The following is a 143888-nucleotide window of genomic DNA, read 5'->3' on the forward strand; positions in this document are numbered from 1 at the left end:
GCAGGTGCTTCACCTCCTCGTAGCGGGGCAGCGGCGGCAGCTCCAGCCCCGGGCCCGGCTCGCCGGCGGGACCCCCGGCCTCCAGCGGCGGGGCGGCGGGGCCGGGGCCGGGCGGGGGCCGGCGGCGGGCGGGCGGGGGGCGGCGGCGGGGCGCGGGGCAGGCGCGGAGGCGGAGGACGCAGCCGGCGGCCACCAGCGCCAGGAGGAGGAGCAGGGCCGCCAGCCTCCGCGCCAGCCACCGCGCCCGCGGAAGCCAAGCGCGCCCCGCCGCCCGCCCGGCCCCGGCCCCGGCCCCCGCCCCGGCCCCGGCCCCGCCGCACCCATCCCGGCCGCACGGCGCCGGCCCCCGGCCGCCCGCCATCCCCCGCGCAACCCGGTGCCGGTGCCGGTGCGCACCTTCCGCGGAGCCGGCTGCCACCCCGCGCCCCTCCCGGCGGCAGCGCCGGGTTTTATCCGCGCCGGGCCGGGTTTTATCCCTAATGAAAAATTGATAGGGCCATTTGGCGGCGGTTCACGGGCTAATGGGGCGGTGGCGGTGCGGGACAGGGCACCGGGCCAGGCTCGGCCTCTGCGCCGGGGCGGCGTGGGGCCCGGCAGCCCCACACCCCAACCCGGCCTCTCCCAGCCGGGTCACCCACGGGGCGGCCCTGCCACCCGAGCATCATGCTAAACGCACCCCAAAACTTACCACTGAGCCGAAATGTATCATCCCCTGAGTGGGGACAGGATCCCTGACTAGGGATAGTCTGTACTAGAGGACATAGGGATGAGTGGTACCCAAGGATATGGGGATGAGCAATAACCAAAGATGTGGGATGAACCCAAGGATGCAGGGATGAGTGGTACCAAAGCACGTGGGGATGAACCTGAGGATGCAGGGATGAGCGGTACCCAAGGATGCAGGGGTGAGTGGTACCCAAGGACACAGGGATGAGTGGTACCCAAGAACAAAGGGATGAGCGGTACCCAGGGATGCAGGCGTGAGTGGTACCCAAGGACACAGGGATGAGTGGTACCCAAGAACAAAGGGATGAGCGGTACCCAGGGATGCAGGCGTGAGTGGTACCCAAGGACACAGGGATGAGTGGTACCCAAGAACAAAGGGATGAGCGGTACCCAGGGATGCAGGCGTGAGTGGTACCCAAGGACACAGGGATGAGCAGTACTCAAGGATGTGGGGGTGAGTGGTACCCAAGGACACAGGGATGAGTGGCACCCAAGAACAAAGGGATGAGCGGTACCCAGGGATGCAGGGGTGAGTGGTACCCAAGGACACAGGGATGAGTGGCACTCAAGGGCGTGGCGATGAGCGGTACCCAAGGACAGAGGCTAAGCGATACCTGAGCCCTGAGCACCCTGTGGGAGGGGGAATGCAAGGTGCAGAGCCTGCCACTGATTTTGCCGCTTAAAATGGACAACTGCAGTGTCAGAGCGGGCAGTGACAGTCTGGCTCCCTGGTGCCTGTGCAAGGCACAGGCACGAGTGAGTTCTTCGTTTTTCCTTTCTGTTGGCTTTTACTCCTACTATTAAGGTTTCATAGCTTTTTGCCTGCTGGCAGGGCCAGGCGGTCCCCGTGTCATCCAGCAGTGACCACTGCCCACACTTCTGGGGACCCAATCCATCACTTTATCCGGCCCCCATAACTGCAGACCCTTGGCTGCGTTGTTTGCTGATTACCCTCAGCTCAATTGCAAAACTCCTCAGGCAACCACGAGAGGAGAGAGAGGTCTAATCTAGTCATGGAAAAACTTACTAATATGAAACAAGGCAAAAAATGACTAGTACTTTTCTGCTTGGTTTCCTTTTAAGTTATCATGCCAAATCTGATATGCAGCAGCTAACCCACCTACGTGACCATCACGTGTAATGTATTTGTTTCCTTTGTCCTGTTTACTTGACCTCTGGTGATTTTGTTGCTGCTATCTGTAAGCAATACTCCTGCTGTCATCCCTGCGTTTGGGTAATTCATGCCTATGGTATCTATGTAGATTTTGTGGCGCTCAGGAACAAAGATGGGAAGAAAAGATTCTCAGCAGCAATGCAGCATTGGGCAGAGTTTGCATAAAAATAATCTGAAAGGAAGGAGGGGGTCAATGGTGCTGGGCTTCTGGGAAGCAATGAAAACCCACAGTTTCTTTCTGTATCTTCAGGGGTTCATTCTGCATACGTTTCCTCACTTTATGGGCATTTCTCCCTGCAGATGGGTGCTGGAGCTGGGAACTGCGGGAAAGGTGGGCTTCAGGCACGGAGCGGAGGCAGGAGGGCGGGAGCAGGGGGGCACAGCCCCAGCCCCAGCCGCTTTAGGCCCAACCTGCCCAGGCAGCACCAGCTCTGCCACCCCGCATGAGGGGGTGGCTGCAGGGACACCGGCCTTGTGCCTCGGGGACACGTCCTGGCCTGCGGCCAGCAGGATCGGGGGTGCTGAGCACCAGCAGCAGCTCCCTACCATGCCTGGGGCTGCATTTACTTCAGGTTCTTGATAATAACCAATGTGATTTTTTTTTAAGGCAAATATGATGGTGAGTAAACAGCCGGGTGCCCGGCAAAGCCTATCTATCCATTAATAAAGCACTGCATTTTAACAACATTTCTGATAAGCTGTAACTCTGCAATCAGAGTGCTATGAAATATTAAAGCCTGTTGATAGCTCATTAAAGCTAACGTTTTGGCTGGCCCTCCAGCGTGCGCCGCGGGCTTTGGTGCTCAGCCTGCAGAAGTGGCTGAGGATCGGCTCTGTGCCGCATCAGATGAGGAAAACCATGGCTGAAGGAAACAGGGCGCTGCGGTAGCAAGAAGAAACAAGAATTAAAAATTAAATTAAAAAATGCTCACTCCAGCAGCCCCAGCTCCCACAGCCCCACACCTGGCTTGGGAAAATGCAGAAATATCAGCTCCCGGGGAAGTCAGGGCCAGGGGACTCGTCCCTGTTGGCTCGGTGGCTGCCTGGGGATGCCTGCAGCCATCCTGGGGCAGCTATGGGTATAGATGCTGCATCCTCTGCGGGTTTGGGGGGATTCGGGGTGGTGCATCGATGGAGCTGGGTCAGCTGCTGGTGGGGCTTATGGAAATGTATGGAACCCCAGCTGTGGGTTCCTGTGTGGGTATGGTGGGCAGGCAGCAGTAATTGGTTCCATCAGGAGTAATCGGTGTCACCGATGTGAGTAATGAAGCCGTAGGCAGCTGCAGCTGCTAATGGGAATGATGGCTAGGTGACTTTTGGAAGCATGGCTGCTCTGCCGAGGGCCAGCATGGTGTAGGGACTCCTCGCCAGCTCCCTGGGACGGCAACTGGTGAGAGAGGAGGCAGGGGGGCTGCAGCCACCCTGGGACCCCCAGTGGCCCTGTCACCAGGCAAGGAGCCAGACCACTGAGCTGGCCTGGCTGGGGAGGCGGCAGCACCGGGGCAAGGAAAACTGGGATGGAGCAGCGAAAACTGGGATGCAGCAGCCTCCTGCTCAGCTCCTGGGGGAGCAGCCCTCGCCTCTCCTCCTCCGCATGCAGGACCTCGAAACAGGGCGATAACCACCCACCTGCAGCCCAGCTCACCCGCGGGCGATGGGCCAGCTGGGCAGCGCGAAGCGTTTCCTGACTCACTCGAAGTGAGGACGGAGGCGGCAGAGGCTCCCGCGGGATGCACCGAGCGTGGGGGCCAGATGTGGTGATTTGCTGCATCTGGGGGAAGAGATGCTGTGGGCCGGGCAGTGCTGGTGATGTGGAGTCACCCCTGGGTCCCCCAGGCACAGCCCGTGGCACAGGGCAGCTCTCTGCCTGCTGACCAGCGATGCACGTTTCGGAGCTGATGCTCAGGCTTCGCACATCAAAGCAGCCAGGAGAGTCTGGGGTTCAAACCTCATCATTTATCTGGTAATTCTCTTAAACGAGCCTACAACCAGTTAATCACATCTCTATTAAAGCTCCAATTCAACAGTTTGAACCTTCAGACTGATCCATAGCACTGAAATCTTCTGGCAAATCAATGCCATCAGCTACTGAAAGGTGGCAAGTGTCCCCATGTGCCGGAGCAGTTGCAGCATGCTCTGAGGGGTTTCTTCTGGTTAGATCAAAACTTGGTTGCCTTTTTTTCCAGGCGACTGACTCTTTGAATGCGGGGCTTCTGCATCATCCTGCAAGTGTTTTTGCCAGGGATGGGAGTGCGATAGTAAAGCAAAGCATTGTTTCTATTAGCAGCAGCAGCATTCATAGGCAGTTCAAGATGCTTTCCATATCACTGTCACCTTTCTCACGAATGAAAGAGAAATGAAATCATGGGTGAGATGGCCCAGATGTTTGTCAGAATTAGTCCTGAAAATCGTCAGGATGCTGTAACATACATTCTGTTAATTGCACATCCACAAATGCCTCTATCACTTAACTGTTTGCAACTGTGGCCTCTTTAGATCTCAAAAAAACAAGGAAGATGCTGGTTACTGTGCTTGGGAGTGAGACCTACAAACCAGGCACAGGCACAGCACCTCCGCAGCTCCTCACCTCACCACCCGCATCATGGTCCTCCCTTCACCGTCACCGTCCCCCTGCCACCTGCCCCTGCGCCACGGCCGGGATGTGGCTGCAAGCACTCCTTTGGAGCCGGGAAGGGTCACGGCCAGGGGAAAAACCCCACGGGCAATGGGGGAAGAAGAGAGACAGTTTTCTGGAAACTACCTGAAGGTGGGGAGCCAAAAAGCCAGGGCACATTGTCACAGGTATTTGTGTCCCAGGAAAAAGGATGGCATGAGTTTGGTTGTGAGAACTCCTGCGTGAATTTTCTTTTATTAACACATATATATATATATAAAAATATATTGATTTATTTATGTTTTTAAATGCTAAAGCCAAATATGAGTAAAGGGGAAGCGTTTCTCCCCATGCAGCCAGCCCAAACAGGGATGAAGATGGGAAGATCGTGCCCATCCAAATGGCTCTATTTCATGCTTCCTTCTCCTTCTCCTCCGGATGCTTGTCAGGACCTTTGCGACAGCCTGGGGTGGTCCAGGCCGATGGCCAGCGCTGTCCCTAAGCCTGCAAGGAGCTTTTTTCTGCCCCCCAAGCACGACAGAGCACTGGGGCAGCACCGGGAGTCGCTGAGCATGAATAAATCATCATTAGCGGCCACATCGTGCCTCCCCCATCCTGAAATCTGCTCTTTTTACAAGCTGGGAGAAACTCGTTTTGCCCAGAGTCTCAGGCAAACCTGGGGCCGCCGAGCAGTTTCTGGGAAGGAGCTTTAGAAGTTGATTTTCTCCTGTTTTGCAGGGGATGCACAATTATTGATCCTGCAAATGACCCTTGCAGAAATACATTGATCCCTTTGGAGCAGTGGATCATTAAATACTTGACTTCCAGATCTTTCAAATGGTGCCAAAGAGCTGACCTGGCAAAATAATTGTTTTATAGTGCATGTAGTTGTCCCTGTGACCATCAGCACTTGTGTAACTCTGAACTTGTCTTCACGGGAGCCTGCTGCCTAAAATGCTCCTTGCAGAATGATGCTTCACATCTGCATTTCCTTTTCTCTTATATGTTTTCCCCCAAATATGGGAAACCTAATTGGAAAAAACAAAATGAAGCTGAGGTTTCTCTTTTTGGGCAAGACTCTGAAAGCCTCACATGTGGTGAGCAGTATTTAGTAGCAGGAATAATCCCGCGGATTGGTGGAGGGAAGCACAGCTTTGGATGACGATCTGGATTGTAGACAGAAACAAGCTCAGCCCTCACAGCTTCAATGATATTATGCTATCTAGTAGACCCAAACCTTGCGATAGTTGAGGCTTTTATAGGAATTACGGAGCAAATCGCCGCTGCACTGGAGGATATGCAGGCACTTCGTGTTGCATTTCGGTCTCTGTTACAGCCCTTCTGCAAGTATTCCTCTCCCTGGTCCCCAAAGCAGTAAATGTGGTGCCGTGAGGGTGGTGTTTCGGGGTGCTGGGTGGGTGAGGCTGTGGCTGGGGGGGGGTTGCTTTCAGTCCGAGTGGGGAAAAGCTCCCCTTGGATCGGCAGCTGGCAGCGGCAGAGACCGAGGGCTTCCCCAGCGAGCCGAGCGCTGCAGTGGCGCTTGCACCGGCAGCGGTCACGCCGTCCGTGCGGCCGGCTTCACAACGGTCTGCCAAAATAAAGAATACATAGTTCTTAACATTTCTGTAAAAACTGTTAAAGAAGCTCTTAAGAAAGGCCATCGGCAGCGAGCTTGGAGCACTGCTCAGGGAAAGCTCTACGTTGCTTGAATTAAACACAGAAAGCTGAGATCTATTGCTTGACGTTTTTCAAGCACATCTGTAACTGCAATAAGGCTTAAGAAACAAGAAGATGACTCTGCATATGTAAAAAAAAAAAAGCCATTACCTCACAGCTCAGAAATCTCTACTGCCAGCAAATATTTGCTGTTAGAGTATTAAAAATCAGAGAAGGTAAGAGAGAGAGGCTGAAACACTCCTACATGACTCTGATTCCTTCCCGGGTTAGGTCAGTTCTTCTGTTAACAATTTTGGATGCTCTCCAGAAACGAAATGTATTTTCTTCAAATAAATAAAAGGTGGAAATATTGCAGGGCAATGATATCGATATTAAGTGTGTTGCCAGGCTTCCCAGACTCCATGTCGCAGTTAACGTATCCTATTTTATTCCTTCTACTAAAAATAAGCATTAGAAAGATTGGATCGTACCAGTCCTCCCCTTGCAATAATTCCTTGCCATTAGGACTTGAAACCTTTGACTCTGTGGAAAGGCTCCCATTCACACCGTGAGTTTTGGCTGAGGCTTTTAGTGTTACAAGTAATGAACATCTCTTCATATAATGCTCATATAATAAGGATGATTTGCTCCAATGGCCGTTTTTCTTCTGAATCAAATTATATTAATTTATAAAAATGATTCCAGGATTATAACCTTGATCTAACACCGTCCTTAAGCACACGTTTAATCCGAAGCCCCCCGGCGGCAGCGAGATCCCTGGGAGACCGGCTGCAGGCGGGGAGGAGGCTGGATGGCCGGTGTGCTGTGGGTGGATGTATTAGCAGCTGAACACATAAATGCTGAAACATATTAAAATGCAGTAACAACTAAAAGGCCATAAAGGACAATTTGTTGCAGTTGGAAGGATCGCTGCAGTGGTCTGCAATAACCAAAAAACTATTTTTTAATTTTTTTTTACAGGGGGCAACATTTTTCCAAGCCACAGTCCTCGTTAGTCATGCCGTTTCTCAAGAGGCTGCCATGATCCAGTCATGAATTTCTGAGATGATTTCATCTCACTGTTATTTACAACTTAGCCCAAAAGCTCAGCCTCTTCCTATTATTTGTGGTTAAATATAGCAACGGATTCTTTCCCATTCCTTTTTCTCTCGGAGCGGTTTTTCTGCCACCCACACAAATCGCATGAGTCAGAAGGCACACGAAGGAGCGGTCCCCAGCTGGCCGGGCCCTCGCTGGCTGCCTTCGCGCATCCCGAGCTCACCCCGAGCATCAGGAGGTGAAATAATGTCTGTCTGCTCACACCTGGGGCGCAGCCAGGGGCGCTCGCCCCACGCCCCGGGGATACGCGGGGACCTTCCTCCCCTCCGTCAGCTCCCGCATCCCGCGCGGGGTCACCCTGGCTGCATCCCAGCTGCGTTTCTGTCATCCCACGCAGGGATTTCAGGTGGCCCCAGTGTTCGCGCAACCCGCCCCAAGGATCAAGGGTCACTAGGAGCAGGGCAATGCCCTGGGCGCGGGGAGTGAACGCTGTCCTGCTGAAAACCCTCTCCCATTCCCCTCTCGCACTTCCCTTCTGCATGAAGATGCTTTACTTGTACTAAACTAAACATTTCCCACCCCAGTTTTGCCAGCGCCAACCCAAATTCCTTGGACCCCCAGTGCATGGGTGACACGCTGCAGCTGGAGGGCTTTTGCTGGGGGTAAATCCAACAGCCACCCCAAACGAGGCCGGTCAGGGCATCTCCTGAGCAGCGTCTTGGTAGCTTGTTAAAAAATAAAAAAAGGAGAAAAAACTGCCAGCTGTTTTGCCGGGAGGGGGATGATAGCCGTGCCAGGGCAGACGAGGGGCTGCATGCTCGGCAGGGAAGCATCCTGCCTGCGCTGCCTGCGCGAAGTGATGCAGCCCCGCACGCATCCCTTAGGAAAAGCGTAAGAGGGAGGGATGAGGATGCTGAGGTGGGGGGGGCAGCGTGGAGGCGGCAGCCGCAGGGGGAGGATGAAGGGGCAGGGGAGGTTTGACCCTGCTATTTTTAACCACGGCGTTTATGCCGCAAATAACCGTGCTGGCCTCGGAGGCGGCGCAGCAAACAGGAAAGGCCCCGGCACGGCCCTGCTCCGGGTCCACTCCTTGGGCCTTGGGGGGTCCTGCCGGCCACCCCGCAGCTGGGCTTCGGTGGGTCCCTTATCGGCAGCCCACATACTGGTGGGCCTGGACATAAAAGGGCAAATATTCCGTGTTGGGAAATGAGATGCGTGGGTCCCGTCAAGCCAAAATAGCAGATTTTTTGCGTCCTCCCCACTGCTGAGCCAGCCCCGGCTGTCTGCGCAGGCTGGATTTATCAGTTTGGTTGCATCTGGGGAAGGTGATATTTAAATTCTGAGAGGCAGGATAAAAATATGGAAAATGTATCACAGTTCTGCCATCGAGAGAAGAAAACCCCGCCACGCTGGGCACCGAGGTGGCTGCTGCGAAGCTCAGCCCCACCAAGGCTGGGGGGCACGGGGAAGGTGAGCTCAGGCACTGAGCTCAGGCAGGGATGCGGAGTGGGGCTGCAGGGGAGCAGGGGCTGCAGAGCTGGGCTGGGGGTGGGCAACGGCCTCGGGCCCCCCAGTTCCACAGAAATCAACCAAACCTGAAAAAATGCAAAAAAAAAGAATCTGAAGTGACTCTTGGTGGAGACCAGGGCTGTGGGTACCAGGGCGTCCGGGAAGAGACACCAGAGCTGACTGATACTGGTGACATTACATTGCTGGCTAATTCTCCAAGGACTGAATTAGTTAAATTGCTTTTTCTACTTTCAGCGCTTCCAGAATAATAAATCAGCACAAATGTATGAGTCCTGCCGGCAGCTGGGTTGCTGCAGGTAAAGGTCTTGGGTGATTTTTACCGTCCCTGGTGCCAACCTACCCCCTACCTGCCTGGAGCCGCGGGTCTGGGTGCACCCTGTCAGCTCCTATGTGATGGGATTTACTACTCGTACCCTCTGCTGTTGGTGGGCTCACCACCGTCTATTTGCTATATAATTAACTCATTGCCTTTTTAGAGTCATTATTTAATGACTCTGCTATCGATTTGCTAGCTGACTGGTACGCTGCTAAATTCATAACCCTCTTCAGCACTGTCTTGGCTGGTGATGCTAATGGGTGCCTCACCAGTTTGGATGTGCTGAATGGCACTGGTGACCCCAGCTCCCATCTGCACAAACATTTCCAAGGCAGCTGGAACTTTTGGTGTGCCCAGCAGCCGGCGAGCTGAAGCCCTGTTAATGCGGGACCTGCTCAGAGCATCTCCAAGGGCTTCCTGGGCTGTTTCTGGTTTGAGTTGTTTTTTTTTTAAATAATGGGTTTTTTAATTTAAGAAAATACAGGCAGGTAAAGTCTTTGTATCCCAGGTTTCCCTGCTGAGGGTTTGGGGTGGAAAACAGGCCCGGGGGGCAGGCAGTGAGCATGGCCCCACACCACCTCACCCCCAGACAGCACGACAGATTTATTTTTTCATAAATGGACACAAATAAATGTAAGGAACAAGATTTTTAGCGAGTAACAGGGTTTAGTATAAAACGTGTTTGATGGTCTCAGCACAGGCTGGAATTGCTCTAATTATTTTGGTGCGGAGGAAGGCGTTTTCTGGCCCTGCGTTACAGGCTTGGTCCTCGCTTGGCAAAGCCGCTCATTTTGGATTCCTCCTGTGCCAACAGCTTGGCAGCGTTGAGACCTGAATTGTCATCTGCTCAGGTGATGGCGCATGGAAAGCTCTTAATTCTGACCACACCAGGTAGCTTTCTGAAGCACCTACGTTTAAAGCATTTTTTACAATTAAACGGCATTGATTTAATTTTAACAAAATGAGCTGCAGGGTGATTTGATGGTAGAGGAGAACAGAGTACTGAGGAGTGCTGGGGCATCATTTGGGATACAGAGATTATCCTGCACCACCCCCAAACAGGTTTTTTTCTAAGCAGATGGAAAGCTCAAAGCGCACAGTTCATGTGCAGCATCTGTGCAGGACTTTTTGCAAGTTAATATGATAAAAAAAAGAGATTCAAGAGGTGAGGCTCTGAGCCCAGCGCATCCTCCTCCCTCCCCGTGCTGCGCACTGCGTCTCAGCAAGGGCTTCAGCGCAGATGTTATGAGGCCTCCTGCAACTTCTGTCATCTCTTGGGGATGAGGACACGACGGGGAGCAGAATGGAGTAAAAACAGTGAATATCCAGTAAATACGTGTGGCATAATTACGAGACACAGGTGTTCACCAATTGCTGTGTAGCAGGAACTCTAGCAACGTATTTCTGGCCTTTTCACCTCGAAGAAGAAGATGGCTGTTTGTAATTACTTCTCTAAGTGACGACACAACATCGCAAGTGGTGATATATGTGTGATGCTTTCATTTACAGCTTCCAGACAAAAGTCTGTCTGCAGAGAAGTTAGTGGAAATTAAAACCAGCTAATGCCTGTATATTATACAAAGGCCTGTACACAATTATGAAATCAGAAATAAAGCAGGATGCAGATGGACGCGTTGGGATCCGTCTCCCTGTGATTATGGCTGCATTTTTTGAGCTAAAATCCAGGAATATTTGTCGTGGCTGTGATGGGCCACCTCTCCTGGGGGTCCCTGGATACAATGTTGAGGTGAAACACTGATTTTCTGACCACCGCCTCCTCAAACCACGTGGTGCCCCTTTATATATATTTTACTGAACAGGCTAACACGTGTCTGAGGCTAAAACTTCATTTTTCCTCTTTTCATTTTCGTTTCCCCCGTGCTCGGCTGACCTGCCTTTCCGCCGCGCTTCCCGTCTGCCGCCGGCCGCAGCCAGAGGTTTTGTCTGTCCTTTCCGCCGCATCCAGCAATTCCCTCTCGTTTCCTTCCTCTCCTTTCCCGGCTCAGAGTCCTCCTCTCTCCTTACCTGCTCTTTTACTGCAAGGAGCAGCCAGTCCCTGCCTTTTATTTAAGAAAAAAACTGCTCAAACCTACACCAAAAGTAGCAAAAAAGCCTCTTGATGCGCCGGGGTTTATTTCCAGCTGAGGTACCAGTTAGCATCAGCTGCACTGGGAGACGGTGCGGAGACCCAAGCCCCCATCGGCACTGTTGGCGTGACACAGCACCGCGGTGCTGTCGGAGCCACGTCCCTGGGAATTGTGGGGTTTAACTTAAATATTTTAATTAAAAAACAAACAAACAACTTCCCAAACATCTATCTATCAAAAATGTGAGTGTGAGATTGATTTATCAAATGCTATATATGGGGCTATGTCTGTATGTTTTATGTGCACTATAAGATCTGGCCAGAGAAGCTACCGTAACAGAAAAATTAAGTGTCAGGAACTGAATAAAACCTCTATCTGCAAACCCCACATATTTCTGCTTTACAATATCATGTTTGGAATTGCCAGAGCGATGCAGTAGGTGCTCAGAGGGCTTTTCAACGAGCCCATTCGTACCTTTAGGATGTGATTCACCAGCCCCAGGCCCCCAATTCAGCGGCAGCCGGGCACTGACCTCTCCGCAACGCTATCGCCCCCGCAGCAAAACACTCATTTCATATATATATAATTTTTTTTTGGAGGAGGAATGAGCCCTTTCCCCCCCCAAACGAGCTGCTGTTCTTGCTGACGAGCAGGCACGACCCGTACGCAGCCGAGGGCGGAGGCGGGCGCAGCGGCGCGGAGCTGCGCGGGTGCGGAGCGGCGCGGAGCGGCGGGGGCTGAGCCCCCGCGGAGCGGCGGGGCCGGGCCGGGCTGCGGGGGCCGGGGAGCTGTTGCCATCTGCAGGCGGCTTTGCCTCGGTGCTGGTAACCATCCTTCTCTCGGCAGCCGGGAAGGTGCTGGGGTGTTTTGGGGGAAAGGCGCTGGTAAAGGGGTTTGGGGGCCAGGGGCACCCAGCCCTGGGGAGCACCCATCGCAACCCAGCTGCCCGCCAGCCCAAAGTACCTCCGCTAATTAATCCTGCTCCCCTAATGACGAGGCAAGGCGGGAGCTCCCTCCTCGTCCTCCCCTTCATCAGCTCCCCCTTTCCCCGCGCTGCTTCCCGCACTTCTGCGGCAGACATGGGGGGCTGGCCAGCCGCTTCTGAGATGGGAAGAAGTTGGTACAAGAGCCTAGGGCATGATAGTCTGGGCATCCTGCGAGCACAATTAATTTTATTTACTCTCTATCACAGGCCTGGGACAGGGGGGCACAGGGGGTGCAGGTGCAGCGCCCGGTTTGGGGCATGGGCCGGCAGCGAGCCTGGCTCCGGCCGCGCTGGGCTGGCAGAGCTGCCGCAGGGAACGGCAACGTCGCAGCATTTCTTCAAAGGCAGGTCCAGGGCCTCCTGCCCATCGCCTGGGACTGCTGGGCCTGATCCTGGCACCGGTGGGCTCCATTTCCCTTCCTCACCCCCACCAGCCGCTAACTGCTGGAGCCGTACAATAACCCGTGACCCTATCGCCCATGGAGGAACGACTGTAGGTGTCAGAAAAGTAAATGTAATAGCAGCAAGCTATAGGAAAATATTTAGGGGATGTTTTCACCTTGAATCCAGATGTGTTGCTGCGATATATAATGGTACTGGGGAGGAAGCCGTAGCAATTGGAAACTTACAGCATTAAAATTGATCCCTTCCTTTCAGGGGGAGGACTTAATTCTGCTGCTATCAATAAGTAATGGTCCTGCAGCTGCAGGAAGAGCTTGTTTAACTTGAGGATGGAGCAAGAGCTGGAGAGGAAAAATCTAATATCATAGTAATGAATAACGACCTGGCCCGTGCTCAGGCGAAGCTGGCGATGGGGTTCCAATCGAGCTGTTTAGCAGGGGCACGAGGGACATGTATGAATAAGTGCCAGGCTTTGGAAGACTGACCAGATGCTGCTTCTGCAATTTGGACACGGCTAATTCCACGCTTAAGCTAATTGCAAAGGGATCACATGCAAAGTATGTGACTCGTTTCTCATTTGAATGAAAAGATCTCAATTTCCTGACAAAGGGGATTTAACTGTACAGTATAACGTACTGTCCTAAGCTAACAATTACAGCCCACATTTGAAGTTTGGCACAGGGTACTCTCACAAATTCCTGTATGAATATGTGAATAGCTATTCTTTGAATACATTCAAGCAAATTCTCTCGCTTTGCATACATTTTAATGATCCCATACACAGCTGGAACACATGCACTGTTGTACTGGGATGGTGCACGGCCAACCGAAACCAGCAAGTACAACGGGTTGCTGATGGACCTTTTCTTAAAAATATGAGTCCATTGGGGAGGTAAACAGTCAACTCCAGCACTGAAAATCCTGCAGCCTTGTGGCTTAGTGTTGTCATGGCTGGCTTGGGCAGAAAAATATCTGGGACCACAAAGCGGACTATTCAGGAGCATTTACATCAGTTTTCTTTATTTTTCTTTCTCGTTTTCTGTAGGTATTCTGGTAAATACATTAGTTGTTCAAATAGTTCCCAAAAAGCAAATGTGTAGACTGTTCTAAATAGTAGTAGTAGTAGTAGTAGTAGTAGTAGTATTAGTAGTAGTAGTAGTAATAATAATAATAATAATAATAATCATAATGATGATGAAAGTGTCATTATCAACTTCTGTGCTGAAAAACCTGCTTCTGAAAACCCTGGTCAAATCTGCCGAGGGAGAAAGAAGAGATGGCTCTTCTCCTCGTCTCACTCCTTAGACAAGGTGCTACCCTCCACACATTTGGTACAGGTACTGTGTTTTTGTGATTTGTCCCCATTTGTAAAATTGGGTAGTCCCTTGTGGAAGTGGCATTGCTCGTTCCCTGCCTGACAGCTGGGACAGACACGAGGCTCGGGGAATGTATCTGCAGTCGGGGAGGAGTCGTAGGAGGGTGAAAATGCTCTGAGTGGCTCTGGGTGGCTGCATTTGTGGTGCCCCACCTGAAAGGCTCAAGCAGAGCCTGATTTTTAGGTGACAAGTGCCTGGCACCTTCGGAAAAATCTGAAGGCATCTTAGACTCTGCGTCCTGAATCCTCCGTGGAGGCTGGGATGGCTGCCCGCAGCGGTTCCCACCAGCGGACCTCAGCGACGGGGAACTCGCGCGTCTCGTCTCGGGGAGGAGAGGCAGGAAAGCCCCGTGGTGCTGCCTGCGAGAACTTGTCCCGGGGTGCAGCTGAGTTCAACTTTCTCTTTCCGCGGGAAGGACTAGCTTATCAAGTGCCGTTAAAGCTACCCATAAATTGCTATCAGTTCTGTCCCTGTCCTTGAAAGAAAGATGATTTATGCTTCAGGAAACTGAATTCAAGCCCTGCTTCACCACTGCGTGACTCCAGTTTAAACTGGTAAAGGGTTGCTGATGCAAAACTGGAACAGTATTTGCTGGTGGTGAATCAGGGCCTCGGAGAAAAAGACTTAATTTGAGTATTTTGGACTGAGCGGTACGGCTGCTGTGCGACTCTGCAAACAATGTGCGCTGCGTTGGGTGTGCCTCGGGATAATTTATGAATACTTTGTGTTGGCATAGTTATCAGGACATTTATTGCATGAATATATTTCTTCACCGCAGTGTGAGGATGTCTGGAAGAAGTCAGGAAAATAGTGGCTCAAGGCAGCCACCCTTAGCGAGCTCCGAGTGGCCGTCAAGGGATGGGGCGGGGAAAGGCAAAACCACCGGCCCAAACCCTTTGCATCACATAGCCATCTTCCGTTTCTCATTTCCCTTCTGCCTTGCTTTTTTTTTTTTTTTTCTTATTTACTCTCCATTGTGTCCTATCGTGGGCACTTATTTTCACTTCCAACTCTTGTCGTTATTCCACGAACTTTTTCTGCCTCCTTGAGTTTGCTCCGGGCTGGAATTCCCAGTGCCTGGCCTGGCAGCAGGTTGTTGCTTGCAAGGGGATTTCCTTCGGCGACTTCACTGGCATTTTCATCTCTGCCTAAACTGATCCTTATCTGTCGCTTTTCCAGTGTCTCACATTAAATGTTTTTTTTATTTGGTGGTTTTGATCACAGTTTTACAAACACCCTTTACAGCCTGAGCATTATAGCTTGTTCCCACGAGCTCTGCGCATGTATTTTCCTGGGGATACGGATTTTCCAGAGTTGGTTGGCAGCGTGGGGCTGGCAGGATGCGGCGGCAGCCGGGGGCCGTGGCTGGGTGCACAGGGGAGAGGGGCAGCGCTGGGGGGCTCCTGCTCCTTCATACCCAGCACGGGAGGACATGGGAGCTGAGCACTTCAAAGGCACATGGAACGGCATTTTGAGACTATGTTTACTTATATACTTACACTTGTTTACAGAGCTTATCTTTTTTTCTCATGCGTGCCCTGGGCAGGCACACAAAGGGTGACTCTGTACCCCACCTGCGCCCGGGAGCCGCTTTGGGGTTGGCACAAGGGGAGGAGGGCGATGCTGAGACCTGGCCTGGGGCCGGATGAGCTTTTGGCGTATGAGGAATAGCTTTAAAACAAACATCTGATCCACCCTTTTCCCAAAGGGGTTAGCTTATCCTGGCACAAATCGAGAAGATTTTGGATGTTTCCACCTTCCACGTGTGCTTGGCTGGGAGGCAGTGGGGCAGGGAGGGGGGAAGCGAAGGTGTGCAAGGGTGTGCAAGGGTTTCCTTGTTCGGAGCCCACCCGGAGGCCTGGAAATCCCTGTCCTTGTGGGACGGTCGGCCCTCGCCTGGGTTTGGCAGGCTCTCGCAGGGGGATTTCACTGCCCTGCAGAGGTGAGCGCCGTCCGCTGGCGCTGCCAGGGCAGAGGGGCTGCTGGCTCTGCGAGGTTTGCTGTAGCTCTAGGGGCACCTTAGATGCTGCAGGAGCACTTTACTACCAAAACGCTTCTGGTGGAGAAGCTTTTATTCCCCTTTTTAAAAAAAAATACTTATGTGCCGCTGCAGGTTTGGGCTGTTTTATTTTTTTATTTTCATTTTTTTATTTTCATTTTTTTTTCTATAAGCAGCTCTGCCAGCATCTCAGAGGCGGGTCCCAGCATGCCGGCTGCAAGGCTGACATCTGGCACTTTCCCTTCCCGCACCTCTGGCAGCAGCAGCGTGCAGAGCTGCCCACGGTGTTTCCCACCGGCAGAGGAAGGCGGGTGACACCCGGGTGGCCCTGGGCGCTGGCAATCCTCGCGCCCTGCCTGCCCACAGGGTTAGCGGAGGGGAAACGGGAACGGCACAGGCGGCCATGGCACAGGCAGCACATCCCTGCCCTGTGTTCGGTGCCTGGGTTCCCATACGGCACCAGCCGGGAAACTGCTGGCGCTGCCAGCCGAGGTGCCAGCGTGCCTGTGTCGGGGCACAACCTGCCGTCCCCCGGCAGCGTGGACCCCGTCCCCGAGGCCTCCGGTGTGCGACCCGGCAGCCCTCGTGTCTGGGCTGGCACCTTGGTGTATCCAGGCACTGCGTGCGTGCAGAGGTGATGGATTTTACTGTAGATAATGACACATACCTATAGACACGATATATCTAGTAGGTATATGCAATACCTCTATCTATTCTATTCTATTCTATTCTATTCCATTCCATTCCATTCCATTCCATTCTATTCTATTCCATTCCATTCCATTCCATTCTATTCTATTCTATTCCATTCCATTCCATTCCATTCCATTCTGTTGTCCTATCCCATCCTATCCTATCCTACCCTATCCTGTCCTAATATATAATACCTAATAAGTCCACTATATGAATGGTATATATATACTTACGAAGGTGTACCATATATATCTGTATCTGCGCTGAGAGAGCGTGTGTGTATGTGTGATATGCATATATGCACCTATAGGTATGTACCTATAGAGCGCCTAGCTAGTACACGAGTACGCCCGTGTGCCTACAGCACCGGTGCAGTGTGCGCACCGCCCGTCTCTGCAGTACGGATCTGACAGACCAGCGGCTCTGCCGTGCGTGTGGGGTACCCCGGCGCGTGCCGCGGTGACGCGGCCCCGCGTGGGGCGGCCCCGCCCTGTGCACGGCCGGGTTCGGGCGGCGTGGCCGTGGGCGTGGCCGTGGGCGTGGCCGTGGGCGTGGCCGCGGCCGGGCGCGCCCCCGCCGCAGGAGGGCGGTGCTTCCCCGCGGGCCCCGCCGCGCCGCTCCCGCCTCCCGCCTCCCGCCGCGATGTCCCGCCGCGGGCAGGAGCCCGACAGGTGAGCGGGGACGGGGGGACCGCGGGTCTCGGCTGCCCCCCGCCGTGCACCGCCCCGCCCCGGCGCCTCCCGGGGCCCTCCCCGGCATCCCCGGGACCCCCGGGGCCTGCCCGGCATCCCCCGGCCACCCCTCGCCCCTGTATCCCCCGGCAGCTCCCCTTCCCCCTCCCCGCATCCTCCCGATGCCCCCCTGCACGCCCAGCCCCTCCCGATGCCCTCAGCATCCTCCCCATCCCCCCCAGCATCCCTCCTGCACCGTTCCCCAGCATCCTCCGGTCTCCCCCAGCCCCTCCCTTCCACCCCCCCTCCGCATCACCCCCCATTGCCTCCCGCCCCCCCCATCTTCCCCACCTTGCAGCGAAGGGTCCCTGCCCCGCGTTGGCGCAGAGCCCAGAGGCTCCTTCCTGCCCGCCCCCCCCCGAAAAGAAAAGACACAGCGGTTTTGGGGCGCAGGGCCCAGCCTTGCACCTGCAGCAGGGGCTCCCCGACCACCCCCCTCCGTCCCCATCCCCGGGGCCGGGCCAAGACCCGGCCGCGCAGCCGCCCGGCCCCGCTCGGCATCCTCTCCTCCGGCAGACAAAAGCGCTGGGCGAGCCAGCGCCGTTCCCGCTCCGCCGGCCCTGCCCCGCTCCGCCCCGGCCTCCGCTCCGCCGGCCCCGCTCCGCCCCGGGCCCCGCTCCGCGCTCCCGCCGCCGCCGCCCCGGGCCCCGCTCCCGCCGCCGCCGCCCCGGCTGCACCCCGGCTACGGCCACAACAAGCGGCAGCTGGGGCCGCTTAGAAACGAGCCTGTTTATCTTTTCCCCCTAAAGCGGGGATCGCCAGCGGGGTCACCCCGCTTTGGCTTGGCTTCAGCGGCGGCTGGGGAACAGCATCGCAACCGTGCCGCTCTTGCGGGGCCCGGGATGGAGCTGGCAGTGCCTTTCTTCCCTATTGTAATTAATTGTGGGCAATAATTTCTTTTACTGAATAGGGCTAGTTTTTTTTTTTTTTTCTCCCTGCTTCTCTCCTCCGGAGCGTGTTTTTTAGCTTAGGAGGAGGGAAATGCAGCTGTGAGGGGGTACAAGCCTGCTGCAGGCAAACCTTATTTAGCAAGCCAGCACTTGGTAGAAGGGTTGCACAAACAGCGCTTGGCTCAGGCACCATCTCTGGGGTACATCCAGGCTTTGTCCAAATCTTGCAGATACTATGTCATTATATTTTTTTTTTTTTTTAAGATACAGTTTGGAAGCACAAACCCCATTGTGTAATCTCCCATTCATGCCCACTGTGAAACCCTTACCCAGTTTCTCTTGCATGTCTAACTGGCCACAGCACCGTTTTCCCTGCCACTGACCAACAAACTCTTACAGCTCCACCTGCTCTGCCATCTGCCCAGGACCCCCCTTGCTTGCATCACTTCGCCTTGTGCCTCAGCCATACGTTAGGGGATTTATTATCCTGCTTCTACCATCACCACCTATTCATTTTTTATTTTTTAATTTTGTGTTTGAGCTGCCCCAGTGCAGTGGCGGCCGAGGCTCTGACTCCCGCAGTGATGCCCACTCACCCCGGCAGCACCCCCCGCTGCCGGGTGCTCCCCAGGGAGCTGGGGCCCGGAGCAGATGGGCTGTGGGGGCACGGCAGGCAGCCCGGGATGGTCAAACTCAGCCTCCTGAGCTGAGCTGCTGAAAAGCAACTGCCGCGGCTTGGCTTCGCCATTGCCAGCATCCCTCGGCATCGCCGGGGCGGCACTGAAATCCCTCACCCGCCTCCAAAGAGCGAGGGAATATTTGATCTTTCCCTGCCCGCATGGCGTACGGCTGCCGTTCCAGCTGGCCACTGGCAGGGCGGAGGGGCCGGGATGTTTGCTCGTGCCACCGAAGCAATGGAGAGCTGCATGTCACCTGCTGGTTTATGGTAACTGCGCCCAGGGCGATTCCCTTCCTCAGCAGCAGCTTTTATGGCGGTTCTTCGGTGGGGCCGCAGGGAGGATGTTGTGGAGCTTTGCGTGGTTTGCTCCACCAAAAGGTTTCCAGACCTGATCTTTATCTGTAAATGATAAAACCAGCACACTTCCCCTTTTCAAGAGTGAATGGAGACTGAAGGTTGGTCTGAATTTGCCACAGGCCACAAATTTGCCATGGGCACAAATGGGAGTCATCTGCCACATCTGAGCGACTGTGTTTATCTGAGCTTCGTGCCTTGCTGAAGATTGGTTGGATTGCTACCAAAACCGATGGGTGCTTGGCACACAAACTCTGGGTGCTTTGCAAAAGGGGCTGGGGCCAAGGGCTTGTGCCAGTGGGAAATGTGGAGGAGAGCCAGGCGTCCCTGGCAGGGCCAGGGCCATGGGCGATGTTAGAGAAAATTATTTTTTAATCCCCAGCCTGCCATCCCAAGTTACCTTATAACCTCCGATTCCCTGGCCAAAGCCAGGGAGCGATGCCAGCAGGCAGGGAGGTGAATAAATACCCGCTTGTGTGGAGGCGCGGCAAAGGACTGAGGGATCTGCTCATGTATCTCCCGTTTTGTCTTCCAGCGGAGCGGAGTCCCTCTCTTCAGATGAAAAAGGTACGGTGATTTTGTGAAACACAGCATTTCAAATGGGTTTGTTGTGAGAAATGCCCATCCTTTGGAATGGAAATGACAATGTTAAAGCTGCTGGCTTTAAAAAACGTGGTGTAATGCCTTAGTTTAGTGGATAAGAGTTTTGATTTTTTTTATACTGATTTTTAAAATTCATATTCCTTTGCTATTTATTCCCTTCCTCTGACCTGCATAGTACAAAAATGCCAAGAGAAGAGTTAAATCTTTTTCAAGCTTATATCCCCCGACCCCTTTTCTCTTGCAGAGGTGGCGGCCAGCAGTGTGGAGGGAGAGGGCTCGGCCGAGGAGCACCCAGCGGGTGAGCACACACGGGGCTGAGGGCTTTCCCTGCACGTGGGATGGCGTGGCTGGCCTTGCACCTGCCTTTTCCCCGCGACATGATAAAACCACAGGGTAGACACTGCTGCAATTCTTCAAGTCACTTGCTTTGCAATACTGGTTTCTCTTCAACTTACATTTGTCAGAATAATTTCTTGAAGCGCGTATGGCGCATCCCCACGAGTCACGTCACTGGCGGGACGCAGCGGCTCCCACCAATGCTTCTCCCACCAATGCTTCTTCCACCTCACCCGCGTGTCACAGAAAACCGTAATTTAGCTGGGTGAAGAGGGACATGCCATGGGTGAAGCTAACAAATATAGACAAAATAGTTCCAGGTTATATAAAACACTAAAATTAAGCCTCTTGAATACCACATGTACCCTTCAGGAGGGCCTGGGTGACCCCTAAGTCTCCTCTGATGCTGGGATTTGATGCTCTGATGCTCCTCTCTGCCTGAGTATTTTTTCTACCTTGTTATGTTACCTACCTTGCTGATTGTCCTGGTTTTGGCTGGGACAGAGTTAAGTTTCTTCGCAGTAGCTGGTACAGTGCTGTGTTTTGGATTTAGGATGAGAATAATGTTGATAAAACGCACTGATGTTTTAGTTGTTGCTAAGTAGTGCTTACGCCAGTCAAAGACTTTTCAGCTTCCCGTGCTCTGCCCGGTGCACAAGAAGCTGGGGGGGGCACAGCCAGGACAGCTGGCCCAGGCTGGCCAAAGGGCTATGCCATACCGTATGGCGTCATGGCCAGTATAGAAACTGGGGGAATTGGCTGGGAGGGGAGCTCAGGGACAGGCTGGGCATCGGTCAGCAGGTGGTGAGCAATTGCATTGTGCATCACGTGTTTTGTATATTCTTTTATCATTATTATTATTATTATTGCTTTCTCGTTCTCTGCTGCCCTATTAAACTGTCTTTATCTTAACCCATGGGGTTTACTTTTTTTTTCCGATTCTCTCCCCCATCCCACTGGGGTGGGGGGGGGTGAGCGAGCGGCTGGGTGGTGCTCAGTTGCCAGCTGGGGTTAAGCCACAACACTGACCAACCTGATGTATTTAAACTTGTAGATGTATCCTTTTCCTTACCTGCGGCATTGCTTTATTTCATTCTGCCTGTGACTAATAGGGTATAATTTTGTTAAGGAGAGGACAGTTCCGAAAACAGCTCCAGCAGTAGCTCGGACGAGGAGTCAGGTGAGCATCGCGTTGTGATTTATATATTTTCTCCCTTTTGAAAATGTATGTTCAGTTTAAACGAGCTGCTTTTCATGGACATAGTCTCAGGGTTATTGTATAAGACTGTTAATTCAGTGATTGCATGCTGAAAAGCAGAATGATATTTTTGTGAGCAAATAATTTCCTAGCCGCTCAGTTATGAGCAGAGCAATAATAGAGGAGCAGCAGCTAATGTTGCTTTAGCCTCGTAGACACAATACATGCAGATATTTTTACACCGCAGTAGTTCTCCCAACACCAAGAGGCTATAAATCTGCTTAAAAGTTGGCAGTAAAAGTGGCAAAACAGGATGGACAGGAAAAGAATTAAAGGAAGCGTTTGCTGTTGATGAAAAGCCTGTGGGTTTGCGCTTACACGGGTTACACCACCAGCAGTTTATTCGGGTTTCATGCAAGATTGATAGTCTTTAGTTAAATAATTACAAAGCTTTTTCTCATCAGATGCGGAGGAGTTGGATGGAAGAAGGTCGGGTGAGTGTGCTTTTATTTTGTTCCTTTTATCTGCCTTGCAAGGCGTGAGGAAGCCAACATGGATAAGGGATGCATGAGGGTAATGATGTGCGATGGCAAGAGAGTGATTTCGTGCTGGCCCAGCCGTCACCTTGATGTCTTTCGGTAAAATTATTTGCTAGAGAGCATACCCAAGAAGGGGGGGTGCGTGGGGTGCATGCGCGGTGCACGCTCGCTGCCCCTGTTTGCAGATGGAGCCCGGCGCGGGGCTGTGGGTGCAGGGAGCTGCCGGACGGGGAGAGGCACCCTTCCTCGCCCGCACGCCACGGGTGGCCCCAGGTCACTGCAGCCCCGCAGTGGACTGAAATAGCATTGCTGCGGGAAGGGAGCCAACGCGCTGGCGGGTGTTTGCCTGATGTTTTCCAGGCTGTTCGCTGCAGCAGTGTATTTTCTGCCTCTCCCACATCTGCCTGGCCAGGAGGGTGTTGATGTCCCAGGATGACTTTGGGACAGCTCGGCTGCAGGCCCTGCTTGCAGGGAGGGGCGTTGGTGGGAGCGAGCAGCACAGCGCCCGTGCACGCCGGCAGCCAGCCCCTCCTCACACCTTGTCACAAACAGCTCTGCCGCTCGGCTTCTGCAAAATCCACCCTTCAGGCCAAAAACTTTTGCCCAACGTGTCAGCTCTACTTGCTTTCTGTTGTCTTGGGGATTAGTAAGGAGGATTCAGGCACTTTTAAATCGCTTTAGGGACAAATACACTGCAAATAGTGTGGTTACCTGCTCGCTGGAAAGCGCTGTTGCCAGCTTCAAAGTCGAGTGGTTGAACTTTGTACTTGGCATGATGAGACTTATCCTGGGGACGAGTCTTTTCTTTAACCCCTGTGAAAATTTCTAGTAGTTTGGGCAAGTTATGAGCTCGTGACAAATATTGTATCTTGATGTTCAGCTTCATCCCCACACTGTGCAAAACCTGCACACGAAGGTGTGCAAATGTGCCTGTAAGAACTTAGTCTTAGGAATATTCTCCTTAGGTATTTTTAAATGTAAGCAAATTAAACTAGTGGGTTGTCCTTGCTGAATATGGGTGCAGAAACCTGCTGGAGGCTGAAGTATTTGCTGCAAACTTCTTTTTTGTAGATGAAGAACAAGAGGAGAAGGAATCGCTACCGCACTGCGATGAATCAGGTAGTAACAGATCTCTTGAGGGTTGGGTTTTTTCCTGAGTGTTTAATTACTTTGCTTTTACTGAACTGATCTTCCTGTTTTCTCGCTAGGAGTGAGCTGTCTGCCACCCTGTGAGCATTGCAGAAATGAAAATGTATGTTGATAAACTTCCCCCCCGTTCCCCCTTTTGCATGAGATAATCTGCAAATTGTAATTCTGCTCTCTCATCATCTCTTTAAAAAATGTATTTTTCTTTTATCTAGGACCACAAGGAGCAAGTGACCCCCAGGAGACTTTCTGGAGGACAACATGTGTATGGTTTTTTTAATATAATGGGTATACATTTATGTTGTTGTCATCAAGATACTTCTCTCTTCGGTTTAAGTGGGAAAAAGAATAATTTGCTGCACAGATACGTTTGGAGGTATAACGGATGCCCCCAAATCCTTAAAAATAAACAATTTAGAGCAGCTGCCCATGCTGCCTGCAGGTCCTGGTCCAAGAAAGCTTTCAGGATGGCTTCCTCCCCATTTGCACTGACCTTGCATTTTGCCTTGGATGCCTTGTGCTCCCTCTCTCTGGCTTGGAAGTTGTCATCGGTGTGGGATGTTTGTGTTGTCCATGTATGATGTTGATGTCGGTGTACGATGTTGGCTCCGACGTCGATGGGAGCTGGGCTGAGCCCTTCCTGTAAAAGCAGCTGCCTCATTTGCAGGAAAGCTTATGCAAAATGTTCATTACAGCTATTTTGCATGCACTGGCTGGGTCCTCCCGGCCAGCTTTTAGCACTCCAGTGACGGTTTAAACATAGAGACTGGAGAAAAAAACATTGTTGTGGCTTCTGTGCTATTCAGATAAAGTGCTCTGTGCTTGTTGGGAAGGGAGTTTCTCTGTTATCCCTTGCAAACCATATTGTTACAGTATTTACTAGGCGGTGGAAACTAAACTAACCGGGTCACTGTTGCCCACGGCAGGGTGCAGCTGGATGCAGAGGGGACTTACCAGTGCAGCCTCACAGGCTTGATTTTTGAGGTAACGGGGGCTGTCAAAATCACATATTCCCTCTTATCCTGGAGCAAATATGCCAACCTCGTGGAAAAGCCATGGATCGTGGGCGGCCCCCTCTTCGATGTGCGCTGCGACTCGGCCCTGGCTCTCACCTCCATCCAGTTTCCCCACTCCCTCTGCCTCGGCGGTGAGTGCCGGCCACCGGCCGGGCGGGCATGGGAGGCTGCTGGCTCCCCAGCGCAGGAGGTGCTGAGACGGCCCCGTGTCCCCCCAGATCATGGTGCTGGCATGGCCTTCAAGGTTTTGCACATCAAAGGCCAGGGCGCAGCCATCGAGCCCTCCGCCGACTACTCGGCCTCGCACGTGAAGTGGCTGGTGAGCTCGCTCTCGCCGGTGGGACCGCTCATCCAGACCCAGGAGCCGGTGCAGTACCACGGCGTCGTCATCCTCTACAAAGTTGTTGATGAGCATCCCTCCTTATCCTTTCGGGTCTACGTGGCTACAAACAATGACTCCTTTATAAAGGTATGGCTGGTGTTGGGGGTGTAGGCTGGCGTGATGTAGAAATACTGGCAGGGTGGGTTATGGGGGTGCTACATTGAGGATGGGGCATGGCGAAGAGATGCTTTTGCCCCAGTGTATATATTTTATATATATATATATATATATATATATGTAATGAGACTTTCTTACCAAAAAGGACTGCCAAGTTAGGATATGATATTTAAGGAATTATACTGGCCCACATGCTCACTCACAAGCTGCTGTAGAAAAGAAATACATCAGAAACCTGTTTGCCACCAAAATCCACAGAGCTGAGGGTTTGTACCTGAAAGTGCTTCTTGTCCTGTCACCCATTCCCCCGTACAATATGTAGGCAAACACTAGGAGAGGACAGCAACAAATAACCTTCCTTTTATTCGGGTTGCAAACTCTTCTATTTAATTTCACCCATGTAGCACAATAACTGAAGAAGTTTATTTGATGTTTTTTGAGCGTGGTGTTTAGTGCACAGTTTTCTGTAAAGTTTGCCATGTGGAAGAGGTCGTGGCCATTTCATAGGGCTGAGGACAGAGAAAAGCCCAAGGAGCCACATTAGCACAGATTTTAAATGTGAATTCCTTTACTGAGGTGAGTAACCTTTAAATTGTATTTTTAAATTTTAGGATATCTCAAGAGCTGTAAAACATTCAAATAAGAAATTCATTAAAATTGACAAGCCCCCTGTATGCCAGAAATTACTACAGAAAGGAAAGAGATATAGATTAGTTTGTGAGCCAGAAGCTGAAATAACTCCAGAGGTAAGTCCCTTGCACAACCCTCATTTTGTGCATTGCAGCTGGTTTAGAAACACGGTACAAAACAGCTTTTCCTGCACTAGTATTAAGGGCATTTTTCACATTTGCCATCGCTGCAGAAAGCATTTGCCTCTTAGAGCCCTAAAATTTTGGGATGAAATTCTGATGCCAAAGTCAACAGCAAAACTCTGGGGAGATTAGAGTTGGGCTCAGATCTGTGCCAACAGCCAAATACTCCTCTTTAGTTTATGTTTGGATAAATGTTTATTTTTAACATATTTACATTGTGTAGGAAATTGAATTCATTGATGGATCTCTCCTGAAACTAAAAAGTTACATTGAAGTCTATTTGGAGAAACCCGACGACTTCACCTTGTCTTTGGTTGAGCTGGAGTCTGATGCGACCGTATGGAAAGCAAAACTAAGAGAGAGTGAGTCTTTGGTCTTCCCACGACTGGTTTGTTCCTGCTGAAAAGATGCAGGAGTTGGGATATAATTCAGCCCTTAGATGCACCGAAATTCCTGCTGTTAAAATTGTGAGGTTTGGAGCTGGGAGTGATAAAACACGAAGAGAAGAGCTCTGGGAGGCCATGTAGTGGGTGTTGCAGTAACGTGCAGAATCCCTCGTGAGCAAACAGGCGAAGGCTTCAGGGCTGTGGGGTGTGCAGGAGGATGCTCCGCCTTAGTTTTAGTTATTAGGAATAATATGTGATCTCTATTGCATATGCAGCATGTTGGATAAAAGGGGAAAAATCACCCCATTATAAAATCTTAGCTCAGCAGCCGGCATCCACCCAACAGCTTGGTTTTGTGCCCGAGAATTGTTGGATGTGGGATATAGCAATGGGAATGCCCACCTCACATTTTGTTTCCTCTGCAAACTTTACCAGGTGACTGGATACATTACGATCAGAACAAAAACGAGCAGAAAAGAAACACAGTCGGTAAGTCAATTTGAAGATAAGTCGGGGTTGCTTATTTTCTGTGTACCTCGCTTGCTGTTGTAGCTCAAGTGATACGAAAGAAGTAACATCACCTCTCACTTGCTTCTTAGGTGTCAAAAAACGGAAACCAGCCATCACCATTTTGGAAGAAGACGAGCTCTGTAGTAAAAAGCAAAAGACGGCGAATTCTGCAGGTAGAACGTTTCTGTGTCATTTAAAATAACAGGTTTGTGGGGGTTTTATCCCATGAATTGAACCTGAGCTCACTTTTTTTGAAGACTTCCATGAATCTGAGCATGACATATAGGAGGAGAAAGCGCTGCTTTTGTAGATGCAGGATTTGTACCTGCGTTTGTGTACTTCAGTACACTTTGTCATTCATTCGGTAAGTAAATGGGGACAAGCAGCTAGGAAATTTGCTTTATAAGGGTCAGCTAAAATGGTATTCTCTTCTACGACTGGGAAATAGTGGCTGCTTTTGAAAATGGTTTCCGCTACACGGTTCAGATTTTGCGCTCAGGATACTTCCTGAGCCATAATAGGCTGATTTTTTCTGAAAAAAAATCATCTCCCATTTATTGTTGACGTGTGATGTTCTGATGGTTGGAGAGGCTTGGTGTCTGGGAGCTCCCACCCAGAAACTACTCGTTTACTAATAGTTACCTGGAAAAAATACAGAAGAAATAATGTTAGTTCAATAAATAATGAAAAAATCAGCGTAAGTAGCCACGTAGGTGTTTGTTTGTGGGTGCGTGTAGCCACCAGAGGGAGAGCTTCCATCCCTCAAAACCTCCGTTTGATGTGTAGTTGGTGGCACCGAGGAGGAAAGCGGCTCAGTCCGTGTAACCATGCATGCTGAGACTTCTGAGCCATTGTAACTGAAGGAAAAACAAACATCTGGAGCAGCTGTAGGTTTCAAGAAAAACTGGCATCTGAACTTGCCCGGAGGTAGCGAGTGCTCAGCATGGCCTTAACGTTACACATCTCCAAATCTCTGGGTGCTTGGTAACCTAACGTACAGTTCGTACAGTTTTCCTACTAGATGAATAGCTGCTTATATATGGAAAAAAATCCTTTACAGCAGCCAGCATGCAATCAGATGTTGTCACCTTCGTGAGCCAGGCTTCTTAGTCCTTCAAGTGCTTTTCTCCAGCGCTTGGCTCTGACCTTGCTGGGTAATCTGAATAATAAGATCACCTTCATCGTGTGTCCCTGGCCACACACAGAACTAATAGTGTCATTTAGTTACACGTTTAATGAGAAGAGCAATATTAAGTCTGATTTTTGTTCTATGTCTTTTCAAATGGAACCGAAACAGAAAACTTAACTGATCAACAGCTGATGGGGATCGCAAAGTTGTTAGGTCGGCAGTGGAGAGAAATTTTCATTGAGTGTCTTCGGGTGGAAATGAAAGACATTGAGCAGATCCAGGCAACAGAGAAAGAAGTTAATATGCAAAAATTTCTGGTGTTAAGCAAGTGGAGAGACAGAGAGCAAAGCAACGGAACTGCAGAAACTTTGTACAGAAGTCTCCGTGGAAAGGTGCCCTATGAGGTAGAGCAAGTCCTACAAGGTATCGTCTTCCCATTATATTTATTTAATTACATCAGTGTGTTTCAGATGTATTTTAAGAATTCACATCAGAGAGTTTACTGAATGCCTCGTACATGTTTCACTACGTAGGTCAAAATTGTCTCCCTTCTGATATTAGCAATGACTTTCTTTCTTGTGGCATTTTTATACTTCCCTTCAGAAACTGATACAAAATGAATAAGATTTTTGCACTGACTGTGTTGAGAGTACTGTCAGCATGACCTAGCCATCACGGCCAAACCAGTCAGCATTAAATACCCAAACCAATTCTTGGTTTTCTCAGGGAGTCCAAAGAAGAGATGTTTGGGTCTTTTTTTATATTTTAGGGAGGGTTAATCAACACCTTCTCCTGACGAATGATTTAGTGGTTTGGTCCTGCAGACACGTGTGTGTGTGTATGTATTTCCTTGCTGCCCATGGGTGCTCCCACTGATTTCTGGGGGACTCCTTATGTTCAGTTCATCCTGCACATACCAAAGTTGTTCAGTGGGCTGAGAACTCAACCAGCCAAGGGGTATCTTTCTTAAAAACGAGATTTTTTTTTTTTTGGAAACAGGCAAAGTTTGCTTTCTCTTAACTCTTCCTAAAAGCAGGCTGGCTTCCAAGGGCAGAGAGCTGCTTGTGCTCCCTTGCTCATCTGACCCGCACAAACCTGTCTGTGCCACAGCCTTGCGCTGTCTCATAGGCTTTTAACACATTTGTTATTCAACTTGAATATTGAAGTAACTTGTAGAGATCGGATAATCTGTGTGTGTTTGTGCGTGTTCCTTTCCTCAGATTTCTTGGCTTGATGCTGAGCTGGTGAAGCTGCAGCTAGGAGCGCGGCGGGAGCTTCCCCAGCCAGCCGTTACGCTTCTCCGGCCGCTTCCCCAGCATCTCGCTGAGATTTGGGAAGGAAGATGCAAGGCATCATCACTCAGCGGAAAATTTAGGCAGGATCTTCCCAAGAAATGTGAATGAAATTTTGCGTGGATATTAAGCACACGTAAGACTTTCAGGGACAATTACTCATGCGGTGGATCCCAACATCGCGGCCGGGAGTGCCGGGCTTCACGGCTGGGGAAACCCAGCACTGCCACCCAGCTTTGTCTCATTTGAGCCAGTCCTAAAAGACATGAACACTGGAAGAAACCAGTTTACCTTGTTCAGGTATATGATTGTTATCTGGAAAAGTTTTTACTTACATCAGGGAAAGACAGGGAGAAAAGTTATGCAGAAACTTTCATCCCCTTAAAAAAAAAAAAAACAACTGCCAAAATCATGAGGTATGTTGCATTTCTCACAGATGCCCAAGATCAGGGAAGAATAATCCTAAACTTGCAGATAAATTCCTTTGCGTAATCACTCTATGTATACATAATTACTGTATATACTCGTGTACATTCAGTCCTTGTTAAGCTATGGTTCTGTTTTCTAAAACCCCGAAGACTGGTGTCGCGAGAGCACCACTATTGACTGCAGGCAGCTTTGATTTTTCCCTTGGAATTTCTTCTTCACTCTTTTCTGTACAGTCTGTCTCAATTTTTATGGCAGAATTTTTTATGTTGTATAAATTTTTTTGTATTATAAACTTTTAATACTTTTTTTTTACTTGATTAATTTTAACTTGAATAGAATTAGGTGCTTAAACAAAAACAGAAGCCAAAATCTCTGCGAAGGCTGTTACTCTGTCGACAATGCACGTACTACACAATTTTGAAAGATGTGGAAATCACGTTATTCGCAGAAAAGAGCGGCTACCCAATGCAGGAGATTATCTTGTTTTTAAAGACACTGCATTCTTTTGATCATCTTCCTCTGCGTATGTTTATGAAAGAAAAAGCATACTTTTAAAAAATAAGGATTAAAAAGGAAACATTCACACTATTTATGTATGGGTTTTGAATTTTTTTTAATTTTAGCTATTGGATGAAATGTTGCAAGGTGGTTGTATGTTGCGGGCCATCTTTCCAACCCTTGATGCCCCACTGCTACGTACATCCCAGGGGGTGGCCAAGGAAAAGGGCTGTGTTGGTGCCCAGGACCTCGCGGGCTCTTCTGCCAATGGGGCTTTTAGGGGAGAAAAGCTGTGGGAGGCAGGGAGGCTGGTGTGGGGCTCTCCATCCCCAGGCAGAGCTGCCCTTGGCTCTTCTCTCTGGGACAAGCAGGGGGAAACTGCCTTCACGGGAACCTTTAGGATACCCGATGCAAACAAAGCTCTAATAGGACCCTCTGGTCAGAAGCAGAAATCAGTAAATCTAAGCTGGAAATGAGATGCTTATTTGTAATACTGAGGATAACTGGATAGCATAGCAGATGGTCAGAAGAGATTAAAAAGTCTTCAACCCTCAGGTTCTTTAAATCAAAATCAAGAACCTTTTAAAAAAAAAAAACACACAAGAGGGGATGGATGCCGAAGAGGGGATGGACGCCTTCGTCTGGGCTGGCTTACGTACTGCGGGCAAAAATTGGGAAGATAACCATCCTGGCATCCCTCCTGGCCTTCAAAGCTACACATAAATCCTTGCCTCACCAAAACAAACAATTTAGCCGCAGTTTCGGTGGTGCCAGGGTTTCACCCTGGAAACTATGTAACTGGCTGGAAAATCAGGGTAAAGGAGGACGAAATTGAGCAGGTTGCTTTGAGTGCTCAGCCTGAGAGAAAAATCCACAAGAAACACATCTGACGTAAGTAACAAGACAGAAACAGGATTTTAAAATATGATACCAGTGCTGAACGTTACTAGGGTATACCTTTACATGCCAGCAATATTCAAAGTATTTCAAAAGTATTCATACTATATCTCAAGGAAGGAAAAAAAAAAGTCACCACATTTTTAATGCAAACTTTAATTTTATTAGGCAATAAATAGAATAAATAAGGAATATCATCATAAATAAGTTGATTATTATAAATATGTTTCAATTTCTGAAAATTACAGCTGAATAAATAAAACAGTTAAGACAAATTACAGTTGAGTGTTCGGTGGCTTGAGAACATTTTGGTACTACGATGTAGCTTATTTTCTAGAAATCTAGTTTAACATGATGTCTTAAAAGGCATGGGCAACAGCTCGCTAAAACGTGATATATAAGAAACTCTGTGAAATATTATGCTCTTGGTTCCTAAAAAGCCCCCAACCACCTTGCAAGATATTGACCTTACTATTTTTTTCTCCAAAACATCTTTAAGTCCAATTTATACCCAAAGTGCTGGAGGGCTGGGCGCTTACAGCGAGCTCTCCGGAGAGGTCAGGTAGTTCATCATCCTGTTGATGGTGACCGTGCGGATTCGGAAGGCGTGAAGGATGCTGCAGAGCCTCATCCTCTCCTTGAAGGAGGTCAGCCCCGCGCCGGCCGGCGGCTGCGGCACGCTCCTGCTGCTGGTCTTCAGGGCCTGGGAAGAGGTAGGGGCATTATACACTATCACCAGAAAGTGGCTAAAACAAAAACCTCTTTAGATTGTTCACCCCGAGTGATAAATGACAACACTTAGAAATAAGAATGTATTCTCACAAATGCAAAATTTGAAATATTTAATCATATAATTAATAGACTTAGGATGTGCAGCTGTGCTTTGCTTGAGGCAAAAATGTCCATTCGGGCACAAAGGCTCATTCTGCCCAAGAATAAAGATGCCTTTTTAATGATAAGCCTACAGCCAGCTTTGTCTAGCGACCCCTTAGACTGGGCTCATCTGCCCATGGCTGGAGTCTCCAGGCTATCGGGAGATGCTGTGTCAATACAAAGGCAATTAACTGTTTTTTTAAGTAGCTTTTGTTAAACCAACAAGCAAGCTTTTAACATCTATTCCCTGTACCCACTAATAATATCAATCATAGAATCATAGAATCATTAAGGTTGGAAAAGACCCTTAAGAAAGATCATTGAGTCCAACCGTTAACCCAGCACTGCCAAGCCCACCACTAAACCATGTCCTCGAGCACCACGTCTGCCCGTCTTTTAAATACCTCCAGGGATGGGGACTCAACCACTTCCCTGGGCAGCCTGTGCCAGTGCCTGACCACCCTTTCGGTGAAGAAATTCTTCCTAATATCCAATCTAAACCTCCGCTGGCGCAGCTTGAGGCCGTTTCCTCTTGTCCAATCCCTTGTTACTTGGGAGAAGAGACCGACCCCCACCTGGCTACAGCCTCCTTTCAGGTAGTTGTAGAGAGCGATAAGGTCTCCCCTCAGCCTCAAAATCCATACATCCTATTTTATATTCAGTATACCAGATGTATCATATTTCAGTATTTGGAAGAGACATAGAGCGATGTCCCTGTATCCTTTTACTCTATTTTGAGTTCTCTGAGGAACTGGCAGAAAACCCCGCAGCCCACCTCCTTGTGAGAGCAGAGCAGTGTGAAAGAAGGAGGGCTGCTAAGGAGCCGTGCATCTGAGTCCTGAAGCGTTGACCATATCGGCAAGGCAAAAATATGAAGTGAGACACATAATTCAAAAGAATCAAGTCCCTTCTGGGAAAAACAGTAATAGACAATTTTTTAAATTACCAGATTAAAGAAAGGTCACTATTTGACTGGCTACAGAATGGAGCACACTTGATTAAAAACTCTGGTTTAAGACAGAAGTAATAGAAAAGAAGGAGACAGAAATACCTACTTTCATCATTTCATCAATAGTTGCCAGCACCTTTTGATCATTGAAGCTCTTCAGCTCTGCCCTGTAGGCATTCAGATCATCATAGATGCCCTGCAGGCATTTACTCTGCAAAAGTCAGAATTATTAGGAAATGCGGAAATCTGATGTTAAGTGCTTCAAACATACCATAAGCAAAAGAAGGGGTTATTTTGGGAAACTTGCAATTTACCATATCAAAAGTAGATCTTTCCAGTGCCGGACAATTTCCAGTCTGCAAATTAAAGAAGAAATGAGACATGGTGATTTTGTGGAAGTGTGAATTACACAGCTGTTCCATGAAAATATGATGCTGAAACTTGATATATATATTTTTTTTTTTACCCCTGGATCCTCAGATGTGCAAGCTTTTATCGTGTTGATTTGATTCTCAGTGATATCTTCAAGATCAACCTCTTCAAGGGTACATTCAAATCCCAGCGTGCCGAGCTCCTGTGTTAAAAAGGGAATAAAAAAGGGTCATTGACTCAGCTTCACAGTACACTATATATATGTAAATACACACAATTATAAGCAATGCATCACAGCTGTCTGCACTTAACTGAATCCTAGGAACGAGGCTGTGTGAGGACTATGGTTAAATAGGAAAGCTAGCAGATAGACTAAAAGAGTGAAATGCATGTGGCAGTTGTATTCAATGGGAATAAGCTCAGACTTTGCACAGATTTGTTTTATATGTTGTTGCAAATTGCGCTGCCTCCGTTACTTTAAATTATTCTCTCAGATGTTTAAGCTGTTGAGAACTTTATGTCGCTATAGTTTCAAATGTAAAGTATATCTTAGAAAGTGAAAAATAACTAATACCATCTGCACAGACATTTAACAGTGCTCACTGACCCACCGCAAGTGTGGGAATAATGCACTTATTTAGTGGTGGGGGTTTTTGGGGTTCTCTCAGATGAAGTTTGCAACAATAGCAGGGAATTTTAGCAAAAAAAAAATCCCCTTGGCACTACTGCCGGGGGGCTTTAGCGTGGAAAGTTGCTACAGCACCAAACCAGTGACACCAGCAACAACATGCAAACATAACAACAGTTGGGAGCAAGTATTTCCTGAGCCAGCTCTGCAGGGGCCTCAGAGAATGAGCATGTTCAAAACTGAGAGCACTCAAATCAGCTGTTGAGGCGTTGCTGGTGCTGCTTACAGTGTGTGTGTTTCTGTGGGTCTGCAGTGAAAAAGGGCTGAGAAAGACACCTGAGTAAATCATAGAATTGTTTAGGTCAGAAAAGACCTTTAAGATCATCAAGTCCAACCATTAAATCCCCATCCTAAAGGGCTGGTCAGAGGAGGCATGAGAGGAAAGACCAGGTGTAGAGTCTTAAGGAGAGTCTACAGAGAGCTTCACCTGCCTGGGTACCCTCACCAACCCATCACTGCCCTCCTGGGTACCACCGCCTCCTGCCTGGGTACCATCACTGCCCCATCACTGCCCTCCTGGGTACCACCGCCTCCTGCCTGAGTACCATCACTGCCCCATCACTGCCCTCCTGGGTACCACGGCCTCCTGCCTGGGTACCATCGCTGCCCTCCTGGGTACCACCACTTCCCGCCTGGGTTCCATCACTGCCCCATCGCTGCCCTCCTGGGTACCACCGCCTCCCGCCTGGGTACTATCGGTGCCCCCCTGGGTACCGTCGCCTCCCGCCTGGGTACCATCGGTGCCCCCCTGGGTACCATCGCCTCCCGCCTGGGTACCACCCCTGCCCCATCACCGCCTGCCCAGGTCCCCTCACCATCCCGCCAGCCCCTCGCTGACCTTCAGCCGGTGGAGGGAGGCGTTGGCGGCCGCCAGCAGCTCCCGGGAGCGGCTCAGCCCGTCGGCCAGGCGGTGGCCGGGGGGCGGCGGCGGCGGCAGCGCCCGGGCGGGGGCGGGCAGCGCCAGCGCCAGGCAGAGCGCGGGCAGCAGCGCCCAGGGCCCTGCCCGCTGCCTGCAGCGCCGGGCGGCGGCGCTACGCGGCGCTGCCTGCCCGCCGCTGCCCGCGCTGCCCGCGCTGCCGGTGCCGCCGCGCTGCTCCATGCTGCTGCCGAGGGAGCGGTGCCGGGGCCGGCGGGACCGCGCCGGCTTTTATCGGGGCGGCGGGAGCGGGATTTCCCCCTCTTCTCCTTTCCTTTCCAGCAGCGGCTCGGAGCGCGGCGGCAGCGGCGGGGCCGGGCCGGGGCAGCCAGCACTCATCCCGAGAGCGGCAATCCCGGGAATCCCGGCGCCGCGGGGCGGGGGGTGGCCCGCGGCTCCCGCTCTGCCCCCGAGCCCGGCTGCGGGAGCTGCGGGGCGCAGCTGGGCGCCGGTGGGGCCGGCAGCCCTTCACTCAGGACTGTTCCCCTTGCACGCTGCGTGCAGCCAGCTTACGGAAAAAGAAGAGTTACTGAAAGTATGTGCATGGCACCCTGATAAGCTTTTCCATTTCCATTCTTTATTATTAAAAACTATAATGATGAGATGCCATTAATGAATATTCCTGAAGACCTGCCTGGAAACTCGCTTTTTGCTGGTATACTTGGTATAATCGCCAAATATGTCAGTATTAGTTCATATTGCGCGTGGCTTTTCTTAGCCTGGCCAAAAGGCTGTAGAAAACTTTTCTATCCGTCGGGTCTGCCGTGAAGTCAATGGAAGTTTTGCTATCGACTCGGAAAGGAGCAGGATGAATCAAGGGTTTTATATTGCATTTTCAGATTCTTTTTATTTTAATTGACATCGTGTTTCCCATAAGAAGGTTGTGGTGTGTCTAGAGACTTACTTTGCTAGAATACCAGCGCTGCATAATTTTCCAATTTCGGTGTGTGTTTTCCATTTCTGCACTAGTTGTTAGGCTGTGGGCTGTGGTTTTAATCTTGTGTAGGAGTCGTCTTTTTCTGACACAGAAGTGAAAGAGACCTTCAGCATATGCTTGCATGCGTGTTCTTGAAAAGGCATCGGTTCGGCTTTCCAGGTTTCTTTGCCCAATGCTCAGTCATAGCGTTGCCCTCAGCCGCAGGGCAGGAGGTTTCTCTTCAGGTGGGGGCACTGACACACAATTTGGACAACAGCTTCTTGTTCATAGCATTCATGTGCTGCACTTGGGCATGTACTGCGATATTAGTTAGAGTTCTTTGTCCGAAAGGAGGAATATTTAGCTCAAATACCTTCGGAGGTCTCTGAAAGCAGCTGCTATTGAACAGGTATTGTGCACCGAACGATTATCTCAGGGGAAGCTGTGCGTGGAGGTGCCTCTTCTCAGTGGTCTTACGGGCCAGGAGAGAGGACTTTCCTCCCTGCTGCTGAGCCCCAGCTCCCGGAGGGATTTCTTTGTACCTGAGGCAGTGAGGCGGGGGAAAAACTGGGGCTAGAGGGTGTCCAATATGTGCTGCTGAAAGCTGGCTGGGATGGCAAGAGCATCTTCCCGGAGGACTTCACCTCCAAAGAGCCCCCCAGCAGCCCCAGCTGTGGGGGACTGAAAAATACAGGCTACACAAGTAGGACAGCCATGCGAGTGGGACACTTCTGATTCCCTTTTACGCAAAACCTTGAGCTATATTTTGCTTTCTTCATGTAATTTCTATCTCTTATGATATACGGCTCACAGATAATTTGCAAGGAATGTCCTGTTGTCGCAGAGGTGTTTCCAAAGCAGAAATGCTGTCTTGGTCGGTGCTCCCTCAGCCCAACAGTTAGGTAATGTACTACTGAAACACGGGGTGGCTTTAATTTGCTGATAAAATGGAATATATCCTAACACTGGTGAGTGAATTTTTTCCTGATAGAAGAAGAAATAATTGAATGTTGCTACATTTGCTGTTTTACAAATAGGAAAGTTTTTCTCAATTATCTATAACCGTGCCCAAATGATACCATTGTCACCACTCACTTATTTTCCTGGTAGCATCTGAAACTGAAGTCCTTGCCATGCCGGGCTGCTGAATACCGTTGTACACCTACTGCAGGATCAGAGGCCATAAATCCAAAGACCCGCCGAAGCTCCAGCACTTGTAATCACACTCTGCAGACCCAAATCCCGCGGCGCAGCAGTCCCACAGGTATTGCGGTCAGAGTCCCCAGGGCAGATGCTGAACACGATGTTAACATGGTGGTTGTGCCAGTTCGGATGCGTGGTGAGTTGAGCCTGGCCAGTGTCTGCTCCTTTTGCCCAATTTGTACCGTATCTGTATTCTGTGCCCAACTGCAATTGCCTTTTGGTCGTGGACTGAATGCGAGTGCACTTCTGTGTAAGGCACTTTTTATTGAGATTTGTCTCAAAGTGATGTATAAGATATCAACTATGGGGTCCTAGCAAAGAGGCAACAAAGTCTTAATGATACATTTATTTGGGGCAGACGTTATATCTGTTTTTCATTCCTAGCCTCATCCATCTGTCTGCCTCCTTCATCGCATAGCATCCTATATTTGACCAGTCTTGAGTCTGAATGAAGCACCTCAGTAATTACTGTGCATGATCTGCTCTTTGAGCAGCTCTGTGTCTGTCTGCTTTCCTCAGGGCGAGCACAGTCTTGTGGCCAGCCTGGAGGAGGGGGAAGCAACACACGGGTCCTGCAGTCCCCAGGCTGGTCCGGTCCCAGGCACTAATGGCCTTTCTTCCTTAGCTGTGAAATGGGAATAATTGTAGATCTATGGGCTGGGCTTTGATGTTCCTTAGTGACTACATATAGCCTAACATCTAATATTAATATTATTTTGGGGAGTTAGACATATTTTCTACGTCAGCAGCATCCAAAAGTGAAAAGCAAGTTCTTTTGAAATAGAAAAATCCACGTCCTTTTTATTGCATATTGTGCCTTGATCTCAGGTACCCATCTCATCAGGCACATGAAGGATTAAGAAGGTGGAGCGATGCAATTGTTATTAAAGCAACAAAAATAGGGATATATCATGTATGCGTTTAGAGATACAGTGCAGTAACAGCATACCATAGTCTATTAAAACTGTTAGAAGATGTATGATTTTACATGAGAAAATGTAATTCCACTGGCTTTATTTCAACCATAAATTGCTCTTGCTGAAATTAACCTCCAAATGAAAATAAGAACCATTCTGGGTCTAGCTATAAAACTATAACCGCATTGTAGTCAAAACTGAATGAAACTCTATCCTTGGCTACACTGCACTCAACCAAAACAATACTTAAAAGTCTAATTTGAAAAAGAAAGGAAAAACAATAATAATAAAGAAACCCAATTAGAAAAAACCTAAACCCCCAAACCCCTCAGCTCAGTTTAGTTTTGAGGACTGTATATGTGAGTGATGAGAAATAGGATCTTCTCCAGCCACACTGTTCTAAAAAACTGGGAGGTTCCTGGAAATGCGTGCTGACACGAGGCACTGCCGTGCTAACCTTTTGTTTCAGTCTTGGCTTGCCTGCTCTCCCCTCTCACGAATAGCAATCTAATTTTTGTCTTCATGGTTGCTCTCAAAGTCCAAGCTAAATGATGACCACCTTGCTTTCAGAGTAAGCGACGTATGAAGAGCCATCAACATCACACGCCATCCTCTCCATCGCCAGCTGTGTGCTGCGGTGAAATGGGTGGTGAGGGCTATTTCCTAACGGCGTGCCCGGTTGTGTGGTGTTACTTCTTCTGTAACCTGTCAAACGACATAAATTTTCTTCATTAGCAGGCCAGCTCCCCAACCCTTTGTGAAGGTCATGTAGCAGCTTGTAACACATCTTCGATGGGAAGAGATGGGTTATTTGTAGGAGGGTCCTATTCCCCGTAATTATAATTATATATAATTATGCAATAATTTTATATATATATAATTATGCAATAATTATATATATGTATAAATTATTATTATGCAATAATTATATATATATATAAAAATTAAAGCTGCAGTATGATTATATCACAGCTAGGCTGACAGTTAATTGTAGATAACTGCTACATAAAAAGAACTGCAAAATGTTGCGTGGAATAAGATTTCTGGATGCTTCAGTAAATAAAATTAATTTTTGTACTATTTACCACTCTCAGAACATATGGAGGATTGATCATGGATCATTTCTTTGCTCCTGGATAATTTTTTCGGAAGATCCAGGGTCAGATATCTCACCAAAATAGCCTCACTGACAGAAGTGTTGCTTCTGATTTATGTTGGGAAGCAGTGGCTCCATAAAATGGGAAAGCAAAGACTTGAGACTTGCCTGGTGTTTTTTTGGCTGTTGGTGCTTATTCATTGAGGAATCCCCTGAAATACATAACCCTAAGCATGTGCTGACGTTTAATTGATTTGAAAGCTGAAGTCACATAATTAAATGTCATTTCTGAGTCAAAGTGGCTTTCCTGAACCCGCAGTCAGTGCATGGAAACCCGTAAGATCCTGGCTGTTAATCACTTGCATCTCCTGGCTCTTCTCTCTTCCAGCCATCGCCGGAGTTTGTGCAGTTTTCCCTGTGACCCTGCCGTGTACCGCAGCATCTCTGCTCTTCACTGCGGGTTTCTGGCCATTGGCTTTCAGGTGACAGCCTGGCAACTTTGTGTCCTTAGGTGGCCAGCCAGACTGGGGACCCCCAAATTCAGGTGTTATTTGCAGGCTCAACTCCAAAGCTTGAATCCATGTGCCAGGGTACAGCCTTTGATATTGGTTGACTGGGAGCTGCATCAGTGCAACATTTTTTTTCCGTTTCTTTGATGCAACGTGATTATCTGAATCACATTAGTGATGGACTCAACTTTTCACCTCATTCTGAAGTAGCAGGATGGGGAAAGAGTTCATGCTTTCAGTGCTGCGCCAGCCAATGATTCAATACCCAAGAATACTTACTGAGATGCACAGGTCAGAGTCTCGAGTGCTTGGGGATACCCAGAGAGCTGCTGGCATGACTCACGGTTAGAGCATTCCCCACTGAGAGAGGGAACCGAGCTCCAGTCCCAAGAACATGTCTTTGGTAGGAGTTATTCAAGCACCCGTCACCCTGGGGAATGCTCTGCCCAGGATTTCGTGCCAGGGCGAAGCACGCTGCGATGTGCTGCACGGGTGGGAGGGAGCGCATCGCTGGCTCCCCGTGCCGCTCCGGGTCGAGTTCTCCCTTGGCAGATAGTTTCTATACAGGGACACATTTAATTTTTTTTACATACCTTGATGAGCATAAGAAATAAAAATGCAGTCTCAGTGAAATGAAGCCCTGACCAAAAGGAGATTATAGCCCATAGGGCTTTGTGGTAAAGGTGGGAAAGGGACCAATCCTTTCCACTAAAGCAATTATTAGAAGAAAATAATGTCTCTCCATGGGCAAAATCCAGCACTTGTGGCATCACAGGGCAACATTTTGTCTGCCAGGTGAAGGCAGCATGTGCTGGAGGGACGGGCAGGGACATCCCGGGCCCTGCAGTGGTCACTAGCAGGGACCGGAGCAGCTGATGTGCTTGCAGGAGTAAGGATTACATGTGTGAGTAGGGTGTGAGTAAAGTAGAGATTACATGTGTGAGCAAGTGCCATCCGACTTCCAGCTTTCAGTACCACAAATATTTGCTTGCTGCCACAAACTTGCTTGCTCCATTTGCTGAATCTGTGGGGAAGACAACCGCCTCACAGGCAAAGCAGCCTTCGGCTCTTAAAATCGCCACGAATGAGAACATTAAAGATATTTGCAGCAGCAGCTCTGTTTTCAAATTATGGATTGCCTCATCCTCAGAAAGGAAAGGGGAAGGATTGCAAAAGCTCCTGAACCAGGGGTTCAAGGGCATTGGGTGGCAGCTCTCCAGGTGAGCAGGGAAACGAGGCTTTGCAATGCCCATATGGAAAGACTGGGAAGCATTAAACAGGTTTGAATCCTAACAAATGCCATGTGAAAGCCATCACAGGAAAAGCTTTTTTTATTTAACTGCCACCAGCTGGGATGTGCTGCTCCCCTGGCACAGCTTTAATCTGCTGTGGGTTTGGGGAGCCGGCTGATGGGAGCTCCTGACGCAGGCTGCGTGACTGAAGCCCTGCGGGGCCTGGGCACTGGTTTTCTTTAGCTGGCTTCCACTAAATAAAAATGAGGGGCTCTGCGGTGGGTTAGTGACTCATTTCGCATTTGGCTGCATGCTTCAGCATCAGCAAAGGGAAGCTGACGGTACCGAGTCCAGCATCTGCCTTTGCCTGCTCGGACCCTCTCGCGGCGCGTGTGCTCTGTGTGGGGCTGGGCTGGGGCTGTAGGTCTGCTAACTGCAAGTGTGCAACGGGCAAAAATATCGGTCACACAACAGAGGCTTAAGAGATTTAATTTCTGAAATTATTTGTAATGTAGATGTAACAAATTTTGTTTTAATTTTAAAATAATCAAAATAGAAAATTCTGGATTTGGTTTGATTAGAGCATGAAAGAAACATCACATTTAAACTGTTTGAAGCTGTATAATTATATGTAAGCTATTTCCAGTTCTTTTCCTGAAGCCTGTGTGATTGCTCAGAGGAGCAGACTCCCACTGGGTCCTGGGAACCTGCACGCCTTGGCCCACTCCTGCCAGCGAGCGTGGAGAGCTGCATTTTGCCCCCGTGCAAAACCAGAAGAAGCCCCAGTGACGGCCATGGGGCAGGGCGGGCTGTGCTCTGCTGTTGGGCAGAACAACCCCTCGTTTCCATGGGCCAGGGCGAGCGCGGCGGTGCCAGCTCCACCGCAGAGCCCAGGGATGAGCAACCGGGTGTGATACAGGGACACTGGGCACTGCAGTGGTTGTGCGGTGGTTGGTGCCTGTTGTCACGGGGTTGCAGGAACCAGCTGTGGGTGGCGATGGGGATGGGGAGGGAAGCCTGGCACCCTGACACACATCACCCAGAGCCCTTTGTGAGGGTCTACTGCTTTGCCACAGGTTTCCCTGGCTGTGTTCAGCTTCACCTTGGCAGCGATGAGGCTTCATTCATCACAGCCCCATTAACAAGGGTGCTGAGCAGGGGAGCACACAGAGCCCTCTCCCCCAACAGCCGGGAGGAGCAGCAGTCGTGGTACCCCACACCCAGGAGGAGCAGCCCTCTGAAATTAGAAAGAGCGATTTGGAGAGCCGTGAGTTATGCTCATACATGTTGGATTTTATTTTTTTCCCTTGGGTGTGTAATGATTCTTCCCTTGAGGTCATCTCATGGGTATTTGAACCTCTGTTATCTCTCACCGTAGCCTGGCACATGTATGTCCCCTCCTATGCACAGCTGGCCAGGCAGTAATTCATGCTACGAAGCCCTGGCTGGCAGGGAGCAAAGGCTTTGCAGCTAACCTGAAGAAGCTGCTGTTCACGTATTTGTGGAGCCATGAGGACCTCCAGAGCAACGCAGGGGTCAGTCACCCCACCACAACTGGGCTCGCTGCTCGCTCCATGCCGGCTGACATCTGGATCCCCCTGGGCTGGAAGAGGAAGCTGCTGCGTGTAAAGAAACTTGCTGAGTGCGTAAGCGTGGGGCAGCCCTGTGTCCCACAGCGGGGTGGCTCTGGGGCTGGGCTGGGCTGTCACCCTAAAGGCATCCTGCAGAGGGGAACTGGTGTGCTGGGGACGGGATCACAGCTGAAGTGTAAGGTACAACAGCTCCTGCAGAGAAGGGGGCTTGGACAGGGAGGAATGGTGGTGACCGGGTGCTGCAAGGCTGGGCAAGGACTGGCAGAAGAGCTGGTACTTTCAGGTTGGGTGTTTTTCTCCCAGACCAAGGCAGAGTCGACTGCTCCGCATGTCCTAGCACCAGGGCAGCCCCTGCTCGACAACTAGCTCGTTACTGCTAGCACAGAGGAGACATAGTATGGGGAGGAGAGAAGTGTATGGTAGTGCTATGAATGAGGCTTCAGCTGCCCCCAGGTATCTGCTCATGGTTTTGATTAAGAAAAAAATGGCAATATTGGATTTTATATAGAGCACAGAAAATTAAATGTGGTCACTTGATCGCATGTGCCTTGGGCACTGTGAACTGCGATGAAGTCAAGCTTGTTTCCCCAAACTGGAGCTGGGTGTTCACTAGAAGAAGCAAATTCAAACCTAGGGAAGAAGAAACCCTGTGTTTGCCGTGCAGACGGGGCCTGCGGCACTTCCAGGTGCTGCCCTTCCCTTGGCGAAGGCACCCAGAGCCCAGAGGCTTCATTTTGTTCATGGCCACATCCAGCTGCTGGCCCTGCAAGGGCTTTGCAGGAGACCCAAACCGCTTCCAAGTGGGCTGCGCTAAGCTGCAGGCTGCTGGTGTGATGTTGAACTCAAAGGAGCCCGTCTAGGGTGGGCTGAGGCCAATACCTGGGAAAATTCCTCCTCCCACAGCTCTGCCGGCTGTTTCAGTGACCGGCAGCGGAGGAGTGCTGAGCCGGCTGCCTGGAAACGGCTGCTGCCCACAGGCTGTCAGCTCAGGAGATCCACATGAAACCCTGCAATTCCCTTTTTTCATACAGCTGTAGCTATTTCACTTTTCTTTTGAAGGCATGTTTCTTCCGCAAATGTGCTGTCGTTAGGAAGCCGAGGGGTAGGTGGGGACGGCAGTGACCAACATGGCGGGCAGGATCTGCTGCCAGTCTTCAATAGCAATCGCTCCACCAGCAATAGAGCCAGCATCCCAATTTGGCATCAAATACTAAAAGTCATGAACTAGAAGAGGCTGTGATGGGTCAGATCCTTTTGCACCACTGAGAACTCGGATCATTTATTTTGCATATTCCCGCCCCCCCCCCCAGTCAAGAGGCTTGAAAAATGTTAAATAATATTTTACCACTACGAAGGAGCTGATGGTTGATATAAGTGAAGAGGGAAGGTCTAATCCTACCGAGGGTGACCAAGGTAAGCTGCTTTCGCACAGGACTTGGTCCTTGCTGGCAAAGCACCCAGTGGCTTTGCTGCCGGTGGCCCTGCCTGGCGTGCAGGCTGTCCCCAGTCACCTCTGGGGCAGTGGGAGGAGGATGAGGGGTCCCGCACACATGGGTTTCGCTTTGCTTTACAATAAGAAGGAAGAGAAACTCCCTGGGAGCAGGCGTAGGCTTCTGCAGGGAAGCAAGCCTGGACGGTAAGCACCCCCCCACGGCTTTTCCTTGGGGATGCCCTCTGCAACGCTGAGCCACCCTCGGGGCCGCTCAAGGACAGGTTTGCCTTAAAGAGGTAAAAACCAGCTCCTTCGTGCTCATTGCCTTCCCCGGCAGCAATGCAAAGCAATGGGGAACGTCCTTGAGCGGGCTGGGAGCAGGGCCCTTGCAGGCAGCACGCACAGGGTTGTGTCCCACCACCCCAACCCTTCTCGTCTGAATCTGCACATGACTAGTTCTCAGAAGTTTGTTAGTGCTTGTCCTTTGAAGGATGAAACAAGTAATAGGCTGTGTGTAGGCTCTGCCATCGTTTTACGTGCTCACGGTCTGTGGCGGTGCCCAGCGAGATGATGTGCAGCACGCCCCGTGCGCAGGGAGCGCTGCTCCTCCGTGGCGGGGAGCTGCTGGGTGGGTTCACAAAAAAAGGGAGAAAAACATAAAAGGGGAACCTGAACTGCAAGGTTAAGAGGAAGCGTCTGGCTCACAGAGCAGGTCTCTTTTCCCAAAGGCTGCTTCAACGTCAGCGAGACATTACCTCAGACATCAGAATGATTTTTTTTTCTTTTTTTCAATGCAACATTTCATGCTTTTTGAGCACAGGTGAGTTTAGGACCAAGCGACAGACTTAAAAATTAAGAAACATTATGTTGTGAGACCAGCTGGAGGCAGGCAAGGAAAGGCAAGCAGAATTTCCCCTGGATGGCTGGGACTGGCTGAGGAAAGAGGTGTCAGAGGGGACTGCGATGGGCACAGGACACGGCACAGCGAGGAGCAAGCAGGTCCTTTCCTGCCCAGCTATTCAGGCAGCATGCCAAAAAAAAATGTTGCAACAGCTAAAACACAAGCTCCAACACTGTTTCCAAGCTGCACAAAACTCTGTGCCTGTCCCCTGCCCCAGTGGCGGGTGAGGCACGGCAGCGCCCGGCTCTCCGTTGGGCGAGGACCTGCCGCGGGTGATGTGCGGGTGGTGAGCCCGGCAGCACCCCATGGCGTCGGCACCCCATGGCGTCGGCACCCCTGCCCGGACCCCGGCGGGGCACTGTGCCTGTGGAGCAGGCCGAGCACGGACCTCGCGGGGCCAGGCAGGGAGAAGGGGGTGATACAGATTTCATGTGCATGTTGCCCCGTGCTCCCTCGGCCCCAGCCAACCACGCCAGCCAGGCGACACACATTTGTAGCCATTTATCACACCTCTGCAGCCTTCGTTTATTTTTTCCTCCATACTATGAATTATATACGTGTTTGCTGGAGGCCTGCTGATCTCTGGAGGCAGCATCACCAGAAGCAGCAGCTAATACTGGTGGACATTTGCCTGCACCAGCCCATCCAACATAGCCCTGCCCTTTCCTTTGGCTTTTTAGTCATTGGAACGTTTCCTCCAAATGAACACATTTCCCCCTCCCCAGGTATGGGTGAGGGGCACTGGGCTGCTTCAGGCAGCTGGTGGTCGGATGCCGAATCCTGGTCCCCGGGGCTGAACAGTGGCTGCTGTCATAACAGAAGCTGCTTATTACTGTCCCTGCTGAGCTCACCCCCGAAAGCAACCTTCTGACTGAGAGCGCTCTGAGTCTCCTTCGGGGAATTCAGCTCCAGGGTTACAGTACTGATACTGGGAGTCCCAAGCGACACTGCATAAATGCCCCATTCATGGAAGAAAAATGTCAAAAAAAAAAAAAAAAAAAAGGCAAAAAAAGCAAGGCAGAACAAAAACCCCAAATTCTTCTCAAGGATGGGAGGAAAAATCCCACACTGTGAGGAGCAGCTATTCCCCGTGGATATACAGAATTAGCCACAGCCAAGTGCTGCTGGTGCACGGAGGGTGGCAGGCTGGGCGAGCTTGCGGCACCCCCAGCCCCGTAGCCCCATGCATATGCAGGGTGGGTAGGTGTTTTTGCTGACTGCATCAGGTATTTTTGGTGACTTCTAGTCTCGGGAGGTACTTTTCCCATTGAACACAGTGAGCTGTGGGCAGCCTGCAGAAGGAAAACACTGCAAAGTTTGGCATCCCACGTGAGACGGTTTATTTTTGGTGGGGACAAGGAGAGGAGGAACCAAAAACCCACCCAGGAGGACAGAGGAGACTCAGAAAGTGGGACTGATACCCAGAAAGAAATAGGTGACAAAACACATATTGGCTGTGACAGGCGGCAGCAGCAGCTGAGAAATCACGCAACACTTTTCTCTTTTAAAAACGTCATTTAATCCATTAATTCCACAGCATTGCCATCATACACACCAGCACGACACCTCGGTATATGGGACACAGAGCCAAGGAGATGCAGTTACCCAGAAACACACTTTTCCTTAAAAAAACCCAATCCCTAAGGATATGAGGGGGAAAACCAGTGGTAGGTGATCGGAATAACTAGTTCTCTTCAGCAAGTTAAAGGCACTTAGCAAGAACAAAACTCCAGCCTGACCAGGCTGCCTCACCCCGATGCCCTGCAAGCTGGACCCTGGCAGGGGCGATGCCAGGGATGATGCCGGGGGCGGCTGCGAAGGGCGCGGGGTTCCCCGGGAGCACCCGGGGGCTTTCTTGCTTTTTTTTCTTTTTTAAAGCTGAGAGCAAACTTTTTATATTTGGGGCTTTTGCTGTTCATGCTTTAAATCCAGTGGCAGGCACCTCCTCACTGATACGCAAAGAGCCGCTTCTGATGGAGGCACCAGCTCTGTGCCCCGTGGGGACAATTTTGGCCTCAGACCACTGTAAACACAGCAATTTACAGAGCAGAAATATAAAACCCAGCAGTTCTCCCCACATGCAGGCAACAGCATCAAGCCAACCGAGAGCTACAGGGAAAATAACACCCCCAATATATTTATTTTTAATGCATAGATTCGAAAAAAGCAAAATAAGAGGCGTTTACATTGTCCCCGGTCTGCAGGTGAGGACTCTCCAGCCTAACCCGTCCCAGCATCTTTCTGCAAAAGCCGGGGGTAGGCACAGCTCCCTGCCTGGGGACACTGCCCAGCAGGGACACAGGACACGGCCCCCCACAGGGCTGTGGGACAGGGACTATCCACTGGAAACCCTGTGGAGCAACTCCCAGGAAAAGAAAAACAACCCTAAGTTAAACCAACCCCCCCATCCCAGCCCCACCAAACCCCGCCGAGGGCTGGCGCTTCCCTAGCCTGCACTTTCTGCAAAAAGAGGGGGGGGGAAAAAATCCTTTTATAAAATACATTCTTGGCAGGGGATGAAATTTTAATGCAGCTCATGCTTTTCTGAAAACACCCTGAATAAGTCATTAGCCAGACCCTTCGCTAAGATGAATTTGCCCCCGAGGAAAAAAAGAACTAAAATGTAAAAAGCTGGTGCACGTAACATGCGTGTCTGCTGCTGGCTATGGCCCAGCAGCCTTAGGAAGGGGATGGCCGAGCTGTTTCAGCATTAAATGAAACAAATGAGGGCTGGAGACAGACCTACGAGTCTCCCAGTGTCCCTCCTCCTGTACGCGCAGAGCAGGACACATCCAGCACTCAGCTGATCAACGCAGCTACTAAGGGGGTGCCCAGCCCAAAGGCAGAGAGGTGAGTAATTACCATATATAATACATTTAATATGCTGCTTAGATTTTTAACATAGATTTTTTTTTATTTCTGACATTGGTGAGTCATTTAAATATTTAGCCCAGACAGTAAAATATAAAAAAAACCATCTACAGTATGTGCCTGCTGATTCTAACAATAGTCACAATATTAGGGCCCAGTGAATGTTATTATAGAATCTCTTAAGTCCATGTCATACATACATAATGAACTTACAAATAAATAACTCTACAAAAATCCTGTCTTCTCTCCGTAATTTCATGTGATCGGCAAAAAAAAAAAAAAAAAGGCTCTTTCTGGTGATGACAAATCAGGAATTGCACATTGAGTTCAAGGAATACATTACTGGTGCATCACCAAAGTCAACCACTAGGCAACAAAAAGACGTATCATATGAAACAATTTTTTAAATTTTTATTTTACATATTTATACATAAAACTTTCAAGGTAACTCTCTGAATCCAACCGAATGTTAATAGCACATCTAAAAATGAATGTCAGGTAGTCAACATTCACAAAATGTTGAAAACTGATTAAAATATACATATTACTGAAAGCTACAACTTCACTACGAGGCAGGCATGTATTTTTTGACTTGTATAGCACCGTCAAGTACAGTTTCTTTATTTTAAAACTACAGTGAAGAATAAAAAAGTAGTCAATGGTAAAATATCGTTCAACTGAAAATCTCTAAACAAACAAAAATAAAGTTAAACTACCCTCTCTTCTCACCCATGATTTATAATGTTATAAGTACTGTACATTTTTTGTAATAATATTATTAAAATGCCTGATATTTAGTGGCACGAGTAAAAAAATTAAAATAAATTAAGAAGCAGAGGCCAATCACCGGACATAAAGCTTCAGACATGGTCAATGACTAACACTGGTTTTCTTGTGCGCCACCGTGGACATCAGCGCTGGGACACACACAGAAGCAAAATGAAGTCTCGCTCGAGCTCTGCTCCCGGGGCTCCGGGGTTCATTTTGCCGGCATCTTCTCTGCCATGTGCTTCTGCTGACTTTCGGCGTGTCTGGGGGAGGAAAGGAGCTGCGTTACTCGCTGTGCCGAGGGGAGGTGGAAACCCAAACCACACGCAGGGCTGCGCTCCAAGCCAGCATCTGCGCCGCTCTGGCAGGGAACCAAAAATAACATTTTCCCGAGGTGAAAACAAGCACCGGGTGAGGGATGTGCGGTCTCTGCCTGGGCTCCTTCCCGGCGGGAGGGGACTGGGAGGTGGGTGAAGGGGAGACCAAACCCTTCTCCGGAGCGGTTTTGGGACAGCTGGGATCGTTTCCTCCCCTCCCGCAGGGATGGCCAGCGCGTTCGCATCCAAACGATGCCGGGATGGGGAGAGCTGGTGCCCCACAACACGCACCAAAGCCCCCACCGTGCTGACCAGCCTTTCAAATAATTTCATTTACTAAGCTGCTGTTAATTGCATCTAGGAAGCAAAGCGTTTCCCAAAGCGCAGAAGGAGAAAGAGATGCGAGGTGGCGTTGGCGTTTGTCTACTGACCCAGCTCCCCCCCCATCCCAGATCCCCCCCTTTCACCACTTGCTCTTCGTTAAGTGAAGCAGTGATGGCGTCTCGCAAGACTCAGAAGTGATAACCCGCCTGCTCGTCCCTGGGGCCACCATCCTGCGGGCAGCACGAGAACTGCTCCCCAAATCCCTCACGGCCACCCCAGCTGGCAGAAATTTTTCCCAGGCAGAGCACTGTCAAATCTCAACCAGCTGCTCTGCAGCACCATGATGTTTCAAAATAGAAATAAATTTACGCCGTATTTTTTGCATGCTTAATACACTGACAATAACCAGTATCATCTTTTTCAGCTTTTTTTCCCAAAAGCTTTCAATACTTCTCAGTGTTTCTGCAGTGCATCACTAATTATCTCAAAGGAAAATGCCTCTTAAGCCTTGCCACCCAGGAGATGGAGTCCTTTAGGAAAGCTGTCTATATTCTGCAAGGCTTTCCATTTTATTGGCTACTGAACACTAATATTTAAGAGACTCAGAAATACTCCTGTCGGTCAAGTCCCCTGACAGTGGAGGCAGATCGGCTGTAGCTCACCCCAGTGAGAGGGGTGGGGTGACATGGGGACACCCTTGGATGGACTGGGGGTTTGCAGCATTGCTCCTTCCCAGGCTCTTTTCAGGCTTCGGAAAGGGAAACACCAATTCAAGAGCATGCACTAACACCTGCATTTGGGGAGCTCTTGAAAGCCGCTGATGGTCTCCAGAACCCAAGTGTGCTTTGATTTCTTGTTTTGGAGGAGAGAGCAGCACCCTGCTCAGCCCTGCTCCCCTCTTCACATACAGCAGAGAAACACGTGCCTTGCAGCCAGCAGCGTTACCTTCTACCTACCTTTGATGGCAAAGGCTTTCCTACTGAAATTCTGCTAAAAGAAAACCCCTATGCGCTGCTGACGGTGAGCGGGGACCTGCCAGAAGAGAGAAATACCCTGAGGAGCCTCCTTCACCTGGTCAGGTCCTCGATGTCCACCAGCATGGCGTCCTGCTCCGTGTGCAGCTCGTCCCGAATGAGCAGCAGCTGCACCAGCTCCTCGTTCAAGCCTGGTGCCGGGGAGAAAGGGGGTGAGTTTGTGATGTCCCGGGAAACCCTGGTTTGGGACCTGTACATTGTCCTTCCCACTGCATTACACATAATCTGATGCAGAGAACCAGGAGGGACCCCCCCCAAAAGGATGCATGTTTTCCAGGACAAACTGTAAGCCCCTTGCCACTGCATGCAAGCAGTTCCTCTCTTTTCATATAGCTTAATGCAGCAGCAAAAATAAAGATAAATTTCTCAGTGCTTGGTGTCCTGCTGGGTCACCTTTCGCTCACTTGTGGGCAATAACCCTGAGCAGCCGAGCCGCTCGCCCGGGCAGCCTCAGGTTTAGCTTTGTAGTTCCCTGCAGTAATGCAGAACACGCTGCCCACCCGTCCTGGTTTGCCGTTACTGTCCAAGCTGTCCCCTCTGCTCAAGGGGGATGTTCGTGACATTGGATTCTTGCTCGGGGTTGTGTCAAAGAGTGGGGAAGAAGAAAAAGAAAACAGAAAGAACCATGTGAAAAATTAACCTGCCGGCACAGGCTCCCCTGAAGGCTGTACCTGCCCATCACTCACTGCCAGAGCTGGTATTTAGACTGCTTAAATACAGCTATGCTGGTTTAACGCCTCATCAGTTTGGGAAGCAAGCTCAGTGACACTGACATTAACACTTATGCTCCCATTCTTGGGTGCTTTCTAGAGTGAGGCTAATTAATGAGCAATGGGTTTTTTTGCCTTTGCTGCACAAAATAACAAATCACGACTCAAAGGCGCAGCTCTGCATCCTCAGCAGGGCTGCTTCCAGTCGGGATGCCAATTAACCAACGTGAGTAGGGAAGGAGCAGCACAGCAGCTCCCAACCTACCTTTTTTTTGACCTACAGCCACCAGAGAAGTCTACTCCCAAAATTGTTCATTAATTAATTAATTGGAAGATGGAGATCCCTTGGGGGAAAAAAAACCCCTGGATCTTTTGGAGAGAACAAACACAGATGCGGCGGTGGGGCACTGTCCCTGCGGGCAAGCGCAAGGACCCATGAAATGCGTTGAAGCACTGCAAGAGTAGATTTACCCCGGGATGTTTGCTAAACTGGATGGTTTCTCCACTTACGGATGGTTTTAATGACATGGCATAGCGTCACATGTAGACGCAGCCATAAAGCCACGAATGGCAGGTGCTTCCAGGACAGGCAGACTTCCCAAGACTATTTTTACCCGACCAGGTTTTGAGTTACAAGTGGGGCGTTAGGTGCTGGCACAATGCTACAACCCTCCTCTCTTACAGAGCCAAGCGACTGCTGTAGGAGAAACTGAAAAAAGGAAAGAAAAAGGCTGAAGGAGCCAAATCTGGAGAGAACTCCATCTCCAGCTTCTGCGGTTCGCTTCTTCCATATAGTCATGTTATTATACATTTATCAACATTTCTATGCGTATCCTGGAGAACCATTCTTAATTAAACAGGACATACCAAAGAATAATTAAACAAGTATCACTTACTTTCTATCTGTGAGTGGAGATCATTGACTATCACTTGTAGCTGCCCGATAGTCATGTCTCTTAGATCAGTGGGTTTCAAACTTCTCTTCATCAGGCATTCACTTATATGAGGCATATGTGGCAGCTGAAAAGAAATTTTCAATTTTTTACTGTTTTCTTCAAATTACTTGTATTCCTGAACAGTGGCAGTTTGCTCTGCAGAACGTGCCCCTCTCACAAGCCTGCATCAAGGACCACACTGAGAGTACTAAAAGGAGCTGAAACATCTACACGACATTTGACCCAAGTCTTCAGATCTACCAGCATCAGTGGTGGATTGACGCAAGGGGAGGCGAGGGCTATGGCGAGCAGCGTTGTACCAAGGCAAGAATGCTCCAGCTCGGGATGAGATGGGCTGAGCAGACTATGCCTTAAGGATGAGTAGCATCATGTCGTTGCCAGCCTCAAGGCAGTAACAACCTTCACACTTCATCACCTCATTCCCTGCATCCATCCTGCTCCCTTAACGCCCTGATAAGACAACCCATGTCGACCCTTCCACTCCTGACTGACGGTCCCTATCTGCTCCTCTGCATGTCTACAAGCACTGTGCACAAGCGCCCCTGTCTGCTGTACGCATCTTGACAAGCAAAAGCAAACAGCAAAAGGGCTGGTGTTACCCCCCCGCGCCGTCCCACGGCCCCCACTTACAAGATCTGCTACCGGCGATTTCTTCCTGTTCTGCTTTTCCACCTCGACCTGCATTTTGGCCATGGGCTTTGCCATAGCCAAGGCCATTTTGGCTTCAGCTTGGAGTTTCTTTTGCCTAGTGAGGAAGTCCATGTCATCGAGGGACTCCGACTCTTCCTCCGTCGTGTCTCTATCAGAGTAGGACGAGCTCTGCTTGCTCTAGGGAAGCAGACACGCAGCCGTTACAGCACCATCGCCCCAACCGTGCCACAGCAAAGAAGTTTACTGCTAAGATATTTTTGTACACTTACGTCATTTTGTACATTTACATCATTTCTACAGAAAAGGTGAAGAGCACAGATTGTTTTTTTAATTTTAATCCACAAGATTACCTTTAAAAATCAGAGTAATTCCCAGATAGCCCCCCCCCATTAATAGCAACTCAAGCACTTCAAATGGAAAGAGGAGCCAAGCAGATCAATAGGTGTTGAAGGGACAGACTGGTTAAGCTAGAGGAAAATGTGGGGCCGTGGCGTTATATTCACAAAGGAAAAGAGAAGAGAGGAAAGCTGGTGGGAGCTGATACTGCGTCATATCCATTACTGTCCTGATAATTATCAGAGCCGAAAAGAAAGGGAGGAAGGAAGGAAGAAGGAACAACTTCACGTGAAGGCATCTGCTCTACAGCAGCACTGTGCAAGCCAGGGGCAATTTGCTATCTGCCTCTCAGCATCTCATGTTTCTTTTATTGATGGCTGAAGGTGCTGCTCTGGGGTTTAGTGCTGCTGCTTTAATAGGATCAGCTCTTTATCGGCTTCCATTATGGATGGCCTCATGGCTTCCATGCTCCGGAGCCTCTGTGGGATGGGTTCTCAGACCTACCATGGGCGACAACGGCGTGTCCAGGCTGGTTTCTGTCTTGCTGTCATCGGCGTCACTGTCCTTGTCGCTGCCGCTGTCATTCACGAAGCAAATCTGCAGGTTCATCCCGCTTTGTAATCTGCGGGGGGAAAGGGAGAGGTGACACCGCAGCCCCCTCGTGCTGGGTCTCCCCACCGCGCCGATGGGTTGTGCGGGCAAGATGCTGGAGTGCTGTCAGCAGCGAGTCGTTCACCTTTTGGGAGGATGCTGTTGTCCTAATGTTGTACTGGCCTCAGGAAATTAAACTATTTTCACTTTTTTCCAAGAAGATGGTCATCCCCCACCCAAAAGCTGAGCCAGGGCCACCAGCCTGTGGCAGCAGGGCACGGGCAAGCTCCCGCTGCTGCCCAGCGCTGCCATTTCTGAGCGGCAGTTCAACGTGGGACTGGGAACTCAGTGGCACGGTAACAATAATGCTTCTACCACCATCTATTGATGAACTTCAGAATTGCCGAGATACTGCAGGGCTTTTGTCATCACGGGTGGCTATATTATTACATTAAAAAAAAAATATTTATATATAAAGTATATAAGTATATAAAGTATATATAAAATATACTAAATATATTAATATATAAAATATACAAAATATATTCTATATAAAAATATATAAATAATATATAATATTATTATATTATATAAAATAACATGTTAATGATTGAAACTATTTATTCAGAAGGGTAATAAGCCTGTTTGCGGCCAAGAGGCACTATTGTATCACAAGAGATTATTACTGTGTTTTCTGGACCCTCCGCTCCATCATTGCCTGATTTGGACAAGTTAAGACCACCCAAATCCACCTCCCTGGGAATGATTTTCTCCGGACGCAGTGGCTTGGGCAGGAGCATCCCAGCGCGGGCTGAGGGAAAAGAACTTCTACAGCTGAGAGCACCCCGGCTTTGGCTCACACAACGGTTATCCCCAAAGCCGCTGCAGAGCAGGTCATCAGCCAGGTAACACACATTTTACCGGTGCTGGCTGATGTCCACGGAAGAGCGTGGCACACCGAGCTCCAGGTGGGCCCCACGGCTCCCTCTCCTCAGACCAGCCTCCGAGGGCAAACATGGGAATGGATTTTTTGGACAAGACAGCATCTGTGAAAGCCCTCGCTGACGCTCACATTGTGGAGCAGCTCTGCAGCCACCAGCCGAGCTCACGCGCCCCAGGCTCTCCAGGACAATTCGCCCACCTGACACCAGGGTCAGGCCCATTTGCCTCCAACAAAATCTGCTCAGGCTTTGCTCATCTTCTGAATTAACGAAAATTAACCCCCGAAACCAGAGATTTCTGGGCTCACCTCTATCAGCCTTCTCGGTGCATCGTACTCCATGACTGCTTGCTGAAGATGGGGCAAGCCCCCACACATGGTCTACTGCCTGTTATTCCTCATTCCCAGCGAGGGGGCTTCTATCAGTACTTACAGAGAGCAAACTCTTATTTGCCATTTATTTAGTGTAATTTCTTATTCACTATTACCATAAAATAGATAGCATTAATAATTGAAATTTTTTATGATGAGGGTGGTGAAGCACTGGAACAGGTTGCCCAGAGAAGTGGTAGATGCCCCATCCCTGGAAACACTCCAGGTCAGGTTGGACAACCTCATCTAGTTAAAGATGTCCCTGCTCATTGCAGGAGGGTTGGACAAGGTGTCCTTTAAAGGTCCCTTCCAACCCAAAGCATTCCATGATTCTATTCTATGATTCTGCACAAGCTTTTGAGCCGTGGTGGACCAACATGGGTACCCAGGCCGGGGAGCAGGATGCACCCTTGGCTCAGCTTCAAATTGCATCATGCAGAAAGGGCAGAGCAAGTGCAAACCATGGGTCTGCGACTCACACGCCTTTCAAGAGCATGACCCCGACACCTGAAACCCAGCAATTTATGCTCTTTATTTCATATGCAAGCACAAAAATGAGAGCAACGTCCTGCAAAGGTTCCTGTAGTTCCTGTAACAGGCAGCGTGCAATACTAATGCTGTGCCTGAACTGTAAATATTAATGAAACACCAAAGCGTTCAGGTACAGCTGGTCATTTCTCGTGGCACAGCTGCCAAACCCTGCCGTGCAGCGTTAATTAGACCCACACTATAATTACAAGATAGCGGCTCCTGGTTTAGCTGTAACTACATAGAGCAAAACTGTTTTCCCTTTCAAATGACTTGCAGTTCAATTTAATTTCACAATTGTACCTCTCTGGTGTAATAACAGTATTCCTCCTGGTTTTATGCCTCTCTAAGACTTTTTTCTTCTCCCACACCATGGCAACAGGTATCTACGCTCCCCATGTGGCAGGCATTCAATGCTTTCCAAGTGCCATGAGTTACTCCCAGCAGCTGCATATATAAACAAGCCTTTCTGGAGTATATTTGATGTAAAAATTTTAAAAATCAGAATAAGTGAGGTATCCGGGCTATGCAATGTCCCAGCCCCAGGGATGGAGCTGTGTCCAGTGAGCAGAACCTGTGCAGAGCATATGGATGTGGGGGGGAAGCAGGGAGCCACGTTAAAGCTCATTTTTTCCATTCTCTGCTGCCTTCTGTGTGCGAGATTAATTGTAGCCCTACCTGCTCTCCACTGCCCTGCTGTCACCAAGGCTAGCTATCAGCATCAGATCTGCTTCCAAGGGGCTGCCACCTCCCGAGCCACTAAAAGAAGATGTACTTTCACAAACTGGTGGTTTTTCACCAGCCATCACCACGCTGCCTGACCCAGGACTGGAGGGACTGTGGGACCATCCTCGAGCCCTGCCCTGCTTCGGACATGCATGTTTAGCATTAAACCAGACATTCAGACAAGAAAATTCTTAGTATTTTGCAACTCAATGTAAAGAACTCCTTGGAAAACAAAATTAATCAACTATTTTCATGACAATAACTCCAGTTGTGCATTTCGTGATACTTCCACCACCGTTCTTGGTCTGCCCAAGTCCAAAGGCAATGCTCAGTTCAGGACAGAGATCCTAAATGAAAACCTGAAGGAAACCTAACTCAGGAAAACTCAGCTCATTTGCTTTATTCTCTGAGCATCCAAATATCTACTCTATACAGTTTTAACCTAGTATTTTAGCATATTACTTACAATTGTTTACATAACAGACACCAGTTGTGTTTGGAGCATAAGATGTTGTTCTAAACCAAGAAAAAATCAAGAACGTGGCTGCAAGTAAAAACTGAGGGATCCTCTGAAGGGAAGGGTCTCAGGATATCCCACTGGAGGCATCTCACACTTTTCAGCCTCCAAAGAGGTTTTGGGCTGCGAGGCTGCCTGGCTTACCGGGAGGAGAGGCTTGGCTTGCCGCTCTTGCTGCAGCTGGTGTAAAGTCCCGGGCCATCGTCAAAGAAACTGCCCAGAGCCAACTTCTGCCTGATGGACTCACGCTCATTCTTCTGGGCCTGAAAGGGAAGGGCGACAAGAAAGGATGAAGCTGCCGGTCACGCCAGCATGCAGGAAGGAGAGATGTCCCACCAGCCCCACTGCCACACTCATGATGGCCAGCATCCCCCAAGCTGTCTCCCATGCTCGGGTGGACCACACGGCCCATCCCAACAGGGAAGCCCATCTGCACCTCTCTCTTTCTCCCCACATATTGATAGATATATATCTATATACACACACATCTGATGTATGCATCTGATATACACCTAACATTGATATCTGTATCCATATAGAGCCACACTTGCACCATTAGCATCTTCCACTTCCCTGAGCAGTCCCCAAAACTACACAATCCCTCTGCCAATGTACTTAGACATCTATTTTTAACCATCACCATCAAATTCTCCACAGTTTTAAAAATCTATTTTTCTATATATGTTTTTTTTGAATAAAAGCAAGATACAAAGTGATTTGAAATTAATCACCGATCAATGATTACAGAAATGACCATAATCAATGTGCAATAAATGAAAATCACAGATCTAGATTCAAAATTAGTACCAGCACTATCCTGGTGTCTGGCACGAATGGATTATGTGCCAACGCTGACAATAAATTCATACAAGGTGGCAAGTTATTGATAGAAGGAATATTTTGAACCCCTCAAACATTTCATTTTAAAATAACACATAATACCCGATCAAGAATACGCAACGAAAGAAAACATAGCAGGCAAGCATGGGCTGCTTCCACAGTGTTAATTAATATAACTGTGCTTCTCATATTTTACCTGTCTAACTAAAAATAAAGCACCTTTTTTGATACAAGGAAGTGAGATATAACAAAATGCATATTATTAACTTAAAATAGCTAATAATTTAATTCCAACTCCAGCACTGACGACATACATTATCACACTGCCCATTATACTGTCAATCCCTTACCAAAATACATACTTCATTTGTAACCTAACCTTTTTATTTAAAATATTTAAAATATTAAAAATAACCTCCATGGCATCAAGTGGTATTGAGTTTTCGGGTTCAGCTCCCGGTTTCCAAAGCTCTACCCAGACCACCTAGCTATGTTTTTCCACTTTGTTTTCAGGTTTCAATAATTGATGCCTCAATCACACAGAGGCAGTTAAGATTTAGAAGAAAAAATGGCCAGCCGTGCCAGTGAAGGCAGCACAGTGAAAAAAATAATTAAAAATGAGTGAGAAATATTTTTTTAACGGACTGAAAGCAGAGACAGGGTTGCCCGTGCCAGTTCCTCGTGCTGCCCATCTCCCGATGCACGTGGGTGTCTCCCCTGGGAGTGCCAGCTGCATCCCTCAGTGCATCAACATTTCATGAAGTCATGGATACTGAGCCTCCCTGTTTCTCCTACTCAGATGCTCCTCTCCTGCATTTTCCCATCTACTTCTGATTTTCCTTGTGTTCCGACAGAAATCAGGAGCCCAAAGCACATCTCCACCTCCTCCTGCCCGGCCAGGACAGCACATCCCACCCTCCGTGCCAGCTGGGACTGCTCCCTCCCCCAGCAGCATACCCACCGACTCTGTGTGTGCTGAAAACTACTCTTCTTTGCATTAAAATACGCATAAATACAGGCACACTTTCACATATTTATCCCTTTCACATGGGGCCGTCTCCCCAGATCTTATTTAATTTTTCTCCATTTCCCACCCAGACGGCAACTGCTCCCAGTTTGACATCTGTACATTTAATCAATGTGCAATTTGTTTTCTCCACCAGGTCATTACTGAGGATACTAAACAACACTGCTCCTCCAGGACTGAGCTCAGAATATCCCATTTTATAAATCAGACACAGGCTAATGACCATAAAGAAATCGAGAGTCCTATTCGTTGTTATTACAAAATAGGGAACAGTTACTAAGAAATATAATATACCTAAGGGAACTGGACTTTAGACTTTAGATAAATTACCCAACAGCTGCAGTATACATCCTGAGTTGGGGACTGAAAACTATAAATTGAGAAGGAAAATTGCAAGTGGTTTTTTGACTATCAAATATACTTACTTGGTATATAAAAAATAATGGATCAAACACTCAAAATGCAAAGGTACTAGCAAGAAAAACATAAACCCATGTTATTTAAATGTGTATTTTGACACTGAATCAAAAAATGTATGTATTTCTGCAAGAGGGGTCTGGTGTAGAGCTGAAGTCTAGTTCAGACAATTATTTTAAACAAAAGGCTGCTTTTTATTTTTAAGGCAAACCAGTTTTGGGCGGATGTTTTCCTTCTTACCATTGACCTTCCAATTCGGAAGGTCAGTAGCTACCTTTGTTTAAGTACATGAATAAAAACACAATGTCAGATTATGGCTGTGACTGCCTACATGTAAAACGCTTTACACAACCGTTCCCGTAAAGGCAAATTGCCAGGAGAGGTTCAGCCCTTCCCCACAGCAGCCTCAGCACACTGTTTCCCACCCCCATTGCCAGCTGTAATTATTGCTGTTTATAAATCTATTGCAATCACCTCGCCGGTGTTTGCAAATTATACACAACCATTTGTGCTCTTCACCACCCGCCTCCGACACCCAGTCCTGTCCCTGACACGCTGTGGCACCTCAACACCAAAAAAAACCCCATTTTTGATTGAGCGCCTGAATTTACCCAATATATGCCTTCTTAGGACACAACCCCATCCCGGGGGGCACAGAGAGGTACCACTGATGCCAGAGGCCATCCCTGACCGACTCGATGCAGGATGGAGAGTGGACACCCACAGCAGCGAGCACAAGATTTCTGCAGTTTTCTGGGAAACTGAGCAAAGTCCATACCGTGTTATTTCTGCTCCTTAAGAAGTAGTAGCTGGACTGCTCTTTTCACCACATACCACTCCACACTATTTAGCATGTAGTCACCTATCCTAGCAGCCTCTACCCATTACAGACATCACCTGAAACAGCACATAAAATCGCACATGGAAGATTTATTTGGCGTTGAGGTGTAGCAGTGATTTGCCAGGCTCCTTGTCACACCCTGAGAGCCCCCACCTTGGGTAGAACAGCCCCCACCTAGGAACAGCCAGCTCCTAATAACGGCTGCCGATGGCACTTCTGGAGTTGTACCGATGGGTACCAAACCGAGACCGAATACCAGGCGTGCTTTGCTAAGGCGCTGCCTTTTTGCAGAGGGAAGAGTCTAATTACACAGGGAATTACAGATTAACGGGTGCCAGCAACACTTCAGCAGGATCCCGTCCCAGCCGGGCAGTGCCACTGCGATGCGAGGGGTTAAAACGCAGCGAGGCTGGCGGAGGCTGGATGCCGGGGCCATCCACAGGCACCAAACAGGGTGCACAGGAGCGCGGGGACATGGCAAGGCAACCGAGGCTATTTTTGCTAGAGTCTGTCATTACCAGCCATGGACAATTACTATATTTAAAGTTCCAGACCCATAGGCAGCGCCTTATTTTATCTCTGTAAAGTACAAGGGCTATTATTGGATTTACAAACAGAAACTGTAACCACTGAACATTTGTTTTTACCTTCTTTTTCTTCACGGTGGATTTGCTGATAAATGCAAAACCAAGTCAAACTTGCATATCTCAAGCCACGTGGCAAGTTGCCTTAAAACCCAGGGGTCTTGAGGTACGACAACGTGTTTAGAAACATCTCTTTACACTCTCTTTATCATAAAGCGATATGGAAATGCAAAGGGAGGAAGGTTTGCTGCCCTGTGCCGACGCATTAAACATCACTGAGCGCTTCCCTGCTCCGGCACCCGAAACCCAGCGCCCTGGGAGGGTGATGGGCAGCATTTTGGCAGGTCCCCCTCCTGCCAAGAGGGCGACTGTTGGCAGACAAAAGGCTCCTTTTTGTCCCTTACCTTTTTATAACTCCCCTCCCCGGCCAGCACGGCTGCTTTCCTGATGACGTCACCCATGCCATCACCCTCCCGACTCATCTCCTTCGCTCCCGGGTCCTCACGTGGCCGGTGAAATGCTCCCGCCGGGGCATCTCAGTCCTTTCTCCCCTCTTCAGTCGGTACCATGGGATCAAACGCTCACCCTCGGAGCCAGGACCCGCGGCAGCCCACCGTCCCCTGGCCGGGATGCTTCCCCAGCCCCTCTCGCCTCCCGGCCGCTCCGGAGCACCTTGCTTTTCCCTAATAAAGTCAACGGCAGCGCCGGAGCCTCGGCCAGCTGATGAGAGGGAGGCGAGGGCTGTGCGGGCCAGGGAAGCCGCGTCCTCCTCCAGCCACTGCCAGCGCCGGATAAAAATAGCCCCGAGTCCTCGACGGCTACACAAGGGCAGGAAAAAACCCGGTGTCTGATGTCAAAATCCAAGCCCAGCGGCGGAGTCGCGGCCAGAGGGGGCAGGAGGAAGGGGTTTTCTCCCAGGGTTTTCACCGTGGAAGTTATCCTGATGAAATCCCAGCGGTTGGAGGAGCTGCCCATGGCCGGGGCTGCGAACCCAGGCAGAGCCGGAGCGGTCCTTAGCCCTTGCACGGGCACTGGAGGTTGGGCAGTAACAGCAATGTCAACCACAAGATGAAATTTTCACTCTTTACATGAAAAACACCAGAAAGGACCCGAGGGAGCTATTTCTTGGCTAAACCAGCTTTTTCAGGTGCAAAAAAAAAAGTTTCTAAGAATTAACCAATGAAGCTCAAAAAGGTGTCCAGCCTTAACCTGCCTCCTGTCCCGCTGGCTTGCAGAGCCTGGGGACCACTGCACCGCCTGGTCCCCGCTCAGAGGTGGCCGAGCATCCCTTCCCCGGCTCCCGGGGGGGCTCTGCGGGCTCAGCAGCCCCCAAGCCTGCACCGCTTACAGCTCCAGCTTACACCAGCAGCCCTGCCTGGAGAACCAGGCTTCACAGCACAGCCGCTGCCTCCCAACCCTGCACAAATCCTGCTCCGTCCTTGCTGAGATCTCATCTCTGTCGCACCCATCACGGTGGGCAATGTTTGCTCCGGATCAGCTGCAGGTGGGCAGCGAGAGGCAGAGATCACGCACTCAGGGCAGGCGTTTCTATAGGGAATCCTTAGAAAGACGGAGTTTATGCCACAGGTTCTCAGTGATCCTCAAAATGTGGCACACCAGCAACAAAAGTAAGAATTTCTGGTGCGACACAACTATGCTGCATGCTAGATGAACAATTTTAATAGCCGTACAAAGTTTACGTGTTTAAATGATACATCCAAGTCATGCTGACATCATTTAATTTAAAATGCATATTCTAGTTAGATTACTGGCTCAAACAACATACAAATTATGCATCACGGCATTACTCTACTCTGAAGTTTCAGGAAAAAACAGTAATAATAAACAGGATTGTTTAATTCCATTCTTGTCCCAGGACACTGCTTTCTAACTGTAATTCCCAAAAGAAACAAAGACGTTCTCTGGATATTTCATTATTTTTAGTTCCCCTCCACCGCTGACTCATTGTGTCCTTTCCTGCTGTTGCTAAATTAACTTCCTCTCCTGGCCGTGGGGATGGACCCTGACACAATAAATCTGAAAAAAAAAAAAATCCCATAGCCTGACAGGAAGGATGTGGTGGCCAGGAGCACTGGGCTGGGGGCTGAGCCTGCAATTTGCCACGTTTCCCCCTCCAATTTGGGACAAGTCCCCACATCACCCCGCCCTCCATGGTCGGAGGGGGATGTCCCCATGCCTCCTCCCCGGCCGGCTGAGATGGTGAGCGAGTCCCAGCCCGGTCCCGCTGTACCTGTGGTACCCAACACGCAGTGGGGGATGCTGCATGAACGCACGCTACATGCAAGCCACCCCTCTGCAAGCTGACATCAAAGTCACCCCTAAAGGTAGGAAACGACATTGCCTACCAAAAATATATTTAGCATTTTTCACCCACATTTTTTAAACTGTTTTATCCCCCGTTCCAGGTTTCAGCTCACCTCTGCCCTGCCCTCTCAGCCGGGATGCACCAGGACCAGGCTCACAGAGGGGCATCCCCTGAGTGGATCCCACAGGTCTCAGTCTCCAGTGAAAACCCCGCTTCCAGCAGCCGCCCCATTCAAGGCAACAGGAGAAAACCAAACCTGGGTAAGAAGCACGGCTGGGAGCCCCTGCACCCCTGTAACCATTGCTGGAGGCATATCTGGGTGCCCTTCCTGGTGGCCAGGACCAGACCCAACCCTGCACTCCTGGGAGGGGCATCTCCCCACTAGCAGAGAAAAAGCCAATTTAAACTCTGGATATCAAAACCACAAGACAAATTAATTCTGTGGTTGTCTCAGCGCAGGGACCAAACCCTTTGGTGTTCACCCTTCTCCACCCGATGCAAAAGGCCACCGTGGGCAGACGGGCAGCACCGCTGCCTGCACTGGGCTGCCCGACAAACACCCACGACTGTCCCTCTGGCAACCGGCCTCTGCTTGAAACACGCACACATCATCTATTGTACATTGAGGGTTTAAACAAACAAAAGAGCAATGACGAGGGTTACGCTGTCAGGTACGCTCCCCGTTGGTACCGCTAGCCAAGGACTCCTTGCACATCAGATCACATCAGAAGGAAACTGGCCTCCGTGGCCACAGTCGCCACCGCAGCTCCTCCAGCAGCCAACGGCAACGCCGGCGGAGGGGAGAGGGAGCCTGCTTTTCTTTTTATAGCATGAAGGGAAAGCTCAGAACAGGCGTATCTGGAGCAGGTCAGCTGGGGTGTCCCTACGGCAGGAGCACACGGCCGTGGACCCAGCGCCGCGGGGAGCACACCGGCCAGGGACAACAGTGCTCGAGTTCTTAAGCAAGGTGAGGAAATAGGGCACACTGATTTTGATGTGCTTTAAACATGCGCTGAGTGCTTACGGACAGGCAAGCAGCTAAATTTAACTCTACTGTGCCTACATAACGCTCGCTTGAGTCAATGAAAAACCCCCTTGATGCTGTTGGGGCATACTCCATAGTCCCTTGGGGGACAAAATTCCCCCCCTTTCAGTTGGGGATCAGCTCCCACACCCCACCAGTTACCGAGTTAGTAGATAAAACCCCAAAATTCCCAGAGAACTTCAGTGAAAGCACTCGGAGCACCCTCCCTGCCAAAGCGATGTTCACAGCCACAGGGTGCTCAGGCCGGGGTACTGAGGTGACTTCCAGATTCGTATGTATCTCAAGTTGACAGAACTACTCCACAAAACATTCATTTTGTTGTAAAGGTCAGAATAAATCTCTTCTGAAGAGTCCCTTCACAGCACAGCAGCCTTCCAGCGCAGAGCAGCCAGTACCAGGCACTTACGACAAGTCCCTGCAAATTCAGGGATGAGAGGGACCGTGCCCTCCCTCTGATGATGCTTCCCTCAGCTTTAGCACACCAAGTGCTTTCCACCTGCTTCACAGATTTTTTTTTTTTGATCTCTGTCTAAACGAGAAGGCCTTCAGCCTCAGCTCTCTACAATGCAGGCTTTATTTTATTTTATTGTAAGTGGTTTGGGATGCAGGGGCAGCGTGCTCGGCCACACGAACCGAGGTTCCTCTGCGGTACCACGCCGCAGGGTCCCTCCAGCGCGGCGGCCACAGGCGAGAGGCCGGGCCAGCAGCTCTCCAGCTCTGCCAGCGCTCCACGGAGGGTTTCGTGGCATTTGAGGTTTTCTCCAAGGCCTGTCTCTAGCGGTTATATTCTGCCATGAGAATTTGTATTCACTTTAATGAAAAAGATGATGATGGTCAGCTATTTCTACATGCCACTAAAGCCTACAAGACCCTACAGATATCAAACAAAAGAAACTTAATAAGATACCTCAATTTTTTTTTTTAATGAGCACTTCATATTTTAAGCTTGTGACTTTTATGGACTACTTCTATGGCTCAGTGCTTGGTGAGACCCTGGGAGCGGCGAGTGCCGGCCAGCCTTGCCTGGTCCATGCCCTGGGCAGCCAGCCTGACCCGCAGCGACACCAGCACCTCCCCAACCCACAGTAACACCAGCACCTCCCTGCTACAGGGGTCTTTCTAACAGGCCCCCCTCAAGAAACACACACAAACCTGCCTTCACCAGAGCAGCAGAGTCAAGCCTGATGCACGCACCTGCACCAGGTCCCAAGCGCACGCAGGGGGCTGAGCAGGATGTGCTGCACGCCGCGACCCGCCTAAGAAATTATTTCTAAGCAAATAAAATCTCATTTCTCACGTCAGATTTTTTTCTTTTGAATTTTCTTTGCATGTGTAAAGCCCGGTACCATCTCCAGAGCGACCCTCCTGCCAGCAGATAGCTCAGACCGTGACTGATGCCAGCGCAGGGAGCCAAATCTGGTTCCCACAGGCAACTGTCTGTTTGGAGACTCTTGCCTTCGGCAGGGGCACCGGGTGCCGGGGGGTTTCTCTGCTTTTAAAGGCGCATTAGAAATCAACCCAAGGAGAGAATGTAAATCTAGACACATTACCCGCTTGTGTGGTGGTAGCAAAAAACACAGATGAAGCCAGCAACAGCCTGAAGAGTCCCGTTTTGCTCCATGCAAAGGTGGACCTATCGGGCAATGCTGAAAATACGCATTTACAAAGCAAACCAAAACACTGGCTAAGGCTGCAGGCCAGTGAAGCACTGCTAATACACACATTAGAATAAAACCTTTATTTCTATGTTAAGGCCTGGATTTGCACGCTGGCCTTTTATTCTGCGCAAACTCAGGACCTCCCAAAACGTTACCCACTATGCAAGAGCTGACATTTCTCTCATCAAACTGCAGGAGAAATATAGAGCCCTAAGCAAAGTGTTTAGCATAGGAAAACAAATCAGTATAAAATAGGAAGAGAGAAATAACTAAGAGAAAAATACATGGCATGAAGAGCGGCAGCAGCCTGCATGATGCCAGGATGCAGCCACCGGAAAGGTGTCAGATGCTGGGACCTCCTGACCATGGAGGACTTGGCCTAAATTCAAAGCGATGAACCTGTCTTAGCCACATCCAAATCCCTGGGAGGACCTATGGCCACCTGAATTTCAGAGAGCAGCAGTGCCAGCTCATTTCTGATGTGAAACAGGACTTTCGAGGCAGGGCATGGCATACGACAGAAATACCCTCCTCTTCCTCGGTACCCACCTGCGCTGCGCCCCGTCCCCAGCACCCTCCCTGCCATGGAGCTTACGTCCCAGCCATGACGTGGTCACGTCAGAGCTTTTCTTCTGAATTTCTCCAAAACAAACATCTTTTCAAGTTTTCCCCGTGTGTTGGCTTGTTCCTCTATTTGGTTTATTTTTAGTTTATTTAGTAGCTTCGAAAAAAGGGGTGCGAGGAGGGAGGAGAGCAGAGTTACGCGCTGGCACCCTCCTTGCCCCGGGGCACTCCAGGCAGCCGCCAAAATCCTACCATTGCTGGCTTCCAGTCTGATCCAAAACCCGGGACTGCCGGCCGCAAAAGGATTAAAACTTGGCCTTTAGGTTAATGGGTTTGGGAAGGGGGCTGGGGTTCCTCCTAATCTTTGCAGTGTTGTAGGAAGGTTTTGAAACAGCTCTCATTTGAAAGACCGTTTCTCTGGACTTTTTTCTGCGATTTGCAGGCTTTCTGGCTGTTTTCACTCTAATATTTATTCATTTGGAGGAGAGGAACCAATTCATAAACAAGCAAGTAGATTAAAGCAGATAAAAGGCAGCAGCGCTGCCATCGCAGCAAGCCCAGCGCATTAACATGCAGGGATGCTGGCCAGGCCTGCGCCGCAGCCGCAGCGCTCGGCATCGCTCTCCATCGCTCGCCCACCGCCACGGACCAGCTTCCACCCGGGAAACAATGCGCAACCTTTAACCCTTGCGTTCCTACGAGTATGCTGGGAAAACATCCGCTGCACGGAAACAATGGCACCATTTATTAAGGCACCAGAGAGCAACAGGCTCGGAGCTGCAGAAAAATCAGAGCTCCTAAGGCGGAGGCTGAAAAACCCCAGGATTTTTTTTTTTTTTGCAAAGGAGCTAAAAATGGAAATTCATTTCCAGAAGCATTTGTGAGATTGAAAACATTTAGTGAGAAATCTTTTGAGCTCTCCTCTCTCTCTGTACATACGTATGCTTTGGTATCTTTTCCCTTCATGATATATTTTGTAATATGAGACATTTTGTCTTAATACACAGATTGAAGTTTGAATTGAACGGGGCGGGGGGGGGGAAATGAGGATGAGGCACTGTCCTGGGCAAAGCCGTGTCTTTTGAGGGTCTGGCCCTGCCGCTGGGAATGCCTGTTGGCTATATTGCAAAACACACTCCGCCGCACGTACGCAAACGCATTTCTCAGCATCGCCGTAGCAGGCGGACAGGCGTTTGTGCATTTAATAATCTGCCTGTGCCATCGAGCCCTAAGCACGCCATCTCCTGTGCAGGTGCACCCACCAGCGCCCACCCTCTCTTTAGAGGGAAACGAGGCCACAATAACAGCCCACCCCAAGCTCTCACTCGTCCCACTAAAATAATCCCGACGTTGCTCAGCGAACGCTGTTACCGGTGCTGCCTCCCCAGCGCTGCTGCCAGGCCCCAGGGCCCCCCAGGGATGGGGGTGGCCCTGATGGATGCTCAGAGAGGGAAACGCTCGGCCCCAAACCCGTCACCAGTTCTTGCACGGATTATTTAGCGTAACAGCATGAACCACGATGAGCCTGCACCTGAAAATAATTATCTTACGGGTCAGCTCTCAACGCTTTGATAAATCCGGAAAGCGCAGAGAAATATTCCATTTATTCCATTCTAAAATTGACATCGCTCTCCTACGGCAGCTCCAGAAGTGCAAAACCGCGGCTCGCTCACTTACACGCAGCAGTTTCATCCAGGCAGGCAGGCCGGCGGCGAGCGGGGCGCAGGCAGCGGGGCGCGGGCAGCTGCCTGCCAAACCCGCCCTCCGCCGGGCGAGCGCATCCCCGGCGCCCGCTGCGCCTGCGAGCATCACATGGCGAGCACAAAAGCCCCGCAGGCAACCGGCGTCTCCCCGCCGCGGCTCCTTGCAGCCCGCTGCTTTGCCAGCCCCGGGACGCCTCGGGGGCAGGAGCCCACGGTTTAAACCCGAGCGGGCGGACCCGGGCTGCTCGCACCCCCCGGGGCCGGGGGCAGCTCGGATCGGGGGGCCAGGCCGCTCTCAGCCCTCACCTGGTAGGAGCAGTTTTCCTGGTGTACCATCTCCGTGCATCATCCGCCGCTGCCGCCCAGCCGGCAGCGCTCGCAGCCGCCCCGGCGGGGGAGGATGGGGAGGAGGAGGAGGAGGATGGGGAGGAGGAGGAGGAGGATGGGGAGGAGGAGGAGGAGGAGGAGGATGGGGAGGAGGAGGAGGAGGAGGAGGGGAGCCCGGGCCGGCCGCCCGCCGGTAAGATGGATGCTGCTGCGCTGCTCCGCCTGCGCAGCGGCGGCCCCGGCGGAGCGGGGGGGCGCGGTCCCGCCCCCGCCGCCGGCGGCACAAAGAGCGGGGGGCTCCGCGCAGGGCGGGCGGCAGCCGCGCTCCTCCGCGGGGAAGGAAACAAATTCACCCCCCTCCAGATCCGTGCTCTGCCTCCCCAGACACTGCGCTATGGCGGGGAGGCTCCCCCCGGCCCCGGGGCGACGGAGCGGCAGCCGCAGCCCCAGCCCCCCCCCGCCCCGGCTCCGTCTGCGGCAGCGCCCGGCCCCGCTGCCGGAACGGGGCCGCCCCGCAGCTGAAGCGGCTCCGCCGCGGTGATGGATCGCGGCCCCAAGGCCGGCAGCTGCCTGCGTCGCCTCCCCGAAACGCGGAGAGACACCGAGCCGTTAAATAAGAGCTGAAAGACAGCTTGCTTTTACCCTCTGCCGCAGAAATACAGCGCGATCTTTTCTGCAAAGCGCTCTGCCCTACATTTCCAGCTAATTATACCTCCACCCTGCAGCGAGGGTGAACGCGGAGCCCTCCGCCATAGCACCCGCTTGGGCACTCCAGCCACAGATCCGACCTGGTTTTGGGCACAGGGAAATGCCACACTGGGGCTGGAGGGAGACAACGCTCGCGCTCACCCCAACACCCTTCTCCCACCACAGCGGGCCCTTCTCTAATCAGATTTCTCCAAAGAAGAGGCCTGTGAGGATCAAGCAAATGCCCACCGCTGGCTCTGCAGAGGCTTTCTGCAGGATGATGGCTGGGTGGGCTGAGCTGGCACCTGTAGCCCAGGGAAAGCAAAGCCCCCACGTCCCGGGGCTGGGAGGCCTCTCTGGAGCACCCCCCATCGTTACACACCCAGCAGGATTCACTGCCATTTGCAGAATGCTCCATTGCTACCCCAAAATAGCAGTGTGAGATTATCAAACATCCCTGTTTGCAAGCTCAGGCTGGAGGCCTGACACACAGAGGGAACCGAACCCTAATTTTGCTTTCTATTTTAAAAGTCCTTAACAGGAGAGACTGGAAAGAATGGCGGGACAAGCGGATAGTTTATAATTCTCTGTGTTTGCAACCTGCTGAGCGCTGGATTCTCAGCTCAAGTTAGCTCAGTTTGACTTTACCACTCATTTTCCAGGGGGTAAATGTACCCCAATAGCCTCATTTGCAAGAATTTAGGTCTCAGGCTGGCCCCGGCCGTAGCTGGGTGCGAGGATGCAGCAAGTCTCACGTTCAAGCCCTATTTTTGGCCGGACACGGCCTATCCGAGGGGCACCAAAACACCCAGAGAGCGATGGCGGTGCCATGGGCTGGGCTCGCACCACGCACTGGGCTCTCTTACCCAGGCAGGCGATAGCACTTTCGCGTGCAACTAAAAGAAACTCCAAGCCTCGCCTTCCCTCGCTCATCAAATAGGCCTTTATTCTGCTCCTAGTCCCAGCCAGCTGTGGCTAAGTTCAGAAATGCATGACTCTGAAACCCAGAAACACTTGCTCACAGGGCGTCTCGGATTTGATTCCCTGCACCAGATGTGCCTCTAGAAAAAAAGGCCTTTGTAGGATCATCTCTCTGTCCCAGCTTTCCCAGCTTCTCACCCGCGCAAACAGGCCGGAGCAGCCGTGGGCGGATGGAGAGTCCTGTGAGTCCTCGTGCAGCTGGGCGGCATGGATGGAGAGAAACCCCCAGACCCGCCTCAGCTCCAGCCCTCCTCCCCGATGCCCTCTCCCCTACAGGAGCAGAGCTTTAAAAAAACTAGAGCTTTCACTTAAAAAGAAAAAAAGCCCTATATTCTGCACAAGTTTTTAAGAGAGGATGAAGTCATGCCTGTTTTTTACTGGATCTTCAAAGAATCCCATGCAACTAGGCAGCTATTTCCAAACATCAAAATAAAAAATCCCCACTTTTCAATATGCTGCATAAATCTTGGGCTTGCTTTGGAAAAGTACCTGTGGCAAGCTAAAAGCAGCTCCACATATTATATAATCTCTAATGCCATTTATTATGTGCATCACAAGGAAAACTCCCAAAATTACCCCCCTCTTCCCACGTGCGGGTCTATCTATAACGGCGGTGACTCAGAGCCGCGCCGCGTGCAGCAGATCCCCGGTGGGGACTGCACCAACCTCCCGGTACCCGGGTCTGGTGTGGCACGGGGCGAACCCCCCGCAACCTATTTAACAGCTTATTCCTTTTGCAAAATGACCGGAGAGAGCGCTGCCTTAGGCTTAGCGTGTCACCTACTGCAGAAAAGCCACCCGTTCGCAGCATGGCTCTTCCCTCCAGGGCAGGGATCCCCGCACGAGCCTGCGATGCAGGCAGAAAGGGCCGGGCATCGTCCTCAACCTCTGGATTTGCTCCTCTGTTCTGTACCCGTTTGCGATTATCTGTTCAGAAATGAGGCGGGTAGGCAGGTAATAATTAAAGCAATGACTGATTACATTGAGTGAAAGGCTTCTGGCAGTCATCCAGGTGGGTCAATGGGAAACGAGGCTCCTGGATGAAGGCAGTGAACAAGCGCTGCTGCTCTCCATAGAGGTGCAGTCCAGTGGGAAGCCCCAGGAAACCCCCGGGGACCCCCAACAGCCCCTCTCAGCTGGGAAGAGAAACCCGGGGGGTACCTGCACTGCCTCCTTTTGCCTCTCTTATCGAGGCACCCTCTAACTTAGGGCGTCATATACCACTTATGAGATGATCCAGACAAGTTTTCCTGGAGCTTTCCCCAAAACCAGCTCTGAACTAGAAACGTGGTTCAGAAAGCTCTGGAGAACATCTCCAGGGAGTCTGACACCAAGCTGGGGACACTAGCATGAAACACTGCCCTTCAAAACCCCTGCTCCAGGTCTCCTCCAGAGGGTCTGGGAAGATGCTGCTTAGGGGCAGGAGACCTGCTGTGGTCGGTCTTGGCTGAGCAGTCCCCCAGCCTGGACCTGCCCTCCGGTTAAGGTGGGCCAGCAGGTACGAACCAGTCCTGATGCCCTGGATGCTTGCAGGGCTACAGGGGTGAGGACACGAGAAATTCAATCTCATTGCACAGGCAGCAGCATTCCTCCACTTACTCCCTGCGGACATGCCACCGGGGCAGCTGCCCCGCAGACACAGAAGACACAGCTTTACCAGACACACTCAAATTCTTGTAGTGAAACAACGTGATTTCATTAATTATCCATCTACAGAAGGAAAAAACACCTCCTATTCCCAATTCTGGGGGAAAACATATAATTTCTGATTCTGTGCACATCTTCTAGTTGTTGTGGGGTTTGTTTTTGGTTTTGGTTTTGTTCTTTAACTTAAAGAAAGCCCCCTGGCCAGGTCCCACAGCACATCCCAAACCCCGGTCCTCACCACCAGCCATATTTGCAGCAGAAGGTGGCAAACGCAGGCAGCGCCGTTCCTGCAGGCAGGCTGGCCCTGCCTGGCCCCATCGCAGCCCGTCGTGCTTTCCCTGGCTGCTGCGCCTCTGCCCCGGGACCAAGGAAATCATTAACAGGGGAGAAGGGGAAATACACGGAGGTTATCAACTCTCCCATCGTCATTCCTACTCGAGGAAAACGCTCCTTAAAAAAAAAAATAAAGCTGTGCAGTAAAGCCAAACCCTCCCGTTCACACTGCCTGGGAGCAGAGGGCAGCCAAGTGGGACACTTCTCACCGCCGTGGGAGGGAAGGAGCCCAGACGTATTACTCACATGAAAGCCACGGACAGCCCTTTTCCTTACATGTCTGTCATTTCTTACTGTCCCACACATTTATTTTTACACACACGTGTCCCGTGCTGTGTGCCAGAACCCCACCAGCTGCAAGGACTCACACAGCCCTTCAGCCCAAAAACTACGTAAGGGGAAAGCAAAGGGTAGAAGCAGAGTTTGTTCATTCAACAAGGCAGGCTAGTGATGGGTTTCCTTAACTCCAAATAAAACACCAGAGACATTTTCCTGCCCACAGTCATTCCCTGAGGGGCCATATCAGGTTGAGCTGGGAAAGTTTATTTCGCAGGTTGGTACTGGCCAACCCATCTGGCTGATAGAAAAAGCTAGCCTAAATTAATATGTTTTTTTCTTCAAATCTCAAAATAAAATAGGTAGCTGGATCACGTACCAGGTACGTGGTAAAAATGAGGCAGGGGATGAACACCACATCACTGGGACACAGCGGAGGGAGAGGCAGGGAGCCCACCCCGAGCGAGCCCCACCGGCCTCTCTGGGACGCTCCCGCTGACCCCGAGCCCATGGGCTGGCCCAAGCACAGCAAGCTTGCAGGGAACCGGGAATTATATACGGCATCATGGGATTTCAGCTTTATTTCCTGATGATTTACTAGGAGTGATGGATTTAGCTCCTCTTTAAGCCAAGCTAAAGCTTTTCCAGGGTTTAAACCTAGCAAGAAAAAAAAAGAAAAAGATTACTTTTTAATCAGTTAATACTAGACATCTGCTTGGAAAGGGGAATATTTGTTTGGATTACATACATATGTGATGCTTTAGACTATTACTTTTTTATTCAAGGCGGATGATGCTGTGGTGTTTTCCATCATTTTGGATGTGTAACTCTTCTCTACGAGGGGATAAACCTCCGACGGTTTAAGAATCCAAACAGTGCCCTTCCATCTTCCTTGCCCCTTTTACTCCCACGGAAGCTTCTGGACACCTTTACAAGCAGCAGCTTTACAAACCCCTCCTGAAGCATGGGGGTACCAACTGATACATTTTTAGGATAAAAACTTGTGTGCTGAAACATTAAAATAAAACTCTTCTTGTTCCTCTGAGGACCAAATATGATGTTACCAGGGAAATGCAGTGGAAAAACCCCACTCTACGGTGAGTAACTATTATTTTGGAATTCCTATGTGACCAGGGAATTAAGGAGCACCAGGAAGGGTACCTGTTGCATTTTTATTTTGATGCAGAAGTGCACATCTTGCACTTTTAACAGTCTCATGCTCCATTTTTAGTGCTAAGAGACTCATCCAAAAATGTCAATTTTCTACCCGTCCCACAGACTGCATCCTTGCCCTTACATAATCAAACCGTGATTTTCTCTTCCCTCAAAACATGGAACAGAAGGTTACAGTAATTTCACATTCTGATACCTCTGATGCACAGGATGTCAAACGCTTTACAGGGAATTGGAGTCAATAATTTAAGTCACCCAAGTATGTATAACTTTCTGGTGATATAAAAGTGACAAAACATATGGTAAACAACCAGACTTTTCCATGAAACCCATCTAGAAAGACTCACCGATACAGTTGCACAGGCTTAATTTTTAAGTGTACAATTTATAAGCTGGATCACATGTACTTAATAGAGAACTTAAAAGCGGTCTGATGATGAGCAGGTATGATAGCCCACCAAGTATTTACTGCTAATGAATGGAGAACCATTTCATCTACCAGCTCCTAAGGAGCGTGGGGAGACAGCAACAGAAAAACTACGGCTGCCTCCTTGCAATTTTGTTTATATTCTTAAGAATACGCTGTTCTTTTGCAATGCAATATTCATGGTATGCAAAATGCTAGGGAGAACATGAGCTTTTCAGCAGGATGTTAACCTGTAAGTTTTTGTATTAGCATCAATAAATTAAAATATTACAATCTGCCTCGCTCTGCAGTGCTATTTCTATCCCTTTTGGGAGAGGATTTGTAGCAAATTCCATCAGCTACAAACAATTTTCAGCATTTTTGGCCTGAACTCACAGACAGTGCTGTGCAGGAGACCCGATGTTCAATGAAAGCAGAGGGGTTGGGGTTAGCTGGTTTAAACCACGAGTTGCTCAGTCACAGCCTATTACTTTTACATCGCCTCAAATGAATCAAAATCAAACCTTGCCCACCAGCTCTCCCCGCAGCCGACGTGCAAACCAGCCTCAGGGATAGCTGACCCCCAGCAGCATCCCCAGCCGGCCGAGGGACCAAGACGTGCCCCCGCCAGCGCTGCCCGGACCAGCTGCGCCCGACCTCATCCTCCCGCCTTTGCCAGGAGCAGCCCGGCACCAGCAGCCGGGGCATCCGCGCCCGGCACAGCCACGCCGCCGGCTGAAATCCAGGGGGGATCCGCTGAAAGCCCGCACCCCCAGACCTTGGCTCAAAAGCCCATTTTCTGCTCTGAGCCGTGCCTGGGTGAGGGGATGCTGGCACCCGCGGGAGGCACCCAAAAACATTTGAGATCTTACATAAAAGATTCCCAAATCTGCAGCCATATAAATATTGAGAGAGAATAACTCAAAATCATTACAGCTATTTCTTCTGATGCGTGAGCTCTGAGTAATGTCTTCGTCAGATCTCTTTGATAACAAGTTTGGTAGAAGTTTTTAATGGAGCTAATTATTCAGTTATGCATTTTCAAATTCCCCTTGCTGTGCAGCACATTCAGGCTTGCTGTGTGCAGCTTGCAGGCAGGCCTTCCTATCCCTCCTCCCCCATTTATTTTTTTCATTTTCATATATTTGAAAAAAATAAAGCTGCCCTGGGCCCCCATTACACACCCTTGCATTTTAACAGCAGGCAGGGAGAGGAATTGATGCATTTTCTGAAGATGATGAGAGAAGAGCTAGAAAAATGGTATGAGAAGAGAGAGAAGGGGAAGAAAGACAGATTTTCCCTGAAAGGATGAAGGACAGGGTGGCCTTCAGCTTCCTCAGACTGGGGACAGCAGGAATTACATGGAAACATTGATGAGTTGGAAGCACTTACAGAAATCCCATGTCCCATGCTCAACACTTAGCAACCGTTAAGCTACTGGTCTGGGGCCAAAAGCAATCTCTGGATGAAATATTAAGCCCTTTTAATTGTGGCAAAGTCCCTGAAACTCCAGTCCAGGCATGCAGGCAGGCAGACAACAGTATAACTTCCATTTCAATACGGGCAATTAATTTGCCTTTAGCATGGTGCGTACCAACAGGCTGCACCGATGTTCATCCGATAACAAAAATTAGGCGCCGAGTTACCAATTATAATTAAGCCACTGACCCCACGGGAGTCAGAGGGCAATACCTGTGGATGGGGACGGGATTATCCCGCCACTGGTTGCCTCGAGCCTGTCTATCCCTTTCCATCCCCTTCGTGCTTTCCGGCAGGGAACGGCTGAGAGGGCTTATTTATGGGCTGGCTTTATTTTGCAACTCATTTTAATTGCAAAATGGATGGTAAAATCACAGAACAGGGACTTGCAAGCTGAAGAAGTAAACAAACCATACTACAAACTCACTCTGAAACTGTTTCTTTTTCAAACAGAGCCAAATACCATAAATACGAATATACTAATACAAACAGGTAACAGCAGTGTCCTTTAAATGCTTCCTCAACAAAACGAGCGTACGGAGACATACCTCTCCCTGAGTCATGGTTGGGATAAAAATAGACAGAAGGGGATTTTTCACAGCTCTGAAGTCTGATGTCCATAACTCCAAGCTCACTGACACAGCCTGGCAGAAATACACTCCTTTTTGGGGGGTCTACTTATACTATGCACACAACTCTCCAAAAATCAATAAGCCTTCAGAGACGTTCAGACCCCTACACTGTCGAGATCAGGGGTTTTTGGAAGGATGCGATTACCATGTGGGAGCAAACTCAGGCCCATGCGAATAAAGCCTGGCTCTTGCTTTAGGTTTGTGTTACATTTTCAGCCTTTAAGAAAATGGATGCAAAGATGATTTTCTGAGTTTGACTCCCAACCCCACTGTCACTTGAGAAAGAAAAAAAAATAATCCTCTTGTGTTGCAGCAGCCTGTAGGTCAGAAAGCTGATTACACTTAATGGACATGGCACATTTTGCAATGGATGTCATTTACAAGCTCCAAAAACAATACCATCAGTGATAAGAAAGCCTATGCCTCCCCGTTCCTGACACGGCAGCCCTCCACGGGAGACTGCCAGGCTGCAAAACCAGTATTTAAAATAAGATGTGAACTTACACCCCTCGGTAGGGCAGGCCCACTGAGCATGAGGCTGGAAAAAGCTAAAAATAACAGGATAAGCAAGGGTGGATCCCAGCTGAGCCTTATTAGTCATGGAGCGAGGGAGCCGCATGGGGCTGCTGCCTGGTGGCAGAGCAGCACCATATAAGAGCAAGAGAACGACTCTTGTCTCTTCAATCAGATTTTTCCCCTCTCCTGTTCTGCCTCAGGCACTCTTTTCCTCGGAGCAGAGCTGCTCGGGCAGCCTCCAGCTTCTACTAATAACACGGTGTATTGTTTTCTGCAAGTCTTTAAACAGAATGAAGATCACGGGTGATTCATTTAGGGTGTCTACTGGAATTGGACCAATATTGACAGACAGGCATGTGAAGGGTTTATTATAGGTTTTTTTTACTTTACACCATCTTTGTGTCAAAATTAAGCCCTTGAGTTGAGTGATGATCGAGTCACTGATGGCAGCAGCACCCAGCAAAGGCAGCGCTTGCTCCTAGGGGATTAATTTGGATGAGCAGAAAGGGTAAGGTGTAATATGCAGCGTCTTAGCTTGGGTCGAAGGCACAGAACAACGGAGGGACCATAATCAAACACAGCTTAGCCTGGTGGGAACCTCCTCCGAGGCTGCTCCAGCAGCACTCGGCCACACCAGCCTCGTTGCCCCCATCTTCTCCCTCGGTGCTAACTGTAATTACAGCATCACGCCAGTTCTGCCATACTCCACCCGGCCAGCACCAAAAGAAGCAGGGCCATTGCCCTGCCAAGGGGATACAGGTGACACCGTCCAGCCCCTCAGCCCAGCAGACGAGCAGCGGCCCTGTGCCCACGCTGCCCAGGCTCTGCTGGAGGCTGGTGGGTGCTGAGGGTACGTCCCAGGGCCACCTCACCCAAAGTCACACCTTTGCATGGCTTGCCCGCCTGGACACCCCAGCCCAGCAAAGCGACTGCCTGCAGCTTTCTAGCACCTCAAATGTGAAAATCCTTGGGAGTGCTCAAAATACCTGGAAGCGGGAGCATGGAGCAGCACGTCATCCCTGCATGGTGGGGCTGCATTTGCACACACTGGCTCCTTGTTCCCGAGGCCAAAACGCAGAGAATTACCATTTGTTCTCATGATAGGGGCTGTCTTCTGAGCTTCTCTACACATCGCATTCATCGCAAACAGCATTCATCTCTCCAAGCCCCTTCTCCAGCAGAACTAATGCACACACAATGCATTCAGGCTCCGCGCACTATCCCAATATAATTTTCAAGTTTAAACGGAATAATGATAATTAAGCAGTGAAAAAGGCTTTAGTACTTCAACACTCGTGAAGACAAACAAGAAGTCAAATATAACGAGGAAAAGAGAGCAGTGCTGCAAATAAAGCCCCTGCCTTGGCCTGATTTCAGCCCTTGCAGCTGGCCGAGGGAATCTGAGTACTCACCCCACGCGATGCCCTACCACAGCCTCTGCACTTATGGTATATTGGACTTCTGCATTTAATGTCGGGGACATTAAACCCACCATTACACCCCTGCACCACCAGCATAGGCTGAGGTGGCTCTAGGACTAAGCCCTACCTTTTGCAAACAAGCCCAGAGATGTTTTTGCAAAACTTCAGGAATTCCCCAGCAACCAGGTATCGGCACAACCTCTTGATGTGCCATTAAGCAGGAGCTGTTTCTGGGCCTCAGACTCCCTCTACAGAGAAATTACTGTTTATATTTTTGGATTTTACCAAACTATCAGTGTGAAAGAAGCTGGGGAAAAAAATTACAGAAAGAAAATGCTCAGAGAAGGTGTTTTCTTTCTGCTGCACAGCTTCTCTCTCCATCACCTCCGCCAGGAGCTGCAAGCACAGAGCAGAAGGATAATAAACAACATTTTAACGTGAAAACGGACGAACAGCCAGGCAGGAGCCCTAGTTTGTAAACCGAGGAATCATGGTAACCCCTTCACCAGCACCTCCGTGTTGAGGAGCATCTCTGCAGAAAGCAGCCTGCACACCTGCATGGCCTCCCCAGGCCCCTGCACCTTCCCCTGGGCTGGCTGTGGTTCTCCTCTCCATCAGTTCTCTACTAAACATAGGCAAAATGTCTTTTGGCCCAAGGAGCTACGGCTGGAGGTCAGAGAAAGCTGTGTGGTCTGTCCTCACTCTTCGCGGTGGTCAGCTGCTCCAGAGGAGTTGGCTTTGGCACCTGACGGGTCGCCGTTTGCTCAGAGCCACTGATGCACCAACCCAGAGAGAGCAAAGCAGAGCCGTTTATAATAAATGCAATTATTTGGCATTTTGTTTGTCCTTGCTTGGGGCTGTGTTTCTGCATGTCCCGCGTGGGCTGTGGGAAGTCGTGGCACAGGCTGTGCTGGAGCTTGCATTGACAGCTCATCTAGGGAGCACAGCCTAGGTCTGGCCTGAAGCCCCTGGCACAGCTTGATTTTCACAGGACAAGGGAAAAAGGGAATGGGGGATACCAAATACCTGAGCCCTGAGAGGAAAAAGAGATGGCGATGAGAATGCTAGCTGCTACAGCAAAGCAACTGCAGCTTGAAGTTACAAAATAAATTACTCTGGCTCTCAGGGCGCTGCTTTGGGGAGCAGAGGAAGGCTTTGCTTTGCCGCAGCTGGGTATGACTCCAAGGAACACTCATCGCCACGCTGGAAACAGCGGCAGCGTGTCCAAGGCACTGGGATATTTCTGGTGGCCTTCACTGTGGAAAGTTTATTTTACCAGAAGCTGTTATATCTCCACCAGACATGCGCTATGTTACATGTTTACTAGTTTTCCTCCAAATACACTACTTTAACAAGCAAAAAAAACCTACAGTTACTACATCAAGCTAGCTGGCGCTTCATCTCTGGGATGAAATGCTGTCCCTTGGGGATCAAGACAGGGACATCTGCAGGGTCAGATCCAGACCTCAAACTACTTCAGCCTGGATTCCAGTTTTGTTTGGTCCAGTGCAAAACATGAAAATAAGAGTAATTAACAGGCATACCTTAGGCAGTGTGTTATATTCTACAGACGACACTGGCTGCAAGCTCCAGCCTTGTTAGTGCGTGGCTTCCTAAAGGCTCAGCCCTGCCCAGACGCTGAAGCCCTCAGAAGAGTTTTTGGATGCTGCAGCAGCTCTCCAGCATCTATTATTAGCATCAGCAATTTCAATGATATTAACCTTCAGCTAATTCCACATCCAAATAATTTCATTAGTATGAAAGTGTACAGATAACAAGGTAGGAGGGACTGCAAATGAAGTGCTGGAGTGGATAGGAGTTCAGAGCCATCCTGAAACGGCAGCGCAGCTCCCTAGGGATAACACAGATTTCCACTTCGTGTTGGACCGAGTCACGCAAAGGGCTGGGATGAGGAACGGCCCAGGACCAGCACCGCAAAAATTCATCTTGCATGTTTACATCAAGCAAAAAATATATATTTATACGGCATATACAGACAGATGGTACTATCTGTAAAATGTGGGAAAGCCTCATCCACAAGTTTTAAGGACAGCCTGGACTGCTATTTCTTGGGAAACAAATATAGTTCATCCAGCCTTTGTGCAGGGAGGAGGACTGGATAAGCTCCTGAGCAACTTTTTTGTGCAATTTAAGTATTATTAAGGTATGGAAATATTAGCCATTTTGGTCATTTGAGGATGTACTTTAAAAGACTTCCACAAGAAGAGGGGGACAAGGCTGTACAGAGGCCTGGTTTGCAGGTGCATGCCCTGATTTTCACCTACTTTGCCCTTCCCAGAATCAGACAATTGGAAAAGGTCCCGGAAATGTTTTTTCAAGGCTACAGGATCTTTCCCTGCTGCTCCCAACAGCTCCCAGGTCAGCCTACAGAAGTAACAAGCTGGGAGTCTTCCTCCTAAGAAAAGGCCTCTTTCATCTTTGCAAGGCACAGCTAGAAGCTGGCTTTATGATTTTCAACCCGCGAAATAATAGATGAGAAAGCAGAAGAAGAAAGAAAAGGCCAGCTAGATTGTGCCAGGATATATGCTAAGCTATTGGATATTATGCGTTAATGCAAATGCACAGCATAGAGAATTCGGTAAGGAAAAATGATTCACAGATGAATTTTTTTTAACTACTAAGAACAGTTTATCATCAACCTCCTATCAGGCAAAGGAGACAGAGAAGAGGATGGCCGCACATGACTCAGGTACAGAATTCTGATATTTCCCCAAGTCCCTCTTTAATAAATTCAATATAGGAATTACATTAAATAAAAAGTTTAGATTAAATTTTTAATAACTCACTAAAAGCATTTCAATTCCCTACGGACCCTACATACTAGCAGCTTTTGTATGCATAAAGAATTAAGCACTTTAATATAGTTCTCTTTTTTTAGCGTTGCCATCTACTAGCTGAGAGAGGATTAAATCTCAGCCCGGCACTTCCCTTTCCTCCCCAGCCCCTCTGAATTGCAGCTATTTCCTCCAGCCCTGCCGAACGCTCAGCTTTCATTTTAACAAAGCACGGACGAGCTGAAATAAATGGCCTTAGCGCGATTTTCTCATTTAAAGGAGATCTATAGATCACTGAGCAGGAAACCCAGATTGGTGAAATAAATAAGATCTACCACTTCCGTGACGCAAATGACTCCACAGGCGCGACAGGGAAAGACAAAGTGCCCCAAAATGATACAAGTACTTGAAAAAGCTGGAAACCCTTGAGGAGAAGAGTGATTATGTAGCACCTCACGTCTAAGGCAACAACTGCAGATAATTGCAAGAGGGAAACTCATTTTCCACCAAAGCCATCAGCGCTTTGCTTACAGAAGCAGGACTGACTGCAGATCCAGGCTAGTGTGAGAGCTGGAAGAAACATTTTCAAATCTTTTTAGTTATAGCTACGGAAACTTCTCATGCAAAAGCGGAATTATTTGCAGATTTAACAGCCAAAACAGAGCAAACCCTGCTGCTGGAGAATTCACAGCCGCTCCTCAGCAGTGTTATTCTGCCCTGCACCTGCGATGCTTGGCTGGGGGATGCCTTTCTGGGGCAGCAGCCTGTAGCCACAGTAACTCACGGCCCAAGGCGGCCAGCCTTGGAAAACACTGAACTGATCAGATGATGTGATTATTTTAAACAGCTATTTGTTTTAGAAAATAAATACCTATACTGAAACATTGGGAGAAACTGGGAAATCGGATTTCCTTCCTGTGGTGATTATACCTAACTTTTGTAACTTAACTCGGGAGTTTTATACACCCTCACAACAGGTTTTCCCCTCAAAAAGTTATCATAAAAGTGCATTTTTCTCACCAAATACAAAATGGTGCTCCCTGTAAACCTCCTTTGGGCTGCACCACCGCATCCTGGCCATGCTGTAAGTACAGTAATTTGACAGCTAAGTGTGTAAGCTTATTTGTTAAAAGTTGCCAAACTGAAGTCTCCTGACACAAGAAAGTAAATGTTTTATTTCGCTAGGGGAAGTTGTACAGTGTCCAAACACAAACTGTTTTGGAGTTCAGAAAGCTTATTTTACTTTCTCAAAGGCAGCTTAGACAAAATATTGGTAAATGGTTTATTTCACATATAAGCGTTTACAAACTAGATCACACAGCACAGGGAAGCTCACTTTGGCTTTTTTGAGAGTAAATCCTAACCCTAACCCTTGTCCTACAGGCACCAAAAGTCAAGGTGCTCCTTCCCCTGATAACAAAAGTTACGCTGGAGAACAGGACGCCCGTTTTCCCTACGGGAGGAGATGCAGCAGCGTCAGAAACACGCAGGGAGCGGAGGACTGGGCTGCGGTGCAGACAGCAAACGCGCAAGCTTCAGGCAGCATCTCCACTGGAGCAACTCATATCGATGCTCCACAAACAACATCGAGGAGTTATTTGAGGCACACCATGAAGCAGTAGTTTTGCCCAAAAAACCTCTCTCTAGATGATGTTTACAATACTAGATTATCCCGGGAGTGTTGCTTGGCTCAGGCGCTCCAAGCGTACCTGCCTCTGCAGGAGATGGGGACCCAGCTTTATCCCACCAAAATTAATTTTACTGGTCTTTTTGCTGTTAGGAGTAGAAGAAATGGTGCCCTGAATGCAGCCAGAACCCATCTCTGACTTTCTTTCCAGTTTCAATGCTACAGAATTATTTGAAGAATAACCAAGTGTTGCACTTGATTTTCCAACCAGCAGCCCGTTAATGCAAAACCGCCTTAAATCCAGGCAGAGAGAAATAAGGAAATAAATCACAACAATTCTTGCTGTCTGTATCACTGCTAAGCCAATTCTGCTGTTCATATAAACACACTCGGTAAGGTTTTGGGAATATCTGGAGTATTATTTAAAATAAACAAGGAGTTTCAGCAGACATGCCTGAGGTCCCTGTACAACAACTGGGACCATTAGCTTTGGAGTCAAGGACTGTTCTGCCCTACAGATGCAGGATCATGAAAAGGGCAGAGACTTCTCCTTGACAGACCCAGGACCACTTGCCCTGCCTGCCTGCCGATGCCGGCAGGGCAGGAGGGGCTGCTCCATGCTTAGCAAATCACTGCTTAGCAAAATCATTAGCAAATCATTCCAGCTCTTCCAGCAATCACCCCCTGGTTAGACTTCAACCCTATCGCTTTCTGCTTGCTACATTTCTTTTATTACCTTTTCTATGCGCCCGCAAGAGTTTGAGGGCTTGGTGAGTTTAATACTTGTTCCTGAAAGGCTTTGTCAGCAGCAGCTCTGGCAATCACTGCTGGGATGAAGCTAGCCTGGCTTTCGAGTGCTCCTCGGTAGATCTGCAATGTGGTTTGAGTTGCAGTTTCTCTTCATATGGTTTTTAAATACCCTCTGCCTGTAATTTCTCTCTCCACATACAGCATTATTTTCCACAGCGCCAGGTGTTACAGACACCCCATCCTACTCCACTGCCAGGCAGAGTGCAACTCCAGTAACTGCTGTCCTTCAGTAGTAAAAATAACAGGTTTTACACAGCGCAGGTCAATTCTGAGAATTAAAAACCACTACCCTTGCATTTATCACACCCAATATGCAAGAAACAGATGTATAAGTACATAATTATTATCCTGTCAAATAAGTGTTCCTGCTGCCCACTGTGATTTCAATCTGAGATACTCACTTAGGTTTAAGTGGGAATTTGAAAGTATTAGTGAAGGCACAGCAGGAGAGGGGTACAGGGCTCCAGACTGCAGAATCCCTCGACTTCAAGATTACACCAATAAAATTATGTTCTGAGACAATCAAAATTTTGACTTGCCTAAAGGCTCATTTCTCTCTTTGGAAATCCTTAGCATTTACTGCTTACGATACCCAACACCAAAAATACTTTTTAAAATATACCCGTTGGCCTTATATAGGCCTATCACGAATAGCACTCTTCAGTATCGCATACGAGTACATTAAAGGGAGATTTACTGTTGCCCGCAACGCAATTAGCATTAGAACAACCCAACTTTCTCAGCTATTTTTGGCAATTTCCATGTCCCAAACGAACCGTTCACTTACCCTTCGACTGGGAAGCACTGCCAGCTTGCTGGGGTCCATCACACAGAGGAATTCACATAATAGCAATACTCGGATAAAGGAGAATCATTCATCAAAAAAGAATCTGTATGCTGTCGCCCCATGTATTTAGCACTTTCTTTAATGAAAGGCTCTGCAGCAGCAATGGAGATAAAGTTTTTACTGAATATTATTAATTGCGGGCATTTTGCCTGGCCCAGTTTCAGAAGCAGCAAATATACATCTTTCCAATCTATGTAATTACCAATGCTCTTCAAGCAACAAGCACTTTAGAGTACCTATAGATGTTTTCTTAGCTTAATGACATTGCACACTTTGGCAGAATCATCAATATCTCGCCAGCCTCATCTAACCTTTGAGCTGGGTGGAAAGTGGCCAAAGTACAGCGCTGCTTTGATTCATCCACAGCAGAACACGGCAGCGATGAGTCACCCACTGCAATACATCCCTCCAGGTCCCACACACCCCGGGGCGCTGGGGGGACGCTGGCACAAAGCAAACACAAACCCCTGGTTTGACTGATTTTTTTTTTTTTTTTACAGTATTTTCCACAGCTAAAAGGTTTGTTTTTGATGTCAGCTAGGTCTTGAAACAAATGAACTGCCCTGAAGAACCTCTGTCATCATGACTTTGACTTTCTTCAGTTGCCCAGACTTTGACTTTCTTCAGTTGCAAATAGGTAAAACAGCTGTCAGGTGGAGAGAGAAAGTCTCGCTGGCCTCTACACTGTAGGAATGACAGAAATGCAATTTCCTGCAATCCAGAAGTTTGATTTTGAAAATCAGTGTGTCAGAAGTTAATGCACTGACAGTTCCTGTCTGGGGAAAATTGCTTTTGGGCATTAAACCCCTGGCTGTTACTGCTCACTCCCAACACTCACAGCCAAGACAACACTGAACATCATCTAGGGATGGAGAACCTAACACTTCAAGCAAGCTCCATCAAGCAATTATTATTTATTTTAAGTGAAAACAAACTCACCGCCAATCTTCAAGCAAATATTTGCTCCCTAAATGCTAGAGACAACACACCAAGGTAGACCAGAGCTTTGCAACATGCAACACCAAGGCTCTGTGCTTGATCCCGGCCCACGTTCCTGACAGCCCAGCTACACCAATACTCTTGTAGGGCTTTAACAAGCGCCCATCGGGCGCAGAAGCATCATTGCTTGCTCCACTGCCCTGTTCCCTCTCACCTATGTGGTCTGTGCATTTCTCCTTCCACGATGGCTGCTTTGACCCAGCTCTCTCTTCAGAGCTGCCCTACTGCTCTATCAAAAACAGACCCCTGCCCATGGCCAATTATTAAATTATTTAAAGATTTAATCCCGCACTGTAATATATACCTTGAATTCACCTCAAATTTTCAGCAGCCATCAGAGGAGACACCAATAAAGCCACAGGCAGAAGAAACAGGTATTTACATGGTCCATGATAACTTCCATCCTACTAGCTTTTGGCATCTCCTGTGTTAGCCCTTACAGCCTTTTCCAGAGGTTTCCAACTGTTTTCAAACGCAGACCTAAACCTTTTCAAACCTACAGACAGTGAATTTAAGACTGCCACCAACAGCTCTGGCTCTTCTTCGCTGCCTTTCAGGGTCCCCCCCAAAGCGGACCACAGACCTCCGTGGGCAGCCAGCCACTGATCAAACACAGCTCTGAGCGAAGCAGGAGCACCGTGCCCACCTCCACTAACTCAAGGCAGCCTTGAGGACCAAACGAGTCGGAAGGAAACAAATTTAACTTCCTAACCCACTGTAAATGCACGAGCCCACACGCCTGAGGGTAAGTTATGTGTCTGGGCAGACGGTGCTGCTGTGCGATCTGTTATATGTACTGCCAAAGGTACTGGGTAATGGACATCTATCTGTCTTGACAGCACATGTAGGAATATTTTAGTGACGAAAAGCGAAAATACAGACTCCAGCACACTCTTACCCCTACGGGAGGCTTCTGCAGAAGTCCTGGAGGCTGCAGGGATGAGCTTTTATCGCCACTGCCTGCAATAAGCCTACTTTGTGGACAGCAAAATTCATTCGGTAGTGCCATCCATCTACAGACTGTCACAAGCACCCAAGCCTCTTTATGGGGGTAGAGTCGGCTGGCTGAGCCACTTCCTCTGCTGCAAGTGTTTTTTTAATTGAATATGGAATTTGCAGATATTATTTTCAGCAAATACATCCTATTGATTGTAATTACCATCCTCGGAGATGCAATGGAAAGAATATTAAAACCATTAATGCTGATTTGGATTTTATTAGAGCCATTAGTGAAACGGCAAGCAGACCGCCGTTGCTTCCCAAGCACCTCAACAGCTCCTAAGCGCCATAAATCATCTCACGGCACATTTGTTACCGCTTCAGATACAGCCAGGAGTTGAGCAAAGGGAAAAAAACGGGGGTGGCAGGTTTCGCGCAGCTGGGTGATGCGATTGGTCCCAGCATCTTTTTGCCGAACCTTCTAAGCATGAACTGCCTTCAGAAAAGACGTCATTTCTTCTCTTAGGTAGATGTCCAGCAGACTCAAGAGCCATCTAACGCAACCCATTGGGCTGGCACGTGTCGGAGCGGGCTTGCAGGCAGCTTGTCTGCCCAACTGTGGCTCCAGAAACAGTCATCTCACCCTCATCTGGGGAGAAAGAAGGAAACATCCTCCATTTCTAGACATCATCTTCCCATAGGTACCTGACCCACGTGAACCCTCCCGGAGCCACCAGACCGATGCGGCGTTAGGGACCTGGGTGGCATTACAGCAAGCCCACATCTTGACAACAACCTGCCCATGGACATGGCATGGCCTGGACAGACAGACCCACAGCTCAGCACCATCCAACCCAGCTGCTCCTGTAGTTCTCTCACCAGCATCATTTAACGAGGCTGCCGACACCAAGCAGAAGTCGCCAGCTTCTTCCCGAACGCTCCTGGTGGGAGCTTCTCAGCCCCCATTACCCTGTCTGTGACCCGAGGAACCAGCCTTGGCCCTCACGTCTCATTTGTGTTGTGTAATTGCATCTGGAAGCTAAACAGCAGCCATTCCCATGTAATTAATATTCACTTTCTCTGACCTTCCCAGCGACTTGGGCCAGATCTCTGCACATACAGATGTGACTGAAGGTCCCTCTTCAGCTTAAACGCTTTATTTAGTCCAGCTGCAGCCCTCCTCACATTTCAGCCCAGATCTTCCTTGCCTAGAAAACCTCCTAAAACCATGTTAGCATTTCCTTAGAAGTCCAAATTTCCTTCTCCTGTGACTCCAGCCCGACCAACATCCCTCAGCAAGGATTCAGCACAGGTCACTGCAGGCTTGCGGATCACCAGAAACTCCCGAAACCAACTTTGGCCACTGCCAGCCAGGGACAGGAGGCAGGGACGGAGCGGGTAGGGTTCCTCTCCCAGTACCACGTCTGACCCAATGGTGCAGAGCGCAGCACCAGCCAGGCAGCGAAGCTGAGGCCAGACGGAGCCGTGACGGGTCACTGCTATCCCAGTGCAGTGGCCTCTGCCCTGCCTTCTCTTGGAGCACGATAAAAAGCAGTTAAATATAGGTACCGACAGCAGAAGGAACTCTCTGTTCCTCTGATTTCATAGGAGCTGCTCAGGATTTTATTCTCCTTAATAGAACATCTATGCTGGATTCCCGATAACATAAACCAGCCCAAGAAACACCTCCACTCAAAGCAACAGCTACTTTCACACCACATCCCTGGTGACAAGATCATTTTAGATCACATTAGCCAAGGCCTTTAATGCTGAAATTCCCTTTTCCTAATATATCCTGCTAGCAGCTGGAGCAAGCTAGTCCATCGCCTCTGTAGTTGCTTCCTGGCTGGTTTCACTTCATGATTTTCATGTTTACAAACACTCGGGCTTCCAGCAGGGCAAGGCAAGGTTTTGTTATAAACAGCAAGATACTGAACCACAGGAAAATGTCAGGGGCAGAAGAAAAAAAATAAAAAGAGAAAAAAAAAATAGAGAGAGATATTTTTTTCTCTTCAATCTGATTTTAGTGAGCCTTGAAGGTACTGAGTCCCTGCAGCTCACGGGGCATAGGTCTGGGTGCTACAGACGCAGCCCAAACTGTGCTGGAGGGGACAGCGGTACCACGGGGAGCATCACACACCTCCTCCAAGCTGGCCAGGAGGTGAAATGCCTCTTCCCAGCAGGGTCCCAGAGCCAAGAGCTCCTTCCCTTCACCCCAGGTGGGAAATGGAATACCTCCTCCTCCTCCCTGTGCGCCAGGGAAAGATGTCTGCCATCACAGAGTGAAGACAAGGCTGGGAAAGCAAACCAACAGCTGCCTTGTTCAGGTGCCTCCAGACCACTGGTTGGGTGGAGGGTTGAGGAAAGTGTCTCCGGGGCCACAGACAGTGAAAAACCCGTGTCTGCACAGCGGGAAACTCCAGTTGCTTGTGAGTGTAAGAGGACTGGCAGCTCAGCCCTACCCACGGGAGATGCTCTCAAGGCGCTGGGCTCCTTGAAGCCAAAAGCCAGGCACCCATCATGGTTCGGCCCAGCTCCATGCAATGCTGAGGAGCGCTCGGGCTGCACGGCACAACCGGCAAACCCCGACTTTCGGGCAGGACAAGTCAGGGCGTGAGGCAGCCGTGAACGCCTTCTAGTGCCTTTGTGCCCGCAGGAGGGAGCGGAAGGATGGAGGAGGAAAATCCTTACAGAGGTGAACAGGCAAAATTCCTCAGGTGACACCTCACCTGGTTAAGCACATACCCAGAGGCAAAGAGTTTCCAGCACTGTCAATGCTGCCAGCAGCTCGAGGCAGCAGGAGTTTATCAGATAACGCTGCAGAAATAAGCTCCCAAACCACAAAAATGAGTTTGTTTGGTTTTTTTTAAGCTGAGTTTCTGCACAAATGACTGTAATTAAGGATGTTACCTGTCAGTTCCTCAGGGCACTGAGGCTACAATGTTCAGGCTTTGGAAAAAAGTGTCCTGCACTGCAGCTGTCCCACTCCTCTATCGGCTTATTTATCACATCCAGCACCCACCAAGATTTCTCACCAATTAGTTGTAATTCAAGGATTTAGGGGGAAATCCCCACCTCCCCGAGCCAGATGACTTCACAGGAAGGAAGGGGATGGCATGCCTTAGAAAAAAAAAAATTAAAAAATAAAAAAATAAATCAAGCATGCCAGCGGCGAGGCTGTAGGGTGTGGGTGGTGAGGCACACATCTCTCATCGTGTGTGTCATCACATCCGAGGGCTCCTGCAGCGGTTTCAGGAGATTTTGCAGATTCCTTTTAATTCATACATTATGGAAGAGTCTCAACCGGCGCGGTGTCACAGGCGTGCGTGCAGTGCTTGTTCATCTAGCCGTCGCTGCGGCTTGCATCTCAGAAGTTACATACAATTTCTAAAACACTCTGTAAATAGTGCGAGCACATAACGATTTACCGGGTTTTCTGAAAAAACACGTTTGAGGGCTTCATCTTGGCTGACACCAGGTTCTCACCATCCCTTACGAAGGGAGAACACACACCACCAGCCCGCCGCTGCCCCCAGCCAGCGGAACGGCTGCTATTCCCCAGCCTCTCCACGGGAACACCGCCTCCGAGGACGGCCCAGCGCTGGCGGAGGCACCTCGCTCCCGCCGGGCGCCGGCACCAGCCGCTGCCCCATCCCCGGGGCCGCCGGACCGGCAGCGGGACAGCCGCCCGAAGATGCTCCGGGAAAGTTACCTCCGCCTCCGGCCTCCCGCTTCCCAGGGGGCACGGCCGCAGCGGGGCGGGGGGCACTGACCCCCCCCCAAGCGCGACCCCACGCCGCCCCAGCGCCACCGCCTGCCGGCCCCGGGGGAGGGCAGCCCCCAGCCCGGTCCCCCCCGCTCCCCGCCAAGCCCGGCTCCCCCGGCGGAGCCCCCCAGGGTCGCGGCCGGGCAGCGAGTCACCGCCCCGGGGCGAGCCGCGCCCGCCGCCCGCCCGCTCCTCCGCCCGCCCGGCCCGACTCACCGAGGCGGGGTTGGCCCGCTGGCCGCGCTCCTGCTCCCGGCACTGCAGCCCCGCCAGGTGCCTCTCCAGGGCCGCCCAGTCCATGGCCGGCGGCTGCGGCTCTCGCGGGGGCTGCGCCCCGCCGCCCCGCCGCGCCCGCCGCCCGCCCGGCCCCGCCGCCCCGCCGCGCCGCCGCTCCTGCGGGGGCAGCGGCGGCGGGCGCTGGTGCGGCCGCGGGCGGGCGGCGGCGGGGCGGCGGGGCGCGGCGGCGGCGGGCGAGCCGCTCCGGCGGGCGGGCGCGGCGCGGCAGCGGGCATCGCCGGCGGGGCAGCGCGGCGGCTCCCGGCGCGCCGGCGGGGAGGGCAGGTAGCCCCCGTCCTCCTCCTCCTCCTCCTCCGAGTCCTCCAGCGCCGCCAGGTCCAGGCTGCTGGGGGACGGCGAGGACTTGCCCTCCGAGCACGGCGTGGCTTTGCTGGAGTTGGACTCCGAGCTGGAGCGGCTGCTGCCGGCGTCGCTCCCTAAATCCATCCCATCCTCCCGGGAGTCCTGCCGGAGAGAAGCGAGAGGCGCGGCGTCAGACAAACCGGGACCGGCCCTGCCCGCCGGGCACGGGAACCGCCGGCCCGGGGCGGGCCGCCCGCCTCGCCGGGGCCGCCCCCGCGCACCGGAGCCGCTGCCGCCGCGGGGCGGCCCCGGGCGGGCGGGCGGGAAGCGGCGGCCCCGCGCTCGCAGCGCCCCCCGCGGGCGGAGCCGGGAGCAGCGGGGGCGGAGGAGCAGGGGCGGCGCTCCCCGCCGCCGCCGGGGCCGGGGCCGGAGCCGGAGCCGGGCCCGGGGAGCCGCCGCGGTGGCGTCCGGCCCCTCCGCCTGCAGGCAGCGCTGGCTGCGGGGCAGGGCCAGGCCGCCGGCTTTCAGGAGCTGTGGGAAGCGCTGTTTTGCCGTACCAATACAGCGCTTCCGGGCAAAAAATAATCGTTTGGGGAAGGGGGCGGCATGTGGCACCTTTTGCCGTCACTTCTGCGTCAGGCTTAGGATGCCCGGGTTTGCGGGGAGGCTTAGTTGTTAATTACAACGCGAGCGGCACCCTCCGCCGCGCACCTGGAGGGACGCACACAGGCGCACGTTACAGATCAGCGCTTCTCACGCTCTCTGTTTCTTTCCTTTTTTTTACAGTAATATAAAGTAGCTAGTGAAGAGTAGCCTATAAATAACCGCTAAAAAATCGTAATCTAGTTTAAATATTCTGGGTCACTGAAGCCAAGTTTAACATGCAAATGTTCCCACTCCAAAATTCATTTAACGAAGACCTTTTAATGTTGCATGGCCGAAGTGGAGAGCATTAATCAATCAAACAGAAGAGCGCCTTCAACGTGGTGTTTGGGAGACTGCAGCACCCAGCTGGCCTCTGAGCCTCGGGTGGTAGGCACCCACAGACCCAACCCAGCAGGTACAGTGGGGGAGAACATAGGGGATGGTAAACTTCTTATAGCCCTGGGGCCTGGCAGAGGGGGAGCCAGCAACTGGTCTTAATTATAATTAAATTCAAACATTTAATTGGATTGAGAGTTTATTTTTTGGCAGAAATAGGGAAAGCCCTGTAAGAAACACATCCTTGAGGCCGCATGGGGTTTAAAACTGTCCCGTTGCGTAGGACGGAGAGGGTGATGCCAAGCACCAATGCACGCCGGAGTGCGTACGTGGCTGGCGTGGCAGCGCTGGGGGGATCTGTCCTCCGTGGTTCTCTGCTCCGGCGCTGCCGGTGCCTGCCTGCACGCAGGCAGTCTGGCCTGGGTTTATCAGTTCTTCCAAACAGGGTAAAGGGAGGAGGGGAAGGAGGGAAACATCTGCTCCCATTTAACTCCCGTGACTTTTGAACTCGTTGCTATGCAGCTGTTCTTCCTGAGGAGATGACAGACCTGCACCGGAGGAGCAGGGGGAGGCCGTGCCTACTCTGCCGACTTGCAAGTCTTATTCAACATTCATCTCTTTGGCAGCAGTGACTGAGTGCCACGGAGGGTCATGGTTTCGGTCCCAGGAACTCATGCTGGGTACCGAAAACCCGACATCACGAGGCAGACGGAAAAGAGATCGGCGTAACCTGTCGGGAGCCAGGGCACAGACTTGGGCTGAAATGTTTTAGGTGTCATGGGGACACCCATTTTTCTCCCATCTAAGCGTGCCCCATGGGGTGGGAGACCCTGGCTCCTAGCCACAGCTTGGGAGGGATAAAATGGGACTATGATACACGGCAAATAGTAATATGGCTTCTTTGGCCAAGATGATATTAACCTCCTCTACCAGGTGCTCTCCAGGTTACCAGCACAGATGAACCCAAGTTACTCTCATGTTAACCAAGAGCAGCCGTGTTCGAGGCTGCATCCCTCCTCCCCGCTCGGTCCCTGCTTGCCTCCCAGGCTGCCGGCACTTGTGGCTGGGACTCATAAAATCAGTAACTGTGCAAAATGCAGTTTTAAAAATAATTCCAGCAAATAACAGGAGGGAGCAAGAGTTAAGCCTCGGTCCTGGAAATGGATTATGTTGGCAAAAGTTTTTACCAGTTGCACACCTGTAAGGTTAGGAGGGGGATGGCATTTAACATACTTCGCAGGGCATAATTCTTTATTTGAGTCTATTTTAATATCGCCACAACCCTAAGAAGCAAATATCTGCTGAGCAGAGCGGAGGAGCTGCCTGATTGGTTCCAGTCTGGCAGTCACAGGCTGTGGAAAGCTTTATTTATAGGATCTCACGGTGTGCCTGATTGATTAGGAAGATTTCTTTTCTTCGATGCGATGAGTGCATTGATAACATCTTGTGGAAGATGAGGGAGCTCCCCTCCCGCATACCACATTGAATTTCCCAGTGCAGTGCCGGTCTGTGATGCCCAGAGGGGCACGATGTGGGTGGCGGCCACCTCCCATTGCAGATTTGCCTGTTCCAGGTGGAATAAGGCCATTTCAGCCACTGCGACCATCATTCAACGGAACATAGCTGACTCAGTTGACTCCCCAGCACTGTTTTTCCATACTGCCAAACCTTGCAAACGCCTGCCTGCCGCCCTGTCTTCAAACGATGGCATTCTCTCATGAGGTTAACAAGAATACATGTGTTTGATGATTTTCTAGGTTTCTCTTTTTTTTTTTTACTCTTTTTTTCATTGCAGACAGATGTAATCGTTTTTAATCTTGTAGTAAGCCCTCTACATTTCTAATTATATATGGAGGGTGTATTTCCACTCGACCCTTCACAAGAAAGCAGATATTGTTATTCAAAACACATATGTAATTTCTTTCTTTTACAAGCCTACATCAAATAGGTTGCTTCTCCAACGCAATGAAAAACTTGAAATTCATATGAATTTTAAAGGGTGAAGAGTGTGAACACAAGCCCTCGTAGATGAAAGAATGTGCTTTACAGTTATTTTATTCAGTGCAAAGGAGGTTTTAATACAAACAAGGCATGTTGAGTTTATTCTGAAATAGAAATATATCATAAAAATAAGATACTACTTTCATTGGATGAATGCAGGGCTGTTTTAAAAGCCAGTTTGCTTATTATCATAAGCTATTAAATTTATTTCCTTTTACCATTTTGGTACTACTCTAACTCCATTCTAAAATGGGTTTCACATGCTTGCTCTCTTTCGTGTGAAATTGCCAAAGCTTTTGGGTTGGGGAAGGAGGAAGACAGGGAAGCAGGGAAGTCACAACCACCTTTAAGCTGCCTCCTTCTCCTGGCCTTCACAGGCATCATCCAAATACATAAGTACAAGAACATCTCTGCCAGCTGGGTCTTCATCTCATCTACCATTCAGCACCCTCATCTCCACCCTGAGCTCCCAAACCTAAGACAGCCCCGCACAGGACATGCTGACCGATGCAGGTGTTGAGAGATGAGTACAAGTCCACGTTGACCATCTGCCCCCGAAGACTGTTGAGTTCCTGACATCAGTCAGTCCTCGGATGATTACTCAAGGCAGCAGCTAGTGGTGGCTTTAAGCATAGTCAGTAGCTTAACGCTGACATTTGATCTGATATTTTTTAACCAAATGCTTTTGGATTGTGATTTTTTAAAAAGTCTGGATTTTTCCCAGCTTTGAAAGTCTGTCTTTCTTGCCAGGCTCGTTGATTGAGTCGCTCCAAAGTGCTTTCTCCTAGAGGAGCCCCAACCGGAGGATCTCCACGTGGGCTAGTTCAGTTTGGGCTGAGTTTTAAGGGAAGAGGACAAAACTGCGTGTTATGGGTACTTTCAGTTGAAACTGGACTGTGTTCCTCATAGCAAACGGGTTTGCTGCTCTTACCTATGCAACCTGGAACCCACCAAGAACCCCAGATTAGACCTATAATTGGTCCAAGGAAACTGTGCATTTACCTTAAAAGTCTGGCTGGGGTTCCTGAGGGGATTACTCTTTAACTGAATTCCACGCAGGGTTGACCCCTATCATTATGCAGGTGGGGACTTGCCAGGGAAATGGTGCTGACCTACCTGCCCCGAGATAGTACAGGAATGCGCACTTTCCTCCAAAACACAAAGGATTTGTGCTTCCCACCACCCCTAAAAAGGAAAAGGACTGCACTGAGATCAATGCACATTTCCTTTTCCTGGTACAAGCCTTCTGTAAGTATTTCTGGTTTTTGTTGTCCTGTGGGCAGGAGAAAGGCTGTCAGCATTTGCCTGGAGTCTGTGTTGGACCCCAACACACACACAAGGGAGCGTGGGCTTCCAAAAGTTGGATGGACAATATATTCACTGGCCCCATTTTTTATCCAGGACCTTTTTTTTACCCATTCCTCCTCTTCTATAAAAGTTTTCTTCCACACATTTCATGGGTCCATCCTTGCTGAACTCGCTGTGGAGGTATTCTAATTTTTTATTACAAATAATCCATCTGCCAGCTTTTGCATAAAGCATAAGCCAAGTGCAATAGCTGTGGTTTCTTCTTCCTAAGCCTGCAGGAACCATAAGGGTCCCTGGCTTCATTCACATCACCGCCTTAATTCTGAGGCATCTTTAAAATATCCGCCCTGGTAAATATTCCCCGTCCCAGGAACCACAGCTGTCCCCAGCATGCCATGGCCCCGCTCCGGCACCATCTGGGAGGAGGAGGGAGGAAGGAGGAGAACCCACAAGCTGCCTCCATCTGGGGTGTCCCTTGGCAGCACCATCCCATGCACTCCCCCCAGCTTCTCCCCACAGCTCAGGATGGGCATTACACCATTTCCAAGGGAAAAAAACCCTGCTTTTTTTGGTGTGGAGGAGAGCCTGATTCTGTCCTGCCTGCAGCACACAGATACCATGGTGACAGACACCTTCCAACATTACGAAAGCAAACAGGAACTCATGAATTTGTGTTTTAAGGCCAAATTATATATAGGAGCTCCACACGCTTGACATCTGTCGCTGTTTCCTATTAGTACCCTTTGCTTGATTAATCCCCCGCAGCCAGCCTAGCCCCCAGCTAGCGCTGGGAGGTACTGCTCACGCTTTCTAGGCTCTATTGGAGAGATTTAACAAACTCCTGTGCAAGGCAGCCCTGGCCTGCTGCCTGCCTGAGCCGTGCCGAGCCGTGCCAGCCTCCCACACACGTCTTGCAGGGCGTGGGAGAGAGCAGGAGAAGCTGTGCCAAGGTCCCACCGTCAGCTACCGGAGGGGCCGGGGACGACTGCGGGAGGATGGAGCCACAACCCGGGGACGTTGGAGTACTCTCCTTGTCGTGTTCAGCTGCAGCTGGTGTTATTTAGCTATTTTCCCAGGTGATGCTCGGAGTCCCAGATACAACTGAGCTGGCATATTGGTGCCTCTAAAATAATTTCTGCAGACATCAGTGTAGGCAGGGGAATGAAAAAAGGTCAAATTTAAGCTCAAATGCTCCTGGGAAAAGGAACGTATCACTCATACAGAAGCAGTGACTATAATGCACCTATAAATATACCCGTGCAAGAGGTGCTATTCCCTCCATCGGCTGTCCTTGGTGCCGCGTGCCACAGGCTGTACCCGCATCTCTGCCGTCTCCTGCTCACCCATTCAGCCGGGCACTGACGCTTTGGTTTATTTTTTACCTGCCCTAACTTTTCTTATGCTGACCACAAGGTCTCACCTGTAAGATTTCCCCACCTCATGGGATTTCTGCTGCTCTGGGAGCAGCCATGATCGTACCTAACCGGGGCTTCTTGCAATGCCTTGGCCCAGGTGAAGAAGAGGCAGCAGCACTCTCTCCCCCCAGCTGCTGGGATGGGATTTTGCTCAGTGCTTTGTTTTCAGGGAGCATTTGAGCCCTGTTTAAGTGCTGTGTGACCCCTGGGGCAGGCAGCTTACATCCCCATCCAGTAAATAAAACCAGAAAAGGAAGAAAATGAGATTTCTTTGGCTTGAGAGTAGCAGGGGAAGAGCCTCCTGATAAAAATGCTTGAAATTGGTCTGCAGATCAGAACACAACTTCTGTGATCCCTTCAGAGGGATAAATATTTCAGAAGAGCAGGTGCACATCCAGACTACCGCTGCAGCTCCGGCTCCAGCCCTGTGCAGTGTGCTCCTCAGCACCTTCACAAACTTTTAAAAGCTCAAGCAGCCAAATGCCCTTGCGTGCTGCTGACTCACTGCACTCAATATAAATCACATTGCATCTGGTATTTCAAACCTTTTCTGATTTACTACTGCTTATTCATAGAGAAAAGGTCATCTCCTCTCTAAAAATCACAAATAACATCCTGCAGTCCATGCACGCTCAGGTTAGCCCTATCACATGCCACAACCCCGATGGTTTTGCTCCGGGAGTTAGAAGCACAAGGATGCTGCATTGCTCCACGTTTCCCAGTCAGCCCTGCGCATCCCTGCAACTGAGGCTCCAGCAACAAACCAAACGCACACTGAAAAGTGCAAAATAACGCCATTGCATTTAAAAATTAAGAGGGTGGGGCACTCACCTGCAGCCCAGTGGGGCGCAGACACGGGATCTTGCCTGTTGCATCCCTCCCCAGGCAGCTGCAGCCTCCCTCGGGGCAGCTGGAGGGCCTGGCACGGAGCAGCTTACGTGGCTGCAAGCAAAACCTTGGCAGGAATTTGTTGTTGTATGTTGCCATTTGGATTTGCAGGTTTAACTATTTAAATTTAGCAAATTAATCCTTTGCTTAATTTAGAGGGGTGATAAGGGGGGAGGGAAATCACACGAGGCAGCAAGAGTCTGAGTGATTACGCTCTCATTAAAGCTCTTCTGCTGGCAGAGGAGGTAACAGAGGTGGAGGAGAGGGATAACGGCAGCGTCTCAAAACTAATCCCCTCTTAGGTTGTGTTCATCTTTTTTGGCTCTGGCAGGCCCCAGTTCCCCATACTGGGATTCAATTTTTACAGCAAGAAAAGCTGCTGGGATGGCTCATCCCCTGCCAGGGCTTCCCAAGCTCCCTCGCCGAGGCTCAGAGGAGCACAGACCTCCCCCAGGTCTTCCCCACACCAGCGGGGTCCCAGCACAGGGACTGATCCTGCTGTGTACGACGGCCACGTCAGTACCACTGCAGCTACACCGAGGCTGCAGAAGTGGCCATTACTGGTGTCCTAACACACACCTGCGAAGACCACTTTGTCTCCTATCCTTCGTACAGCTGAAAGAATAATAAAAAAAGTCCCTGTCCAAACTGGTTTTCCTCTAAACAATTTGCTATGGGCTGGAGGATGAACGGAACGGCAACAACACATGAACCAAGCAGATGAAAAGGGGTGAGCTTTTTAAACAACCTCTCTTACATATCTTATTTAACACTTTTTACATGCATCTCTGACTCAATGACAAATTCACATCCCGACATCTGGGCAATACTCAAAAAGATAACAGTGGGGAAGGAAGAAGAGGGCACACCTCTGTTTTCAGAAGCACTCACCACGCCTCTCGGCTTCTCCGTGGATTATGAAGGAGAAAACAAGGAAGGAAAAAATCCCCTTAAATTAATATTATTTCTTGACCATTTTAATAGAGTAGAAGAGAAAACTGCTGAAATCTCTTGACATCTGTCATTCAGGAGACCAAACCACTCAGTCAGGATAACTTATTTTATTCCCAAACACTGTAAAATGTGCTGATACACACACCAGAGGTTTTATCACTGCTTCGGCAAGGAGGGGATTACCACCTGAAGATATTTAAACTGAAATTATGCTGAAATCAGTAGGAAGCGAATACTGCCTCATTGCTTTAACAAAGATGCATTAAAGACAATTACCAAAAAATACCCTTCAAGGAGTAAATGGGTTGCAATTAAGTTATTAGCAGTCCGGTGCTGGCATTCCCCAAGGACTGCTCGGATAATGGTTATCTCCAGATGAAGAGTTCTGCTTATTCCTTCTCCTTTGAATCCTCCTGGTGTGGATGTCCCTCCCACCCTGGCCGTGCCCAGCACACCACCACCCAACGCATCCCGCTGTCCTCGGGGTGACACATGGCATCTTGGGGACCGGGACTGGGAAGCTGAGATGGGTTGATGCAGGTGTGCTTGGTACCTTAGGAAACCTGATCATCATCCCTCCTCCTCCTCCTCTCAACCAAGCCAGAAATATGTCTGCCGTCTCATATTTTTCCAACAAGGGGTTGATCGACACTCGGTGAGGTTGTGAATTCCTTTCCTTCTGCTCTCCATCCTGCCGGGGCTGCTTTCCCTCTGCCAGTGCCATCTGGCAGGCGCAGGAGGGCCACTAAAACACTTAGGGTAAACAAAAAGCGAGGTCAATAGGGATCCTCCTTATCTGTCAAAAGGCCTCTGGAATTCGGTGTAATCATCAAGGCTGTGGAAAAAAAAAATGCCCTTTTATGAACTGGTTTCGAAGGCACGTGGGTAAGGAATGCAAGTAGGGAAATAGCTGAAATATTTCAAACGCACGAGTCCACAACAGCCCTGCTGCATCTTAATATTTATGTTGGTTACTCTAAACACGTTAAGTCATGAATTTCATCATGTGCAGAGAAGGTTATGCAGTGTTTCTGCACAGAAACCCCTCCTGCTTGCGATCCTGTGGGCATAACCACCGCTGCCCTGCAGAGGTGCGGGGCGAGGGCTGCGGGAACAGGGGGAGGGATCTTAATTAAGTTTCAACAGCGATATCTGCCTCGGGGGCCTCTGGTTATCATAGCTGGGGTTTGAAGATAACTATTAACAAAACCAGGGAGGACAGCGCTCAGCTCCATTGGTATTACAGCAGATTTCGTCCTGGCTGGCTGCGCTGAAGCTGGTAACATTTAGAACAAGAAGCAACATTCAGGAATTTCTCCCAACTTTTTGTTGCACCCCGGGCAATCCAGCCCACTACCTGATTTAGGGCTGAGAATTTTTTTCTGGGACCATAAATATCTTACAGTGAATCATTTCTTGCCCAAACCTATTAAATGAGAGTCACAGAAAATGGTTTGGAAAATAAAGTTAGGATATTCCTTATGCAGTTAGACAATCTCTTCCCATGCGTAATGTTTACCAAGAAGTTTTACCGTCCTTTCACCACTCTCTTAGTTCAGTTCGGCTCAGGGGTGGATTCAGGTTACATACAGACCCAGCCTAAAGCAGCCAGAGTTGGGACGCAGAGGGAACGTATGCACTGGGAGAGGGGAGGGTGCAATTACTGCTGAAAGAGGTATTTCTGCAGGTGCCCTTCAAAGGGTGGGATCAGGTTGCATCAATCTGCTCAATTACCATTTAATTTTGAGCCTACAACTGTTGCTGATTCCCAGTTTCCAGTCAAGGGCAATTATCTTTTGTTATTTCTTTGTTTCTGCATCTTTACAAGCCCATATACATTTAGATGCAGTTCAGGTTTACAGGAGTACATACTGCTGCTTTGCTTTTCTCTAATGATTTATGATATGCTTAATACAGCCATTCGCAGCAATGCAATATTAACATAACAGCTCAATAAACAGACTAAGAATGAACTGTTCTTGTTTGTTCATTTTTTTTTTTCCCCTTTTAAATTTCAGGAACGACACTGAACTCCCTGCACTGCCTTCTCCTCCACAGCTTTTCCTAGTATTTATTTCTCTAAAGGCAGCACAGTGCTGGGTGCTGTGGGTTGGTCCGTGGGATGCCCCCCCTTTGCTCTCCTTTCTGCTTTGGCTGATGACACCTGTATTTACAAGGGTATCACTGAGACCACCGACCCATTTCTTGTGGCCCGGGGCAGAGCCAGCAGCCTCCCTGAGCATCTCCCTGCAGAAATGCCCAAAACCTGGCTCGGGGTGCTGCACCCGTGGGGCAGCCCCATAGCAGCAGGGGCAACGTGGGAGCCCAGAGAGGCAGCAAAGGGTGTCAGAACCCGCAGCTGCACAGTCACAGCTTCCTTTCAAGCACCAAAGGAGAACTGCTTTCCAAAATATATGTGCATGCATAACAGCTGCCTGTTAGAGAGCAAATTTCAGTTAGAAAGATTTCCCTCCATCATCCCTTGGGTCGCAGAAGACTAAACAGATTGCAAATATGGAAAGGCCAGGAAAGCCTTATCTGTTATCACACCTAAGAGCTCTGCACTCATTCAAAGGCTGATTGCTGGCTTTTTATCCACTTAGTTTTGCAAAACATACCGAAGAGCTGATGGCCATAGATTTCTTTAATGTACCACATTAGGAATCTGGTCACTGAGCACTGGGAAGTATTTTGGTACTCGTCTGTATTCAAAGTAAGAAATGTAACTTCAAAAAAAAACCCCTCAAATCCACATGACATGCAAAACCAGGGAAAATAAAATATGTAACTACAGCAAATGTAGCTGTGAGGAAACAAGTCCTCTTCCCTGATGATGAATTATCCTTCGCTCGCAACAGATGCAGCTCTTTATATTTGTTTTCTGCATAAATCTACATATTAGCCTGAAAGCAACTCTACGTGCTTTGTCTTGCCTTGGTTCCATCACTCACTGCTCTTTTCAGTTGATTGCCTTCAAGTGCGGGGCTAGGGCCTCCGAGCACAGCTTCACTCCGGCAAACAGCCCCATTCTGTGGCTCTTCCAGCCCCAAAAACACAACGAGGGAGCGGGTGGACATTGGCCACATAGTGACTTTGCTGCATGCGTGGTGGGACTCGTGATCTTTCTTCTGCCCTCAGCCACCGGTGCCTGCCAATGAGAACGGCATCTCCCCAGCCTCGAGCGATGGGCAGACCCTAGGGCTTATAGCACCCAAGGAAATGGGGAGGGACAAGCCAGGGGGGTTGCCAGAGATGGGAGCTGCTGTGAGAGCCACAGTCTTGTTCTGCAATTCAATTTGTATCATCATCTATAATTTATTGTGTGATGTCAACCGGCCAGGCTTCCCTGGAGCCGGGATGGCCGGTGAGGATGGCTGTTGGCGTACTGCAGCGTGGCTGGCAGCAAATCCCCAGCATGGATGGGCAATGGGTTTGCCCCAGAAACCTTATTCCTCAAGAAACCTAGAAGTGGGAGCATGCATGGGTTGCAGGTGGTGGGAGAAATATTCTGCAATCGCAGTCAGAAAAGGTGAAAAGGATAGGTACCAAATATAATTATCTTATTAAATGGTGAGCCCATTTTTTTCAGCTTTTCATAATCTCGTTTAACACTATTGGTGTCAAGCTAAATTATCTTTAATTGTTTTTACAAAATGCATCTGATGAATTTATGGTTTTCTCTGTAGGATCTCCCAGAACATAATTCTCTGAGAGAATTTATTTTCTTCTCCTCTAAGGAGTCTTATTTAATATCTGTGCACTGGAAATTGAAATGATGAAGCAAGTAAACAATTACTGCAGCGTATCATTAAGGGGAGCAGCCTTGTCCTACAGCCATAGTGAGAAACCTTACCCTCGTAGGCAAGAGCCTTCCTTGTTTTGCTCCTTCCCAGGATCCCGTCTGTGCTTGCCAGCCTAAGCAGCTCCTGCTGCCCCGGAGCCTGTCGCCTCCCCTGGAGCAGGCTCAGGGATAATCTCCTTTACTGGTGCTGGTGGGAGGGAAGGCGGCTCCATCCCCGCTGAGGGCTCGCTGGGTGGGCACTTGGGTAAAAGCCAGGTGAAATGAGGGATGGCTTTGAGGCTGAATTTAACAGCTGAAACAAACCTTTGCCCATTTTACAGGGTGAAAGCATTGCCTACAAGCGGCTACAGGGCATGGGAAAGTGTGCAGGGAAGTCACCGGCACTGGTGACAGCAGAGAGGACGTGGCTACCAACAGTCCCCGCTCCCTATGATCCTGTAAAGCCATTTTCCATCGCAGAAGATGGGTACAGAAACTCTTTCCAAAGGGGGTTTAAATAAGGCTAAGGAATGGTAAGCTCTCGTAGGCAGAGTTGAAGGCTGGGGGGGGTTTGGAGGGTCCCAGGCACCCGTGGCTCAGCTGCCCTGTCCAGATCGGGCATCTTCCCGACGTCTCCCCTTGCGTGTGGCATCAGGCCAAAGCTATTTCCATGGCAGAAAGGCCCCCACTGTTTGCAGAGACAGAGAAACATGCATTCCCCTCCCTGCCCCATGGAAAACTGAAAATTGAAAAGGTCTGCTTCTGAAAGCTCTCATTACGGAACAGCAGGTCAGAGGGATGCTGCTGAACTCGGCGCACAAATGCCAGGATAGGACAGCAAAAAATAGAAAGCAAATTGCCGTGACCTATTACTTTAGAGAAAAGATCTATTTCTGATACATGCACTAGTTAAACAGAGGTATTGCTAGCTAGTCTCAGGCTGTAACCCACTTAGGCAAAGCTTCAGGCATAAAGCAATGTCATTGCCAGCTCCTGGCTGCTTATTCACCAGTGACACACCGGCACGACGCAGCAGGACAGAACAAGACTGATCTACGTTATCACAGAGGGAACAGCACGGCACATGTTAAAAGGCTGGATTATTGGTTCACAGGGGTAATTTCCAGGTCTTTAGGCTATAGCTCTGGCAGGCTGCAAGCCGTTAGTGTGAGCTCTGAGCTCGCCTGTGCTGGGATGGGAAAGCAGATCCTCTCCGGTCCAGGGGACAGGGAGCCGGAGGCTGCGAGAAGATGTGCAGAAGATGCTGCCATGGCCAACGTGTGCTATGTACACTCAACAGCATGCTGCCTTCTGCATAAGGTATGGTGACAGGCAATATCATCCTTTAACTTCATCTGAGTCCATGGGGCAGGAGAAGATCTCCTGCCTGCAGCCACGAAGAGGATTATTAGTGACATAAACTCTCAGTATTCCCCGACCCGAGCCCTGTAATGCATTCAAGAAGAAAAGCTCTCAGTATGATGGAGGGAGATGTTATTGCTGAAGCATCTCTCCCTACTCCTATTCCCAGCAAGGTTTCAAGGTGTATACTGAAACCCAAGTTATAGGTGCTGGTATTTTGGCTCAGCAATTGTCATTAGGGTTATGCTGTGTCTAATAGCAGAGGCTGGCTCCCAAACAGATAGCAGATTCAGTTCCTACAGTCATTCCAGGATAATATCTTGAATAAACCAACTGTAGCTATTTAAATGCCTTAATAATCAACATACCGAGCACAGGAGTTCAGAAGAAGTGGTAGATTTAATCCTCTTGAGAGCTTTATCTGTTTATTTTACAGGACCCTTGCAAGGCAGAAACTCCATCTTCAGCTATTCCTAAACTGCAAAGTGGGCGGGTTGGGTATTTCTGACAGTGCTGCAAGAAAGCGTGGGACCAACATTTGCATTCCTCTGCAAGAAAGCCGGGTAGCAGAGCTAAGGAACAGCAGTACTTTTCAGCAATATAAAGCCTGATCCTACATTATATGGAAGAAAAAACCTGAAGTTAATTCCCAAGACCGACCCAGACTATATAAAGGGTGGGACAGTGTAGCGCATCGCTGCAGTGAATGTTTACGTCCCCATAGCTCGTACTGCAGCCCGGGCTTCGGCAACAGCCTCGTGCCACTGTTTTTCCCACTGGAACTGGAAGTTGGTGAAACAGAAAGTGAATAATCCTCTTAGCAGGGCTGGCGCCGGCTGCCATTGCCCGTGCTGTGCTCCAATTAACACCAGCGGCTAAGCCTCACCGGAGGTTTTGTTATTAATTATGGGGGGCAGGGAGAATTGAGCATGCTTAGTGCGTGGCTGCTTGGGCTGGGAGAAAGGAGATGTCCTAAAATAACTCACAGGGAAAAAAAAATTAATGCCATGAAAGCAGCACTGAATCAGCACTGTCCCCGCGATGGAGGATGGACCCCTCCAGCCATCCCAGTGTGGTGAGGACCAGTCCCCAGTGCCTCTGCTCGTGCCGGGGCTCACCACAGACATCCCTGTAAGCCAGGGCCTGGGACACGCTCCTGAAAGCCAAAAGCTGCTTTTCCCTGGGGCTGGCAGGTCTGGAAATGGCCCCGAGGCGTTGCCTCTGCCCCGAGAGCCAGCAATGTGACTGAGCTCAGCTTTCGCTTTGCCCCCCAAACCGAATCCCTTTCCCACCCATAGCGTCAAACCCTCCACAAAATACAGCCCAAGCATTGCTTCTACTTCGACAGGATTTTTAAATTGGAAGCTAATCCTTGTCACTTTTCCAAGTTGATATTTAATCTACATTTATTCTTTCAAACACAGGGTTACAGAATACCTTGATTTCTGTGAATGCGACTTCTGGGGTCTCAAAGTTGCACTGCTCTCAAAGGAAAATCTTGTTTGCTTGTTTTAAACACAGAATTCAGTAGTTTTCAATGGTTTTTCCTTCTGAGAAAAAGCAAGAAGCCCCCCCCAAACATGCACAAGACGAGACGGGGCTGGAGCCGTAGCAACCTCCGCTCCCTCCCTGCAGCCCGGCCGGGGAGATGGACCCATCGCAGCCACCCCGGCTGCCACCCAGCCGGTTTCACCCTGCCCTGCGCCCCAGGCGCTCTTATCATCGTGCTTCTTGAGTAACTCATTTATGAATTTTAGCACACTTGATAGCTTTTCCATTTAACAGTGAAAACCCGTAAGTAGCAAGAACGTACTTAAGATAAAGAGGCTGGCTACGTTAAATAGGGAATTGCTTCAGTAGGCACAAACCAATGCTTTCCACTGGACTGCTGGATAAAATTGTGCACCTCTCTAAAGGGACACGATGCTTAAAAATAGTCTGCTTTGCCCCAAATGCCTTTTAAAGGAACTCAAGGTTGTTACACACCATAGGAGGAGATTTTTCTCTCTTTCTGCTTTGGGTATTTTGTAGCTCTTTGGGTAGAGGTAAATGGGAATATTGCTGGCACCCAAGCAAGTGCAATCCTGACAGCCCAGGGTTTGCTGCGGTGAAGAGGATAGCTCGAGGCTGCCCAGCTCTGACGACACAGATGCCCTGCGAGGATGGCTGAAGAAAGCACTTCTTTCCAGAAGCTGCTTTTCCCATATTTCCCATATTTCATATGCCTGGAGGCTTTGCAAGAAAAACCGGACCAATGCAGGAGCGCAGGCAGGCGTGCATGCCTGGGGCAGGTCCGCCTGCAGCTCCTTACGCAGGCAGCTTCCTCCCCTTATCACATTCGTCGCAACAAAAAGCGTGTAATTCTTAGGTTGCAATACAATTGGAAAGAGATTAGCCTCGGAATGAGATTAGGGGAGCTATTAATTGAACAGGAATTAATAAGTGCACAGCTCTTGGATGCTTGGGGCTGGAGAAAATAAAAAAAATCTTGCGGGGTTGGGAGGAAAAACCCTGCCAAGCCTGAGCCAGGATGGACAGACGGACAGCACATGACACTGGGCTCTTCCCATTTGGAGTATAAGCTTATTAGCATGATTACATGTGCAGTGCTCCTTGGGATCCCATTTAAGCAGGTCAGAGGCAGAGGCGGACGGTGATAGCTGCCTACAGATCCAATTAGGAATGACTTTCACAGCTGGCTCCTTTTCACTTTTGCCTTGGTTATTAATGCCTCCAGACAGACCTGGTCTGCAGGGCCGTGGGGGACGGAGAAGCATCCTGCCCTGGACGCTGCTCCTGTGTGGCCGGAGCCATGCTGAGCCAGGGTGACCCGCTCCCTGGGGGCCAGAGCCACGTTGAGCTGGGGACACCCGCTCCCACGGGGCTGGCAGCGGGGCTGGCTCTCGGCTCCGGTGGAGGGAGCATCGCGTCTTCTCCCTCTCCACCCTAGGCATGCTATCCTTGGCAGTGGCATCGATGTGCTGCCCCAGGGGACCACCAGCACACCCCCAAGGGATGCTAACCACGGCTGAGGAGCAACAGTTGGCCCTTTCTGCAGCTCTTCTGCTCTAGAAAATGCTTCACAAATGTCACTTCTTCTGTGTCCTTATCTCCAAAAAAGGGGACAAAGCAGGAACAGGGACAAGTTGTGCTGTCAGGAGCCTGAGAAATGCCATTTCCCCAGAGTACACAGCAGGTTTGCAGAGGCTCAGGACCAGAGCTCAGCTTTGCAGCCTCCACCCCTCAGGTTTTTGCCCAGATACAGCCCAGGAGCCCCCATGTTTCTACAGGTTGCATGTGCGCAGCTTTCCAGGGATCGCACGCGAAGTGTCGTACAGGCTGCTTCCTCAGGGTACACACAATTATTCCAGGCAGTAGGTAAGTACAGCATCGCTTCTTCTCCATGCACAGCTCTGGCGTGGCTTCTCCTCTGTGCACAGCTCCAGCATCGCTTCTTCTCCGTGTACAGTCCTGCCTGGGCTCAGTCTCAAAGGGCTGTTTCCTCCCCTTCCTGCAAGAGTTATTCCAATTTTCCCCGCTCGTGAAGGGCTTGGCTATGCCGAGGGCTCCTGCTGGCTTCCCCACACTGGGCAGAGGCCAGCGGCGCACGGCACAGGCAGAATCATTTTTGCCGTGAGCAAGATTGGAGCCATGTTTTCCAATCATGATTTCACTCAAAATGGTACTGCTGTTACCGAGAGCGTAGTTATGTGAACGTGTCTTGTCTGAGTTATTAAAATAAATTAAATATCACTCCTATGGCTCTTGGCAGAGTGGCCAGCAGTACCAATATGCAGGATTTTCCCACAGGTCCTCAGCTGCTCTGAAGCTATGGTCCCTCTGAGACACTAAAGACCCAGTTTACTTATTTTTAGGAGCCCCGAGCATTAATACCCTGCTGAAAGGAGCCAAATGCACACCTTGTCAAAACCCGTTTAAAAGAGACCCAAAGGAGAGCAGGCGGGGGGCTGCCTGCCCAGCACCCCCCAAGCCTGGGGTGGACACCCCCTCTCCCGGGCAGGGCTTGTTGCTCTGCCCATCCCCAGGTGGTTTCTCTGCTGCCATCCCCTTGCCATCGATACAGTACAGACAGAGCATATCTGTGAGATACAGCGTACGCACCGAACGGCTCTTTCCCTCCCGTGGCGGGGAAACGGGGGTTTCCCCTGGTGCAGAACAGCATCCAAAGCCAGAACCCCCTGCAAGAGTTACAGGGAGGGACCGCCGGAGCCAGGGCTGTGCTGCAGAGGGGCTGCATGCCCCGCCAGCCCCCGGGGAGCCCCATGGACCCCAACCATGGGTTCCCACCTGCCTCCCACTCCTCTCTGCACACCTACTGCTGGGGCAGCTGCTTGTTTCAAGATGCTGAGTCACAAATACAGCCGAACACCAAAAATAACTGCAATATCTGCAGCCCCTTGCACTTGGGAATTGCAGGTAGATTTTTGCCTTTCTGAGCAGAGTGTGTTGCAATGAGATATCCAAGTCCCAAAAGGCTCCTGTGAGGCAATTAGATGCTTGCACTTACACCCACAAATGACCACAGCTTAAAAATGGTGCTGGAATAATTTCCTTTAAATTTCCAGACACACAAGCTAGCTTAAGGTCACACCAAGAAACCTGTCAACTGCCCTTTGTATACTCTTTGAGGGAAAAATAGTCCATGTAAAAGTCATCAAATAAATCAAGTTAAGGTTAAAAATATTGACTTAGGATGAATTAGGATCTTTCTCAAGGATCCAGTAGGTTTGCCTGAAATACGTCTGCATTGTAGCTGTTGCTATTGCTGGTTAACAGAAGGTGCACCCACAAATGCCTCAGACTGGAAGCTGCAATACATTTGATTATGCAAAGCACTAGCTAATACATTTTGCTGCGTATCCCCTAATGTCTTTGCAAGCTGCTGAAAAGCAGCAAGAGATGGGCTCAGGCTGAGCTGGGGCTCTGAAATCAGATACACTGAGTTCTTCACTATCCTTTAGCTTTCTCCCCAGCACCTATAGAAATACTGTTGTGCCTGAGCTCATTCAGACAAGGTACGGGATTTTTTTTTCACTTGTACCCACATTATATCAAAAGGGCTCAAGTCCCGATTTTCCTACTGCATTACAGTTTACAACACTATCTGTAAGGTGGCGAGCCAGATGGGCAGTCGCACTCTCAGGCATTCAGATTGGGCATTATTTAAAGGATCTCTCTCACAAATTGTGTTTCTACAGAGGTGGCTAAAGAAAAAAAACACGAGAGCGGCCAGTGTGAAAGCAGAGCGCAGGCTGAAAGCATCTGATTTGCAGCGTACTCACATTCATCTTCCGCTCCAGGCTCCTCTTTCAAGCCATTTTGTGAGAGATCCCAGCACTTGTCGGGCCAGGCAGAGCCCCACGCCAGCTGCTTACGGCTCTGCTCCCTCCTTCCCCTGCCCACCGGTGGCCATTCCTCCAGGTCTTGCCGGTTGAGTTGAAAAATAGACTTTTAATTCATTTGGCATCAAAGATTCCAGCTTAACTCTTCCCAGCAACTGTCATGTCCCAGCGAAGGAGCTGCGGTGCCAATCGTTTCCAATATAATCTCCTCTCCGAATGACTGGATGATGTTTAAACTCGTCTTAACCGTCTGGATGGATGGAGATCTCAGCAACGCCAGGAGAATATGATGCTGTTCTTTCCAAAAGCCTTCCCTTTTACATGCCTCGACCTTGCAAGGGAAATCCTGTCTCATTTGAATTATTCATAATACTTTCTGTTCTGCCAGCTCCAGCATACATTTTCAATCATTAATATGTCATGACTTTTTATCTTTTGGACTTTTATCTTTTCTCCTACACAGCTCGCCGCTTTCAAAGTAACACAATCGTGTCCACATTAATTAATATTCATCTGATTTAATAAATAAAAAAAATGTCTCCATCCTAATGCACGCCCTTCCTGGTGGGAAATACCACTTTAACAGCTCCGGGAACAGGGATAGTGCCGGCTGGTTCTAGCTAAAGCAGTGCAAACCATGTTTGGAGCTCACGCTTTTGGCAGTATTTCCCAGCTTGCAAGCCTGCCTGGTGACGGAAGGCAGGGTAGGCTTCCAGCATCATAAGAAAAAAAACCCAAGGAAGGTAATCATGCTGTGAACTCTATAAAAGAGCTTGTTTTCATCCTTTTTAAGTGAAGCTGATGGCAAATCGTGGCATTCTTGATGATGGTGGCTGGGCCAGGCTCTGGTCCCCATGTTGCTGCCTGGTGGGTGCATCCCTCCAGCTCACACCAGGATCTGTCCCTGGAGCTTTGCCCAGTGATGCAGTTTGCAGCGATCCCAGACCTGCCCTGGGGTCTGAAAATGAATTAAACTTCCTGGAGGATCCTCACCCCTTCCGCATGGAGCCCAGCAAGGACCCCAGGTGCAGCAGCTGAGCCCCCAGCTCCCTTGGGTCCAACAGGTCCTCTCTCTCCCACGGACAACACTTATTAATTGAAAGTCGGATGGAGCAATTAGCTGGTCGCCGGGAGGCTAATGCTTCTCGGCTCCTGCTGCTCAGCTCAAGGCTGGAAGAGCTGAAATTTCTGTGCCGGTATCTGAAGAGGGAAATGACATTTCAGCAGCAGGGAACTCCTGCCAATAAAATCACAGCCTGAACTTATTGCTTTTATCATCCCCTAAATTATTTTCTGTACTTGAGGTGGGCTTATTGCTAAGTCTGGGCTGTGTATATGAAGGGAGATGGGGGCTCAGTTTGGCGAAGGGCACCTGGCTGCTGCCCTGGCCCAGGCACCCCCAGCATCCTGGGTGTGAGATGCACGGGTTGCTGCAGCTCCAATCTAGCTGGAATAGGAACAGATATCACCCACCAATTTCAACAAAATTCCCTTGTTTGTGGATTTTACATATGAACCAAAACTGGTTTTATAACAGAAACGTGCTGGGAACCTGAACTGTTCAGCATCACAATGCCCAGGACAGATGGACACTTGCACCCTTGCAGCCTCCTGCCCCACAAATGGGTTTGTGGAGCTTTTCTACACCCCCAGTTTATTGCAACCATGTCTTATCTTCTAGCTGATAACCAACCAACAGCTGATTTTGTGCTGCCAGAGGCAGCGGCACGGTGGGAGCCAGGTGGGTGGCTGGGCCTGGGTGAGCACCCGTCCTCCCTGCAGCACCGTGCCTGACCCCTAGCTGGGACGGCTCTTCACCATGCCAATACCGGCATTTTGCATTTTACTTAAGCTACGCAAGTGTTGTCTGCCTGCTCCAGCTCATAATTGTATGGCAAATTACTGCACATTTCCCAAAAGCTAAATTATTGTGGGTTTTTTTGCGAAGAAGTGACTATTGTAAATGTTTACACTGACTTCTACTATGGCTGAAAGTGTGAAGCTGCATTTTAGGCTAGGCTGTCCTTGGCTTGAGCAGGAGCCACTTCTGGGATCCGAAACTCCAGGAAAATATTTCTCAGTGTCTAGTGGGATTTTTGAAATCACTGATTGTGAACCGAGAGGTAATTTCTAACCAGCATGGCTGGGAGCTGCGCCCTAATTTTACTGAAGGTGATTAAAGGTGGGATGTGGGGAGGAGGACCTTGTCTTTTGTTGGCTGCCTACGTGTGCTCATAAAAATCTGTTCCTCTTGCTTCAGATCTTCCATCCCTTTAGACAGGACCAGTTTTTCCCCAACTCACTCAGTGCTGTGAGAGATAATTAATGAACTGTTCATAATGCGCTATAAGTTCAAAACATAAGATACTCTAAAATACAAAGCATTTTGGTGCATAACCTACTGTATTTGGATTCCAGGTAGAAATGACAAAGAGCTTCAAGTGTTAGGCACTTACAAACAGCAAAGCTTGTTCCCCCTGCTAAAGGGTTTTAAACTTGAATCCTCCATCTAAATTCGAGCGGTAGTTGTGCTGGCTCATTTCTCTCTCTCTGGCACCAGATCTACTAAGATATTACATATTTCAGTATTTTCTAGCATGCACCTAATACCTTTCACCAAATGGTCCCAACAAATTAGTGGCCTACAAGTAAAGTAGTAGCAAGGTCTTTCCCTGGGCTGGCAGCTGCCACGGCGGTGGGGAGAGGCAGCATCGGGGTACAAAATGAAGACACTGTGCCTGCAGCTGAGGTGCAGAGCTGCTGGGGCTGCCCTGTCCCACACAGCGATTCTTTGGGTTGCTTAATCTCCCCTTTCCAATATGGGATTAGGACTTCATATAATAGGTTTCCACTAATTCCTTAAGAGAGCGGAGCACAAACAAATACATCTCTGCAGCTAAGTTTTTCTTGATGCTGATCCTCTTCCCATACCCATCCTTTGAATACATCTCAGCAAGTGCTCACGTTCCCCAAAATAATCGCTCAAGCTGCTACGAGCATGTTGCCTTCCCAGCCACCCGCACAGACCACAAAGCCTGTGCTGCCTGCGAGCCCATCGCAGTGCCTAAAGCAAGGAGGGAGCGATGGGCTGGGCGTGGGTTGCAGGCAGCAGAGCTGTAGCCGGGGGAAGAGGCTGTACAAACATCCAGCCTAGCTCTGCTATGCTTTTCGCCCAGGGTTAGGTGCTCCCCTCCAGAGAGGATGAGCACCCTGCATCCCTTCCAGCCCAGTGCTGGGTGCAGCGCTTCTTGTTGGGTCCAAAATATCACACCCTCCTCCCCTGGGATGCTGCGGGCTCCTGAGCTAATCTCATAATGCAAATAACGTACAACTGCCTTGTGGGAGACCACAAATTCTTTTCATAGCCCGAGTCCTGAAGAAGCTACCAAGCACGGTCGGGGAGCTGCCACGCTGGAGAGCGGTGGCAGTGATTCCCTCCTGCAGCCATGCGGTTCTGTGGAGCAGAGCAGCTGGGGGGCAAAAAGATGTCCTGTAGGTTGGCGGCTAAGGAGATACTCAAGGTAATGAATAAAAAAAAATAATCAAGTAATAATCACATGGATTCATGTGCAGCATGAAGCCCCCTGGACCCCTTGTTTCCCCTGCAGGTCCTGGGGGAGCTCCCATGTCTGCCAGGCTCCGTGGAGCAGGGCCTGCAAACCCAAATGCTGCTGTGTTCAGGAGCCCCTCAGTTGTAAGCCTATTTTGGGCAATAACTACAAAAAAAAAAAAAAAAAGTTAACAAAACAGGCAAACATTTCTACTCTTGTTAAGTTTTCTAACGAAGCAAGGAAGCCTGAGTTTCGGTTTCAGTGCATCTCTGAAACACAGCTCCCTCACGGAGAGACTTTCTGCGTCTCCCTTTTGCTGGCAGCTGCAGGGCTGTGCTTGTGCTTTGCCGGGGCTGCTCCTGCCTCTGCAGCCGTGGGACGAGGCACTTGAGGCAGGCACAGGAGCCCGGCTCCTTTGTGTACCACAATTTCACCCTTGTGTTGTTGGATTTGCATTTGAAGCTGCTATTAACCACCAGGGTAATGAGGAGCCTGCGCAAAATTTGGAATAGCGGAAGAGAATGAAAGTAACCCAAAGAAAGGCTGTGAATGTGCTGATTATGCCTGGCTGGGAAACGCAGCGTTCACGGCTGATGCTGCTTCCTGGGAGCGAGGCGGTGCTGTACCAACACAATTCCCCATCAGCAAAACGTTCAGGTGTGGAGATATTTTGGGGCTAGGAGAGCTGCAACTTGGGCAAGATGCATTGGGGAAAAGCCAACAGTATCCTTTGCCTGAGCACCGGCACGTGCCTGGGGCTGGAGAGGTGCAGGGACACAGGGAACAGGGCAAGGGAGAGGTGGAAATCTCTTCAAAGAGCTAGAGGCCACCGCGAGATAATGTATGTTCACTTCTGCAGTTCTAATGCAATCGTTTCACCCCAAGGCTCCTGCATTAAAGCTGGCAGGGAGGGTTAGAGCAGGGATGCTGTGCCTCACGCACAGGGAGGTGCCTTTCCCCGCTGTGGTCATCGCCATCTCCCCCAGGATATATTCCTCCCTGGGCCCCAGACCAGCAGTTCTTCCTATTTCTCTTCCTTCTTTGTGCCATCTCAAACACAACCCAAAACTCCCCCATCTCCCCTCGCCCTGTGGTCCCAAGCAGCTGATGCTATGGTCCTCGCTCTCACCCATCACCAAGGCTTCAGAGAAAGGCAAAGAAAAAAAAAGGTCTGATTGTCATCTAGAAGACACCTGGGCAATATGTTTGGCCTGGTCTCTGCAAGAAGCTGCTCATCTCAGCAGTGTGGTATTTGGGTGGTTACTGCCTCTTGCCATCTCTGTGCTCGCTGCTCTTCACCGAAGAAGAGATGGGTTTCCTGAGGTTAGCTTGAAGGACACGGATCCACACGCAGACCATCTGCTCCACAGAGTCTTTCTATCTCCCATGCCATCCATCCCTCACCCTTTATGTGCAGAAAGCGGGGAAAAAAGGATGATAGAAATGCAGGAGGCAGCAGAAAGGTATGGGCTGCTGAGCCATCACCAGGACCAGGCACCGCGGGTCTGGGACCATGCACACCCACCCCTACCACCGCACGAGCACAGCCATCTCCGGCAACATACACCCAAACCCCATGTCATGCTTCAGGGGACAATTGCCAAAGGAAGCCTGCATCATATTTCAGGTTTTTTTAATCAAAGGGCTGCACTAAGTCGACCTGGCATAAATTGATAGCTTGGAGGACTTGCACTGAAGTAATCTGCATACATATTTCATCAAGTCACCTTTAAAACCGCTGAGCCGGCAGTGCTGGCCTGGCCAAGGGGAGGGCTGAGAGAGGGCACCCGCATTTTGGGCTCCTTTGCCATGGGGCTGGTACACGTGGCATCCCCCAAGCCGCAGAAGGCAGCATGGCCCAGGCTCGTCGCAGGGGACATTGCTTGTGTGTCAAGGGGACGATAACTGCGAGGAAGTCCAGCTGCTGGGATTACCTTAACCCCAGGGGCATTTTACAGCGTTATCCCCAGAGCTGCAGAAACCTTCTGTTGGAGAATGAAAATTCGGCACAATTTGCAAACCTAAGTCACACAGAAATAAGTCATGATTTTTGCTAGAAAGCATTTGAATTGCTGTTGTCCCCACCCAAAGGAAGGGACACTGGCTGTTTTCCCCTTCCCACAGTGCAACCAAGTTAAAGGCGGGTGCGTGAAGCCACGGCATCTCCAGCAGCATCATCTGCTCCCATCCCACTGCCAAGGACCTGGGTACCAGCAGCTCTGCCACGGGCTGCAGCGTCAGCTCCAGGGCTGCCACTAGCAGCCTCCCCAAACCAAGCCTCTCCTGGTCCCATAAGGAGGAGCAGGCCCCGCTGTCCTGCAAGCCAGGTGCCAGCTGAAATCGCTTCTCAGCCTTTGCTGCTCGCGTTTAAGGGAAGGGGGGACGGAAGACAGGCAAAACCTCATCTCTTGCTATTCCTGCCTTCCCAGCCTCTCCATCACACATGGTACTGGCAAGGAGAAGCAGCTACATAAAGTTCACAGGTTTCACGCAGTTCCTTCTGTTTTAATTAAATCCCACTGTCATTTTTATTTACTTAAAATTTTTCCTTCTCAGTCTGCTCACTCAGCTCATGTTGTAACTATATAATTAGCACCAGTCATTATGCAGCTCCCCAGAGTTTTCAAAGTTGGCAGATTTTTTTCATCCAGTTTAGGCTTTTAGAATCCAGTAATAATAATTTTGTCATTAAAAATATATAATTTGCTCAGAATGTTTAGCTCAGCACAGCTGTCTCCTTGCACAGCCATGGGCTCAACCCTGCTAAACCTTTTCCAGGTGAGTGGTGGAGAACATGTTCTTCCCACACCTCTGTCTGTCAGACGTTCAAGGGTTAACTCCACTGTATACTTTTATCACCATGTTTTATTTCATTATTACAAGTGTATTGTGAAATTTAATTGGCAGGTAGGTAGTAGAGCAGATTAAAATGCATTAACATTTATTGCAAGCTCTGTTTATATGCTTCCATTTATTTCTGGTTGACTGTGGTTCACAGTAACATGTTTTTAGCACAGCAGCCTTTTAAATATGCCACTAGAATGGTGCTTTGCTTATTCCCTTGATGTATATTTGAAAGAAAGATTTACTTAACAGGCCTAATCTAAAATAAAACCTGCTGAATTCAAAGAGACATGGGTAGCTTTAGGGCCAGATCCTTTACGGACAGGTTTGCAGTTTTAAAATGAGATTATGCAAACAAGTATCAGACACAGCCGCAACGTGCTTGGACTGCCCAGGTCTAACTAGACCATTCCTGTAACTCTGGGTGGGAGCAGCTCCTGTTCCCGGGAAATTCAACGGCAGCATGGACTGTGACAAACTGAAGCGTTCATGGAGAAGCCCATCCATCCTGCTCTGCAGCCTGCAGGCAGGAACCAGCAGAAGGAACAAGAAGGGAGAGGAGCAGCATGTTTCCAACCAAAAACCTGCTGGGAAGGGCTGGCTGGGAAGGAGCTAGCAGCCCAACTCCTGTCCTTCGAGAGAGGTGCTCGCAGGAGCTGATATCCGCCCAGAACCACGACAGGGATGCCATGCAATACACAGTCTGCTCCACCTCTGCATGGCATCCCTGTCGCGGTGCATTTAATACATATTAAAGCAGATGTGAAACTGCACAAACCAGACACCACTCCCAACAGTAAAAGGCGCGAGCACCACCGCAGCGCTGGGCAGTGCCTCCATCCGCACCCGCTGTCTGGCCAAGGCTGCGCTGCTCCAGGGGACCCATCGCTCGCTCACACCCTTCCTCTGCTGCATTTCTTCTCTGCTTTGGCAAGATGGTTTTCCTGTGGCAATGGACCCTGTTTGAGGTTTCTAGCTTCAGTCTAACACTGCATCCCAAGATGCCTGGAGAAAAGCTCCTTAAAAGACAGATAAATTATTTGCTCAAGTTATTAGCTGGCGATAATGGCTTGTTATGAAAACTAATATTAAGGCATTTTAAAAAAATGCTTTGACCTGATAGAGTAATGGCTCCTCTGTAAACCCTCTCGTCGGTTCATTAACCTGATAGACGGTGCCAGTTGCTATGCATGCAGAATTGTGTGTTGTTTGAAGTGGGCTGCTCAGCCTGCAAGGCCTCTCATGCTGCCTCCTCCTCCTCCGCTGGGGCTGCCTTGGCTGGCCAGTACTGGGCATGGACCCCTGGTACCAGCAAATGCCTTTCAGTGCTTGTCCCATTCACTGGCCCCAAGTCCATGAAACAATGGGGACTTGGATAAAGCAATTCCAGAAGAGTAGAGCGTCAGCATGACTATTCAGGCAATAACAGCTCAATCATTCATTTTAATTAGACTCCAGCAAGTTGATAGACAGCAGTCACCTCTGAAAGATGGGTATTGCTTCATAACCCCTCTTTAAGATTGCCTTCCCTGAGGTTACACTCAAAGAGATCAGTCTAATTCCTCAAGCATAAAATATTTTAGGAGTCTATTCAAACCTTGACATGCCAGGCTGCGATTAATCAGAAATTTGATTTTTAATGTCTTCTCAGAAATACAATTGTATGAAACGGCATTTCTTCTTCCAACCCATGAAACCCATAAAGCCCTCTACTTGGTGTTGAGGAATTAGCTACTCTTGAATCAGCTTAATTGCTAGTTTTAAAATTTGCGCCACAGCTTGGCACCACTCATCGGTAAAGGACAAGTAGTGAAGACATGTATGTGAATATACACATGGAAACACGTTTCATAAGGTGTACCCTATAGCAAGGACCCACGCCTCTGTTCCTTACACCTCCGCACCCTGCCTGGCCATCTGCAGCAAATGGGGAGGCTCCGAAAGCCTTGCTGGGCAATAATCAACATTCTAGATCAAAATCTCTGTGCTTCAGGGTTGCTCGGTGCTGTGCTGCTGCCTGTAACACACCTTTAGCGCAGCAATGAGGGGTGGTGTGGGGTGGACCAAGCAGCAGAAGACAGCCTGCGGTAGCAGGAGGAGGGGAAAGCATGGGTCAGACAGTGGTGCCGGCGCTGCGGTGAGGAACCCAGGCCCTGAATTATACTCATCCCATTTATTTTGGGGTTAATCTCCATTTCAACCTCTGCCAGTGGGCAGGAGACTACGGCACGGTAACCACGCCTGATGCGCAGGGCAGCAGCATTGTCTCCCATGAGAGGCGGGATACTCCGAGCACTCACACTAAATCACTCCTTCTGTTCACTTTATAAAATGAAGTCAGGCTTTCTGCTAAAACAGTAATAAAGAACAATCCCAAACTAATGTAATCCTCTGCTAGCGAAAACCCACCTGCCTATCTGATCACAAGTGAAGTGCCAACAGCATCCAGGGATGCTGAATACAAATGGGCTGGGGTTAAGCATTTCCAGGCCTTGGGAGATTTAACTTATAAAGCCATGTTTTATTTCTCTGAGCTATTCTCAAGCTGTTTTTAAAATGTATGTGTCACTTCATTTTCACGTCTTTGTATTGCTTTGGGCTTTGAAATATCTTCTTTGCCAGCTCAAGCTGAGCTTACAGTAAGCCATCAATATCAGCCATTCAGAATTAATGCCAAGAACTCCCAGCTAATATTTTCTTCATCAAAAGAGATCATTGGAGAAAGATTCTAATAATTCTTTGTCCTTTGTAACAGCATTAGGATGTAAAAGCATTAAACAGCAATTACGTGTTATCTGGTATGTAAATGGCTATAATTTGAATTTATGAATAAAGTATACTTCTAATATGGCTAAAGTGCGCAGCCCACTCAATTGTGCAGGTATTACAGAGCACCGGGGCTCGCACAGGATTTGTCATGCTCAGTTTAAATGTTTGCATTATGGCAGGGACTGCCTTCCCGGGTGACGTTTTTCAGGAGCCCCGAGGGCTCCGGGGGGATGCAGCCGGGGTGGGAAGGGGCCGGACTGGGCTGGTGCTCCCCCGTGAGACCTCCCCGGGTCGCCCCCTCCCCTCCCGCGCCGCTGCCACCAGCTGTGCCCTGGCAGTGTTGTGGTGCATGGCTACAAAAACAAATTGGAAAACTGGTTCTCAAAGGGAAAATTGCCCTTTTAATATATTGCCGGCAAGATTTCTAAGGAGCTTTCTAGGATCATGGCTTTCTCTTTTTCCATAGCCCATATGGGGTTTGAATTATTTGTGTTCACACAGTGTTGACACCAAGATACTTCTCTATAATGCTGCAATCTAGCCTAGCAAAAAAAGAAAAGTTAAACCAAATGAAAACAACAAAAAACCCCAAACCCACGTAGTTCACTGATGGTCCGCAGCAGCCCAGGCCCTGCTCACCCCCGGCCTGTGCAACCCAAGCCAGCCCAGGCATGGCCATGGGGGACTGGCTGGCCACGCTGCAAGTCATCCTCCATGCCACCTCACCTCTGGTGCTATAAATCATCTAACAAAAAAAGGGAAATATTTCTAGCAATGAGGAAATTGCAGAAAGTTCAGAAATGGGGATGAATTTAAAAGCATCAATACTTGGGCAGAGTTTGTACATCGATCTCTCTCCCCATCTCTGTTGGCTCTGTAGAGGGCAGACATGGCGGGCAAGAAAGGGTCTCCCCTTTTCCAAGCCAGCCCACTACTAAAATGTTCAAAGACAAATTAACTTCCAACCCCTAACACCATGCTGCCTGCTGCCTTTTTACATTTTGAGTTGTCATGATCTGCTTCTCCCTTAATGAAGCTTTGAAAGCTTACCCCTGTCGGGGGGAAATATTCTCTTAGATAATGGTAAGCCTATTTTGAATGCTAAAATCCTCTTTCCTAATGGACTAAAAGGAAGCTTTTAAAGTTTAACCACAGATGTTGGGATGCTCTGCTTCCTTACAGGAAATTCAGGCTGACACTTGGAGAGAGAGGATCCCAGGAGATGTGTCCTCAGTGCCCTGCTTCGAGTCTTTCATGTAGATATATGTAAAGTAGGACGTTAGCTGAGCATCTGAGAACTGTGTACAAACCACTACCTGCAAGCATCCTTCAGGAAAAAAATGTTATATTAAAAGATATTTGCTCTACATTATCTTTTGCCATTGCAGTTGCTGAGGGATGCGCTAAAGCCTCAGGGGATTCCTTCTGGGAAGAGATACAGGGCAAGAAATTCCTTGAAGGTTTTAAAAAAAAGAGGTGGGGGAAATGTCATGCAAGAGAGAATTTTTCATTTTCAAGGATCAAAATACAAACTGATCAAACAAAAATAAGTGACACTGAAGAAAAGAAAACAAAACCCAGAATTTGGCATTCTAGGTCCATCTGCTGTTGAAAATATGGAAGTATCATGAAAACATACTGGCTGCAAAGTATCTCCAGCATGGCCAGCTAGCGGGAAGCACCACTGAGCAAAGCAAGAGTGAAAACCATGCTGAAAGAGTAGAGTCAACAGTAAAAAATGAGGTGAAAGGATCTTAAAAACATAAAAAAAGAAAAAAAAAAACAGAGAAAAATCAATGTGGGGTGCAGTGGTATAGAATATAAACAGTAGGAGAGAGAAGGTCCCTAAAAAAATAAAATAAGATAAAATAAAAGGGAAGAAATTGGATCAACAGAAAGAAGGACTGGGAAAGGTCCATGCAGTAGCAAAGCGACCAGAAAAAATACACTAACAGGGTTTAAAAAAAAAAAAAAAGAAAAATATATTTTACAGCTGGGTAGCTGAGGGAGAGGGGACACCTTCAGGCACCAGGAGCAGGATCAGACCAAGAGCTGCGGGATGCTGCGCTACTGCCCCATCTGCCCTGTCTGTCTCTGAGGCCTCTCTCTAAACCCTGCAGCACTGCTTGGAAAAAGATACTAAAGAGAAAGTTAGTCCATTAATTATTAAATGGTAGGGGAGAATTAAAAATTGAAAGAAATGTTAGATAATTTAAAAAATAAAATAGAGCTGTGCTGCAGAGGGGAATGCTGGGTTCTGAGAAGGCAGGAAGAGGCGCTTCAGATTGGTAAATAATTAATATTGCATTTAATTTATTCATATTTCTTTACTTTACTAATGTTCCAGAGAGACAAGAAGGGCTTAAAGGATGGGGCTGTGTAACTGTAGTCATGAGGAGAGGGGAGGGAAGGTGGGGAGCCTGGGAGAGCCCAGCAAAGCTCTGGCCACCAGCAGCACAGCTGCCTTTTCTCTGCTGCACTTCCAGCATTACAAGAGACATATGTTTCACTACAGTTTTCACATTAAAAGTGTACTTTGATCTTCATTTATATCAACGAGGTGTCTAAAAATCCGCCCTGTTAAAAGCCATCATTAATTAAGGTATTCCTTGCACGAAAGAGGACAGATGAGATGTGCCTTTCACAGTGTCTCAGGCACCAACAGGAGGTATTCCCACGCCTCTGCTCCGGGCCCTTGCGTCTATACCACCACAGAGAGGGGTGTTATGAAGAGCTCTGAGCTCTCGCTGTTTCAAAGGGGATATGGGACCGCAGCAGGGTGCAAGTGTGACCCCAGGACGCAGCCGGACTCAGGATGGGGATGGGGCATCCCCAGTGCTGCTGCTGGTGGGTACCATTACATCGAGGACACCAGCTGGATACTTCTCCTTTTTTTCGGTGATTAAAAGGGTGTCAGTCAGCCTTGGGTGCTATTTGCCCATCATATGGAGGAGCTGCCATGCCTGGCCCCCTCCGTGCATGAGGTCTCAGCAAGCTGTTTGTCGGGGCAGGGCACCAAACCCCCTGCACCAAGGGACAAAAGCCCATGCGATGGCACGGCTCCTGACCTCCTCCTCCCACGCCCGGGGGGCTGCGCTGGTGGCCACCCTTCTCCTCCCAGGATTTATCATCAGATAAAACCAAGGAAAGAGCCACCACTGACCATCAATTTCTGATTTTCTCCCTGAACTTTGTCCAACTGTCTAAACTGAGTTTGGGGAGTAAAGGATTTTCCTCAGACACACATAATCGGCATAATCAGCAAAGCCCTGTCTTTCGGCCCCCTAATTTGCAATGTGATATGATGGCACTTTTTGGCAATAACTAAAGTGATCTATAGTCATGAAGATATAGTCCTTGGGTAGAGGGGAGATTTATGGCTCTGGCTATAACAGATATTTTACTCCTCAGCAGCAATAAAGGCATGGCTGAAAGCTCTACAAAATCAAAATAAATGCAGAGAATGGGGAAGCTTGTCAGGTCATAAAGGAAGTTCTTTAAATCAATGGGGAATTTAAGGGAAAGGTGACTGGAGTTTTGGAGCAAGTGTTGCACAAGCCCAATAGCACTACGTAATTACTTCCAGCAATGCCAACTTTTACTCTGTCTGTAGTTAATGCTATGTCTATAAGACATTTAAGCTTAATTAAAATGTTTTTATAGATTACATGATACAGTTTTGCAGATCTTTTATTTACTCCATGACAAACAAATACCAACTACTAAATTATACATGTTGGGTGAGCACGTGAGCATTAAAAGTGTCCGAACCAAAGGCTGCTTCTGTAAAAAATCCCCCAACTGGATTACAATAAAACAAGGCAGAGAATCGCAACTGTAAAAGCCTGGGTTAATGCCTTGGCAATGATGTTTCCTATGCTGGCAGTCCATCCACATGGAGCCTCTCCAAGCCAATGTACCAAAGGCTGTGAGCTCCTCACGGCCAATGGACACATCAAGGAAAACCACCAGTGGTTCCAGTTCATCGGCTCCAGCATTGGCAGCACCGGGAACCCTGATACTGGGCTGCCACCCATGGATGCTATTTTAGATGTTACGCTGCCCAACATTGCTGAGAGAAGCATAACTAGTGCAGCACTGAAAACGGCGCTGGCAGCTGGTGGGCTGTCTCTCCCTTGGATGGCGTGCGTGCTTAAAAAGCAAAAGCAAGGCACATGCGTGTGTAGTCCTCATCATCCTACTATTGAAGCACCTCGGCAGCACCGTCAGGATGCACATGTGCCTCCAGCTGAACAAATACACAGTATTATTGCTGTACTGTAGTTGTCCCTATCTGCCATCCCTTTTTAATTCACATTTTCCTCTCCGTCTTTGCCACAGCTACAACACAAAGTATGAGCTAGGGAAGGCAAAAAGTCTTCTCACCAGCTTCTGTACAGACTTAGGAGCACTGACTTAAGTGTTTGAAGGCCTGAGGTGACTTGGCAAGAAAAAGATAAGAAACCTAGTATGTTCACCAAAATGAGAGAAAACAACAGAGAAATAAAATACAGCCCTAAACTCCTAAACTAACCTTGCCTATCAGCTAGTAACAATGATGTTCTTATTCTTATCCTTAATACAGACATTAATGACTGGTCTAAGCTTCAGCTGTCAACCACAGGCCAGACAGCCTGTTCTCACACAGCTAAACCTAAGGGAGAGAAACGCCAGCCTCAGGGTCAAACCAGCCATTTCCCATCCATTAGAGGAAACGGTCCAGAGTAATCTTCTGTAATAGATTTCACAGCAAAGTATTTAACTTCACACGATAACCTTGAATTACAGAACAATATATATGTATTAATATATCAGAAAGTGATGAAACTCAAACTATACCTATTACAATTTGTCCCCCTGAGTATAAATTTAAAACCTTTCCTCTTTTGTTGAGCCTAAATCAGACAAAATGCAAACTATTACACTGCCCTCCAGTGATTTCTTAGAGTCTGTCCCTACAAAAAGCAGATACTGGTGTATGAGCTATACCTAAAATATATCATTAGTGTATATTAGAGTAAATATGATATATTCTTATGTTTTGGGCAAGCGCAAATTGGGTGTCATTCATGAAGTACCAAATCATTGACACGAAGTTCTTTTTCATAATATAGAAAAGGCTGTTTGAACCTCTTATAATGATGTTTTGCACTGGCAGCACGTAAGAAAAGGGTATCAATGTGTCTGAGCTGGTTCCACAAATTCTCTGGGTTCAGCAGCCAGCAGCAGTGCCAGCAGGGCCAGGACTCGGCAGCCCCCGGTCTGCTCCCCATCATGCTGGGGTACCTCAGCCCGCTAAGTCATTGCAGTACAAAAATTGCAACAAAAAAATCCATGGCTCACAGCAGTTCAGGCAACTCGTGATATCTTGTCAGTGATACAGAAGCTAATTAATCCCTTAAGGGACCGTAACATCAAGGTAATTTTTCCTACCTGTTAATTTAGCATCATCTGGTTGCTTGGTGCCACCCTAAATAACTGGCTTTGAGCCTTCCTATCAGCAGAGACTGGCATCAAACAGAGCTAAGGCTTCCTAATATACCCTCCAACAAAATCTCCCATGTCAGCTTCTTGCAAGAGTTCAAGCCCTGCTTAGCTCTTGAACCATACGGGACAGCCCAAGTGGAAGAGGCAAACATTCAGCACCTGATGTGAGGGAGGCCCGGGAGGAGCCAGGACCCACCAGCTCCCCAGCCAGCCTCCGGCACGGAGCTGCCACCCGGAGAGCAGCTCCCGGGTTTGGGCTGGGCATCCCTGGCGCACCATCGCGGCAATGGGTGCTCCCTCACCCGGCCGTCACCCTGGGGTGGGCAGCCCATCCTTCCCCCAGCCTGCAGGTGGGAGCAAGCAGCGTGCCAGGGCACAGCCTTCCTTGTCTGCACTTTGAGAGCACTGTGGAAAGACAGATTTCCGCTCCTACACCTGCCCACTTCATTACAGTGTTTTTATGTACGAAGTATCAAACAGATGTTGAAATAAAACCGTGCTTTTGTGCTCTTCAACAAATGCAAAGGTATACCATGAAAATAGGCAATTTTTTTGAGCTTAAAAAAAACCCAAACAGGAATGAACTTTCGTGGGCCAGCAGACCCCAGAGTCACCAAGCAGCCCTCTTACAGAAACGGTCCTGAGGCCACCTTGGAGCCAACTACTGCAGTCAAGACCTGGGCTCCCACCCCAGGCGATGCTGGAGCACACAGCATGCCGCATCTCCTCCCTCCAGCTGCCCCACGGTCTCTCCCAGCTCCTGGGTGGTATCCCATGGGAGCACACTGCTACCTAGCACAGGTTTGATCAGGTTTGCTAAATGTTTTTTGCAGAAAGCATTCACCATAATTTAAAGTATTTGCTTTGGAGATAGGATTCATAAGACATCAATAAACTTGTCATCAGAAATATCATCAACAATTTGATCCCTGGGTTTAACCTTCGTTTCTGAATTGCCACGTGTACCACTCAGGATCAGGCATTCCTCTGCACGCTCAGCTAATGAGTTCCCAGGCAGTATTTTATCAAAGAAATGTGTCAGGGCCTTTCTGTTATTGCTTCTTGTTTTGCAGTGTTAGTGTTAGTTATTAAAGCAAAGCGTGTAGTTTTTTTTCCCCCTTGACAGGAACCATTGAGGGCTGTCAGTAACGGGGAACCAGGGTAGGAACAGCTGGCGCATGTTTAATGATGCATTGTTGCGTTGTTAACACAAAGCTGTTACATGCCTTGATAAACATGTAACGGGCCTCACAAAATTAAAAGAAAATTAAAATGCAAATGTTTACCCAAGATACATTCCCCCCCCCTTTAAAAAAAAAAACAACACAAACCAAAAAACAAAAAACAAAAACAATCCAACACTCATTCACCTGCATTGCAGGTGTAAGTAAGACAGCAGCTGCCTGATATTAGGAAGAATTTCTTCACCGAAAGGGCAGTCAGGCCCTGGCACAGGCTGCCCAGGGAAGCAGTTGAATCCCCATCCCTGAAGGTATTTAAAAGATGGGTAGATGTAGTGCTCAGAGACGTGGTTTAGTGGTGGGCTTGGCAGTGCTGGGTTAACGGTTCGACTTGATGATTTTAAGGGTCTTTTCCAGCCTAAACGATTCTATGATTCTATGAACCACGGCTTGCATGGTCGTGATGGTGGTGCCACCAGGTCATGGCTGGGCACGGTGGATGACAGATAAAGGGACACCCGTATGGTCCCGCTGGACCATTGCTCTGTTTGCAATTAACCACCCAGCTGTAACGAGGCAAGGGTGCTGCTCTTCCCAGTGCCGTTACAGCAGGAGCGTGGGGCTCAGGCAATGCAGAGCAGAGAGGGCTGAAATGGGTTGCCCCCAAACAGGCAAGACAAGAAAGGTGAAATACATAATACAGATTCTTCCAAGTAAAAGAAATGACACTCCAGTTGTCTTTGTGCAGATGGCTCCTTCGTTAAATCTACACCAATTGCATCAACTTGAGCCCAGCTTGATATGAACATGAGGCAGGAATAAATCTTGGAATCAGACAGGGAAGTCCAGAGGTCTCAGGGAAAGACGGGGGTAACAATATTTGGGTCTGGGGGGCACCCAGCCAGGGGTGCCTTCAGTCCTACAGCACTGTGATGGATGTGCTCAACCCCTTGGCCAGACTGGCGGCGGTTTGGTGCAGGCTCCAGAAGAGGTAAAGGCCTGAGCCATAGCTGGGCTGTGAACTCCTCTAGTTTCGATCTGTTCTCTGAAAACCCACAAAGGAGCAGAGTGACACAGTGAGCATCAATGCATATGAGCTTGGAACACCGATCATGCAATTAACACATGAATAGTGGGTGGCTTTTCCAAAACTTTTCCCCAAACCCTTATTCTTTGCATCTCTGGTCTCTCTGTGAATCGTTCTAACTCGAGTGTAACTCAATTTTCCCTTGTATGATTCTTCCATGCAGTAATTAATAGTGTGAACCTTGTCATCAAGCTTTAAGTCACACTTTTACAACATCATATTAAAACCACTTTTGCTAATACCTTTGTTGGTGATTCCTTAAGCATTGTAAATCACCCATTTGCAACAAGCACATGGCTCAGGACTGCCTAGCCTGCAGGACTGTTTAAGGAATAAAATAGCTCTCAGTCCGAGTTAAATAAGGAACAGGAATCTACCTCCTGAAGATCTGCTCTGTTACTGTAATTGTTACCACTGCCTTTGTGAATACTAACCCAAAGGGGGAGAGGAGGGTGTTTTAGAAACAGTTTCCACCATCTGATGGGCACTTTCTGAACCACCAGAGCCCAGGGAATCATGAGAAACAGTTTCCACCAGCATTTGTCCAAAAGCTTAAGCCTCAACTAAGGATTTACCTCCATTTGCATTTAACTGCTGATTTTTTGATTTTTTTTTTTCTTTTTTTGATAGCACAGCTATAAAAAACAGCAAACAGGTCCATCTGGGCACGCAAGCAAGTCCCAGGACAGAGATTGTTTGGAGCCACCTCCCTTATGGTAAACAGAAAGCATCTCAAATGGATAATGCAAACACCTTGTTTCTCTAACCAGGATAAAATCTGATGTTTTAAACTAATACTGGAACACTAATTTGTTTAGACCAGAACTACATTACTATCCAGGGACGGATGTTGCTCCACGGTTATGTTCACATAACAAGACCCCAAGAGCACATGCAGGAAAGCGGCAGCAGACAGTGCCGTACTCTATGTTCCCACAGTAATTCCCGGTATAATCAAGTGTGAAGTTGTTAAATGCATCGTCGCTTCTTTGTCAATGCTGCATATTCAGTGCAATAAATTGTGGCTTTCACAGATGAAATGGCATCGAGGTATGTTACAGTAACTCCCAGGTACAGCTTCCAAACAGGTCTATTTTCGACACTATTGAGCAAGAGCTGATAAAAGGAGCCACTTAACGGGAGGTGGAACAAACCAAGAGCTGTGAGAAGCTGTGGTCAACACATACCCATCCACAGCAGTGCCAGATGAGCTATCAGCAGCTCTGCCTTGCCCTGGCTGTGGTCACCCATCTCAAGAATTACACGAATGAAAAAATCCTGATCTTTCATTCCCAACAAAACCTGAGCCTGGCCTGAATTCATCTTAGTAAAACAGTTGTGCTGATATGACAGATTTTCCCCTTTTCTAAAATCAGAGAGAGCTTTTTGTGTTAATACTTCTGATTATATGTAAATTATGTGTTATGCTTTCATACATTTTCTCCCGAACAGGAAAGCTTAATTTGTTTGCAAAGCAACACGGATAATCTCCCTTGATCCATGGCAGCGTGTGATTAGGTCACTCAAATGATAACGTTGAATAATTTGTCTCAAGAGGTAAATGATTTGGCTTTTGTACTCGACATCACTTGAATGCAGCATGAATTGCAGTAATACCACACATAGTTTCCGCTATTAAGCTTTGATATTTAGGGCTGATAGCTGCTAATTCCATCTAAATCTCCCCTGAATTCATGCTCTGGTAAGGAGGAGAAGCTTCATTCTGGCTGTACCTCCCTGTCCCACTGCAGATGACATTTGCCAGCTCCTTTTCCCAAATTTTCGGAGCATGGATGAGGCTGCGAAGCAAGAGGGCAGTCAGCTGCCTCCTGTCCCCACCCTGTCTCATGGCCACTTCGCCTCCAGCATGCCACAGCACTGGTGTGCGCTGCTTTCTTTTACTCAAAAGCCTAACTTGCCTGAGAACTATCCAGTTACCAACATACCCTATCGCAGCTCCACATTCACCCACCTTACTTCCATAAAACCCGCTTGCACAGGGTTAAGGTTAGTGTTGATTAGTAAGTGTCTGCTCTAGCCACAGCATTCAAACATCCTTCTGCACACAGTTATTCACCTGCTGGGACTGGAGCAGTGTGGGCAGAGACCCTGCCTGCAAGGGCAGCATCCCCTGGGACACCACACAAGGCTGCCCAGCCCAACCACAGCTGAGGTACTGAAATGCTCTGTCCACTGGAAGGGTGACCACAAGATGGTCATGAGGCTTTTTGCTGGGGAGATGCCTGGGACTACCCAGCAGCCTGCCACAATGCTCCCCAGTCAACAAGACTTATGGAGCAAATGGAAATAAGCATTTTATCTTTATTTTTCAAGACTGAGTTTGGAAATGGTGTCTTCTGGTCTCTGAGGTCTTTGGGAAGCTGCAAAATCTATTTAAACTCAAGTTTGTCACAGCAGTACTTGATGCCAGAGAATATTGCAGAGTCTTTGCCATCAGTTGTAATCAATAGGGTGCCAGGGATCAATGTGGCAGTAAGGGATCTGACAGTAATCACTGAATTGGTTAAAACCCAGCCAAACCAAAGCCCATGTCTTCTCCCTACTAATACCGAGGAGGATGCCTTCTCACCCGGCTTGTGTTTTTACAGAAACCACTTCTATCAGGCACAGCTTGCTCACACTTTCTCCATTTTGGCTTTTATCTTTATGAACTAAGATGTTTCTTCAAATGGCATTTCTGATCCTACTTTATATTTTTATCAGCAGATGACTCAAGACTGATCTAAAACAATTAGGTTTCAGCATAACTGTACAACTCCTACAGAACATTACCTTACCATGTTTCCAGGGGGGTCAAGAGAGAAGCAGCAGTATGTTGGCCATTGAGTTTATAACTCTGCTTTGTTGTCCGAAATCACTGAAAGTATGAAATAAAATTTGAAGGACCCAGATTTTTAAGTTGGCTATTTATAAGTTTGTTTAAATATAATTGGTCATTTAAACTGTATGCTCCTTTCCTTACCACATGAGTCAATACAGATGCGAGGACAGAACAGGGTGCCTTCCTGCCAGACTTCCCTGGTATCTATGCTTTTTGCTATATATGAATTCTTAACATGCATTTTAGGAAGCCACCTCAGTTCTAGAAAGCAGTGCGCATCCTATTTCCTTTCATAAAGCCATACACCTGCAGCCGCTGGGCAGGATCCCACCGTGATCCACGGGTATCTCCATATGCTAAATCCTTTCTTTCCTAATGGCTTTCACACTATCCCTTCTGTAGGCAAATTGCAAAGAAGATACATTGGTCTTAATTGTCTGTCTTTCCTTAAAGATGTACATTACTAAGCATGCCTAGAGCTTGCAACTTAATTGAAAAAAGGAAAAGCAAGCAACCAAAAAAACACACCTCAGGGTTTTTTTGTTGTTGTTGTTGTTGTTTTTGTTTGTTTGTTTGTTTTTTTAAGTAAATTGTAGAGTATAAGAGAAAGCTTCATAGATACGATACTTAAACTTTTTGTACGTAGGTCACTATAAAGTATTGCATTAATCCACTATAAGATATTGCATCAATCCCCTCATGTGAGGTGTATATCCTATTAGCTAGGACCAGCAGAATGTTTAATTAAAACTCTAACTTCAGTGAGTAGGAAACCATTTTTCTCATATGATGATAATTAACAGGTATTAAAACTGCAGGGGAAAAAAAAAAAAGAATCCATTTTAAGCCATACCTACAAGGAAGACAGTCTGAATTCACCTTCTTTACGACATTTATTCTTACTGCTGCTATGAGGTAGGTCAGTGTAATCAGGTCGGTTCACAAGAAATTCTTGGAGTCATTTGTTTTTGCTTCTCTTTTGAGAAGAGCCAACACCTCTAATTGCATGGCTGTTAAAGAGTAGTTCTGCTAAGATCAGAGCTCATTTTCTCAATTACACCTTCCACAGTGTCATTTTGCCCTTTCCTCAGATTAGTGCAACTCAAAATTAATGGATTCCTTTTGTCTGAACATGAAGAACGTTGTCTTTTTTTTTTCCTCCCTTATTTGCAGCACCCATAGGATGAAACTTGCATTAGGCTTTCTGAAACTCTTGTTTTCCCTGCTAGAAAAACTCCCAGCAAGAAGATGTTATCATGACATGTTTTTATGTTGTGAGTAGCTAATTCAAGTCCTTGGGACCAATTTCCCAGAGGTGCCAGTGACCTGATTTGCACACTGGTTTTTGTCATAGCTCTGGGAGCTCAGAGCTTGCGGGTTCAGACCATCCCCTATAGCACTGCGGTCGTGGATGCTACATGTGAATGTGTGTGGAGCACAAGGCACCTGAGCAAGAGTACAGCACAAGGCAAGGACCAAGGGATATAAAAAAAAGGGGTTAAGCCTTCAGAGGAATGGGTACAGAGGAAGGCATTCTGCTGGTCTCCCCAGCCTCCCTTGGGCTGCTTGTCAGCAACACCTCCAGTTTTGGGGAAGTCACAGGTCCCAGGCAGCAGTGAGCCATGGCCAGTGCCAGGACAGCGGTGGCCAGCAGAGAGCAGGATGAACTTTGAGCTCTCTGCCTGAGCAATGCACGTGGCCAGCTTCAAAAGGAAGAATAACGCATCCATAAGACTGTCTTGGTTATATGTTAATGGGGTGCAGGAGGTGTCTTTACTGTACCACAGTTCTCACTTTCTCATTGAGTGAAGGAGTCAGTTGACGTCTCCTGTGGGAGCCATCACCACTGCTCCCTTCCACCCGTGTCCAGTCTCTCAGGCAAGCTCTGGGCAGCGCCTGGAGAAGAACAGCATGCCAGCAAAGCAAGAGCCTCTGAGACTCATATTATTCCTAGCTTGCAGCTAATGAGTACATGAAAAACCATTCAAGTCATGAAAAGGCCATTTAGGCTGGTAATAGCCTAAATCCCTGTTGAGCAGGACCTGGCTACAGATGCTCAGGCAAGACCCATGCTGCAAAGGAAAATTTTTTATGGAGTTTCTAGGTTATTAACATAACAAAAACCCCAAGTTACCTAAGCAGCATATAGCTGTGCGATTTTTCCGCTACTGATGCATGTCTTATCATTAAATCCTCTCACATAATTTTGGGAATGCAGCTCTTTTCCCCCCCCCCCCCCATTGATCAAACCAGAGCAACTTTAAAAAACCCCGCTTCACAATAATCAGTTAACAACAAAAATAATGTTTAAATGCATGGTGACTTCATATAGGCACAGACTTCGTACAGGTGAAATATGTTCAGCTTGAGCCTAGAGGAGTCCTGACTATTAAAAGGCAACAAAATTCTGATCCTAAAACTAATTTATTCTACAACCTATCTTGAATTTATCAGGATACTTAATCAGAAAGAAACAACTGATTTTAGATTATGTAAATCTAATCAAGGGGATTATCATCTAGTACAATAAAACTATCACATTGTAAGATACAAAAGAAATACCTACAGAAAATGCATATTCCCTTCCATCCTAATGTTACAACAATCTATTCTTAGGTTTAGTCAAATAGATATATTTAGTTTGCTGGTGAACTCAGGTGATCAGTGAGCTCAATTCAGCTCTAAAAAGTAGAGTCAGCAGATGCATTAATTTGCATTTTTAGGGTAACATTGCTCAGCAGCACTGACAAAGCAAACCTATGGTTTTATTCATGAATCTTGGATAACTATTAATTGCAAGCTGTAATACTGAGCTTGGGTATGGATGGTGCTATCCATGCTTACTGTAGTGTGTTCTTGTGTAGCTGCTGTAATGTACAGAAGTGGGATGGGAATGATGGTGGGTCCAGCTGAAACACCCTGGGACTCAGGGAAAGCTCTGAGTCCACCCCAGCTGGGATTTCTCGTAGTGGTAGAAAGCAGAACCAGCCGTAAAGCGTTGCTCAGGGAGGTAACCACAGCTGCCATCGAGCTGATTTCTGAGGAAGAAATCAACTGTGCAAAATAAACACGTGCCAAATCAACAGGCTGTCCCCAACCCTGTACCACACGTGGGGACCAATGGTCTGCCCACCACTGTTGGCTCTGCAGGGGAGGTGAGAGACAGGGATGGTGCTGGAGCGTGTCCAAAGAAGGGCAATGAAGCTGGTGAAGGGTCTGGAGGACAAGTCTTATGAGGAGCGGCTGAGGGAGCTGGGGTTGTTTAGTTTGGAGAAGAGGAGGCTCAGGGCTTATCGCTCAAGCTGCACCAGGGGAGGTTTAGATTGGATATTAGGAAGAATTTCTTCATGGAGAGAGTGGTTAGGCATTGGAGCAGACTGCCCAGGGAAGTGGTGCAATCACAGTCCCTGGAAGTATTCAGAAAACGTGTGGATGTGGTGCTTAGGGACAAGGATTAAGAGGTGGACCGGGCAGTTAGGTTAATGGTTGGACTCAATGATCTCAGAGGTCCTTTCCAACATTAACAATTCCATGATTCTCTCATTTACCCTCAGAATAGAAGGATCCTGGTGGGGCACCCCACCATCCATCCCCAGTGCCAGAGGGGACAGGGCACCATGACACCAGCCATGGTGGGGAGAGGACTGTTAGCAGACCTGTGGGGTTAGAAAAAGCTGAGAAACAGGGAACACATTGGAAAAAGAAAAACCTCTTTTCAGTGGAGATCCTGATAAAACCACAGGTGTCATTGCAAATGAACTGCTTCAATAAACAAAACCAGCCAGATTTTGAGCAATATTTCTGGCAAAGCCAGGGGAAATGTGACCATACAAATTACTGTAGCGTTTTACCTATGTTATCCAGGCAGTGTGTTTTTGTGTGTCTTTTGTTTTTAAAAGAAATACTAAACAGCCCGTCAAGACTTCAGCCCTTTCAGCCCACATAACCCTCTGCTTTTTGAGATGATCCACTGCTTTTGGAGCCACCGCTGAACTGGCCATCCTTCTGGATTTCTCATTCCCAGTCTTATGACAGCATTTTGTTCTCTCCATGTGCTGTCCCCCGCAGTACACCTGAGAGCAAACTAATTGCCTCTGGTTTGCCTTCCCTGTTATTTTGGAATAATTACCTGAACAAAATTTTAAGATGCAAGTGAGAAAATGCCAGCATCAGAGAAGCTGCAGGCAAAGCTAATTGCTTGATCTGCTTATGTAGATCTAATTTGAAACAGGAGTTGAACTTCTGGAACCACTGCTTATTTCCTCGGAGGCATATCTATCAGTGTGATGTGAGTAATTTCAACGTGTAGAGACATTTTTACCCTTCTCTGCAGGTATAATTCTGTTAATGCAGGTGAGCGGGTGCTTCTGGGCATGGAGGAGAGACCACGGCCTGAATGGTGAATTTGCAAATAAGTAAACTTGTAGTATACCCTCCCTACCCTACAAATGCTTTGTTGGGATTTCATTTTTGAGAGATATTAAAAACCCTATTGAAACTGTTGTGTGTAAACCCAGGGTCCCCTGGAGCTGGGGGTTATTTCTCCACCACCTTGCTGCTCCCCATAGCAAGGCATCACGTACCACAGCTATAGCTGTGTTTTAAAAGAAAGAGGAAAATAGTTAAAAACATGCTTTTCAAGTAGGTTCCTTAATTTCTGTGGGTTTTGCAAACCTGATGTGCATACACCTAATCCCTTAGCTTGGGGTTTCTCATCCCAGGGAGCTACGCCTGCTCCCAGCCAGGGCCCCAAATCCTCTAAGGCTTGAATCGATCCTGGCACCATCCAGGACTGAGATGCAGGGAGATGGCTACATCCTGTGGCACACAGCTGGCCTCAGTGCACATTACCCAGTGCTCATGGTATGAATTATAGCATCTATGCTTTGGTGGACAATAAATAATGACAGTCTTATGACACTTCTGATTTCTAGCTACATTTCTGCCCCCCCTCCCTTTAAACCACTTGAATCACAAATATAAAGCCTCAAAAGCCATTCTTATGTCAGGTTTTTACTGAAATCCCACCGCAAGGTCCATGTGAATGTATGTAAATACATGCACAGCATGATTAAAATAAAAATGTTTCATTTTCACAGTTTAATCAAACTGTAAAATTAATCAGTGGTATGGCTTATTCTACACTTCCTCTTACAGAAAAATGAATGCAATTACAATGTTGCCCAAATTCATAATTGTTGAGCTAGTGTAGTAAGCGTGTACAAGAAGGGACCCTTGGGACATGCAGTTGAGCCCCGAATTCCTTTTTTATTCAAGATGAGCCGTAGCACCATGGGCACACCAAGAACAGCAGCAGAGCTATCACAGGCAGGCTAATTACTTCAGCAAGACCTGCTCTATTTAAAAATAAATTAAAACAAGGGAAAAAAGCAGGTGCCAAGATTAGACCTTGTGGCAATGTTTATCCTTTGCCTGGCAGTCCCTCAGCAAGAGCTTTGCAGAGGACTGCCTGTGTTACACGGCCCCATGAAAGGTGTGGGGACAGGGCTTTGCCCTAATAAAATCCCAGTGCAACTGAGTTATAAAAAAAAAAAAAAAATGCTGTGCTCATTATTTTTCCTCTAGAGGCATTAGTAATAGAGAACAGCAGAAATAAGCCATTAATAGGATTGAACAGTTATGGAGAGATTTCAGCTCTGGCTTGAGTTACCAGTTCTGGGCAGCACGGGTACTTGCTGGCATTCAATGCAACGCTTCCTCGTGCATAATTCTCCTGAACACTGAGGGCTCTGAAGAATGACAGTAAGCAAGCTTTAATCCCTAGGAGGTACCCAACATTCCCATATTCGGGGGGTGGGGGGTGGGGGGAGAAGCTAGGTGAGCTAATACTGAGTACAGGCAGAGTTAAAGAACTGGAATCCTACAGCCATCAAGAGATACAAAATATGGTATCTAGACCCAATACCGTAATACACATGTACAAGTTACACATAAGACTTTCCAAAGAACCCAGGAAAAGCCCCAAACCAAAACTGCTATGTAGAAAGAGCAGTTGTAGCTCAACATGACTAAGACTTCTTTTATTCAATTTCTGCCTCTCAATATCCATTTATTGCAGGGAAATGTAATACCCAAATCATATGCTTTTCTATAAGTACACCCCACAATAAGAGCACAGAGCAGGAAAGGCCAATTTTTTCCAGTGCATTCTGCCAAGTGTATTTTGGATAGCACTTTGCCCGTTGCTGGTGATGCCAGCCTAGCTTGCAGTGCCAGGTTTGATGCCAGTGGTTCACCACCACTCTCTGGCACAGACAGACATAGACCTGGCAGTAAAGCATTTTACGAAGTTTACGGCTTGCATGCTCCTCGCTGCCCACATTAAATGTGACATTTCTTTGTTAAAACTACCCAATAAGTGGTTATTTCAATGATTTAACCAAGGTGCTTTTTCCAACTTCCTCTCCTGCCCCTGCCTTTCCATCCCCAGTGGATATTTTAGGCATGATGCACTTGGGTGTCTTCCTCCAGACTCAAGGGGTCTGACCCAAATGAGCCCCAGGTTCAGCCTAAGCAGGGTTGTCCCTACCAGAGTTTGTCCCCCAAACCAGGTCAGACCTCACTACCTGCTGCTCTCCTGGTTTTCCGACTGGCTGCCAGGGTCTGGCATTTGCTGAATGCCACTTCATCCTGACCCCAAGATGAAGGGCAGGAACAACATAACTGTCTGTCCCTCAGGATCCCACGGGACCTCCTGACCCTGCAGAGATGGGCAGAAGTTACTAATGAAAATGTCTGATGGAGAATTTATCGTGTCTGGCCTCCACTTGCTCCAGGACATTTTGCATGGTAAGCTATTCGCATGTATGGCCACTAACTCTCTCCAAGCATCAGAAAGGGGAGGGACAGCTTGCCCAGCGCTGCGTAGAGACTGTGGTCTCCCACAGTGGTTTGAATCTAAAGAGTAATTTAGACCTAGAAAACCCAGCTGGTGCCCCTGAAAGTCAAATGAAATTCAATACTTTAGAGGAAAAAGCAGCATGATGCCTTTAAAAGAAGAAAGGCCCCACACTGCTACAGACCTGTTCAGCTTCCCCAGACAGCCTAACACAATCTGGTTCCCCTTTACGGTCCCTAACCCAATCAACTCAACATTAGCAACAGACTTTAGTGGAACAGATACTGCAAATAAATACCGAGCAGTTACAAAATGTCAGAAGGCCGCAACTAGATCTCATGGTTTGATCACTTTGCTGCGATGCTTGGGGCTGGAGGTCACCAAGTGCTCTCTCCGCTTTCAGGAGGACCTGTTTTCGTGGTGTGCCATTTCCTGCCTTGCAGGGCTGTGAGAGGCTTCCATGGAATCTGAGTTAATATTATGACCAGAGATATGTACTACTTGTTTTTCAATGATTAAAAAAAAAAAAAACACAAATGAAACAACCAGCCAAGCCACGTTTACCAAATACTTTTCTATCAGAAAAAAAAAAAAAAGCTGAACCAGATAATTATGACAATACCACCTTATGGGAGAGGAGTTTGATCTCAGTTTTATAAGTAGTCAAAGTGCGAGTGGTCCTTATCAGACCCACCAACGACACAGCCAACCAGAGGTTTTCCACTGCCCAGCCACCTACTGACATCTCTCTTCACGACTCCAGCCCCTGGGTTTGGCTGCACATACCATCCCTGCTCCCCTGTAAAGCAACTTGCAAATGAGGTGAGAGAGCAACTGCCTGCACACTAGAGACCTCCTGGACTATGCATATCATCCCCCTAAAAAAGGGTCCAGAGCCTTGTGCTGGAGAAGCTGTCCTACGTTTCCTGAAGGACATCTCCGTGGCAAGATCAGCAGCACCCAAAAATCACTTTGCTCTACAACAGAAGGCCAGTTCTGATCTCAAAGTGCTTCTGCCTAAGGACAGATGCAGTCCAGCTGGAAAGAGCAATACCTTGCTGTGATCATGTTTTCAGGTTGTTTATTTTTTTAAAGCAGCAATATGTACTTTGCATTTGGGTTATTGTCTGCATTTCAGGCCAGCGAGTTGAAGTGCTGAGCAAGGTGGTGGAGACCAGGGACACAGAGTGCACAGCTCTGATGCCAGCAGCACTAGACAAACCCACAGCACTAAGAGCTCCAAATTGAACCCACAAGTTCTTAATTGGGGTGACAATTATTTTTACATTTTTTTTTCCTTCCAAAACCATTGAACTACATTGGCTTTCATTTTCCATCACGTATACATTGCTAATACCTGGTCACAGTAGCAAGGCTGTACCATGGACACTTTAAACAAGCACTAATCCCATACCTGGGCACAGAGTAAACAGATGGGTTTGGATAAATGAAAATCAATGAGCTAGCAAAGGCTTCTCTCGTCCGATTGATCCAAGCCCCTAGGCAGCAGGCACAGCAGCATGCAAAATGGTGTTAACGTAGCACAAGTATAAATTTCATTCACAGGAAATACAGTAACAAAAACTAATAGCAGCACAAATGCAGTCCACAGTATCATTGATCCCAAAACATTAGATGACAGCATCAGATAATTTAACGAACAGTGAAAATCTTTTAAGAGCAGCAGCGGCCTGTTTAGCATTGCTTGTTTTATCTCTGTACCATTCGAAGCTGCATGATGCTGTACATCTTGTCCAGCAGGTACATAACAATCATTCTTTAAACACTGATCTACAAGCTATATTTGGGCTTATAATATTTTCCTAGTAAAGTTTTTGCATTGTTTCTCCCACTAGATATATTGCTGGGACTTCTTTACTACACAGCAGACACTTTCTGAAATATTGTGCAGTCAAATCTACATATGTTGTCATTGAGAAGTGTCTGAAATAACATCTGTTGTGGTCTAAAACTGATGATCCATAGGTAGGAGTGCATATGCTTATCTCCAGTTTTAGAGGCCTGGGGCACCTGGGATGTTGGCTCTCTGAAGGGGAGCCAGGATGGTGTACAAGGGGTAGTTTGCACAAAATGTGTTGATTCTTCAGGTTCGGACACTGGTGATTACCTTCAGCTGAAATAACCTCTGCATACCTGCCCACAGTTGCCATGTGTGGGTAAATAACTGTTCAAGGTTTCTTTCATATATATATATAAAATATTAGACATCTACTGTAACACAGAAATAAGGAGATTTTCCCCAAAAGTATATTCTTTTTTAGGGACTGTATCTAATGAAACCAATGGTTCATTTTTCATCGACTTCAATAAGAGCAACACCCAGCCTAGGTACTCCTGTGCATTAGCAGTGTAAGGAACATCCACACCATCACATGGCCATACATCAAAGACATCAGATTTCAAAATAACATTGATCTGCTCCAGAGATTTACAATCATTGTTAAAATACATCTTCAAGGAATACTCAGTAAAAGCACTGACAACTTAATGCGTTAGAAAATTTATAGGAGCGTGTCACAGCCAATGACAAGGTTTTCAAGAGTTATCTGAAGTTTTCATTTGCATCCCTGGGAGAACTGGCTGGTACAGAGGAACATGAGCTTGAAGCAAAACTTGGGCAAAAAGAAATTACTGATAAGCTTCTGTCAGTTTTGTTCAACAACAAATCTCTTAATCAAGGCCAGTGTTAAAGAAAAATTCCTGCAGTCAGTTTTTCCAAAGTCTGTTAACAGCTGGAGAAGAATGTGCCCAAGAGCTCCATGCAGTTTGACCCCTTTGCCCATCAAAGTGCTTAGCTACCATGGGCCATAGTCCCATGGACATCCAGGGGAGGCACAGGGATGGCATTCAGCCTAGTGGGATGTAGTACTAGGTCAAATGGGAAGGTCTGACTGCAGATCTCCATCTTTAGCCCCAAAACCCCGCATCTGCCTTTCTTTGCCCCATCTTTCCCCAAGCATCACCGCCTGTCTACACCCACCACACTATAACATTTGCCTGTTTTAAATCCCCAGCGCTTGGTCGCATCAGTTCGGAGCACGACCTGCTGTTTTACAGAGGACAGCCTATTTCCCGGTGAAAAGTTGCAGTTATCCGTGGCAGTGAATACACAAACACCATTTTCGCTGCAGCTGAACTTTGGAGAACGAAGAGTTAATATTCTCATCTGCATGTCAGGCCCAGGCATGACTACGGGTCCTTGTCTTACTTCTAAAATACAGTGGTTTATATTTCAAAATATTGCTGACTTGTACCCTTCTCTTCCTAAAAGATCCCTTCTCAGGGGTCTGAGGGGTTGTACAGATTCGATTCCCTAGCTCCTGTGCCTCTTAAAGTGGTAATAATTATTTGCAGGCAAAGCCTCATTTCTTTCCAAAAAACCTGGAAACAGTGGAGAGGTACACACTGCGGTGTTCCCCTACAATAACGAGCCAAAAATAGCAAAAAGGGCAAAAATGAACATGCATTTCATTACCATTTTTTGATTAGCAATTCCTGAGCCATAACCTCTAATGGCAGTAATTAACTCGCTGAGCTCTCATACAGGCATTATAAAGCCCCTGATGCACGCCGGCGACTCAACACGCAGGGCAGCCGCAACGCTACGCAGCTGCGAGTTTTAAGATGTTGTAAAGAATGTCAAGGAACAATAAACATGATTGAAGAGCTTGTTTGCAAGAACTGTTCAAATGCTCTTGCCATACTGTGAGCAACAGAAAAAAAAAAAAAAAAAAGAGAGAAAACAGGCTTAATTGTCTTCATTACGCCTATCAGAAAGACAAGCTACTTGGGAAAGCAACATGCAGGCTCACATCGCCCAAGACTTCACTAAAATACTGAATCTTGTTCTGCTCTAGTTTCCAGTTGTCACTGGGAGAAAAAAACATTTTCAGAGTATAGACAAACAGGGAATTCAGTATAACCATTGTTTTGTGCCTTTTGGATGCACAAATATAATCCCCGTGTTATCAATTCCAATTCCCCCAGTATAATCTCTTCCCCAAGGACTTCATCTTTCAGGTTAAAGACAGGTTTGATGCTCATCACTGCTTCTTTTACCCCAAAATTGCACAAAGTCAGGACTTGTGCTGTTATACGTGAAGTTTTAAAGCCTTTTAGAGAGATCCTCCAAAAAAGAGCCATACATACATGCTCTGGTGCACCAGAGGGAACATAGGGCTTTCTCAGACAGCTCCCGAATTGTTACTAGGAGAGTATTTGCTTAACATCAGAGTGCTGTACACATGAAAACAGAAAAATTCATTAGAGTTATTTTTTCCTGTACCTCCAGTGCATCAGATCCCCAAAGAGCACGCGTGTGCTCACGCTGGGGCTGGAAAACAATTGTATGGTTCAGCCCTGTTGCATTCAAGTTACAAGTGCAGACTTGGAAGGCGCTTTCACATTTCATCTCTCACAAGGTGTGCAGCCTGTGAAGTTGCAAACTGTTTCAACTAAGTGCTCTAGGCAAGGCTGGGCAGGCAGGATCCTGCCTACACACCAACACACGGCAAAGCTGTGACGCAGAGCAGGGTGGCCTTATGGGTGCACTGGCTGAAGGTTGCAACCCATCTCTCCTGCCAGGAGCCCAAAGGGGACAGTGAGTCCCGCAGCCATCATCAGGGTCTTTTCTTTACCAAGGGGGAAGGGTGCAAGCAAGGCAATATTTCTTTCCAAAGCCTTTCCTGGAGTTTCTTCACAAGGGGAGCTCCACAGGGGTTAGAGAGTCATGTCATCCTCCCCTCGCAGCCCCCTTCCTTCCCCAACATCCCCCCTCTGACCAAGGACACGGTTTGACAAGGACAGCGCACAAGCTGTTGCATCCACTGCTATCAGCACCTTCTGGGTCATTCAGTACGTATTTTCCCAGGTTAGGTCCTGTTCCCAGAGGCTGGGGGATTTCCTCAGCTGCTGCACTGCCAGCAGCTCCCACCCTCTGCTACAGAGGCAGAGACCTTCCTCCCTTTGCCTCAATTCCTTCTCATCAAGCACAAAAACCACAGCCCTGAACAGGAAGGTTAATTTACACACAGAAACATAAAGCCATACCTGAGATTTCCAGAGATGGGCTCTTATTCCACAAGGTGAAGCCTGCAACCTTCCCCAGCCATCCCAGTGTTTGGAGGCAGGCTCTCCCCCAGCGCTGCTGAATCACAGCCCCTCACAAGGAGCACTTTTCATCAAGGCTGCAGGCTCCTGCTGCAGCACTTTTACCATCACAGCACCAATCAGCACCTCCATCACCGACACCACTAACCAGGTGGGGATGTCTCTGCTCCAGCTGAGGAGCAGCTCATTAAACCCCCACCGCTACCCTGCCAGAAAACAATTGCCTTTAAACGCCTTATAAATCCAACAGGCTTCCCTATTAAAGCCGGTGCTCCACTAAATCATTTCACCACTTAATAGCTCAAGGTTCAATCTGCACTTGACTTCTCTATTTACTATTTTCATGCTTTCTATTACCAAAGGCAGTGGTCTTAATTAAATGCAATTACACGTCTCCTGATTAAAAGCTACATGTATCGCATAAGAGACCAGCGCTTGAGTAGCACATACCAGCCTCACGGGGGGATCGCAGCCAGGGGATGGTGTCTCTTCTCCCTCCATGCCTCGCACGCCCCGTTGTACCCTCGCTGTAACCAGGACATGTGCATCTGATGATCTGAACAGTCTTTCTTCAACATTTCAGAAAGATCTGATAGTTGCTCCTCAGAGGTATGAACAGGCACAACAGAGCTGCTCCTCCGCCAACCCTGCATCCCAAGAATCCAGCCAGCATCTCCATCCACTGCCTTTACCCACTTTTTTTGGGAGGGTAATGCTTCTTCCAAGAAGATAAAAATATTTGCTGCAAAACTTGAATGAGTTAATCTTTTCCAGGAAAATGTATCCTGTTAAATATGTACTTGAAAGGAAGATTTCTGAAGGCATTGCAACCAGTAAAGTGAAAATCCTGGCAAAACTCAGCTGTCAGCTCCCAGGCAGGGTCTCCAGGTCCCGCAGCTCCGTGATGCAGCAGCCTGGAAACTCAGCAGCTGCTTCATTTAATTTGAAATGAGAGAGTTTTGAGGAGTAAGGAATGGAGCTGTTTCGAAGTGGCTGTGTGCTGTTTTGACATGCAGTCCTTCCCCGCGGAAGGCTGGCGGGGACGCACGTTTTGCCTCTCTGAGGCTGCTAAAATGATCAACAGGAAAGCAGCAGCTCTAAAAAAAGTGGTATTTCGAGCCTTGAAGGGAGTCTGATGGGAAAGGAAACCTCTGAGAAATACCTCTGAAAAGTTAAACCTACCAGCCATCATGTTGAAGTGAAAATATGGTATTGATTTACTTTTTTAATGATTAATACCATAGGAACGGAGCCATCTAATTTTAATTAATGTAAATTACAGTAAAGCAGTATATAACTTTTTAATTGACCTGCTGGCCCAGTCGAATGTAAAATTGCAGAGTAAATACCGACAGACATACATGCAGTCGCGTGGACGTGGCAGAGAGGAGTAGCACCGTGGGGTGAACACATCAGCCCTTCATCCACCTCCTCCTTCCCCCTCTTCCTCCCAGGCAGGGAGATGCTCGTGAGCGGGTCCTACCTGCCACCAGCTCCATGCTGCCTTCCCATGCACGGGTGCCTGGAAGCTCAATATACTAAATATTTTATATTTATCAGGAGCTTTTTTTTATTCCAGGCATGGTATGCAGCTCATTAACGGTGTGCATATGTGCAGAGGGTGTTGATTTATAGCTTATTCCCTTAAGAAGAGTTAATATTGTATTTGAAGTGCCTCCAGCTCTTGTTTAGGTTGCAGGGGACATCTCAAGTATGAGTGAGGTAGGTATTGATATGCCGTGCCCAGGTATTGATACACCTGAGCATCGGCATGAGCTGACTGCTTGAGGAATTCCCTGGAAAAATTCCCGAGTGCCATTTTTATGGTCAACCATTAAATGTGTTGATTGAAAACATTGTCACAGGCCATGGTAATTTAATAATATGTGGTAAACATAAAAGTTGTAGCTGGAAAATATATTTAAATCCTTCTTAAGGTCTTCAGTGGAAGTCTTGAAAATAAATAAGTAACGCTATTTGCTGAAACTATGGAACACTTCATTCACAGATTTTTGAGCTACTTCATAAATATTCAACTGACATGACTTGGGCTTTGGAAGCATTTCGTAATATTACCAAATTTCCATGTTCTCTCTACAGAAACTCTGCTGAGCACTGTCCCTCCACAGGGATCAAGAGGAAGTTAAATTTCAGTCATTTCCATCCCTTCTCTGTCAGAACAGAGGTAGATTTGGAGATCTGATGGTACTGCTGCCTTCTGCTGTTGCAACAGCCATTGTAAACTTGCTTATGGCAAGGATAAGGAAGATTCACTGTCTTTACAATTCGTGATGCTTATGCTTGTGTGCTCTACTCAAAATATGTCTTACTGCACTTGAGCAACTAAAAAGAAGTAACATGAAGATGGCCCAATGCCTTTTAAAATTTCACAGGAAGGCTATGCTCCATCAAAATCTTCTCTCAGCACCACTTTCCACATATCAAGTTATTTTTCTTAGTGAAGAACTGCGCCCATAGCCTTCACCTGGCTGTTTTAGTGCAGCTGCATATGGGCAGCACATCTGCGCTAATAAATACTCCTTTGACAGATACTAGAAATTATTTGCATGGCAGAATAGATAAAGTATTAAGAAGAGAAAAAGGAAAGCAATTCACTGATACCATGTAAAATCAAGTTAAATGAACCCCCCAGGATCCCTCATCTAGCTGTGTTGGACCATGTTGCCAGAACAGGTCTGGGCTTAGGGACAGGTAACTGTGCTCCCTGGAGCTCACCCTCACAGCTGACACAGTCCCTGCACTAAAACATTTAAAAAATGTCCAAGAAAAATGAGTTGGATTGTCCCTTGCTGTTCCTATCCACTGGAGGAAGCACTGCTAGATCCCACTATGGGTCCCAGAAACATCAGGTGACATCTCCAAAATAATGATGGACCTCACCAGCAACTTTCTTTACTCCTAGTGCTCCATCAGACTATCAGAGTTATGCAGTTCTCTGGGGCAAACACAAAGTGCGAGGAGATCTGGCCAAACAACACATATCTATTTTTTTCTCCTGGTGGGTCGGAGCACACCATCTCCAGTGTGTGAGATGCTGCAGCAGGCAGGACTGGCACACAAACTGGCAATTTAATGGTGATTTTACAGTGTAGCTTTGCTGAGTGTGGTTAAAATAAGGAGAGAAGTCACCTGGGCAAGTGTGAGGCTCTGGTGTCACCTTATTATTTGAGCTTTCAGTAGAGGAAACCAGTTTCAGGTCTGTGCCGAATGGCTTCAGTAAAATGCTCGCTATCATTTAAGCGATAAATAAAACCAGATAGCAGTGTATCTCAGGACATCCCTAAATGCCACAGCCTTACCAGGGAAACTTATGTGAAAAGAAACTCAACAAACAATACCATATCTGTTCAGAAAGATAAATGGTCTTCATGGTAATGACTTTTTTATCACCAGGGGCAGAAAAGGAACAATTTACTTTGCTGGTTTCCATTTCTCCATCTACTGTCAGACAAAATGGTGGGTGGACATAGAACTTTTTCAAATGAGAGCTGGCAGGTTCATGGGAAAATACTTTAAATATATTTGAGTCCAACACTCTCTACTTTATATTATTCATGGTAACTGTGATTTGCAGCTCTTGCAGTGTCAATTTTTTCTATTAATTGTTAATGAAAGAGCCAGATCTCCTGGGGGCGGAGGGAGGTGTTGTTTTCTAATTTTTCAAATCAAGAATATTGTAATAATTCCTCATTAATTCAATCATCTTTCTGTCAGATAACTGCTGTATAATTTAAGGTGTAAGGTTTTAAATAAAGATCTTGGCAAAACCATCAGGTTGATTTAATACATATCCTCCATCTAAGTGAAACTCATAACCCGTGGAAACAAATTAGTCTGAAAATCAAAGGTAGATGGCAACAGAAATGTCATAACTCTTCATATATGTTGTCTTTTCTCTCTCCCCTCCCCCCACCTCTTTCTTTTTCTCAATCTCTTTTTTGTTTTTATTTTTTTTATAATTTGGAAAGGAACATTGATCATGCTTCATGTCTGTTTGTGTGGTCCCTTCAGCTCCCTTGAGGATGTCTTTTCCATCCTTGACCCGTTTTCAAGGAGAAGCAGCAGAACTTGCCTGGTTTCAGCTCTGTGCTGCTCCCCAGCACTCATTTCTGCTTGAGGAGCAGGTTGGCAGAGACAGCACCAAATTCTGCTCCATCCTTGGCAAAATACTATATAAACAGCGTTGACTAAATGCTTGTCTCCTGTTTACCAGCTCTGCCTGGAATTATTTGCTGAATTGCGCAAGTGTTCATTGATGCAAATGTTGAAAAAATTGGATAGCACTGAAATGCAGTAAATGCCCAGATCTATTGGGTTTTTTGAGACGCATCCTAAGCCATGTCAGTTCTTAACGCAGTGCTAATATTGGCTAACCTCTCTAAAAATATTACCCGGTTTCTTTAAATGAGCGTGACACTCGGTTCCCTCATTTTCCTGGCTGTCAGGTTATATCACTTAGGAGTCCCTTGTCATGCAAACAGGAGTCATCTGCTTTACCTCTGCTTCACCTGGCTGACAGGGCATGTCCCACCAAAGCCAAAAAGTAAGACGGTGCTATCGAACAGGTTTTGTTAAGAAGAGATATCTTTGAGTCAAGGTGAGCAAGGAAGTTTATACCGTCTTTTTTTAAATGTTGCTGTGTTGAACCAAGTCATGTTTTTATCAACTGTTATCGAGGAAGTTTCTCAAGCCCAAGAGCAAATTTCTGGTCAAAACACACCATAGCAAGTACTGCAATGATGTCTTTGCATCGTATACCCTCTGCATGTGTCCCCAGCCCTGGGCTGCTCCGTCTTTCTGATAGATCTCAGTTTCTCACCCTCTTCTCTTCCCACACATGGAAGGTGTTGAATGGTCCCATTTCCATGCTGGCGCAGACTGATAGCAACATTTTCAAAACTAAACAGTTTTTGGTGATGAATTTTTGTTTTCGAATCATCCCAAACTATTGCCATGTGATCAAATTCAAAGCTTCTTATTTGTATCACCACTGACAAACAAGACCGCATCTTATTTTCCAG

General features: G+C 48.7%; 2 protein-coding genes across 4 annotated transcripts; both read right to left on the minus strand.

Annotated features, from left to right (window-relative positions):
- Nucleotides 1-31096: 31096 nt before the first annotated feature.
- Nucleotides 31097-34542, minus strand: IL12A (interleukin 12A; the record flags this gene model as incomplete). The annotated part of the gene is made up of 5 exons (XM_082319368.1): nt 31097-31264; nt 32490-32594; nt 32698-32739; nt 32850-32957; nt 34282-34542. 5 exons carry the CDS (start codon nt 34540-34542, stop codon nt 31097-31099), a joined length of 684 nt encoding a protein of 227 aa, XP_082175494.1.
- An 11149-nt stretch (nt 34543-45691) lies between these two features.
- LOC309593950 (schwannomin-interacting protein 1) lies at nt 45692-89193 on the minus strand. 3 transcript variants are annotated; one of them, XM_082319141.1, is made up of 7 exons: nt 88681-89193; nt 55943-56061; nt 52629-52746; nt 51768-51965; nt 51078-51201; nt 49509-49602; nt 45692-48059 (listed from the first exon to the last, which is right to left on the minus strand). In XM_082319141.1, the coding sequence occupies exons 1-7, from the start codon at nt 89185-89187 to the stop codon at nt 48008-48010; spliced, it is 1212 nt and encodes a 403-aa protein (XP_082175267.1). In that variant the 5' UTR covers nt 89188-89193; the 3' UTR covers nt 45692-48007. The 3 variants fall into 3 exon arrangements, with proteins under 3 accessions (XP_082175267.1, XP_082175269.1, XP_082175268.1); XM_082319143.1 differs by lacking the exon at nt 88681-89193 and adding an exon at nt 67110-67191; XM_082319142.1 differs by lacking the exon at nt 88681-89193 and adding an exon at nt 59912-60096.
- Between the last annotated feature and the right edge of the window lie 54695 nt (nt 89194-143888).

This window comes from Platalea leucorodia (genome assembly GCF_965183815.1).
Source record: "Platalea leucorodia genome assembly, chromosome: 8".
Taxonomy (NCBI): Eukaryota; Metazoa; Chordata; class Aves; order Pelecaniformes; family Threskiornithidae; genus Platalea; species Platalea leucorodia.

Bases quoted from the DNA above. Each gene is read 5' to 3' on its own strand.
- LOC309593950 (XM_082319141.1), bottom strand. From the start codon at position 89,187: ATGGATTTAGGGAGCGACGCCGGCAGCAGCCGCTCCAGCTCGGAGTCC. The intron at 51,202-51,767 runs GTAAGTGGGGGC...ATTTCTTTTCAG, and splicing joins AATCGCCGGTAGCAGATCTT to CTGCCACATATGCCTCATAT. The intron at 48,060-49,508 runs GTGAAGGAGGCT...TTCCTCCCCCAG, and splicing joins GACATCGAGGACCTGACCAG to ACACGCCGAAAGTCAGCAGA.